Here is a 144,179-nt window from a genome sequence, read left to right as displayed (position 1 = left end):
TCTTAACCCGAGGTACTATTTCTGGGTTAGCGGAGTCTGTAACCCGAAGCGAATGTAACCTGAAGCGTATGTAACCCGAGGTACCACTGCACTTAATTTAATGATCAATGTTACAGCATGATCAACACCAAAGTGGATCACAAGGAATAGTTCACCGAAACATTGATGTTCAGTTGTCAGGTATCCGGAGAGGAGGGTTCATGACCATTTGAGTGGTGGACTTTCAACCCCCCCAGCTTTTCTCATGGCCTCAAACTCCTTCATGGCGTCATAGTTTTTATAGAACTCAGCATACACTCTTTTCCTTGGTTCAGCCACACCAAACTTGTATCCAGCTGCACATCCCATCGGAAAAAGGAAAGCCACTACAAGGTGTTTTCTCAGATGACTGGCCAGGAGGCTTCTCATCTGGGGCTTGGGCAACAAAGCAGCAGACATGGTGATGTTTTCTCCTCTCACAGAAAGTGCTGGAACCGTAAGGTCCTCCTCGTACATGGAAGTATCCTGCCCTGTCCTTCCTCGTTCACCTTCTGAACGACAGCTCCCGCCTGTGCATCACCCAGAGTTACTTCTGAGTGAAGGAAGGCCGAGAGCTGAAGAGAAGATCTACCACAATTGTGATAATTTATGTTGGAAAAGTAAAGAAAAGGAAGGTACTTTTCATCATATGTGGTGGACTTGCTCCAAGGTAAAATACTTCTGGGGAAAAATTTATAATGAAATAAAAAAAGGATGAAATACACTTTTATGAAGAAACCAGAGGCCTCTCTCCTTGGAATAACTGGTTTTGAACTCCCCCAAAAAGATGTAAAAGTATTTTTGTATGCCACAATTGCTGCACAGATTTTATTAGCTAAAAAATGGAAAACACAAGAATTACCAACGGTAGAAGAATGGCAGATGAAGTTGATGGAGTTTATGGAGCTGGCTGATCTCACCGGGAGAAGACTATTTGAATAAATATTGTAATATTAAAGATATGTAATCGCTTGAAAGAATCAATTAGACCTAGGATTAAATTGGGATTAAATATATAAATAAGAAAATGTACATAAAGAAAAGTAAGGAAAGATGATTACGACTGTGATATGGTTTATGAAATAATGATATTGGAAACTGCTCTATATAATTACTAAGAAATTCAGATGGAAGAGATTTGAGGAAGCCAAATAATATGTTTATGAAGATGGATTTTAATTAATTAATTAAGTGGTAGTTGATGATCTGTTGTGTGTTTCATATTCTTTTTTTCATTTCATTTCTTTTTCATTCTTTTTCCTTTATTATTGTCAACTTTTTCTTTTTTCGTTATGCTTATGTATGAAAAATAAATATTATTGTAAAATAAAAAAGAGAGATCTCTCTCTCCCCAAGTCATAATGGAATCAAGTGATGCCGTACGGATCCACTGTGTAGGAACTAAATCTCAGGGCACGCATTCAAATGCTGGCAAATTCTTACTCTTAACACCCTGAAGGATTTTAACTGGGAGAGATTGCCATGGGAGCGCTCACAAAGCTACCCCCTTTGAAGAGATCCTACTCATCGGTTCCAAAAGGAGCTTCCCCTCCTTATCTCTCCTTTCTCCCTCTCTCTTTTCCTGATCTCCCAGATAAGATATCAAATGCCGATTCATTGAAGGGCAGCTCCTGAGAGCAATCCGCCACGGAATCGAATTAGACGCGTTGGCTCTGTGCGTGGCTTGGCCGGCTCCGGTTGCTAAATGACAGAGTTTGCCAGTAATTAAGTAAAACCTCGGGCGAGATGTGCCCCTGGGGCTCTGTAGCTCGAAGCCGTATAATCCATGGTGTCATCATTAGAGAGGAAAGAGAAAACAACTTGCCGCGTAGGGCCAAAGAAATGGCATTTTTATGGTAGGAAAGGGAGCTTCTCTTTAGAGAAGGTGGGATCCAGCTTCCTTGAACTCCAAAGGCAGGGAGCCTCAGGCCCTGGAAGCCAGATGTGGCCCTCCAGGCCACTCTGTCAGGCCCCTGGAACTCTCCCCAAGCCACCCCCTCTCCCCAGTGCTAGTTTTTGCTTGGCAATACAGTAATGGGCTATATAGATGTGTAGAATCTATGGTGGTACCTTGGTTCTCAAACGCCTTGGTACTCAAACACTTGGAACCCAAGCACTGCAAACCCAAGCACTGCAAGTAAGTGTTCCGGTTTGCGAACTTTTTTTGGAAGCCAAATGTGCTCCATTTTGAGTGTTATGCTTCCGATTTGAGTGCCACACTTCCGTTTTGAGTGTTACGCTGAGGTCTCTCTGTTTTTGCTATTTAGTTTGCGTTTTTGTGGCTCTTTTTTGTTTTGTTTTTGTGACTGTGTGGAACCCAGTTCAGCTACTGATTGATTGATTGATTGTGTGACTGCAGTATATTGTTTATTGCTTTCATTTTATGGATCAGTGGTCTCGTCAGATAGTGAAATTCATGTTAAATTGCTGTTTGAGGGGTTGTTTTTAAAAGTCTGGAATGGATTAATCCGTTTTGCCTTACTTTCTATGGAAAGCGTGCCTTGGTTTTGGAACGCTTTGGTTTTGGAACAGACTTCCGGAACGGATTAAGTTTGAGAACCAAGGTACCACTGTATACAAAAGTAAAATTTACATGCATTGCTCTATCCACCAGTGGAAATTGATAAAATGAGCACTTTGTCAGGCGGACATGTTGTGGTTTCAGATACGCTTGTTGTTCTCCTTTGGTCCACTCAGAATCCAAGCTGGAATCCAACATGGCGGCAAAGCTTTGCTCCAACACATCTGGTTGAAGACGTATGATCTCGAAGTAGAGTTGGAATGGAGGGCTATCTATAGGGGAGAAGGATTCCAGTCATTATCCTCGCCCCAAAACCTAACCATTTTTAGTCATCGTAGGTCTATAGGCATACAGTACCAATCACATCTTACGCTGGGGTCAGGTCCCAAGGGTTCTGTGTATACACAAAAATCACATATAAACCAAACCTGTAGAACTACTCCCATGAATATTTGGCGTTAAGTTGGAGGGAATGCCAGGAAACAGAGAATTATGTTCACATGTGGTGGGGGTGTAAATATGTACAATTTTGGGGGGCAAAGGGTTTTTAAGGAGATAACAGAAATCACTGGGTGAAAACTGGCCAAAAGCCCAGAGGTAGCATTATTATCAAATTACGATGGGGTGGAAGGATCATAGTCTATGAAGGACTTGCTCACAAATTTATTGACAGCTGCATGAATTATTATAGCCAGGAAGTGGAAGGGGCAAGTAGAATATAAAATGGAAGGATGGTATAAAGAGGAGTGGGGTATAGCTATTACAATTGCCATTAAGGCAAGGCGGGGAATATGCAGGAGAAATTATTTTGAGGAGATATGGAGGGTATTTGTAGAATTTGTACTGTTAAAATGGAAAGGGGTCAAACCATCGCGAGAGGTGTTGAAATTTTGGGAGGCCGGACAGTTACAATGGAATGGTCTCGGTGGTGGGGCGCACATTTTTATTCTTATCTGTTTATGATTATTACTTACTTCAAAATATTTTTTTTAAAAAAAAATCAAAAGAAGAAAAGAAAAAAGAAGGGAACAAAAGAACTACTCTCATGGCTAGAACTCCCAGAACCCACACAAATGGGGACAAATACTGGTGTGGAGGGAGCTCAGATTGCCTTTGGACTTCTGGCCATCTGCGGGAAGCAGGATACTGAACTGAGTGGGCCTTTGAGTTGATCCAGCTGGACTCATCATAAAGTTAAAGGAGAAAAAGAACAGCGAGATGGGAACCAGAGAAAAACAGGAATCTTTTATACGCAGACTTTACGCTTCAGGACAATAGGATCTGGGTGGGCCCTTGCCCCGTCCTCATCCTTATCAGTCATTAATTTTATTATTATAAAAAGGGGTCGTAAAATCACGGCCTGGCCCACCCGCCAACAGAAGCCTGCTCTTTCCACAGCCTCACACAGACCCTGCCCCAAATTGAGGGTTTTTGTGGAGGAAGAAAGCGCAGACATGCAATTAAACCAAATGAGGGCATGGAAGTTTCGTGCTCAAGGGCGTTTTGGCCTCTTCCTCACAATTTGTTTTGTTCTCATCGTTTAGTTAAAGGAGCTCTCCGCCCTCCCGCTTCCCCAGGAGAAGGCCAGAGCTGAGAAAAAATGAAAGCAAACTCTTTATTCTTCAGTTGAAAAAAAAAATAAGGGGAAGAGATTTCAGTGTTTTCATGCTTGCTTTGTTCCAGCTGTCTGTTGCTCAGGCTCAGAATGTCAAAAGTCTGCCTTATTTTATGTTATAATCCTGAGCTAGCAGTCTGTCACTTCCCAGGTGATGTGAAATGCAAAATGGGTCTGGAGTGCCGGGAAGGCGCTTGCCAGGCCGGGCAAACTGGACAGGCCTGGGTAGGTCATTGGTTGGACTCAGTGGAAAAGGCAATTGACACAGAAATTGGGCTGCTCTGGGTGCCCTTGGGGATGCGGGTGGCGCGGTGGGTTAAACCACAGAGCCTAGGACTTGCCAATCAGAAGGTCAGCGGTTCGAATCCCCGTGACGAGGTGAGCTCCCGTTGCTCGGTCCCTGCTCCTGCCAACCTAGCAGTTCGAAAGCACGTCAAAGTGCAAGTAAATAAATAGGTACCACTCCGGCAGGAAGGTAAACGGCGTTTCTGTGCGCTGCTCTGGTTCGCCAGAAGCGGCTTAGTCATGCTGGCCACATGACCTGGAAGCTGTAAGCCGGCTCCCTCAGCCAATAAAGCGAGATGAGCACCGCAACCCCAGAGTCGGCCACGACTGGACCTAATGGTCAGGGGTCCCTTTACCTTTACAAGTGCCCTTGGGGCTGAACGTTGGAGGACTCTGGACATATAAAAGATCAGACTTCTGCCTCCATGGTCAGAGTTGCTGGGAATCCCAAGTGGGGAGAGTAGTGCCTAGACCCCTTCTTCTATCCAGTGGTGGATGGTGCCCATTGGGGTAGACGAGGAGGAAAACAGGGAGGCCAAACAGTAGGCAGAGCCAACAGCAGGCCTTGCCAACTAATTCTTGTTTTGCCCCTACGCCAACTGCTTCCAGGCGGGTCTTCTACCATGTTGAGCTCTCATGTGTGTTTACCTGGTGCAGCGGTAGACCTACATATATGGAAAACGTAATGCTGGTGGTCAACAAAAGAGGTTTAAAGACTGTCTCAAGGCAAATCTTAAAAATGTAGTATAAACACTGACAACTGGGAAACACTTGCCTGCGAGTGTTCCAGTTGGAGAACAGCCTTTGCCAAAGGTGTCGTGGGCTTTGAAGACATTCAAACTCAGGGAGAAAGGGAGAAATGTGCTACGAGGAAGGCACAATTGGCAAATCCACACCGTGATGAAATCCCGCCCGGAAACCTATGTCCCCACTGTGGAAGGACGTGTGGATCCAGAATTGGCCTCCACAGTCACTTACGGACTCACTGTTAAAACCGTGTTCATGGAAGACAATCTTATTCGACTATGAATGATTGCCAAAGAAAATCTGTCTATCTATCTATCATCTATATCTATCTATCTATCTATCTATCTATCTATCTATCTATCATCTATCTATCATCTATCTATCTATCTATCTATCATCTATCATCTATCATCTATCATCTATCTATCTCTATCTGTCTATCTAACATAATTTTTATTAGTTTTCAATTACAATAATCCAATAATAGCCTCATCATAACAATGCCAAATTATAATACAATTACTAATAACAATCATTCAGATGCCAAATGATGTAATTTAGGTGCCCGCCCCCTACGTGCTAGAATTGATGGTTTGATTATTTACTTTCTTACTGCGTTCCAAAATCTTATTAATTTCAGTTACACTCCAGTCAAAATAACAATCCCTTATGCAACAACGGCAGTATTAACGACTTCCATTCGTATTGACACATTAAATGATTTATAAAGCTACAGGTGAAGCATTCAAACTATATCCTTGTTCTTCCTGTCTGTGGCAATTATTCTGTCCGTGATGTTTCTTCCTGTCCTTGTAAAATATTATGTCTATCTTTATCCGGTTGTTGCTGTTCTCCAGCATGCCTTGGGCAGAGCTGATATTCCACTGTTGTTTCAGAAGTTCTCCATTGCTCTGCCCCATGCTTCATTGTTTTGCAACTTCAACAGCAGCTGCAAAAATCACACTGTCCCAATAAATAACCTGTTTTCACCATTTTTTCCTCTCAGCCTGGGGAGGAGAGTGACCTGCAAATAACTCAGTAGACCTACACTTTGAAGCTCAAGCCTTCACAGCCAGCAAGGAGGTCTAGGTAACCACCGTTATCTTCTTCAATGGGGTTGTTCCACGACACATCACCACAAACATTCTGTAAGTTCACAGTTTGGGCATCTACTTAAGTACAGTACTTTTGTGAACTCCTTGCTATTCCTCCATACCCTCCCACATTTATCCAATGGAAATAGGGACATCCTATTCAATTAATAATAATAATAATAATAATAATAATAATAATAATAATAGCAGCAGCAGCAACAACAATACCCCTACCATCCAACTGGGTTTCTCCAGCCACTCTGGCAGCTTCCAACATATATAAAAGCATAATGAAACATTAAACATTTAAAAACGTATACAGGGCTGCCTTCAGATGTCTTCTAAGGGTTGTATAGTTACTTATCTCCTTGGCTCGGGGGTCGCATAGCTCCATACCCTCCAACATTTCTCCAATGAATATAGGGACGTCCTAAGGAAAAGTGGGACATTCCAGGATCAAATCAGAAACCGGGCAGCTTCTGTAAATCCAGGACTGTTCCTGGAAAATAAGGACACTTGGAGGGTCTGTTTCTCTAGGGTCTTGACTTCTGTTAAAAAGGGGGGTGGGAAATGACGTTAGCCATAGCTGAACAGCCAACTTACCACAACACTCCACCTTTGCAACATCTGCCGTACTGACTCTCAAACTTTGGAATTGTTTTTTTTTAATGTATTTTTATTAAAGATTTTCTTGATTTGCAATGTGCGATGTCTCTCTCGTATTGTTTTTTCCATGTAACTTTTTTTTTATCAAATCGGTTTCATTTGTTGAGACATTAGGAAGAATAGGGAGAAAGAGGTGGAGGGAGGGAAGATGAGTGGGGTTGAGGTTGGGTGGTGATATTTCTATATTACTTAATATATGTAGGGTTTGGTGTCAGCGTTGCTTGTGCAGGTTCTTTGCTGTTCACTTGTGTTCCTCTGGTGGTGAGAGAGGTTGGGGTTGGCCTAGGGTGTGGCTGTTCATTTGTGGTTGGCTGTGGTGATCTTTATTTTCGTGTGTGAGTGGGGTGGGTGGGTGTTTTGGATCAGGTTAGCCATATTGATTTATAGGCTGTTGGTGGATTATTGTCATTGTCTTGTTGGGCTGTGTATGTGATAAAGGGGAGCCATACCAGGGTGAAGGTGTCTTCTTCTATTTGTCCCCGTGTCAGTTTCAGTTTATTGGTTAATTTTTCTAGTAAGCCTGTTTCCCATACTATTTTGTACCATTGGTCCATGCTTATTCCTGACAGGTCTCTCCAGTGTCTGGTTATGATGTTGCTGGCTGCTGAGAGTAGGTGAGTTATGAGTTCTTTGTGGTGTAAGTGAGCATTGTTGTCTTGGAAGATGTTTAGTAGGGCCAATTCTGGGGTGATTTCTAATACTTGCTTGGTTATGTTACATATTTCTTGTATGGCTGTTGTCCAGAATAGTTGGATTTTGGGACACTCCCACCACATGTGGAGGTATGTGCCTGTGGAGGTACATCCTCTCCAGCATTTTGGTGAGGTTCCTGGGCATATTAGTGCTAGTTTTCTTGGTGTTAGGTACCACCTGTAGGTGATTTTCAGAGTGAGTTCTTTTCTTTTGTTGATATGGTTTTAAAGGGGGGTTTAGACCACATTCTGGTCCATTGAGTGGGGTTAATCTCATAGCCTATGTCATCCTCCCATTGTTTTTTTATTGTGTCTAGGGAGTTTGTGGGATTTTGGAGTAGTATTTTGTATGTTGCGGATACCAAACTTTGGAATTGTTGAAGCACGTACAACGCAAAAGAAGTGCAACTCAAATTGGGTCTACAAATTGGCCATTTTAATTTCCCATAATCCTCCGAGGAGACACTACATCATGAGCATTGTGGGAAACTTCAATGGCCACCTAGTGGGGGCCCAAGACAGGTAGTCGTACCTCTGGATGGTGATGAGAGGAAAACCTGTGAAAGTTACCACAGTACCAGCGAAGAGTTTTAAGATGAATACAGCACCCAGAAAAAATGGGGTGGGGTGGGTTTCAGTGTAGCAGTTGCAACCGAAATCTCAGATTAAACCTTTAGGTGTGGGACCAAAAAGTTAATTACTGTCTCCATAAATCAACCCCAAATCACTGCATAGCCCTTTTCTTCCTATTTTCCTGGGTGGCAAAGGAATCTCATGCCGATAAAAGAGGTTTTTTTTCTTCAATGAATGCAAACGACCAAGAATTTTCACTCCCAAGCGAATCCTGGCAAAATGCCATTAATCTGGCTGGTTTTGCTTGGAGCATGAATATGTTTGATTATTTGCAATTCATATGTATTTCTTTTTTTCCTTTTTTTTCTTTAAGGGAAAGTGACGGGCGGGGTGGGGTGGGTGGGTGGGGGGCATTAATGCCAAACAACATGTTGCAATGAACCTTGAAGTGATAAATATAAACTGTGCCATTTCTTTCCCCAAAAGGGGTTTTCCCACACTTGTGAAGCCGTAAGAAGTTCAAACGTATTTATGCAGGTATATGCCATTAAAAAATATATGAGAAAACGTATTGCTAGATTGAAGCGTGTGTGAATAGTCGGAGGCATTTTCAAAAGCTGTCAAGATTGTGCTCTAATCATGCAAATCAATCTCATTTTAAGGAGATTCTGCTTAAACACTGGGAAGAAATTTTTGGAAGGTGGTGGACTCTCCTTCACTGGAAGTTGGATAGCCATGACGTATCCTCCAACATTTCTCCAATGAAAATAGGGACGTCCCATTCCATAATGATAATTTCCCTATTTATACCCCACACATCTTACTGGGTTGCCCCAGCACTCTGGGGAGCTTCCAAAATACAGTGGTACCTCTGGTTACTTATTTAATTCATTTTGGAGGTCCGTTCTTAACCTGAAAACGTTCTTAACCTGAGGTATCACTTTAGCTAATGGGGCCTCCCACTGCCACCGTGCCGCCGGTGCGCGATTTCTGTTCTCATCCTGAAGCAAAGTTCTTATCCTGAGGTACTACTTCCGGGTTAGCGGAGTCTGTAACCCGAAGTGTTTGTAACCTGAGGTGTCTGTAACCAGGGGTACCACTGTATATCTTCTTCTTTGGAAATCATTTATAGCCAAGTAAGATTGTCTTCCATAAACACGGTTTTAACAATGAGTCCGTAAGTGACGGTGGAGACCAATTCTGGACCCACATGTCCTTCCACAGTGGGGACATTGGTTCCCGGGCGGGAGTTGATCACATAACCAAACATTAAACATTTTTTTTAAAAAACCAATAAAATAAAAAAAAGCATATAATTTGATTGGCAGATCTTGATATCAGCAGTTTATGATTGCAGGTCTTTAATTAAGCCTTTGGAGTATTAATTCTTTAGCTCTCAAAACCCTGCGTCACAAGGAAGGAGGCAGAGAGTCCCAACCTCAGACTAGCAGATTGCATTTTCCGTTTCCATGAGTTTGGGGTCACGTCTTCCAAAACTGTCATGAGGGATTCTGATACATGCTTAAAAACAGTTTTTAACCCAAAAAAGCAGAGCTAGTCTACAAGGAACAGGGAGAACCATGTCAGACCCTCCAACATTTCTCCAATTAAAATTCCATACTGATAATTTTACTATTTATACCCCACACATAGTAAAATTATCCCCACACATTTGTATCCCACACAAGGTCCACGGGTGGCGCTGTGGGTTAAACCACAGAGCCTCGGGCTTGCTGATCAGAAGGTCGGCAGTTCGAATCCCCGCGACGGGGTGAGCTCCCGTTGCTCAGTCCCTGCTCCTGCTAACCTAGCAGTTTGAAAGCACATTAAAGTGCAAGTAGATAAATAGGTACCACTCCGGTGGGAAAGTAAACGGCGTTTCCGTGCGCTGCTCTGGTTCGCCAGAAGCGGCTTAGTCATGCTGGCCACATGACCCGGAAGCTGTACGCCGGCTCCCTCGGCCAATAAAGTGAGATGAGCGCCGCAACCCCAGAGTCAGCCACGACAGGACCTAATGGTCAGGGGTCCCTTTACCTTTACCTTTTACTTCACACATCTGACTGGGTTAACCCAGCCACTCTGGGCAGCTTCCAACATATATAAAAACATAATAAAACATTAAACATTTTTTAAAAAACCTTCCCTATACAGGATTGCCTTCAGACGGCTCGTGGGTTGGATAACTCCATACCCTCCAACATTTTTCCAATGAAAATAGGGACATCCTAAGGAAAAGTGAGACATTCCGGGGGTCAAATCAGAAACTGGGATCGCTTCTGTAAGTCATGGATGTCCCTGGAAAATAGGGACACTTGGAGAGTCTGCCATATTTTGGAGAATCTTTAACCTAAGGTTACCAGACGTCCGTATAGTTAAAGCTATGGTTTTCCCAGTAGTGATGTATGGAAGTGAGAGCTGGACCATAAAGAAGGCCGGAGAATTGATGCTTTTGAATTATGGTGCTGGAGGAGAGTCTTGAGAGTCCCATGGACTGCAAGAAGATCAAACCTATCCATTCTGAAGGAAACCAGCATGAGCTACCAGCATGAGTTTGACCAAACTGCGGGAGGCAGTGGAAGACAGGAGTGCCTGGCGTGCTCTGGTCCATGGGGTCACGAAGAGTCGGACATGACTAAACGACTAAACAACAACCAGACCTCCCCATTTCCCAGGGACAGTCCCCAGATTTACAAATCAGTCCTGTGACAAAATCCATCTATTTAGTAGCAAGTTGAAAAGTGTTCCCGGGTTCATTGGCAAAAATCTGGTGACCTCACTTTAACCATGATTCCTGCATTGCAAGGGGTTGGACTTGATGGACTTTGGGTTACCTCTGAACGCTACAATCCTGTGATTCCTGCAAGTCTGGGTTCTGCCAACTGGTGCCACCACGAAAGACGCAGCTCAGCTCAGAAGGCGGGAGGGAGGGAGGGAGGGAAAGCATGCCAAATGAATTCAAGCTCAGAGATAATTTGAAGACCGGCAGCAGGCAAGGAAGCGTAGAAGGGGGAGGCGGATGGGAGGAAAGCGAGATATTTATTCATTTTCGTGACAATAGCCACGGGAGAAAGGAAACTGCCTTCCCCAGAGAGTTGCAACGGGCTGCCAATCAGAGGAGGAACGGAACATGTCAATTCAGCAGAGAAGGTGCTGGCCAAGGCAGCGTTGTCAGAATCTGGGAGCCCCCAAAGCCATGGAACTGCTGCCAGGGGTCTTGAGTTTTGCCTGTAATTGCTTCCAATGGCAGAATAAATGCATAAACACAAACATACACCACTGGAGATAACGATGGGCAGTTTAAAAACAGAAAACAATTTAATCTTCAGGTTTGCCCCTGCCTGGACAAGCAAGGGCACTTGAGGTGTGTGTGTGTGTGTGTGTGTGTTTATTACTGTGGTTAAGAAAACACAGGTGACTTTTTAAAAATATATTTAAAAAATTATTATAATGTTGATTGGTTCTGCATAAGCGAACAAGGCATGAACACAGAATCCCACAGCTCCCCTCCCCCAATAACACTCATTGGAAAACGAGCAAATGAGTCAACTAGGAAAATTATTCTCTGTAGGAGAATGATCCACCGAGCTTATAAAAAGACGGCTCTATTCCGTCAGATGTGTAAAAAGTAAAACCTGAGCTTTTAGTGTTGCTAGTTAATTAATTGAGTTTATACGCCATCCTTCCTCCCAAAGCAGTCCAAAAGGTGGCAAGTATACAAAATGAAATATTATTATTATTAGTGCTTTTTTCTGGGAGGACGCTGGGGTATGCATACCTGTAAACATTTTGTGAATCTTTGTCCATTTGTCCATTTACTGTATTTATTTTTCCTGATTTTAACTATAAAATGGTGGTTTTCTTGAGTCAAAATGAGAGTACCCCTAAACATTTTTTTTAGAAAAAACACACAGATGATGATGATGATGATGGTGATGATGATGATTTGTACACTGCCCATCTAAGTGGGTTGCCCCAGCCACTCTTCCAATAAATATAAAAACTTCCAATAAATATAAAAACATAATAAAACACCAAACATTGAAAACTTCCCTATACAGGGCTGCCTTCAGATGTCTTCTAAATCAGTTAACACATCTAGAAACAATTCCAATACAGATAAGAAATAGGGGAGAAGATCTGTCTAACAGAAAAGGGTTGTTGGAAGAGGAAATGTCTTCAGCAGGCACCAAAAGGCCTCCCCGCCCCCCCCCGGATGCTGAAGAGGAAGAAGAAGAGGACCGTGAAGACCTGATGGAGAAGATAGCAGTTGCCCTTTTGATGTAGTTTTAAATTAAGGCTTTATTCCCTCCCTCGTGGGCTGAAAGGGGCCTGGAGATGGCTGCAGTCATTGACACGTGAAGAATCAATGAGGTGAGGTTGTAAATAGACGGGATTATTGAAGCTTTGTGGATAAGGGGAATTAAGGGGAGGCGAAGCTGGGCGAGAAGCAGATTTATACACCCACCCCCAAAGAAATACAGGCCCAAAGAAATACAGAGATTTGCATTATATTTGCACATGCTAATTTATACATATATAACTGCAATTTTAGAAATAGTTACCATCGTTTGAATGTCAAAAAATACAAATGCTTCTCATCATCATGGGTAATTATTTCTGGAGGGGGACTTCGGTGCTGATCCAGTTCCCCACTCCCGGAGCAAACAAAGGGCCGGCCCTACCGTTAAGCAGAGTGAGGTAGCAGCTTCGGGCAGCATTTGCTGTGGGGCAGGGCGTGGCAGCATCTTGGCTGGAGGACTGAGCTGCGTGTGGCATGCAGCTTGCCCAGTGCCTCCTAAATTAGTCTCAGGTGCTGTGTGGGTCCCTGTCCCATCAGCTGTGTTCAACTAAGATCCAGGGTAGGCAGAGGCGTAGCAAGGTCAGGTGGTAAAGGTAAAGGGACCCCTAACCACTAGGTCCAGTAGTGGCCAACTCTGGGGTTGCGGCGCTCATCTTGCTTTATTGGCCGAGGGAGCCAGCATACAGCTTCCGAGTCATGTGGCCAGCATGACTAAGCCGCTTCTGGCGAACCAGAGCAGCGCACGGAAACACCATTTACCTTCCCGCCAGAGCAGTACCTATTTATCTACTTGCACTTTGACGTGTTTTCGAACTGCTAGGTTGGCAGGAGCAGGGACCGAGCAACGGGAGCTCACCCCGTCGTGGGGATTCGAACCGCCAACCTTCTGACCAACAAGTCCCAGGCTCTGTGGTTTAACCCAGAGTGCCACCCGTGTCCCCGTAAGGTCAGGTGGTACCCGGTGCGATTTTTATTTTTTTGTCACCCCCCCCCACACACACACATTGCAATTTTTGGGAACGTTGCCGTTTCTAAAGTTCCCGCAGATCGCGCAAAAATCCAACCAAGGATCACATAAAATCACCCGCTAGGGTGCCAGGCTAATCGCCTGCAATCAGCACAAATCCGCCCAGAGGGATTTTGTCACCCCTTCCTAGGCATGACTACACACACCCCCACTGTCCTTGTGACACCCCTCAGTATAGGAATGAGACCCCGTCTGCAGATGACACCCGATATGACTGCCAATTTAGCAGGCCTTATTTGAGGCATCACAATTAGTATATAAAGTCCTTAAAGGCTTGGAGGAGCAGTCTGGCAGCTAGTATTCTCTGGAATTCCCCGCTGTTACTATTTTTCAACATGCTACAGATGTTTGTTTTTTTTTTTACAGTCTATTTATTTATTAAATTTGTATTCCACCTTTCGTCCGAAGATCACAGGGCGCTTCGCAGCACAAAAATGCAAAATCAGAATACAACTGACACAATAAAACATGAAAAATACAAAAGCAAACCAACAACCTCTCTCTCTGCAAACACTAATTGGGCAAAAGGTGGAAAAATGGATATCCCTTTTAAAAAGAAAAAAAGAAAAAAAGAATGGATGTTTCTTTTTAAAAATCTTGATTAAGATATTTCTGTTCCTTTGAAAGCTATGACAGCCAGCAGGGGTGGCAATTTTACTAGGCTCACAGTCTGCATATTTTTTAAAGGGGTGCCTTATTTATTCATCCCAGATGGTAATGCCCATTGCTCCACAGGCAATGATGAGATCTGAACAGGGGATTTCTGGATATCAGTCTCTTAGCTGCTACGCTGCACTGTATAACATGTGTATCTTATTCCACTGAGCGATGTGTTCCTGCCCGAATGCCGTTCGTTCATGGAGATTGCAGAGCAAGAGGTTCAGGAAAACGAGGGATAATCTTTGAGACAGGAAGAGAATCATGAATTGTGGTACATGATCTTTTACACGACGAATTATTGGTTGATCTATGTAGCAGAATTCCCACGGAGTAAAGAAGGCTGATCGCCGAAGAATTGATGCTTTTGAATTATGGTGCTGGAGGAGACTCTTGAGGTCCCATGGACTGCAAGAAGATCAAACCTATCCATTCTGAAGGAAATCAGCCCTGAGTGCTCACTGAAAGGACAGATCCTGAAGCTGAGGCTCCAATACTTTGGCCACCTCATAAGAAGAGAAGACTCCCTGGAAAAGACCCTGATGTTGGGAAAGATGGAGGGCACAAGGAGAAGGGGACGACAGAGGATGAGATGGTTGGACAGTGTTCTCGAAGCTACCAGCATGAGTTTGACCAAACTGCGGGAGGCAGTGGAAGACAGAAGTGCCTGGCGTGCCCTGGTCCATGGGGTCACGAAGAGTCGGACACGACTAAATGACTAAACAACAACAAACCTCATGAGAGGGTCATGAGAAGTGTGCCTTTGATCACACAAAGCCCCTCCCTCTTTCATAACTTCTTGGGGGCTAACTTTCTATCTGGCTATCTACCCCAAATTGATGGTGGAGAGGAGAAAGAATATTCCGCAGCTGCCATCTTTGCCCAAAGGCCTAAAAGCAAACGGAAGCAGAGAAGAAGAATTGGGGAGTTTGCTGGGTGGGGAAAGAACGAAGAATGACCAAGACTTGAGGAGATTAAAAGTGATATATGTGTAACAGGAAGTGTGGATTCAAAATACGATCACTTCCCCCACTTTGCACACATTCAGGAAGCAGGGGAGAGCGAGAAACTAAGAAATTCATTTCATTCAGAGCACATGTAGGAAACATTCTGGGATGGGTTGCCTCCCATTGGTCAGACCTGTATGAATGAGGGGCTCTCGGAGCTGGTGTTTTCCTAATACGAAAGATGTTCTCAGGGTTATTCATGGGTACACTTAGTCACAAGAGCACCTGCGCAACTCAAAAGCAGACACATTTTTTTGACGCTGGGACGTCGACGCTGCTTCAATGTCCTATTCATTTTGAAATCTCCATATCACAGAGGACATATCTGGAAAACGAAGTATGACATGCTACAAAGATGGCAAAGCATATGAAGGGGCAAGATGACCTTTGCAGCCTTGAGGCATGGTGGAAAGGCAATGATAATCAGAAACAATCATCGCTTCTTCACGCAGTGCATAGTTAAACCATGGGAACTTGCTCCTGAAGGAGGCACTGATGGCGACCAAGCTAGATGGCTTCAAAAGAGGACTAGACACACCCAAGGGACGCGGGTGGCGCTGTGGGTTAAACCACAGAGCCTAGGACTTGCCGATCAGAAGGTCGGCGGTTCGAATCCCCGCGATGGGGTGAGCTCCCATTGCTCGGTCCCTGCTCCTGCCAACCTAGCAGTTCAAAAGCACCTCAGAGTGCAAGTAGATAAATAGGTATCAGTCAGGCGGGAAGGAAAACAGCGTTTCCATGCACTGCTCTGGTTTCGCCAAAAGCGGCTTAGTCATGCTGGCCACATGACCCGGAAGCTGTATGCCAGCTCCTCGGCCAATAAAGCGAGATGAGCGCAGCAACCCCAGAGTCGGCCACGACTGGACCTAATGGTCAGGGGTCCCTTTACCTTTACCTTTTAGACACATGGAGGCTACGAGCAGTTGGGGGCAGCAATGGTTCTGAAGCCCAGTTGATGGAAACCGCAGGAGGGCAGAGGTCTCTTGTGCTGAGATCCTGCCTGCGGGTTTCTCATCGGGACATCTGGTTGGCCACTAGGAGACCAGGTTGCCGGACTAGATGGGCCATTGGCCTGATCCAGGAGGCTCTTCTTATGATCTTAATGAGGACGGTGACACAAGGGCCGACATTGATGCCAAAATCAAGCATCGCTTGGGCTTGGTGAGTGCAGCTTTCTTCCAATGGAAGTACAGAGTGTATGAGGACCAGGACATTAACAAGGAAACCAAAATGCATGTTTACAAAGCTACTGTACTACCAACCTTACTGTATGCTTGTGAAACGTGGAGCACTTATAAACGCCATCTCCAACTCCTTGAAAGTTTCCATCAACAGTGTCTCTGGAAATTTTTGGTAAGACAGGCGGACTAATGCCAGTGTACTGCAAGAAGCAAAGATCACCAGTGTCGAAGCAATGATTCTTCAACATCAGCTTCATTGGACTGGTCATGTTGTGCGGATGCCTGATGATCGTCCTCCAAAGCAACTACTCTGTTCCGAACTTAACAATGGAAAACGTAATGCTGGTGGTCAACAAAAGAGGTCTAAAGACTCTCTCAAGGCAAACCTAAAAAAATGTAGTATAAACACCGACAACTGATAAACATTGGCCTGCAAGTGCTCCAATTGGAGAACAGCCCTTACCAAAGGTGTCATGGGCTTTGAAGACACTTGAACTCGAAAGGGAGAAACTTGCTAAGAGGAAGACACGCTTGGCAAATCCACACCGTGATCAACTCCAGCCTGGAAACCAATGCCCCCACTGTGGAAGGATGTGTGGATCCAGAATTGGCCTCCACAGTCGCTTATGGACTCACTGTTAAAACCGTGTTCATGGAAGACAATCTTACTCGGCTACGAGTGATCACCAAAGAAGAAGATATATGTATCTGAAGAAGAAGAAGACTCTTACTTTAGCAATGGTGATTCGATGACCTCCTCCACTATACCTTAGCTTAGTGAGCAGGCTAGCTTAGGGTCGTGTTCTGGTCTGATGCTGCATCACATGGGCAAGGCAGATCAGGTGTTGCAGAACCATGGAGAGCTCCAAGTGAAGGACGTGCCCCAACAGAGGTTGAGAGCAGGCAAAGGCCTTGCTTCCGGATGACCTGTTCTAGGCTCTGCCTCTTGTAAAGGGCCAGCCTTAAAGGGCCAGCCCTTGGGCATGAAGAGGGCCAGTTTGCCCCTTTCCCACAGTCTGCAGCCTGGTATGTGCCCCGTGCTGCTTGACCAGGGAGGTCCTGTGGGTTCCTCAGGAGAAGGTCCCTGCGAGGAACCTGGCTGTGACCCTACAAGCCTAGGTGGTATGGGAGGTTCTTCTGGGGGCTCCTGATCCCCACCAGCCAGCTCAGAGACCTGAAACTGCTCGGTCTCATAGGAAGAATGTATAAAACCGGCTCAAATATATGTTGGAAATGTAAGGAAAAAGAAGGGACTTTTTACCATATGTGGTGGGATTGTAGTAAAATTAAAAAAATATTGGGAAACGATATACAATGAGTTGAAGAAAATGTTCCAATTAACATTTGCAAAAAAAGCCTGAAGCATTTTTGTTAGGGATTGTAGGGAAAGACCTGCCAAGGAAATTGAAAAAACATCTTTATGTAGGCGACAACGGCGGCAAGAGTCTTAATAGCGCAAGGATGGAAGAATGACGAAATCCTGACCAAAGAACTGTAGCAAGAGAAACCGATGGACTATGCGGAATTGGCAAAATTGACACATAAACTACGTGATAAGGACAACTGTGACTTTAAAGAAGAATGGGAACTTTTTACAAAGTACTTAAAGAAACAACAAAATGAATTGAACTCCTTGGCAGGTTTTGAATAAACACTCACAAACTTTTTATCGGTAACATATATATAGATAAATTAAGGATCTTTACAATTTTATAATATGCAGAGAATAACATGTGCTGAAAAACCAGAGAGAGGAGCTGAGGGAAGCCCAGGGGTGTGTGGGAGGGTGGGTTATTCTTTCTTGGGAAGGAGGAAGGAAAAATGGGGAGGAAAAATGAGGATGATGTGTTTTTGATGAATTGTTATGTTGAAATTCCTAATAAAAAAATTCAAAAAAAGAAAGAAAAGAAACTGCTCGGTCTCCTTATCCAGTGCCTCTGACTCTCCATCTTGATTTGTGCCAGGGTTCACGACACCCAGGAGTAAGGGAGGTGCCTGCTTCTTCCAGCATCTTCCAGCATCACCTGCACCTTATTTTTCCAAAGGTGAACAGGAAGGTCTTGGCCTGCTGGCAGAAGGACAGTAAAGAGGAAGGCAGTCTAACCTCTCTCAGGAGAAAATCCCACAATGTAGGAGCTGACACAGAAAGGGCCCTTTCTCGTGTCACCACCAGCCATGTTGCTCTTGCTCATGAGACCTAGAGAAGGCTCTCACCTGAGGATCTTAACACCTGGTTAGGTTTGTAAAGGAAGCTAAGATCCTTCAGGTAGCCTAGGTCAAAGCCATATAGGGCTGTTTTATAGGTCCTCACCAGCACTTGGGAGTGTGCCTGTAAATCATGGGTAGGCAAACTAAGGGGCCGGATCTGGTCCAACTGCGTTCTCAAGCCGGCCCGCGGACGGTCCAGGAATCAGCGTGTTTTTACATGAGTAGAATGTGTGCTTTCATTGAAAATGCATCTCTGGGTAATTTGTGGGGCCTGCCTGTTGTTTTTACATGAGTAGAATGTGTGCTATTATTTAAAATGCATCTCTGGGTAATTTGTGGGGCATAGGAATTTGTTCATTTTTTCCCTCCAAAATATTGTCTGGCCCCCCACAAGGTCTGAGGGACAGTGGACCGGCCCCCTACTGGAAAGGTTTGCTGACCCCTGCTGTAAATGGACCAGTAGCTGTTTCAACAGGAGAGTAGAACAGCCTCCCTGTACCAGGCCCCAGTCGGCAGTCTGGACCAGATGAAGCTCCCTTCCTCGCAGGAGACCCACCGATTTCTTCCCTCCTTCCATTTCCATTTCCACTTCCCGCCTCCTGCAGTTTGCAGGGCTGAGAGCTCGCTGAATTATTTACCACCCCCGCCGACTCGGAGAGGAGCTGCAGAAGAGGGGCGAGGAAGCGGAAGCCACCAGAGACCCTGCCAGAGAGAAAAATGCAGAGAGGTAGGAAAGAACGGAGGCTTAATTAATTGCTACCTCCCCACCCCCACTTCTGCCTCTCTGCCAAATAAAATGCTTCCAGGCAGGGCCTTCTGGGAGGGCTGTTCTCACTGTCCCCATGGCAAAGACCAGTCAAACAACACATGGCGAATGGCATTGCTTGAGGAGCGCAGCTCCCACCCCACCCCCAATCTGAGGCTGTTCAGAGATCCGCCTGGTCCTCACTGTTGGGAGATGCTATTATCTCTTTCACACTGGGATGCAGTTAGACCCATGGAATTAGCATCCATCTCTATTTGCTTGCACAGAGCTTACGCAGTGGTTAGACAACGGTCTCCTGCACGCTGTACCTTTAAGGCACATCCAACGTGCATTTTCCTGCATTCTGTGCTTCTTCCATCTCTTTTTATTCTCCTTTATTCGATGCACCTGGGTCATTTCCTGTGTGTGCTTCTTATTGTGGGTTCTTCATACTGGCCATTGACCGTAGCAATAAAGGTTGGTCCAGTATACCTGAGGGACGCGGGTGGCACTGTGGGTTAAACCACAGAGCCTAGGACTTGCCAATCAGAAGGTCGGCGGTTCAAATCCCTGCGACGGGGTGAGCTCCCGTTGCTCGGTCCCAGCTTCTGCCAACCTAGCAGTTCAAAAGCACGTCAAAGTGCAAGTAGATAAATAGGTACCACTCTGGCGGGAAGGTAAATGGCGTTTCCGTGCGCTGCTCTGGTTCGCCAGAAGCGGCTTAGTCATGCTAGCCACATGACCTGGAAGCTGGACGCCGGGTCCCTTGGCCAATAAAGCGAGATGAGCGCTGCAACCCCAGAGTCGATTCTGACCGATTCTGGGGTTGCAGTGCTCATCTCACTTTATTGGCCGAGGGAGCCGGCATACAGCTTCCGGGTAATGTGGCCAGCATGACTAAGCCGCTTCTGGCAGACCAGAGCAGCGCACGGAAACGCCGTTTACCTTCCCACCTGAGTGGTACCTATTTATCTACTTGCACTCTGACGTGCTTTCAAACTGTTAGGTTGGCAGGAGCAGGGACCGAGCAACGGGAGCTCACCCCGTCACAGGGATTTGAACCGCCGACCTTCTGATCGGCAAGTCCTAGGCTCTGTGGTTTAACCCACAGCGCCACCCGCGTCCCCTCTGTGTCCAAGTACTCCACAATTGGCTAAATAGTTCTGGTAGGCCCTCACCTCTCTCCTGCAAAATATGGGGAGCCTGGAGACACCCCTAAGATGTCAAAATGCATCTCTCTCTCTCATTCTGCCTGCCTTTGACTTTTCATGCGCTCTTTTGGAAGGTTTCCAGGGTTTTCCTCATCTATTTACTTGGTTCTTGTTTTGCCACCAGTGGTGCTAATGGAGTTAATGAGCGTGAGATGCATTGTCTGAGCGCTGAATTGGCCTCGTGTATTCCTTATGGCATCTCCCAAGGCGCCCCAATTAGACGACACATTTTTTAAACAGGCAAGTTTAAAACCCACCCACTAGGCCCGAAGCCAGCGCTTGAGACTGAGAAGGACCTTTCCATGCCTCGCTTTTTAGGGCAACCAAAGTGAGGGGGGTGAGGAGAGAGAGAAGAAACTCCTGTATCAGGCAAGGCTACAACACCTGAGGCTATTTATGGAGGAAGCGAGTTTAAGGGCGAGGAGGGGGGGACATGATGTTGTTGTTGTTGTTGTTTAGTCGTGTCCGACACTTCGTGACCCCCTGGACCAGAGCACGCCAGGCACTCCTGTCTTCCACTGCCTCCCGCAGTTTGGTCAAGCTCATGCTGGTAGCTTTGAGAACACTGTCCAACCATCTCGTCCTCTGCCGTCCCCTTCTCCTTGTGCCCTCCATCTTTCCCAACATCAGGGTCTTTCCCAGGGAGTCTTCTCTTCTCATGAGGTGGCCAAAGTATTGGAGCTTCAGCTTCAGGATCTGTCCTTCCAGTGAGCAATCAGGATTGATTTCCTTAAGAATGGAGAGGTTTGATCTTCTTGCAGTCTATGGGACTTTCAAGAGTCTCCTCCAGCACCATAATTCAAAAGCATCAATTCTTCGGCGATCAGCCTTCTTTATGGTCCAGCTTTCACTTCCATAAAATTCTGCATGGCACAGGAAAAGTGGATAAAGAGAGGTTTCTTTCTCCTCCTTTGATAAGGGACAGCCAGCAAAGCTTAATTTTGGAAGATTCAGGACAGGAGAAAGCAGTAGGCAGTTAAACTGTGGAACTCACTCCCACTTGAAGGAGTGATGGCTGCCAACTCAGATGGCTTTAAAAGAGGACCAAGACAAATTCATGGCAGAAAGGGCTGTCAATGGTTACTCACCACAACTGCTTTCTTTGTCTTTATGCTTCCCATAAAATATCTTGCAGCATTTTCACAGTAAGGACGCCGCCAATTAAAAACGAAGTCCATATATACAAACAATTCCATATATCTCAAAAACAATTTTCCTATGTAAAAAGAATTTCAGATCCAATAGAAATAGGCAGACTGTGATAAAGACGTTCTTTCTCCACTGAATATGCCTCTGAATACCACTTTTGTTGGGAATTTACTGCTTTAATCTCCCAGCTTTTCTACTGAGGAGCTAAAGGGGGCAGGGATGGTCCTCTTCGTCCTTGTTTTTCCCCCTGCAACAACCTTGTGAGGTAGATTAGGCTGAGAGGTTGTGGCTGGCCCAAGGTCACCCAGTGAGCTTCATGGGTAAGTGGGAATGTTAAGCCATTCTAGACTAGATCAGAGCGTTTTTCATCTACTCCAGTACTCAAGACTGACAGTGGTCCTCTGTTCGATATGAAGCAGCCAGCCTTTGCCAGCACTTGAACGAAACAAAAACCTGAACAGTCCTGCTACATCAGGCCAAGCAGATCCGTGTGGGAAACCAGCAAGCAGGATGCAAACACAAGGCCTTCGCTCCTCTAGTGGTTTTCGGCAACTAGCGTTCAGAAGACTCGTTGCCTCTGTCTACGGAAACAGAGCAGAGCCATCAATAGGAATCTCCTCCATGAATTTATAAAGGATCTTCACTGGCTCCCAGTACATTTTGCAGCACAATTCAAAGTGTTGGTGTTGGCCTTTAAAGCCCTAAAGAGCCTCGGTTCCCTATACCTGAAGGAGCATCTCCACCCCCATCGTTCTGCCCGGACACTGAGGTCCAGCTCCGAGGGCCTTCTGGTGGTTCCCTCCCTGAGAGAAATGAGGTTACAGGGAACCAGACAGAGGGCCTTCTCAGTGGTGGCGCCCGCCCTGTGGAACGCCCTCCCACCAGATGTCAGGGAAATAAACAACTACAGTGGCACAGTGGTGCTTCAGGTTACAGACTCCGCTAACCCAGAAATGTTACCTTGGGTTAAGAACTTTGCTTCAGGATGAGAACAGAAATCGCACGGAGGTGGCACGGCAGCAGCAGGAGGCCCCATTAGCTAAAGTGGTACCTCAGGTTAAGAACAGTTTCAGGTTAAGAACAGACCTCCAGAACAAATTAAGTTCTTAACCAGAGGTACCACTGTATCTGACTTTTAGAGGACATCTGAAGGCAGCCTTGTATAGGGAAGCTTTTAATGTTTGATGTTTTATTATGCTTTTATATTTGTAGGAAGCCATCCAGAGTGGCTGGGGCAACCCAGTCAGATGGGCAGGATAAAAATAAAATAAAATAAAATTTCTTCTTTTCAAGCTATCCTAGTTGGTGGCTTGGGGCTCCTATTCTGCTTTATTATGGATATATTCATCGCCTTCTGCACTCACCTCTCAAGGTGATGTACAAAATACAATTGAAATAGCTTTAAAAAACCTGTTCAAAACAACACGGAAAATAACTAACAGGAAGGATTCGATTCACGGAAGACTGGAGTAAATTTACAGACTACTTGAAAAGTATTTGTGAAGATCAGACAACTTTTGTAGGTTTGCAAGAAGTTTTGTGGGGAGTATTCTTGGAAGTATTGCAAAAATGGAGAAGGGGAAGGATGATTTGTTAAGAGATGTAAAGGCAATATAAAGTTAAGAAATGCATAAGAAGTGGTTAAAACAGTGGATCATCAGAGGTGCTGATGGAAGTCTAAAAAGATTGTATAAGTGATACGTTTTGTGGTACATTTTATAATTAATATGTTAAAATCTATCTATCATCTATCTATCTATCATTTATCTCTCTCTCTCTCTCTCTCTATATATATATATAATGTATGTATATACAACAACATGGAAAATGAGAGTGGACACGAACACACACACTCACACTCTCTACCATGTGGACACCCATGGCAGATTCTCTTCTCTTCTGTTTCCAACAGAACAGAAGCTTTGCTGCTTTTTGCTTTGCCTTACAACCTTCTGGTGGCGTGCAGGGCTGGGCCCTCTCACACGCAGGGTCTCGCACTCACACCTTTTGGGAACCGAGCGCTGGAGAGACGGGTGGGGGAGACCCTCAAAGCCTACAAGTTTGTTTCCAGCTCTCTCAGATTCCCCAAGCGGAACCCGAGCCAAGATTTGTCTAGTTTCAAACTTAAACCTCTCCACAGCTCCAGCCCCAACCCATAAATCTCCCCCTGTCACCTCAGGCTTGGCCCATGCGTGCATGCTCAAACATATGTCTGCAATAATGGAAAAGCAGGCCCAGGTTCACCCAGAGGTTCCCATATCTAGCTTCCCTTCTGTAATTAAAGGGGGGGGAAGAAAGACAAAAACCTCGAATGGGCAAAGGAACTTTGCAGAGTCTTCTCACAGAGCATCTCGTGGGTCATGGGGGAACAGGCTGATGCTGCCCCCTAGTGGTGGCCTAGGAAGCTGCCTTCTGCTATGTCAGACTGAATTTAAGGAAAACCCCCAATTTTTAAAGGAAACCCCCATAATTGATTGGTGTGTGTGTGTGTGTGTGATTAAAAACCCATCCCTCCCTCCATAGAATCCTGGGAACTGTGGTTCAACGGTGCTGGGACTTGTAGTTTCATGGGAGGAAACTACGGTTCCCATGGTTCTTTTGGGTGCTTTTGATTGTGCTTTAAATGTATGGTGTAAAGGTAAAGGGACCCCTGACCATTCGGTCCACTCGTGGCCGACTCTGGGGTTCCGGCGCTCATCTCGCTTTATTGGCCGAGTGAGCCGGCGTACAGCTTCCGGGTCATGTGGCCAGCATGACTAAGCCGCTTCTGGCGAACCAGAGCAGCGCACGGAAACGCCATTTACCTTCCCGCCGGAGCGGTCCCTATTTATCTACTTGCACTTTGACGTGCTTTTGAACTGCTAGGTTGGCAGGAGCAGGGGCCGAGCGATGGGAGCTCACCCCGTCACGGGAATTCGAACCGCCGACCTTCTGATCGGCAAGCCCTAGGCTCTGTGGTTTAACCCACAGCGCCACCTGCATCCCTCTGTATGTTGGATAAAGGTAAAGGTAAAAGGACCCCTGACCATTCGGTCCACTCGTGGCTGACTCTGGGGTTGCGCGCTCATCTCGCTTTATTGGCCGAGGGAGCCGGCGTACAGCTTCCGGGTCATGTGGCCAGCATGACTAAGCTGCTTCTGGCAAACCAGAGCAGCACACGGAAACGCCGTTTACCTTCCCGCTGCAGCGGTACCTATTTATCTACTTGCACTTTGACGTGCTTTCAAACTGCTAGGTTGGCAGGAGCAGGGACCGAGCAATGGGAGCTCACCCCATCGCGGGGATTCGAACCGCCGACCTTCTGATCAGCAAGTCCTAGGCTCTGTGGTTTAACTCACAGCATAGGCACGGCCTATTCTTCTAGGTAGCCCAGTAGTGTCAGCTCTGACTGGCAGAGCAGCTCTGCAGCTGTTCATACAGGTGTTTGGCTTGCCTGTTACCTGCTGTCTGGTCCTTTGAGCTGTCAGCGGCTGGATCTGGGGCCTGCAAGGTGCAGCCAGCACGCAGCTCCCTTTATCTTTTAATTTAAACATACTTTGATTTGGGCTGTGCACGATCCCGCAGCCCAGCTTCATCTATTTCTCCAACCTGGGGCAGAAAAGCCGCGCAGATGCTCCCCCCTCCAATTCCCACCCCCCACCTTTCCAGGCTCTCTGATTGCATTGCCAGATTATCCCTGGCAAGTCTCCCATCCTTGTCTCTCATTCTTTCATCAATTGAACGTCATGGTTTTCTTGAAGGCTGGGTTGGCGGCGAGAACGCAGCTGGGCCAGAGGAACAAAGATCCAAAATGAGACTCAAACACCCTCCTGGCTTCAGGGGAAGCGTCAGAGGAGCTGGTTTCTCTGTGCAGCACATGTTTAAACTATGGAAGTGGTTCCTACATGAAGCAGTGATGGCCACCAACTTGGATGTCTTTAAAAGAGGATTAGAGAAATCCATAGAGGCTGAGTGGTTATCAGTGGCTACAGACAAAAATGGAGATGACCAAGACCTTTGTGGTTTAACAATGTGCTGTGTGAAGAACTTTCACACCCTCCAACATTTCTCCAAAGAAAATAGGGATGTTCTATCCAACAACATAGTGATGGAAGTGAGAGCTGGACCATAAAGAAGGCTGATCGCCGAAGAATTGATGCTTTTGAATTATGGTGCTGGAGGAGACTCTTGAGAGTCCCATGGACTGCAAGATCAAACCTATCCATTCTTAAGGAAATCAGCCCTGAGGGCTCACTGGAAGGACAGATCGTGAAGCTGAGGCTCCAATACTTTGGCCACCTCATGAGAAGAGAAGACTCCCTGGAAAAGACCCTGATGTCGGGAAAGATGGAGGGCACAAGGAGAAGGGGACGACAGAGGACGAGATGGTTGGAGAGTGTTCTTGAAGCTACCAGCATGAGTTTGACCAAACTGCGGGAGGCAGTGGAAGACAGGAGTGCCTGGCATGCTCTGGTCCAGGGGGTCACGAAGAGTTGGACACAACTAAACGACTAAACAACAATCCAACAACAACAATTTTACTATTTATGCTCCACTCATCCCAGTACATTTCCAAGTACAATTCAAAGTGTTGGTGCTAACCTTTAAAGCCCTAAATGGCCTCAGCCCTGTATACCTTAAGGAGCATCTCCACCCCCATCATTCAGCCCAGACACTGAGGTCCAGCACCAAAGGTGTTCTGGCAGTTCCCTTCTTGCAAGAAGTGAGGATGCAGGGAACCAAGCAGAGGGCCTTCTCGGTAGTGGCGCCCACCCTGTGGAACGCCCTCCCATCAGATGTCAAGGAAATAAACAACTATCTGATTTTTAGAAGATATCTGAAGGCAGCCCTGTTTAGGGAAGTTTTGAATGTTTGATGTTTTATCATGTTCTTAATATTCTGTTGGGAGCTGCCCGGGGGGAAATGAATGAATCTTTATTTGCGTCAGCCATCAGCCATAGCAATAAAACAACAATATGATATACAAGAATAAAAATTGAAAAGTCAATTATATGAAATACATTTTAGGGTTTTGAATCAATAGTCAGAGTGGATCTTATTCTAATTGCCCCAGCTAAAAACCTTGCAACCTTTGCTGTCACCTGCTCATCTTGATCTGCCAAGAGAAAGGACACTGTGGCAGTGGCTGGGCAACCCAGAATGGACAATAAAAGAGGGGTGATAACCTCATTCCTCAAGAGTGCAAGCCAGCAGGGCATGCGCCACCGATTCAGTTTCTGTTGGGAGCCACCCAGAGTGGCTGGGGAAACCCAGCCAGATGGGCGGGGTATAAATAATAAATTATTATTATTATTATTATTATTATTATTATTATTATTATTATTATTATTATTAGAGTTGCCCCGGCCACTCTGGCCAGGGGTCATCTAGCCCAGCCCCTTGCAAAGCAGGAATCTTTCATCCACCATGGGACTCAAACCCACAGCCCTGAGATTAAGAGTCTTGTGTTCTACCAAATGAGCCACCCCCTTTTACTTGGCTGGAGAACCGCACTGTGGAATCTGGAGAAGTGCGAGTTTCAAAGGATAACTCGTTTCCATTCTCATATGGTTTTGGATGGGCAAATCTCACAGGCAAAACAGAAGACAGCTTCCAAAGGTCTAGCCCTAAAACACCCAATATAAGACACTTCACTGCCGCCTGGACCAAACCAAAAGAGGCGAAAGAGGTTACCGAAAGAGGTTACCCAGCACAGCAAAAAAATCAGTGTTTGATTCAATTGGATTCGCCCTCGGATTTGTTGCAGAGCGCCTCCTGGCGGCAGCTCTGTGCAACTCTCGTGAAAATCAAAGTGATTGTGACACTTTCCCCTTGCATGCCAAGACAGGCACCAGAAGATTGAGCGGACAGGACCATTTTTGGGTCCAAGGGTCCACAAGGCAGTTTCTGCACCTGCTGCTGTAGAGGGAAGTAAGGGGCAGATGGGGTTCGTCAACCTGGGAAGGTAGCCCATCTAGGAGAAGGAAAAGTCTGATCCTAAACCTCAGCTGCTTTGCAGGAGAAGAAAATGCTAAGGAGTAAATACTGCAGACTGGAGTTCCTAAGATGGTTGGATGGCGGCTTCTATGCCTTCTTCCAGCAACTCCTGCAGCCAAGCCGGTGCCAAACATATTTCCTTTGGTCCACATCAGCCAGGCCGAGAAGGGAGTGTTGTCGTCTGGGCAGCTCAGGATCTCCATACATACTACTCAGGTTTGCGTCTCGGAGTGGTCACTTTGGTCCTGCCAATGCAACAGTGTGATTTCACCCCCAGAAGTGCACTCCATTCTCTCTCGACACAGACGGATGGCAGCAGTGATGGCAATATAACTCAAGCATCTCTCTAAAGCCAGATAGTTCCATTGCAAGGAGTCGAGTCAGCTTGATCAGCACAGAAGTCAGTGGCACAAGCTACTGAGAGGAACGTGTTTTTAAGAGAATGCCGCAGTGAGACCACAGCTCAGTGGTAAGGCATATGTTGAGGATCCCCGGGTCAGTGTTGGCTCATGACCATTTGTTCTCTTTATTCCTTACATTATATACCACCTTTTCCTCCTAGCTCAAGGGGGTTGGCATGTTCCTCCCCTTCTGCTTTTTATCCGCACAACAACCCTGTGAGGTAGGGTGAGTCTGAAAGGCAGCGACTAGCCCGGGGTCACCCAGTGAACTGGGCAAGTGAGGATTTGAACTCTGGACTACTACGTCCTAGTCCAGCACTCATAACTGCTACACTCATACCAGGGAGGTGGAAGGCAAAGGGGTCAAAACAGCAGGCAAAACCAGAACCAGTCAGAGGCACAGCCAACTAATTCGAATCTTGTCCCATCCTCCTCTCTGCTCTACGCGGGGCTGCCCTTGAAGCTGTCCCAGAAACTCCAGGGGGGGAAGAATGCAGCAGCGAGGCTCCTCACGGGGTCTCTGCCATGGGAGCATATTCACCCAGTGCTTTTCAAGCTGCACTGGCTCCCGGTGGAGTACAGGGTCACATTTAAGGTGCTGCTTTTGACCTTTAAAGCCCTTCACGGCCTAGGACCCTCGTACCTACGGGACCGCCTCTCCCGGTATGCCCCACGGAGGACCTCAAGATCCATAAATAGCAACACCCTAGAGGTCCTGGGCCCTAAGGGAGTTAGATTAGCCTCAACCAGAGGCAGGGCCTTTTCAACACTGACTCCGGCCTGGTGGAATGTGCCGTCTCACGAGACCAGGGCCCTGCAGGATCTGATTTCTTTCCGCAGGGCCTGTAAGACAGAGTTGTTCCGCCTGGCCTTTGGCTTGGAGCCAATTTGATTCTCTCCCCCTCTTCCTTTTCCTTTCTCCTCCTGTAATGGAACTCCTATTTAGGGACTTCCCTGGCTTTTTTCTGGCCCATGTAGGACCAGTCCGGAAAGTTAGCCTTGGTGAAGACTTGACATTTTCATCCCCCAAAAAGTTTTTGATTTGAGTTTCCATTGAAATGAGGCTGTATTTTAATGTTTTAACGTTTTAATGTTGTATTTTAATCTTGTTTTAAAGTTGTATTTCAATCAATTTGTTTTTATATCAGGTGTTAGCCGCCCTGAGCCCATTCTTGGCTGGGGGGGGGGTGTTAATAAATGTTGTTGTTGTTATTATTATTATTATTATTATTATTATTATTATTATTATTATTAGGTCAACCCTGAGACTAAGAAACTGCGTTTAAGTTAGGCAGGTGGGCAGGGGAGGGCTGGATGAGGTTTATGGGACAAATCTCACTCTGTTTTGCTGTTATTTCTCTTTTTTGCTTGCATTTACATCCCAGCTTTTTCTCCAAGGGGTTCTGTTTACAAAGTCCACCACCTCCTAAAAATCCAATTTCCCCGCGTAACAACTTCCAGTGCCCAAAAGAAAGCAGGGGGAGAGGAAAACTCAACTGCACATCTCTGGGGCTTGTGAGGAGGTGTGTGGGAGGGAGCAATCGATGTTGTGTCCAAACGACTGCATCACGCTGGTGAGTTACTTTGCCAGCTCCTTCCCTGAGCTTTCTGATCTGCACCGCGCAGAATAAAATTAGCACTTGAATAGTGCTGATCGAGTAACCCAGCAAATGCAAAGCTATAAATTTTGCTTCTTCTGTTCTCTGGGGAGGCAGGGACAGCTTCTTTTGTGCATAGACAAACCGAGCAGCTGGCAACGCCGGTGTGGAAAAGCACCCTCTGTCCGAAAGAATGCGGGATTCCCAATGACAGAAGGGAAGGGATGGGATATTTTGCAAAGTGGTCAGAGATTCCGCGCTGCTCCTTGCTCAGAAATACAGAACCCTTCGACTCTGCTAAGGGCCTTCTGGCGGTTCCCTCACTGCAAGAAGCCAAGTTACAGGGAACCAGGCAGAGGGCCTTCTCGGTAGTGGCACCCGCCCTGTGGAACGCCCTCCCACCAGATGTCAAAGAGATAAACAACTACCAGACTTTTAGAAGGCATCTGAAGGCAGCCCTGTTTAGGGAAGCTTTTAATGTTTGATGCATTACTATATTTTAATATTGTGTTGGAAGCCGCCCAGAGTGGCTGGGGAAACCCAGCCAGATGGGCGGGGTATAAATAATAAATAATAAATAATTAATTAAATAATAATAATAATAATAATTAATAATTAATAAGGCCTCCTGCTCCTCCAGATGGAGGCTGGAGAGGAGTGTTCGAGTGTGTGATGAAACTGAGCTACTGTCCAAAAGGAAAATTTGCATCCATTGCTCCACCCACTTTTGCCTCTGGTCACGCCCACCATGATGCCCCCACCTCCAGATGTTGCTCTCCTTTCATTCCTGACCTTTGGCCATGGCCTGCAAGCAGGACAGCACTCGGCTCACCTGCGATTCTCAGCAGCCGGTGAGACGGCAGAGGCGACCATTGTTGCTAGTAGCTGCCGATACCTTTGTTCTTCATGAATTTGCCTTATCCTCATGATCTCTAAAGCCGGTTGTTTTTATTATTTTTTAAAAACAAAAACAAACGCTGGAGCAGAGACGTAAAGTATCCTAAGGCCTTCTCTTTTTTTTAATTCCATTTTTTTTTTAGATTAAATATATCTTGGATAGAGTTTCTCTCCTTAAAACCACATAAAAGGGGGGAGGAAATACATTCTTCATGTAGGTACGAAATACTGACCGTGGAGCAGGAACCATTTACAGTGCAAAGTACAATATTAACACAGATACAGGGCTATCACCACCTACAGACGATTATCATTACAATTTCTACAGCATTCACCAGAGCAACTTAATGCTTCCTCGCCGCACTGAGCAGCGACTCTAGAGCATTTGACTGCTGCCGGATCCTACAGAGTGGGCGTTTTAATGGAACTTGCTTCCAAAAGCCAAAACAAAACCCCCTGGCAATCGCCACACTCCTCAGGTTTATCGTTTCCTTGCTGAGTTTTACACTCATTCGTAGCTGCGACAGGTTTTTTTTTTTAAATCCGCAACTGCAGCCAGCTGCTGTGCAACCTAGGGACACGGACACCCTGGCGAAGATAAGAGGAACTATTTGAGAGGGGCTGATTGTTACAAGGGTCCTGTAAAACGGGCACACCCACATTCACATGCACACGCACGCAGAGAGGATTGACCGGAGGCAGTACACAGTGACTTCCAGGAAATCACATTTCTAGGCTGGAACAACGGAGACGGGGTCATGGATCCCCCAGGATAACGCCGTCTGGGTTCAGTAAGGAATGTCGTTCTGGTAGTACTGGATCATATCGTAGGTCTTACTCCTGGAAAAAAAGTAACAGAAACAGAAGGCGATTCAGAACTGGCCGCATAGGACTAATCTACACCGGTGAGTTATACAATGGTACCTTGGTTCTCAAACGCCTTGGTACTCAAACAACTTGGAACCCAAACGCTGCAAACCCAGAAGTGTTCTGGTTTGCGAACTCTTTTCAGAAGCCACACATGCTCCGTTTTGAGTGTTACGCTTCCGATTTGAGTTCCACACTTCCATTTTGAGTGTTGCACTGAGGTCTGTCTGTTTTTGCTATTTATTTTGAGTTTTTGTGGCTCTTTTTTTTTGTGACTGTGTGGAACCCAGTTCAGCTACTGATTGATTGTGTGACTGCAGTACATTGTTTATTTCTTTCATTTTATGGATCAATGGTCTCAATAGATAGTAAAATTCATGTTAAATTGCTGTTTTAGGGGTTGTTTCTAAAAGTCTGGAATGGATTAATCCATTTTGCATGGCTTTCTATGGGAAAGCGCGCCTTGGTTTTGGAACGCTTTGGTTTTGGAACGGACTTCCGGAACGGATTAAGTTTGAGAACCAAGGTACCACCACTGTAAAAGGTGTTATAAAATGTGACACCAGAGGGTGCTGTAGAGCAGCGATCTTTCGCCAATTGAAAATAGCGTGTTTTTAAATAGCGTTTTCCAGATCAGTGGAGATCCAGCCCTAGACGGTGTGGAGCAGGTTTGGGTGGCAAATGACCACACCTGGCAGTACATATAAAGTTCATTTTAGGGTTTCAGAGCCGGGCAGACTGAGGGAAATACAGAAGCTTCCACTGTTTTCACTGCTAAGGGTCAGTTACAGAAGAAGGAATGCCAGGGTGGTAATACCACTTGTCTGGCAGAGGATGAAGCCTACTATGCCAAAGGTACAATTCTCATTCATCGCTCCTCCTGGTTTTGCCTCCGGCTCAAGCCCATGACTGGGATGTGGCCCCCTGGAAGGCTGCCCCGAAGGAAATGCGGCCCTTGGGCTGAGAAAGGTTCCTTCGCTAGAGAACAACCAGGAAATAAGCCAGCAGACGCGTAGAGGCCTACCTGTTGCTGAGGAAGCAGCTCTGGATGATCTTGATGATGAAGTTAGCCGCTTCTCTCTCCGTCATGTTGGGGCTGAACCTGTTCCTGTTCGAGGAGGAAGCAGAGGAGATCTCAGGAGTTTGGGACTTTGCAGTTTGGAGAAAAGGCAAGTGAGAAGAGACATAATCATGCATGGGGACGGAGAAAGTGGAGGAAGAAAAGTTCTTTCTCCCTCTCACACAGCGCCAGAACTTGTAGATATCCAATGAAGCTGAACGTTGGAAGATTCAGGAGAGATGGGGAAAAAACAGGACTTCTTCAAGCAACACAAACTATGGAACTCGCTCTCCTAGGAGGCAGTGGTTGCTCCAAATTGAATATGTTCTTACGAGGACAAAAATGTCTCCTCTCTTAGTTAGGGCCTCTGATTCTGACAACGAAATGAGACACAGGCTGCTCTGTGGAAATGTGGCTGACGCCCCGCAGCTGGATCCTAATCCCATTTATTCTAAAGTCCCATGTTGTTTCACTTCCAGATATGGGAACGATCCGATTCCTACGCTCTTGAATGCCGTGCCACGCTTCGGGCATTCAGTTAATTCACTGCACTTCAGGGATTCAAGTAATCCCATAATGTGGATTCAATACCGACAATGTATATAGTTGTTTTAAACATTTTATTTTATGCTTCTTTCTTTAATGCAAGCTTTTTGTTTTTGTGAAAATTAATAAAAAAATTATACAATTTTTTTTAAAAAATCACTGCACTTTATGGAACCAGGGCTGCTTTTTTAAAAGGAAAATTTAGAACTGCTCAGAGGGGTGTGATTCTAAACTGCACACCAGGTGTGTGCTGCTCTTTCACACCTGTGCCCTTTCCTCAGGGATGCTTCCTTGCTCAGAGGACACGCTTCTTGACATCTGGAAACCTGCATTAAGAGTGGGAGGAAATCCTCAGAACTGCGAACTTGACAGTATTCTGAGGAGCGCCTTAGGCAGAGGAAGGAGACGCAAGAATGCTCATTCAAGGCCTGGGATTCTCATTCCATCAAGCTCTGCTGAAAGACCAGCTCCATCAGGCCAACTGGATGTTTCAGTCACCCAGGAGCAGCCATTCCATCAGGCTGCCACAGGGGGAGAAATGGGAAGCGGGGCTTATCCCATTTGCTTTGCTGAAAGACCAGCTCCGTAAGGTACCTCCAGCCTTTCTGTGCCATTGTAAAAGCTATAGGGGATGCAGGTGGCGCTGTTGTCTAAACCACTGAGCCTCTTGGGCTTGCCTATCAAAAGGTTGGCGGTTCGAATCCCTGCTACAGAGTGAGCTCCCGTTGCTCTGTCCCTGCTCCTGCCAACCTAGCAGTTCAAAAGCACGCCAGTGCAAGTAGATAAATAGGTACCACCGTGGCAGAAAGGTAAACGCTGTTTCCGTGCGCTCTGGTTTCTGTCAGTGTCCCATTGCGCCAGAAGCGGTTTAGTCCTGCTGGCCACATGACCCGCAAAGCTGTCTGTGGACAAACGCCGGCTCCCTCGGCCTGAAAGCAAGATGAGCGCCCCAATCCCATAATCACCTTTGACTGGACTTAACCCTCCAGGGGTCCTTTACCTTACCTTTACCTGTAAAAGCTACTACTTAAGAATGGTTCCCAACTTTGCTTTCCCCCCACTTCCCTCCCTGTCCCCTTCTCCTTGTGCATCATGTCTTTTAGATGGAAAGCGTGTGGGCAGAGACTTGTTTTAACTGGCTGCATGTGAGCCACTCTGGGGGCCTGTTTGGCTGAAGAGTGGGGCACAAACGCTTCAAATAAATAAATCTAGGGGAGCTGGACTGCACGATTTGCTTTTCCTATTGTTATCAGTCACTTTGTGCCTCAACTAACAAAATGCAACTTTTGCACGACCCTTATTTTTCGAATTGCCCAAATGTTGTTCTTTGAACAGCAACTGATTTACAAATACCTAAGTACAGACACTCCTTTACCCTGGCCAGATTTAACGTTCTGCCCTCTGCCCTGCTGCTAGGCAGATATGAGGGCAAACCATATGAGTCACGTGTTTGCCCATGTGGCTCATCGGAAGTGGAAACAAGTCTGCATGTATTGCTGCACTGTAGTTACTACGAGGATCTACGCCTGACCTTTATTGCCCCAGTTCTACAAAAGCTTAAAAATGAACCAGAACTCCAACGTATGAGAGCCTTGGTAGAAGATAAGGTTCCTGAAATTATGATCAATGTTGCCAAATTCTGTGTAGCCGCTATTAGGCGCAGGAAACAAGAGCTTTCCAATGCCAATATGCAGGCGAAGGCAAATACTTAATTTTATTTATGCTGTCTAATTTTAAATTGCTGTTATGGCCTAATCTGTATTGAAATTGTCCTTTGTTTTTTCCGGTGTTATGCTTTGCTGACTAGCTGTACGAGTTAATCTGGTCTGTGACCGTTTAATAAAATTTGATTTGATTTGATTTGAACAGCAACCTCCCCCCAGACCCGCCCCATGGCTGCCCATTCTGAGTCTGGTTGTGACCATTAAGAAAAGGCTCCGCGTGGAACTCAAGGCAGACTCCAATTCAGGCCCAAACTAGGCCCAGGCCTGCTTAACTTGTGCTTCCAGAGGGCAGCCCCCGCCATTAGGAAAGAGGCACGACTTACTTTAACAGTTTGATTGTCTGCCCTCGGAAACAGGGCAGCCCTGTGTCCAGCATCAACGTCACCAGAGAGACCACGGCATCCATGTAAGGCCTGCACAAGGGTGGGGGGGGGGAGAGACATAGACATGGACAGAGAGAGGAGAGGGAATTATTAGAGCCTCTCCTGTATCTGAAGAAAGAAAATAAAACCAGAGGGACTCGGTCTGGGGGTGGACCACACCTTATTACTGTAATTAAATCTACACGGTGTAATCATCTCCCGTTTGCTGATGAGGCTGGGTTGCCACCTGCAATCTATCAGCCATAACGAAATTACTGCGACAAAGGCAGCCCCCGTTCCTCTAGGATTGGCAGCTGTGATGCCAACCTCCCCCCTCCCGCCACAAGGCAGTTGCAGGAATGGTCCTTGGGAAAGATGAGCTGGCCTTTGGTGTAATTCGGTCATTTTGATGTATTTTTAATCTTTGTTGAAAGCCGCCCAAAGTGGCTGGGGAAACCCAGCCAGATGGGCGGGGTACAAATAATAAATTTATTATTATTATTATTAGGGCTTGAGATTGACTCCAGAGTGCAAGCCTCCTCACCTGACTGCCAGGTACCCCCTGACGCACATCTCCATGAACCACTTGAAAGGCGTGGCCTCCATCTTCCCTCCCATTATCATAACCATCTCGTCGGTCAGCTTGATGTCTGGCTCCCAACCCAGGTTTCCGCCAGGAGAACTCTCAAACATGAAACCAAAGTCTGTGCCAGGGAAGGGGTGGAGGGGGGAGAGGGAAAGCAAACAAAACACAAGAAGGATCAAATAGGCCCATTCTGCTCCCTCATTCAAAAGTACTAAATGCCCGTGGGTCCAATCGGCAGTGCAGCCACTGGAGGCTGTCTAGGACTGGGGAAGGAATGGCAGGGAGAAAAAGAACCCTTTTACCCTTTCCGCACAAGATACTTTCCCACTCAAAATCTCAGCCTCGCCAAGTGCTGCTCCTCCCCCCTCTGAAGTTTGGGGTGTGCATTTACAATACACGCCCTGAGCCTCATCAGGGCGCGTGATTTTCAGCGGGAAAATAGCTGGCAGGGAAAGGGTTAAACATCACCTGCACTCATCAGTTTTGTCTTGTGTATATAGGCGCTCTAAGTCTCTGCTAGGAGAGAACTCTTTGCCTCTGAAAGTGTGGCCTAAGCTTCCTTAGACAAGGACCAATGAAATTTCACATCACACATTAGAAGCCAAAGTGCATTCATAAACAGATGAGCACCTCTTCTACCAGTTGGTTTTATTTACTGATTACATTTATATCCCTTCCTTGAAGAAGCTCCAGACAGCATAGAGAGTTTTCCCCTCCCTTTCGATCCTCACAAGAACTCCGTGGAGCGGGTTAGGATGAGAGATGGCTATTAGCTCAAGGCCGCCTTCTGAGTTTCGCAGCCAAGAGACGATTTGAACCCAGGTCTCCTCTGCCCTAGAGTCAAACCAGCACACCATGAGGTTTTCTGATATTCCAACTATAAGAGAATGGGTAGAAACATTTTGGGGAATTTACAACAGTGGCTAAACTAAACTAAACAATTTTATTAGATTTAAACAATGAAAACTAAGACATGGCAGCTTACCTGAGGTTGGTAACAGTTTATAATGCTTTGAAACACATTGCATAGAATATAAATAACTGCTTTGGTGTTTAATTTCAGTATATTTCAACGTTACTTACTGCTGTTTCTCTAACCGGATATGTCCTTGCGTAAGAACATATTTACATGCATTCGTGTTGTACAGAAAAGAATAAAATTCTCAATGACAAAAACAAACAAACAAACAGAACAAAACCAAGGAGTGAACTAACCAATATGAATGATGTGTCCGTGTTTGTCCAGCATGATATTGCCATTGTGCCTGTCTTTAATCTGCAACAGGAACAACAGAAGGCTGTAGGCAGCCATGCTGCGGATGAAGTTGTAACGAGCCTGCAAGGATGAGTCAAGTGTTGGTAGTATTAGATTAAGCAAAGAAAAAGAAATATAAATTTCAGATCATCACTGAGAAACTACAGATAATAGGAAGAGTGGGGTAGAAGCCAGTATCTCTGAAACCAATAATTTTGTCAGAGTCTTGCAGCAAACAATTTTACACGGATGATTAAGTTGACTTTTGCAGAATTGGGGGGGGTGCCTTTAATTTTTAACCTCTAAAAAATGGCACATGTGTAGCCCTTGGGATGCTGCTGAACTGCATCCCTGGTCGTTATTATATCAGCTGGTTGATTGGTTTTACTTATAAGCCGCTTTCCCACAATGAGCTGCGCCAAAAGCAGCTTATGGCAGACATCCAAAACATAAAAACAGAGAATATTGGAAATGCAAACATACCAAATACAGAACATGCCAGTAAATTCAAAATGACAAAAACCAACAATTTAGCAAACACAGAATAAATTCACTATTACAGAAAAAAAACCTTACCATATCTAGGCTTAGGTACATAAATATAAAGCAAAAATGAAAGTTAAATAAAGTTTCTGGTACTAATCTTGCTGTACTCCAAAGAGCCTGACTTAAATATAGTTCAGAGAGGAAGGGTAGATTACATACAGCTGGTTCCCATATCCTGACTCTAGAGGAGGCTGACAGCAGCAAAATGCAAATGTCAGGGAGAGCAAATCTCTTCCTAAACCTCCTGAGAGTACGGGCTGCTGGTGAGGGTCTTATTGCAGGCTGTGGGTGGATGAGTGGGGGGTGGAGGGGTGTTGTTAAATCACTACCACAACCAAGTCTGGCTCAGCATCGGGCAGAATACCTTTTGGAAAGCCAAGGTTGATTCATCTCCGTACTGCCTTGTAAAGTAGTCATACATCCCAAAGTCTGTCTGCCTGCCCAGCTGGTCACGGGACGTACAATCAGGAATGCATTCGATGACGCCACACTAGGAGAAGAAAGCAGAAAGATTAATGACCACAACTCACGGACCTTGCCGTACAGCAAGGCTCATTTTCAAAAAATAACGTTGCCGGTATGTGCTAGGTGCTGCACATCGTATAGAAATACAATACAATAAAAGGTCAGGAACACATTTTAGAATAGGCAGGCAGAACCCTTGGCCCTCCGGCTGATGCCGAACTACAACTCCCATCATCCATGCTTGCTGGGACGGATGGGAGTTATAGTTGTGCAGCCCCCTATAGAGGACCGCTTGGAGGCCGCAAGAGGAAAAGGAGGCTTGTCAGAGAAAAACACTCACAGAGATAACAGGCTCATCACAGAGATAACAGGCTCATCTCAGCTATCTGCCAACCACCCATTCCCACCACCCTTCTGAGTAATACCCCTCCCCACCTTCTCACTATATAGAAGGATCTGGCAACTTCTGTTTCAGTGTATCTGAAGAAGTGTGCATGCACACGAAAGCTCATACCAAGAACTAACTTAGTTGGTCTTTAAGGTGCTACTGGAAGGAAAAAATTTTTTTTTGTTTAGAGATATATGGGATTTTGAAAAGGAGTGGCGAGTTGCCCCTTCCCAGGGGCACTAAATCCTGTCTTTCCATTTGAAGAGTCAGTAAGTAAATACTCACCCCTGGGGCTGTGGCCACTACTCTGTACGGAAACACATACAGGTCTAGACCCACCAGCTGAAATATGTTCTTGAAGAGGTCAATGATTTGCAATGCCAGCATGTCCTGTTTAGCAAGGAATGGAAGACATGTTAGGAGGAAACTAAATCAGATCCAGCAGAGGCAAACAGAGGCAAGCAAGTGGATTTGAAACCGATTTGGCCGAAGGAGGCAGGGAATTGTGTAAGCCCAAAGGCTGGAGAACGTCCACTTAATCTCAACAGTGTGCTTCAAAGTAGCCTTAGAGCTAGAACATGCCTTACTTATGCCATGAGAGAGGATGGCACGCTGGGCTTTTTCTCCATCTTTCTTTGCTGCAGGCTTTGAGTTGGCTCACTTGCAGAAGGCTCCTATTAAGCATAGGACGCTGTCTCATACACAGCCAAACAACTGGTCCACGTAGCTAAGCAGGCGTCTGTATCAGGGCAGCCCAAGTTTTCATAACAAGGGGCCACATGAGCACTTTGACATGGAACCCGCGGGCTGCACATTGTCTTGTCACACTGGGGGTGGGGGTGGGGAGTGAGGTCAAAAATTGACACACCCAGCCCTTGTGCACCTTCCCATAGCCACCTAAGCGAGGCACCGGGATCTGGGAAAGGAGGCATGAGGTGGGACCTGCCAGACCCAAGTCCCAGCACCTCCTTGCCGAGGCTTAGGAAGGAAGCATGAGGGCTGCAGGTGTCAAATGTTACCAAGAGTTGCCGAAAAGGGCTTCGAGGGCCGCACGTGGCCCTCAGGCCATGCGTTGGGGCCACCTTGGTCTATATTGGCTGGCTGCCATGGGGGGGGGCTTTCAAACGGGGCGTTCCCAGCTCTACCACAGCACCCCCTTCATGTCACTCTGCACAGTGAGCCACCTTGAAAACTTTTTGAAAAAGATAGGGAGAAGAATCTTACTGATAAACATAAATAAACAGCTCAGATATCACTGCTTGCAATAAATTCTGCAGTTGTTATCCAACTGAGTAAGAGTTACTCAGAGTAACTAGCAACACCCTAGAGGTCCCGGGCCCTAAGGAAGTCAGATTAGCCTCAACCAGAGCCAGGGCCTTCTCAACACTGGCTCCGGCCTGGTGGAACGCTCTGCCTCATGAGACCAGGGCCCTGCAGGATCTGATTTCTTTCTGCAGGGCCTGTAAGACAGAGTTGTTCCACCTGGCCTTTGGCTTAGAATCAGTTTGATTCCCTCCCCCTATTTCTTTTTCCTTTCTCCTCCTGTGAAGAGGCTGCATCCTAATGTTTTAATGTTTTATTTTAATATTGTTTTTAAATCGTATTTTAATCAACTTGTTTTTATTATTGGTTGTTAGCCGCCCTGAGCCCGGTCTTGGCAGGGGCGCGTGGGGTATAAATAAAAAATTTATTATTATCATTATCATTATCATTATCATTATCATTATTATAGTAACAGCCTATGTATGCAGTGGGGCAGCAGGCGTGGGGTTTTTTCGCTCTCAGGAGAAAGCAAAATAATAATAATAATATGCGCGCTTATTACTGCCACAGTTCAACTGGTCGCTGCTGAGAAAGGGCTTGCCGCCTCCTTACCTGTCTGCAGTCATCGCCCACTTTAAAGATGGCTGCCTGCCAGCAAATCTTCTTGCTCTCCACCCCATCTTCTCCGCTTTCGTCTATGGAGTCCGAACGACAGCGCAGACCTGGAAAGAGGGTGAAATCCAAGTAAAACCAAATGCAGTTTCACCAGGGAGAAGAAATGCTGGCACTCCATGCAAGCTTGCCAAGAGAAGGAGACAACTAAATAACAAAAACACTTCCCCTTTAGCAGTAATACTAAAGACATCCTCCTGAAAGGAACCCGGCCTCCAAGAATAACTGCAAGACCTGTAGCTTTAATCGTAGAATCACAGAGTTGGAAGGAACCCCAGGGGTCATCTAGTCCAACCCCCTGCAGTGCAGGAATCTCAGCTTAAAGCATCCACGACAGAAAGCCATCCAACCTCTGTTTAGAAGCCTCCAAGGAAGGAGAGACCACAACCTCTCGCAGGAGTCTGTTCCACTGCTGAACAGCTCTTAGAAAGTTTTTTCCAAGTGTTTAGTCAGAATCTCCTTTCTTGCAACTTGAAGCCACTGGTTCAAGTCCTACCCTCCAGAGAAGAAAAAATCAAGCATGCTCCCTCCTCCGTGTGACAGACCTTAATATATTTGAAGATGGCTATCATACCTCCTCAGTCTCCTCTTTTCAAGGCTAAACATACCCAGCTCCTTCAAACGCTCCTCATAAGGCTTAGTTTCCATACCCTTGATCATCTTGGTCGCCCTCCTCTGCACACATTCCAGCTTGTCAACACCCTTCTTAAATTGTGGCACCCAGAACTGGACACAGTGTTCCAAGTGTGGTCTGACCAAGGCAGAATAGAGTGGTACTATGACTTCCCTCGAACTGGGCACTATACTTCTGTTGATGCAGCCTAGAATAGTATTAGCTTTTTTTGCTGCTGCTGCTGCTGCTGCATCACACTGTCGCCTCATGTTAAGCTTGTGTTCCACCAAGACCCCTAGATCCTTTTCACACGTACTGCTAGTAAGGCAGGCGTCCCCCGCCCTATATTTGTGCATCTGGTTTTTCCTGCCTAATGTGCAGGATGATATTTTCGGATACGATCTTTAAAGGAGGTTAAGGGGTGGTTAAGGGGTGATATGATAGCCATGTTCAAATATATAAAAGGATGTCACATAGAGGAGGGAGAAAGGTTGTTTTCTGCTGCTCCAGAGAAGCGGACACGGAGCAATGGATCCAAACTACAAGAAAGAAGATTCCACCTAAACATTAGGAAGAACTTCCTGACAGTAAGAGCTGTTCGACAGTGGAATTTGCTGCCAAGGAGTGTGGTGGAGTCTCCTTCTTTGGAGGTCTTTAAGGAGAGGGTTGACAACCATATGTCAGGAGTGCTCTGATGGTGTTTCCTGCTTGGCAGGGGGTTGGACTCGATGGCCCTTGTGGTCTCTTCCAACTCTATGATTCTATGAAATATTACTTCTCCTTCCCTTAAACAATAATAATCATTTGTTTCTCCTCTGTTCTCTGAGTTTCCCAGTAGAATGGTTCTGTTGCTGTTTTTTATTGGATTTACTATACTGAATGTGCTATAGATAAATAGCTAGCCAGTCAGCCAGAAGGAGGAGGATTGGGAGACAAAGCTAGCTTAAGCTGGCTCTGCTAGTCATTGGCTCTGGCGCCACCTACTGCTGGCCTCCCCTGTCTTTCACCCAATGGGCACCAGCCACCACTGAAAGAGAGAAGAGGCAACTGCAGAGCTATGCCATGTTCCACAGGAGGTAAAAGTAATCCCAGCAAGCCACCTTGGGGATCTTTTTTGATGGAAAGTTCGGACAGGAACCAAATGAGTAGAATAAAGAAATATGTACAAAGTTTCACACAATAGAAATGAGGAGGCTCGAGTAAACATGGAAAGGATATACAATTATTTCCTCTGCAGATGGCGCTGTGGTCTAAACCACTGAGCCTAGGGCTTGTCGATTGGAAGGTCGGTGGTTCGAATCCCCGCGACGGGGTGAGCTCCCATTGCTCGGTCCCAGCTTCTGCCCACCTAGCAGTTCAAAAGCACGTCAAAGTGCAAGTAGATAAATAGGCACCACTCCGGCGGGAAGGTAAACGGTGTTTCCATGCACTGCTCTGGTTTGACAGAAGCGCCTTAGTCATGCTGGCCACATGACCCGGAAAAACTGTCTGTGGACAAACGCCGGCTCCCTCGGCCTATAGAGTGAGATGAGCGTGCAACCAACCCCAGAGTCGTCTGCGACTGGACCTAACGGTTAGGGGTACCTTTACCTTTAGACACACAGTGAGGTCATAGGGTCTAGGGGACTGCGCCAAAGGCTTCATGGAAAAGGTTGATCTTACTGACTGTAACAATCACTTCCTTATAACTCACAAGCACTCAATATGAAAAGCACATGGAATACATCCATGTCAATTATATTCCTCTTCAAGGGGAAGCCACGGATTTCAGCTAAAATACAGGAAGCGGGGGGAAATCACTGCAGGAAACTGTAATGCAAATGGGGACAGACATCATATGTACTGGGAAGCTACTGTACTGACCTTCTTTTTCGAGTTCGCTGACTCCGCACCGCTTCACCTTAAACTTGGCCAAGTAAGGTGCCTTGGCAGCGCTGGAAGGACATTAAGAGTAGGAAAAGTGAATAATAATACAGAATGGAAGTGGGCCAGTGTGGTTGGACTGCAGTCCCTTGACCATTGGCCATGTTGGCTGCAAGGGATGGTGGAAGCTGTAGTCCACAGACACCCCCCCACCCCTGGGTTCAGAAGGGGAAGGGAATCCAAGTCTTTATGACTGGAGGCAAACTGAGCTGAGGAAGAAAACAAGGCCATCATACCTTTGCATAGGGGTTCCTGACTTGTAGTCAATGTCCAAGACAATCGCTTCGGGGTTGCTGGGCAGATAACAACCTGTCCAAGAGAAAGAGAATTCCCTGGTAAATCAACTTGACGCTGCCGTGTTGGTGCGATAATGAACTCAGCAAGGCATCCCTCTTATCGCTTTGCACATTGGTCCAGGAATTAGTGTCTGAAACAATGTGGCTATCACATTCAGATCATAGCCTGCAGCCTTTGGAAGAAACCCAAGCTCTTCCGCAGAAGGAAATTTAATTCCCATGGACACACACACACATGGCAGTTTGTTTGCCAGTGGTATAATTACTTGGGAAAATGGTTAGCTACTCTTTCTCACTAACAGCTAGCAAGTAATGTGTGAGTGGTGTGTGCGCGTTTTTCAGCTACGGTTTATTTATTTTGGCTGAAAAAGCTCCCTGGGCAGCTCACACAAGATCAATAAAAACAAAATGGTTCCTGTGCATCGATGCCAAAAGAAAAGAAATTTTATAATAATTGTTCATCTCCTTACCGGGCTGCACTTTCACCTCGGACAAAGCACTCAAACAAGCCTTTTTCCTTTCGTCACCTTTAGGATAAGGCCTATGGAGGGGGAAGAAGAAGAAGAAGAAGAAGAAGAAGAAGAAGAAGAAGAAGAAGAAGAAGAAGAAGATGATTATTGTGTTTGAACCTGAATGAGGAAATCTGCCGCACAAGCACTGGGAGGGTCTGATAGCAGAAAAGGTGAAGTTGGAACCGGCCGATCCTGTGAGTGTGTTTTGTCTGCTGTATCCAAGCTCAGAGGTATTAAAAGCCTACAGCTTGGCTCCAGGAGACAGCACAAGAACTTTCATCTTGAGGCTATTGGCCACTGGCTAAAAGCCACTTTTCAGACCCAGGAATTCAGACAACAATGAGGGTGGTGATGCAGCTTTACCACACACCAAACAGACTTAAACTGGACCAATAATTTTTTTGTCACCTGAAGATAAGTTTGGGTCTACAGAAAGAGTTTTACTTTTGCAAAACATGTCATTGCCCAGATTCAGGTAGGTAGCCATGTTGGTCTGACGCAGTCGAAATAAATTAAAAAATTGTCCAGTAGCACCTTAGAGACCAACTAAGTTTGTTCTGGGTATAAGCTTTTGTGTGCATGCACACTTCTTCAGATACCTGAAGAAGTTACTGTTATTGTCATCTGAAGAAGTGTGCATGCACACAAAAGCTTATACCCAGAGCAAACTTAGTTGGTCTCTAAGGTGCTACTGGACAATTTTTAATTTTTTTTATTTATGTCATTGCCCAATGAGAGCAAATGCTCAATAAAAGAGTCTGGGGTTTCCACCCAGAGCCAGAAGTAAACAGCAGGTATTTCTGTACTTCAAAAGAGTCGCCTCTCAAGGTTCAGCAGACTTTCCGGCATGCAATCAAGTTAAAAGGTTATTCTTGGCCAAGTCACCGTTTGGGGAATTATGATAAAAGAGCACTTGGTCAAACAGCTAAACCACAAAAACATCATGCGAGGAGAACCAATAGCCCAAGTTTAAACATACTGGGCAGGCAAATCTTAAATGCAAATATAGATACATTTGTTTACTGTACAGATTATAGACCTGACAATGCAATCTTGTATAACTAGCTCCTGTTTCCTTTTTTCACACATTACTACAAATGCAAAGTCTTCAGCAGAATAAAGTTTATAACACAGCATGACAGTGATAATAAAATCATAGTTAGAAGGGACCCCAAGGCTCTTCAACCCCCTGCAATGCAGGAAAAGCAGGGATATCAACACACAGCCCCCCATCCAATTTGAAACAAAACTGGATCCTGCATAGCTCTGCAAATATGCTAGCAGTTTTATTGCTAATATGATTATTATTGTGGATGAGACTTGTTAGTCGCTTGTGATACAGAGGTCTTAAAAGCGACTTGCAATGTATTTAGAAACATAAACCTAAATACATTATAAGATTCACACATTCAAACAAAAACACATTATATTGCCATAAGCAGGTTTTTACCAGTAATATTTTAAGCAGAGATAAAAATTATTTTAATTAATTTGTTTGTACAAGTTAATTATAAACCTCCCTCTCATAAGATACCGGGGGGTGGGGTTACAGCAACATTTTAAAAAACCATTAATTTTTTTATCCAAAATCAGGGGCGCCAACTCATGGGGGCCAAGCTGTTTGGCCCACCCCCAATATATTTTGGGGAGACTGCCCCCGCAAGGTTGAGGGGGTGGAGGAGATTCAGCCCCCAGGAGGAGCAATCAGGACCGCTAATTGTCAGCACAATCTTCTGAGCGTCTATTACTTACTTGATGATGGCTGAAACGTTGGTGATTTTATTGAAGAAATCAAATTCACGTTGATAAAACTCCTTTGCTGGCCCAGATAATGAGCCTGTTATTTCCTCAACCAGCTGCTCCAGCAGTTCCCCGATGTCAGCTGCGTGAAGCGTCAAGCAAAGGAAGGAACACGAGACACTCAGAGTTACGTTCTCCAAAATCGCTTCACAATAAATGCGCTTTCCGAGGAGTAAAAACATTGGGAATGAGCCGGGCGAAGGTTCAGCACACCGAAATCCTATTTAATTGGGCCCGTGGGGTAGAAATGCATGTCCTCAACTTCTGCGCTGAAAACTACTTGATAGCCACAAATGCCCTCAGCCAGACTGGGTGGACTCATACGCTCATCAGCGTATCAGTGGGGTTTTTTGGAAAAATGACATTTGGGTAATGGGAACTTTGGCGGAGGGCTTAAAATGGTGCCACCACAAGCTTCATAACCCGAGGAACTTGGAAAGCAGAGATAAGGGAGCTGTGGCTCTATGTATATGCTTGGACCCCAGCTCCTATCAGCTTGGTGGATGATGATGGAATGATGGGAGTTGTAGTCCCATCATCACATGGAGGTCCAAGGGAAACAGCCCAAGGTATAAAGCACTTACGGTCTTTCTGATGCCCCTCTTCATCCAAGAAGATGTTGGTTTTCATGTTCCAAATGAACTGGTGAGCCAGCAGCTGGGATTTGGCGGCTGCCCACAAGATGTACTCCCTCACGTAGCCCATCTGAGAAAACGCAAGGAGTCCCATTACCCAGAGGATCTCCCCCAAGAGGTAGCATTTTGGGGCTGAAATATGAACGGGGCCTAATGGACCACTGTGGTGCATTTGCAGCAGCCCAAACAACCCAAACCTTCCGCAGCTGCAACAAAACGTATTTCTCCCATATCGGTCTTTGCAACCACAAGCTTCCAACTGTTTGACTTTGCTCCCAAAGGCACACTCCTCCACCGTCTCCCGAGACAGACAGATGCCAACAATAACGGACAACCCACTCACACATGAATCCACCCGCCCGTTAAGATCTTATTCTGGCCTCCCGCAACCCAGATCCTTCCAGATGCTGTTGGTCTAGGATTCTATGACTACGCTTACTGTGTTTTAATGAGGATTGCTTTGTCGCACATTTTAAATTATGGCTATTTTTATTCTAACGCTTGTGCAATTGATTTGTATACAGTGGTACCTTAGTTCTCAAACTTAACCTGTTCCAGGAGTCCGTCCGATTCCCGAAACCGTTCAAATACCTAGGCACGGCTTCCAATTGGCTGCAGGAGCTTCCTGCACTCAATCAGAAGCCGCGTTCGAAGTTCAGCTTCCGAAAAACGTTCACAAACTGGAACACTTACTTTGCAGTGTTCGGGAGCCGATTTGTTCGACAACTAAGCCGTTCGGGAACCAAGGTACCACTGTGCTTGTAAACTGCTTAGAAGTCTGTTTCAGCATTAAACAGGATACGCATCTCCACATCTCTGGAACTCTCTTCCAGAAGGGGCACCTGTGATCTTATCCACTTTTTAAACAAGCCTTAGAAATATTTGTTTCATTCTGACTTCTATTGAAGTGTTGCATGGTGGGTTTTGAGACTGCTGTTTTTAAATTTGGAATTGGATTGTTTTTCTGTACTTTTATATTGCTGGAACCAGGGTCTGCAAGCTGCCTTGGGAGGGGGCTTTTGTCCTGAAAGGTGGCCGATGCATTCCTTAAAACAAAGGTTCCAGGCTTGTTCAGTACTTGTGCAGCCTTACCTTATCATATCGAAGTGCCTGCACGATCTGTGGAATGTAAAATAAAATGGCATCCTGGGAGGTGTGAATAGGGAAAGAGAGAAAAGAAGAAAGAGAAAAAAAGCAGTTAGGATTTGATTCTTCTCAAGTTAGGGAAGGAAAATAAATTTCTCTTGAAAGAGCGAACACATTTAACCAAATCCTGGCTTCGGAAACAGATTGCTCCCTTACTGTCATGACAGTGCTTGGAATATTACTGACAAATACCCGTTGGCCCCCACCTTGAAGAAATGCTCCCTTTAAAACAAATAGAGATGCGGTACTAATTTTCCCCAACCTGATGCTGTCAAGGGCTACCACGTAACATTTAAAATGAAAATATTGTCACAGTAACGTTAATAGATCAGGGCAGTCCTGCTCCTTCCCTCTAGCACACAAAGACAACAAAGCAAAATCCCTAATTTTGCAAAAATGAGTTCTAAGGTAAAGGTAAAGGGACCCCTGACCATTAGGTCCAGTCGTGGCCAACTCTGGGGTTGCGGCACGCATCTCGCTTTATTGGCTGAGGGAGCTGGCGTACAGCTTCCGGTGTCATGTGGCCAGCATGACTAAGCCGCTTCTGGCGAACCAGAGCAGTGCACGGAAACGCCGTTTACCTTCCCACCGGAGCGGTACCTATTTATCTACTTGCACTTTGACATGCTTTCAAACTGCTAGGTGGGCAGGAGCAGGGACCGAGCAACGGGAGCTCACCCCGTCGCAGGGATTCGAACCGCCGACCTTCTGATCGGCAAGTCCTAGGCTCTGTGGTTTAACCCACAGCGCCACCCGCGTCCCTTGAGTTCTAAGAGCGTCCTGTGAAAAAAAGGCTGGGTTTCTTACCGGAGGGAAAGAACGAAGGACTTTAACTCCATACTGGGCTGTCAAAGGATGAGGAGGATACATGCTGGAAAAATAAGAAAGGCCCGTTGGAGGGTCTGTCGGCGTCCAACAAAGGATGTGGCTCAGCTCAGGAGCGTCTGCATCTATCGTGTGCCACGTGACGAGGTACTGAAAGCAGAAAGGGGGTGGGGAATAATGAACTAAAAAGCCAAGATGGGAGTGAGTCACTGAAGTGGCCAAAATGGGGAAGGGCCCACTGGAAAGAAGCAAGATTGAAGAATGCTGTACCTTTCTGCTAATCATTTAAACACCATTTGTTCCCTTGTTTGTTAAATTTATATACTGCCCTTCATCTGAGGAACACTGGGGCGGTTTACAGTATAAAAGCACAAAAATACATAACAAACAAAAATGCATAACAAACAAAACTATGCCCCTGCCCCCACAGATTGTTTAATCAGTCCAATGCCTGGGAGAACAGGAATGTTTTCACCTGGCACCTAAAGCGAAGGCACCAGGCGAGCCTCCCAGGGGAGAGCATTCTACAAACAAGGAACTGTTGGGAAAGAATCATTCTGCACAGAAACATGTTTGTACCTTTAAGAATAGTTTCTGTAAGCTCTGGGCTGATTGGGTGCAGCTGGCCATGACTACAAAAGGAGAAAAGCTGCAGTTTGAACTGCCTGCAGAAAAACACCCACAAGCTTTGTTGTTTTGTAATAAACCTTTATTTAATTTGGTTTTACACCGGTCTCATGGAGTCACAGTCTCTGTCATCTGCCACCAGTGAAAAATCCCCCTCTAACAGAAACTACTGCAGAAAAAGCCCATTCTCACCATCCACAAGTTTAAGTCTCATAGTTACAAAAACCAGTATGCTGCACCTTTGCGATTTTGAAAAAAAGAAATTAATTCTTGGGACCAAACAAGCTGCGAAAGGACAGCCACGTCTGTTGCTCTGCCCCATTCACATGGAAAGAGGGGCTGGAATCTGATTATTTATTTTTACATGGCACAGAATTTGCTCCATGTCAGGCATTTTGACCACCGCGCATTCCCCCAAAGGCCCCCATAGGGTGAGGACCCCTGGCATAGCCTGAAGGGTCATGATGCAGCAAGCTTGATTAAGATAAGCAAGATGCTGGCCCTGCAGTCCAAATCATCCAGAGGCATCCAGGTTAAGGAAGGCTAGATGATGCTAGAGCATCCAGGAAAATGATGCCTTATCACTTTGGGCCTAATACAAGCAGCATCTTCAGAGCAGCAAACGTGTTTCTCATGGTGTTCGTAAGCAATCCACATTAGGTTACAGGCACAGCCAGAACAAGCACAGACGCTTACCTTTATTGCTTCTGGCACATCACTAACTGCTCCTGGGTCCAAGCGGACGAGACGAGTCACTTCCATTCCGATGGCTTCTGTGTTTTTAAACCTAGGAGCGACAAGCAGTTTGAACGGATTACTGGGACACAATGAACACGACGCGGTCCCTTCTCCCTACTTGTCATCAGGAGGTGGGAGAAACTTCATTTGGTACTGCAGCTTTGGCCCAAAGGAGTCGGCCTTTAGAGCAAAGGCTGGATTGGCTAAGTAGAGGCCTAGTAGTTCTCATTGAGATGGTCAACCTAGGTTAGGTTTGAGGTGCTTGTATTGGTGTGCAAAGCCATATACAGCTTGGGATCGGGATAACGCAAAGAGAGTCTCATGGCCAACTGATCGCTACATCCTGCAGGAGGGCATATGGCAGCCAGCATATTATCAAGAGGTCTGTTTCACATGATGCCAAAATCAGATAGGCCCAGATATTTCACAAGGAAGAAGAGAAGAGTTTGGATTTGATATCCTGCTTTATCACTAGCCAAAGGAGTCTCAAAGCGGTTAACATTCTCCTTTCCCTTCCTCCCCCACAACAAACACTCTGTGAGGTGAGTGGGGCTGAGAGACTTCAGGGAAGTGTGACTGGCCCAAGATGCTGCATGTGGAGGAGCAGGGACACGAACCCGGTTCCCCAGATTACGAGACTACTGCTCTTAACCACTACACCACACTGGCTCACGGCAACTTCAAAAGGTCGAAGTAGCAAGGTCACTGCCCTGCAAAGAACAGTGGAATGACGTCTCATCTCCTCCTTAAACAGGGGCTCTCACCTGGTGGGAAGCTGGACGGCCAGGTGAGGTGAAATACTCCACGCCAGATTGACATTATCTTTCCACTGCTTCTCACTCAGGCTGACGTACTTTGACCTCCAGTTTGCAACGCTGTTCTCCCCGGTCTGATCCAGCTCCAGCTCCGGGGATGAGAGAGGATTGTACCATGTAATGAGGCGTTCAATCTCGGTAGCCTTCGGAGGGAAAATAAATAAATAAAAGAAGAGAAAACAAAGTTCTGTCAGATCAAAGATGAAACGTTGCACATATAGTATGCGTGCATTGCGTGGACGGACCACAGCTCTGTGGCAGGACAGCTGCTTTGCATGCAGAAGATTCCAGGCCCAATTCATGACATCTCCAATTCAAATAATCATGTTGCAAGGTGATGGGAAAGACACCTTATAGCAGGCTTCCTCAAACTCGGCCCTCCAGATGTTTTTGGCCTACAACTCCCATGATCCCTAGCTAGCAGGACCAGCGGTCAGGGATGATGGGAACTGTGGTTTCAAAACATCTGGAGGGCCGAGTTTGAGGAAGCCTGCCTTATAGAGACCCTGGAAAGCTGCTGTCAGACGGAGACTAGACTAGACTAGATTGGGGTAGCCAAGTTGGTGTTCTCCACATGCTGTTGGACTACAACTCCCATCTTATCTTAGGACTGCCCAGAGCAGGACTGCCCAGAGTGGAATTAAAAGTCTGGGAGCAAGCAATATCCCTCTGGCTGAAAATCCATTACAATCCTAAGGGACTGTTACCTTGCTTCCTGGCCGCAGCTCCCTATCCTCCTTGGCCTATGCAAATAACTAATAAGATCAAACAAATTGGCCTAAACCCTGAAAATCTTTTTATTGAAACTCCGAACAAGGCAAAAGCAATTGTCACTCAGAGACTTCACGATGTCGAATTACAACAAGAAGTCGCCCTACTCCCGGAGACGTATAGATGCTTAAAAGCTTGGCCTAATTTTGCAGCTGCCCCTTACTTAACTAACATCACTAACGAAGCTTATAGATGGGCTTTCTCTAGAGCCCGCTTTGAGACAATGCCCTCAGCAGTGCTGTACGGCAAATTCACGCGGGTACCAATGCATGCGCGTCTCTGCCCCTGTATGTCTAATAAGGTAGAATCTGTCACACACATCCTTCTATTTTGCGAATTTTATAGTGAAGAACGAGTTCAACTTATTTTGCCGCTTTTATCAAAATTTATACCCCTACAACATTATTTGGAATCCTCCCCCGAAATTCTACGAAAATACCTTCTGGAAGATTCCTCAAGCTCAATATCATATGAGGTGGCCAAATTTTGCACTTTAGCAATCAGGAAGCGTAAATCTCTTCTGTTGAATGGCACACTGCAAAGTTCCCTTGTGTAATCTTTTTTTTCCCCCCTTCTGATGTTGTTGTTGATCTCTTTTTGTTTGATCTTGTGATGTTTAGTGTTACTGGCTTTTGCCGCAATAAAACTTGAAACTTGACAACTCCCATCAGCCCCAGCCAGCATTGGGGGAGGGATGATGGGAGTTGTGGTCCAGCAACAAGTGGACTTTACCATATCGCCTACCCATGGGCTAGATGGACGAACAGACTGGCCTGGAACAGAACAGCTTCCTGCATTTTCCTTCACTATCTTAACTCAACTCTTGCTTACTGGTGCCTAACAAAAGTGTATAAGCCAAATCCACTCTACTGAAGAAGTAAAAGCAGCTTACCAGCAGTGACAACAGCAACGTTCTCCTTTTCATGTAGTACTTGTGAAGCTGGGTCCCTCGATTGGTCTTCTTGGACATTCCTTAAAAAGAACACAGTGAGCTTTCTCAAGTCTCTTTTCATATCTTCTTGCTCTGTAAGGGTTTCTGATGGCGGACTAATTCCATGCAAAACCACAGCTTTGCAGTGACCAAAGTGGACACTGGTTTTCAGCACTGTGCTATTTTAGCGCCTTTCATGAGGCAGCAGACTATTTCAGACTCTTGCCCGAAATCCTAGAGAGCGACTGCCGATCACCGTAGACAATGCTGAATGACATGGCTTTGGACTTCCTATCACATATAAGTGCAGCATTGTGGAACTACTATGCATGAGAGACACACAGCTTTGACGACAAAATTGAGAAGTCCTTGAAATACTCATCATATGCTGAAGAAACAACTCTTTACACTGGCCATTGACCCCCCCAGATGTGTATTTTGTAGGACCCCACCTATTCTCTTGACTAAATTTGTTTTAACCGATTTGAATATGGTACCTTCAAAGTGTTATAAATTGCCCTGGGACTGCAGAGTGAAGCACAGAGAATAAATCTTATTAATAATAATGATGATGATGATGATGCATTCTCTGCATTTAGAGATGCACAGACCAGGAAAGTAAAACGGTTGGATTTGAAACCTTACTTTTGGTTCTTGCCGAGGTCAATGTTATGCAAGTTCTTGCAACAACAACCCTTTAATTTATATATATATAAATTAAAAACACAGAACACAAGCTTCTTATATAAAAGGCCTCTGGTTCGATTTTCTGCATTGCCGCTAAAAACCACCTTAAGGTAAAGGTAAAGGGACCCCTGACCATTAGGTCCAGTCGTGGCCGACTCTGGGGTTGCAGCGCTCATCTCGCTTTATTGGCCGAGGGAGCCGGTGTACAGCTTCCGGGTCATGTGGCCAGTATGACTAAGCCGCTTCTGGCGAACCAGAGCAGCGCACGGAAACACCGTTTACCTTCCTGCCGGAGCGGTACCTATTTATCTACTTGCGCTTTGACGTGCTTTTGAACTGCTAGGTTGGCAGGAGCAGGGACCGAGCAATGGGAGCTCACCCTGTCACGGGGATTTGAACCGCCAACCTTATGATCGGCAAGTCCTAGCCTCTGTGGTTTAACCCCCAGCGCCACCCGCGTCCCTCAAAAAAACAACAACTTTAAACAGTGCTAAAAACAACCTTAAGCTTGCAGACAGTTGTCAGCCAAAACATGTAATACTAGGCCAATGTAGCATAATAGCTGTGGGGTCACACCAAGACTGGAGAGATCCTGCTTCAAGGCTCACACAGCCATGAAAACTCACAGGGTGAACTTGAACGAGTCATTCTGTCTAGACCTCACAATCCTCTAAAGGTTTTGCAGAGAATCAAATGAGTATGTGTGCCCCTTTGTTCTCCTTTAGGGGATGGGAATATAAAACATAAATTAAGAAGGGTTTAGCAGGGCTCAGGATAAGGAAGTGTCATGTGAGACAGACCTGATTTTTTGGAGATCGTTGACATGCCGCTGGACAAAGGGTATGTATTTATCCATCCCTGGGTGGCTTGCTGTCGAGACCCAACAGTGATGTCCAAGTTGCTCCGTGTATCTTGATTATCTAAAAAGAAAAGGAAGCGTCCCGTCACCAGACCAGACAAATGAAAAAGGGAAAGTTGTTTTATAGTTTCTTATCTAAGACCCACCGGGAGGAACAAGCTGGCTGGCTGTCAAATATTTCTTGTCAGAGAACATGGCTGTCCAAAACTTGATTAGGGTGATGATATCCTCACGCAGCCTCTTCTCCCCTTGGGTTGGACACTTTGGAGCAGAGCTTAAACACACAAAGCATAATTTACTTATTTTTTAATATGATTTTTTATTAGTTTTTTTTTAACATTATCATTTTCGACAGTAACTAAACATACTTTTACATCTTATTCAAATTTTTGACTTCCATCAATCCTGTCTGAAAATTTTCCAATCTAATCTCTCAGTATGCATTTCTTATCTTCCCTATTACATTTCAAACTCATAACCAATATCTCTATCTTTTTCTACTTTGTAACACTTCGTATATTTCTCCTTACAAAACTTATTGTAGTCCTACTAGTGTAATTTGTGGGTTACAGTTGCTGTTCAAATAATTCAGATACTTCTTCCAATCTTCTGTAAATCTCTGGTCCCGCAGGTTTTGAATCCTTCCTGTCATTTTGCCCAATTCTGCATAGTCCATTAATTTCGTCTGCCATTAATTAGAAGAGTGCAGGTGCTTCGGGTAAGAGACAATGGCCTGGTTGAGATGAAATGCTAAACTATGCTGTAATGTTTACACGAATGAACCTTGGAAAACATGATCAGCTTTCACTTCCATTTTAAATCAACTGCAGTCTATCGTTCTGTCCAAACCTTAAGCTGTGGCTAAACTTAACTATGACCTAGGGCAGGGATGCCTAACCTGCAGCTCTCCAGATATCACTGGACTACAGATCCCATCATCTCTGATCATTGACCATGCTGGCTGGGGATTATGGGAGCTGTAGTACAACAGCATCTGAAGGGCCGCAGCTTAACCATACCTGGTTTAGGGAAACAAGCCAGGATCATAAATCATAGCTTAAAGTTGACTCTCTCTTTTTTAAAAATACTGCAGTTAAAACTGAAATAAAAGACTCTGATCATCCAGAGAAAAAGAGAGAGCAGGTAAGCCCAAGACTCATTCACATAACCAGGCTATTAGGAGCACAGTTCAAAGCTGCCACCCTTTCTTAACTCTTAGCTTTTTTCCACTTTCAGGGCAGCTACCTAAAACATAAAGAGTTGCAATATCTTATTGCTGCGCTGGTATGTTGGGGCAGGGGAGGAAATAAGGGGGGCCCTTGGATTGTCCACTTTACCTTTCTCACATGTTAAGTAAGGAGCAAAAGCGCAGCAATACCTGAAATAATCAAAAGCAGTTGAATATATCTTCTCTCTCAAAACATTGCGAATCGTTGCATTTGGGACCACGTCAGCGTGAAGCAGGGACAATCCCAGAGTCAGCAGCCTAAATAATCCCGAAAGAAATGAAGACATAAATACATGAAAAGGCAGGCGAATACTCTTCCCTACACATGCTAACAGGTTTCCGATTTCACTTAAAAAATAATAATAATAATCCTGTGCAGGCTGATGCAGAAGCATATATTACTGATTGGGGCTCAGGAGCCTGTTACAACACATGTTCGGAATGGGGGCAAACGCACACAGTGCTTGCCACGTTTTATGGAGGATGCCTGATTGAAGGTGGGAAACCTTTGGCCTCCAGATGTTGCCGGACTACAACTCCCCATCACACCTGGGGCTGGGGGGGAGCTGGAGATCAAACACATCTGGAAGGCCACAGGGATTCCCTACCCCTGTTTTCTTGCACCAAGGCTGCAAGTGCAAGCTTTTTCTTTTTAAAAATGAAAATAAAAATGAAGGCACGTCCCCTGCAATGTGATCCGGCTGTACTCTTCAGCAGCATGGTGTTCTATTGAGAGCAGTCAAAATCCAGTGCTGAAGGAAAGCTGGTCAGCTCCAGATTTCGGTGGTGCAAAGGCAGAACGGCTCAGAAGAGATGAAAGGGGGATTAACTCTCCCTGAGTCACTACTTCCAAAATCTATAATTTAGACAAGTGGAACATGGAAACCGCAGAACTGCTAATCCTACGTTCCCACTCTAACCCACCCTGGATTGTGTCCTGCGTACATTGTCCCATAAATGTAATTGACAATCAAACCTATTCTTATCTGAAAAATCACACCCATTTAAGTTTTGTAGCTCTGACCTGGATTCCATTCATGATTCACGCTACAGGTGTGGCAAAGAACACGGGAAATAGGTTTAGTTTTGCTTTTGGTCAGGTGAATAGAGGTGCAAACAATGAGTTAGGCTGAACCATCATCTTCAAGACGGCTCCATATCAATGGATCTGGCTAATTTGTTAAGAGAGAGCCAGTGAACACCTCTTTATCCATCTCCCAACTAGAGATCTGTCCTAGGCTCATTTTCTTTTGCACATAGTTGGGTGCAACAGAGCAAGGCTAACCAACATGATGTCCCCAGATGTTGAGGACACTAAGTCCCACTGGTCCCAGTCAGTGTGGCCAACGGTCAGGGATGATGGGTGGTGGAGTCCACAATATCTGGAGGGCACCATATTGGCTACCCTTGTAACAGAGCCAGAGGCTAGACTGGTCAAGGACTAGGATAGTATACACCCAGGTTTCAAAGCCTTTCCCATGTTGCATTTTCCTATTTCTTTCTTTCTTTACCCCCCCAAAAAGCAAAAAGGCACCCACTTACTTGAAACGTGGCCCAATCGCTGCCACGTGCCGATTCATACTGCCTTTTGATCCCCCAATGTTCAGAGAAAGGGATCGCTGGAGCAGACTGGAGAAGATTTCCACCTGATCAGAGCTACAGTACTTTGCGATTTCAAACCTCTGCACCAGGAACTGTGTCAACAAGAGAAATGCTTATATGTATCTCTCAACAGAATTAAAACATGGACAGCAAGCTCGCTTTTAAATTCACAGAACTCACTGTCCACAAGACATGCTTACACCTTAAAGGATCTCAAAAGGGGAGAACATGAAAGCCCTCATATCCCAGCCCGATCACCCAAGATCATACGAAGGAGCCATCTTAATTGTTTACCTGTGTTACAGAGACTGGAATGGCCTCAACTACAAATCAGGCATTTACTGCCACCATGCTGCAGAACACCGTTCCAGCAGGCTTTCGATTTTCAGGAGTCTCTTGAAGACTTTATGCCAACAAGCCCATGCAATTTGCTTAATTTTTTCTGAGTAGACAGTCATTTTAGTGGCTCTGGTTTTGTTTTTTTAAATGTTACTGTACACTGCCCTGACGTTTCATGAGAAGGTGACATATAAACACCAGGAAGAACTTTCTGACAGCAAGAGCTGTTCCACAGTGGTTCTGGGAGCTGTCTACTTCCCAAAATGTTCATCCTGTCTTCAGCCACCAGGTGGTGTCATAGCCCAACATGATGGCCTTGCATTGCCAAGTGGAAAACGGAACAACTTTTGCTGTCTAGCATTTCATCGGAAGAGTTTGCTACTTAAAGATCACTCCTTAGGTTTGTAGATATCAAATCAATGTCCTTTAATGATGTAATGCAAGGAAACCATGAAGCTGCCTTGATAGAATGTATTTTCTCCATCTAGTATCCACTGTCGGTGACTCTTTAAAGGGTAAAGGGACCCCTGACCATTGGGTCCAGTCGTGGCTGACTCTGGGGTTGCGGCGCTCATCTCGCTTTATTGGCCGAGGGAGCTGGTGTACAGCTTCCGGGTCATGTGGCCAGCATGACTAAGCCACTTCTGGCAAACTAGAGCAGCGCACGGAAACGCCGTTTACCTTCCCACCGGAGCGGTACCTATTTATCTACTTGCACTGGCGTGCTTTCGAACTGCTAGGTGGGCAGGAGCAGGGACCGAACAATGGGAGCTCACCCTGTCGCGGGGATTCGAACCGCCGACCTTCTGATTGGCAAGTCCTAGGCTCTGTGGTTTAACCCACAGCGCCACCCGCGTCCCTCAGTGACTCTTTAGGGTCCTGCCAACCCAGGCCATGTGATCAGCATTAACCCCTCAATGCTAGTCTTTGTGCCCAAAGGCTGCCCCTCTAAGGGTCCAGTCAAGGAAGCCTTGAAAGGGTATTGGAAGCTCTTACCAGTGCAAACTGTCTGATCCAAGGGCTCTGTCCAGGGTCCTGAAATATCTGCTACTAGCCTCCCTTGTCAGGCATCCTAGCCCTGACAAAACCTTGACTATCCTCTCCTTCCATTCCAGAATGCTTTCTGGTTCTGTACCCTCCCGACTCTCCCGTGAGCCCAATCCACCAGCACAGGACATTGCTCCATCTCTGCTGTAAGGATCTGGCGACTGCAGGAGACGAGCACTTACTTCTATCCAGATGTAATGCGGCGTGACCTCCGGAGGACACGGTATGGGCTGGCTCTCTTCCGAAGCAGCTAAGGGATCTGCTTCTTTCCTCTCGGCAGAGAACAGGCCAAACTTCTGCTCCACAGTCATTTGCCAGGCCCCCGACATTTCTCGCATGAACTGGGAGGCAGGAGGGAAGAGGAACACAAAGGTTTGCTTCATTTTCCTGCTCACTGGTCTGAATTCTATTCTAAGTGCTGGGGTATACAGTGAACTATGAGACACATTTTTTGGTTCTGTATGCTAGTTAGTACACAGAAATGCATGCATGTGTACACCTAGTTCATGGGATATTTTTAGAATATTTCCTTTAAACACACACATATTCCCAAAGCAACATAAGGCCACTTTCAAAGAAAATTGGCCCAAGTTATCCACTCTTGCTAGAAAAACTGACTTCTTTGATGTCTCTCAGCCCCACTTACCTCACAGAGTGTTTGTTGTGGGGGAGGAAGGGAAAGGAGATTGTTAGCCACTTTGAGACTCCTTAAAGGGAGTGAAAGGCAGGATATCAAATCCAAACTCTTCTTCTTCTACCCAATGTGTGGAAGTGATATGCCAAGCACAGTAGTTACATGTAAAAAAGGACCCTGGACAGTTAAGTCCAGTCAAAGGCGAATATGGGGTTGCCATAGTCATCTTGCTTTCAGGCCGAGGGAGCCGGCGTTTGTCCACAGACAGCTTTCCGGGTTATGTGGCCAGCAGGACTAAACCGCTTCTGGCGTAATGGGACACCATGACGGAAACCAGAGCGCACGGAAACGCAGTTCACGTTCCCACTACAGTGGTACCTATTTATCTACTTGCACTGGCATGCTTTTGAACTGCTAGGTTGGCAGGAGCCGAGACAGAGCAACGGGAGCTCACCCCGTCGCGTGGATTTGAACCGCCAACCTTCTGATTGGCAAGCCCAAGAGGCTCAGTGGTTTAGACCACAGCGCCACCCGCATGGTTATCCAGCTCCTGGGCTAAAAGTGTCACTACTATTGCAGAGATGGCAGTGGAAGTTGAAGACCGTGATCTCCATGTCTCTCTGTGCCTCTCAAGCTATGGAGAGTGAGTGGTGACTATGGGAGAAGTCATGGGTGCCATATTATTGGTGCTCCCTCTGATGGACAGGCCTGCCTCCTGGTGTCCCAGCAACCAGTGAGAGGTAGTGAGACCATCAGCCAATCAGGAGAGACTGAGTAGAGTGTACTGTAAGTGAGATGCTGTCAGATATCTATGGACGACCAACATCAATATACGTGTTTAAATTAGGATTGGTGGGATACTCCTACAGTTAAGGTGAGCTTATGTTGTTTCTTTTGCTTTCCTTTCTGTTATATCTGCAGCAAAAACAAATGCCCTAAGTATGCTTTAATAGCTGGATAGTTATTTATTATTACTGTGAATTATGCAGTTGGGACGCGGGTGGCGCTGTGGGTTAAACCACAGAGCCTAGGACTTGCTGAAGGTCAGCGGTCCGAATCCCCGCAACGGGGTGAGCTCCCGTTGCTCAGTCCCTGTTCCTGCCAACCTAAAAGCATGTCAAAGTGCAAGTAGATAAATAGGTACCACTCAGGTGGGAAGGTAAACGGCATTTCCGTGTGCTGCTCTGGTTCGCCAGAAGCGGCTTAGTCATGCTGGCCACATGACCCGGAAGCTGTACGCCGGCTCCCTTGGCCAATAAAGCGAGATGAGCACCGCAACCCCAGAGGCATCTGTGACTGGACCTAATGGTCAGGGGTCCCTTTACCTTTACCTATGCAATTAGAAACACCAAACAGAAGGGCAAATGAGGTAGATATGACTCCCTTCCACCCTGGCTAAATAACAGGGGAAGCTGAGAGAGGATTATTCCAGTCTTGCAAAGTCAGTGAAGAGAAACCAGCAGGTCTGGAAGTAGAAAGGGACATCCTTCTAGCAAGATACTTCCAAGTTATTTCATAAACCTCACCTACAGAACAAGAGGAAGGGGCTAACCAGCCCTGGAGATCCTCTTCCACCCAACAGAGAGAGAAGAAATAATTTCTAGCACAGGTGATTTTAAACACGCGTGTATTCTTACTGTCAAATTTTTATTCCAGGTTCCTTCTGGAGAATGGCTCTTAAGACTGCAACCATGAAAAGAGTTACTAGGGACAGTTACTAGGGACCCTTTAACACACATATATATAAAAGGCCTCTGGTTCGATTTTCTGCATTGCCGCTAAAAACCACCTTAAGGTAAAGGTAAAGGGACCCCTGACCATTAGGTCCAGTCATGGCCGACTCTGGGGTTGCGGCGCTCATCTCGCTTTATTGGCCAAGGGAGCCGGCGTGCAGCTTCTGGGTCATGTGGCCAGCATGACTAAGCCGCTTCTGGCAAACCAGAACAGCGCATGGAAATGCCGTTTACCTTCCCGCTGGAGCGGTACCTATTTATCTACTTGCGCTTTGACGTGCTTTCGAACTGCTAAGTTGGCAGGAGGAGGGACCAAACAACGGGAGCTCACCCCGTCGTGGGGATTTGAACCGCTGACCTTCTGATCGGCAAATCCTAGGCTCTGTGGTTTAACCCACAGCGCCACCTGCGTCCCTGAACACATTAACTCCTGCATAAACGCATCTCAGATTGTGCTGCGAGTGATTTTGTTTTCCTTACCGGCACTTCTATTCCATTCTTGGCAGCAAGCAGCCATTCCCAACAAGCGATGGCCGTTTCCATGCCGTGCTCGCTGAACATTCGCAGCGGGCCCCAACACAGGTGGTGCAAGAGCTGAGGGTCAGTGTCTGAAATGGAAACATTTATATGTAGCAATATATATTTTTTTTAAAAAAAGAGTATTTTAAATGGGTTGGGTCCAGACTTAGTCCTACTTAATGTAGACCCACTTAAATTAATGGGACTTCAGGAAAGAAATGAAAGAAGTGGTTGCATAAGTCACAAAACAAATAAGCAACATTTTGCATTTATCACACAATCATTTTGTTCAAATTTAAGCATCTGTAGCTACCATATTTTTCGATCTATAAAGCGCACCTGATCATAAGGCGCACCTAGTTTCTAGAGAGGGAATTCAAGAAAAAAAGTATTATTTAAAGGGAGCGCTGAGCAGAGCCTATATGCATCCCAGGCTCTGCTCAGCGCTCCCTTTCATAAGCCGCGTGGAGTGTGTGTGTGGCTCTTGGGGGCTTTTCCCTGAGAAGGGACTTCTCCCACCTCGCAGGAAAGCCCGCAGGAGCTGCGTGCTCTTTAAAGGGTGTGTGGCTCCTGTGGGCTTTTCTACGAGGTGGGAGAAGGGACTGATGCGGCCAGTCAGTCCCTTCTCCCTCCTGGGGAAAAGCCCGCAAGAGCCGCACGGAGCTTGTGTGCGGCTCTTGGGGGCTTTTCCTGCCTGCCTCCCCCCTGCATTCACTCCATAAGACGCACACACATTTCCCCTTGCTTTTTAGGAGGGAAAAAGAGTGTCTTATGGAGCGAAAAATACGGTATTTAATCCTGCAACGCTACGATCTAAGGGTAGGCACTGATGCTTTTAGTGATGCTGTTGCAATTTTGTGTGTTGCATGCATTTCCTGCCCCGCCCCCCGAAAAGTGTGGTCTACAAATATTTAAATAAATAGCTGTAACGTGCCCTGGGACCTTATGGTAAACAAACAAAACAATCGATCATCCTTACAGCTGTACAAAGCTGAATAATTATTTGCCCATCAACCAATAGACAGAATTCTCTCTTATAGAGAAATAAAAGAACTTTGAAATTCTTCTTTCAGCATCCTTTTCTGTGGCTTCTCTCTCTAAAACATGTATATATGCACGTACACATGGCAGAGCAAGGAAAATCGAACTGTTGTCCTTACCTCTGCTACTTATCAACATGGCTGTCATCTTAAACATGACTTGAGTGTAGTGTTCAGGCTGGCCTGGTTCCAAGGCCTCGTTGAGCTGCTTGATCATTAGTTTACTGAGATCTGAGGTGCGGCCTGTGGCGTGACAGTAATTAATCATCCCAGCGACCTGTTAAGAGAATTTCCAATCAGTTAACAGGGCTTGCAAAGACCTTTAAATGTCTAGTGTTTATCTTTGTGGTCACCTGAATGTTTTCCAATTACTCTACGGCTAAGAAGAGCTTTTCAGCCCTGTCAAAGCATGGCAAGATTACTATTATAGCCTTTGCAAAATGTGGATTCTGCATTTTGTGAGTTGTCTTTATATTCATCAATCTTATTCTGCAAACCACTTTTGAGTTTATTTTCAGGTAAAGAACAGCTGGGTAAAAATTATTAAAATAAAACATTCCCAAATATTCTCTTGCATTCCTTTTGAATCACCAAGCTTAAACATCTTGTTTGCACGTCATGATCCACGAAAGAATCCCTGGTCAACCAAAAGCTTTTAAAAGTACTAGGAGCTCAGGAAGAATATGATGGATGCCAGAAACGTTACACGGTTTGTTTTCACTTCTACATAAAATGTTTTTAGATACTAAAACGTATAAAGTTCAAAATTATGTTTCATGCCACAATAAACAGTTTACTGTAAATGAGCAAATGTCACTCAATTTAGTGAAGAGAAACAAAGCAAGAGGGAAACAAATAATGACCCCTGTTTTAATGCCACAGGGCTTAGACTGCTGTACTTACTTCTCCAGCATAGCGATTTCGCAAGTTAAGTGAAGCCATGAAGTTGGAATAGTCTTTCTTTACACAGGCAGGCCTTTCAGTTAACTGGGTTGCCTACAAAAAAAACAAAAACACATACAATTACTATGTAAGTCATGGGTAGGCAAACCAAGGCCTGGGGGCCAAATCCGGCCCAATCGCCTTCTAAATTCAGCCCACGGACGGTCCGGGAATCAGTGTGTTTTTACATGAGTAGATGTGTCCTTTTATTTAAAATGCTTCTCTGGGTTATCTGTGGGGCCTGCTTGGTGTTTTTACGTAAGTAGAATGTGTGCTTTTATTGAAAATGCATCTCTGGGTTATTTGTGGGGCATAGGAATTCATTCATCCCCCCCCCAAAAAAAATATAGTCTGGCCCCCCCACAAGATCTGAGGGACGGTGGACTGGCCCCCTGCTGAAAAAGTTTGCTGACCCCTAATGCAAGTGATATACCAGATTTTTTGCTCTATAGGACACACCGGACCATAGGACGCACCTTGATTTAGAGGGGGAGAGCAAGAAAAAAAATTCTCCCCCTCTCTGCTCAGTGCCCCTTCAGCGAAGCGGCAGGAGAAACAGAGCCCCTTCCATTTCTCCTCCCGCTTGGCTGAATGGGCACTGCACAGCTCTCCCTCTCTGCTGAAGCCAGGAGAGTCTTGCGAAAGGAACCTGAAGCCTGTGCAGCGCAGCGGGAACTCGTGCTGGGCTCTGAAGGCTTCAGGTGGCTATCCCTGAAGCCTGGAGAGCGACAGGGGTTGGTGTGCAGCGACCCCTCTCGTTCTCCAGGCTTCAGCGATAGCAACGCAAAGCCTCCGGAGCACGGAGGGAGTGCTCCCTCTGCGCTTTGGAGGTTTTGCTTTGCTATCGCTGAAGCCAAGGAGCCTGCATTCGCTCCATGGGATGCACACACATTTCCCCTTAATTTTTGGAGGGGGAAAAGTGCGTCCTATAGAGCGAAAAATACGTGTGTGTGTGTGTGTGTGTACGCGCGCACGCACACGCACACGCGCACACACACACACAGCCCGCCCCCCCTTCTGCTGCTGTCCAGCAAATGGTATTCAGTGGTATGCTATGCCTGAACATGGAGGTTCTACACAGACACTGCATCTATAATAGCCACTCACAGACCTCCATGGATCTGTCCAGCCCCCTCGCCTTTAAAATTAACTAAGCCCGTACCCATCACCACGTCTTGTGGCAGTGAATCTGCTAACTGAACTAGGTAGCGGTGTTCTTGGTGTTTTAATCCCACTCTTTAGCCAGGAAAAGACTCCTGCAGCGGCTTACCGACCCCAGTTATAAGACAGTCCCTGCCTGCAGGCTTCCGATCTAAGAAACAGGACACAAAAAGGGCAAAGGGAGCGGGAGGCAGTAGGAAAAAAGCAAGCTCAGGCACTGCAATGCAACCGAGTTGTATGGCGCTGGAAAACTTGAAAGCGTTACGTGAATTCAGAGCGAACCCCTCCCCAATGAAAACTGTTAACTCCCCAGAGAGCACTGGGCTCCACTTGTATAAAATAGTTGCAAAACCAAGAAAGAAACACAGCAAACTCTGGCCAGTTAACCAAAGAGGTGATTGTCCTCACTCACCCCCAGAGTTGTGTTCTGCCTGTTGTAGCCTGCGAAGTGGAGGATGCTCTCCGTGGCCATAGCCAGCCCTGTGTGCTGGGACAGGCCAGAGACCCAGTTCTGATGCTTGTTTAAATATTCCTGAAAGAAGAGCGGAGAGAATAGTCTGAGTGCAAGCAGAAAATTTAAAACAAGGTCCGTATGTTTTATCTTATGCTGGTCTGTGACCGAAATAAAGTTTGATACTGATACTACTTTAAAACAATGTCTAATACAATATACTGAAAATGGCATTCCCTTCTGTAGGAGAAGAGAGGGAGTACCTTGTTTTAGATAGTATACCTCCATCTATATATAATATACACACACACCCCCCCCCCAATATTTAGCTACAACTTGCAGAAGTTACCTGCAAGTGAGATTTGGTAACCGAAGGGGCCCATTTCATGGCTTCCTGGAGGATCATTCCACAGCGTGCGGCAAAATCCTTTACTATACTCTAAAAAAAGAGACACAAAACAGTCAGCTGGTAAAATGAATTGTTGCGCTGAATAATAAAAGCAAAATACAGTCGTACCTTGGTTTTCGAACAGCTTAGTTCTCAAACATTTTGGCTCCTGAACGCCGCAAATCCGGAAGTGAATGTTCAGGTTTGCAAACTATTTTTGGAAGCCCAACATCCAGCTTCCATGGCTTCCGATTGGTTGCAGGAGCTTCCAGCAGCCAATCAGAAGCCGCGCTTCGGTTTCAGAACATTTTGGAAGTCGAATGGACTTCCGGAATGGATTCCATTTGACTTCCAAGGTACGACTATAAAGCAAATATTAAGCTGGGTCGGGCGCACATGCAAAATATCCAACATGTGGCAGTAAAACTGCTAGCACATTTGAAAAGCTAAGCAGGCTCTGGCATGGTTTCAAATTGTGCATTCGATTCCTGCGCTTTATCTAGAACATTGATCAATCCCCCCCCCACATTATTAATATTTGATAAATGTATTTAGTATTATTTGGGTGGCTGGTCCAACTCAGAGAGTAAAACCTCTAAAATTAATAGACATGGCTAACTTAGGTCCGTTAATTTCACAGAAGCCTGAGCAGAATTTGGTTCCTTTTCTTTTTTAATTAGATTTCTTATCTGCCTTTCACCAATAATAGCTTGGTGGAAGAACTTCTGCTTTGCATGCAGAAGGTTCAAGGTTGACCCCCCAGCCTCCCCAGAGAGCCACTGTCAGGCAGCAAAGACAACATTAAGTATAAGGGAGCTTCCTATGTACCAATTCCCACATGTGGACATCTAGGACAAAGGAAATGGGGTGGGCACACTGGGCAAGCAGGGAGGAAGATGGGCTCTTGCTCCTCCACCCATATGCAACTAGGTAAGCCCATCTACTCCAGCCTGGCAAAGGCAGACAAAATGCTACTCTTGCAGTTCAATACTGCTGCAGTGCAAGGAAACAGAAATGTTCCAAATTATCTGGAAGGAAAAAAATATATGAGGCCAGACATAAGTAATTAGTCGCCTTCAAGCATTAACCATGTGCAGGAGCAAGAAGATGCAAATCTAGAAAAGGTCACTTCAACTCATCTTTCTGCATCCTGGAGTGTCTCACCTCTCTAGCTTCGTATGTATCGGGAACAGTAATTCTATACGGGGCGTCTGGAATGTCATAGTAGGGTTGGTCCTTGTGAATGTCCTGAAAAGGGAAAAAAACAACCCTTTCACAAGAATCAGATCACGTTTCTAACTGTCTTAGAAATGCTGTGTGTTGACATCCGTCTGTCTCAAAAGACAATGGAGTGCGCCTCCAGGGGCAGAGTCAAACTGCTGCAGAATCACAGTGCCTGCTGTGGCTGCAGAGATGGGTAATTTGTAACTACTGCCTCCCATGTTGGTTTTGCTGTGTTAGCAGCATTGAAGTGACTTCCCCGAGGCGCAAGCCTGGGCAGTGTGTATGGAGATCCCAGGCTGCCCAGAAGACAAGACCCACACCTCGCTGGTAGGGTCCAGAGGAAAGCAGAGCAATATATTTGGCACCAGCTTGGCTGCAGGAGTTGCAGGAAGGAAGTGTACAAGGCGCCACCCAACCATCTTAGGGACTCCACTCTGGATTTGTGCAAGATTTACTCCAGAGGGAAGTATCAGCATGCATGGGAGAACCCAACATCTGCAAAAATTCAAAAGGTTTTCAGGGAAAAAGCCCCAGACATTCTCAACAACCCAACAAAGGCTGAGCATCCTTAGTTACTGGACAATGATGAGCATCTTTTGCAGGAAGGAACAGAAAACCAAGGGAGAAGTGGAATAGAATATCCTGGAGGAAACGAAGAGGGGCTGGCCAGTTATTTCAAGGATAAGGAACCATGTTTCAGCCCAAGGGATGCAATCTCTTCTGCTCAACTTTCTGAGAAGCAAATGTGGGCAGAACAACATATGCAGTGCAAGAACTCTACAAAAGAGTTTCACAATATAATAATAATAATAATAATAATAATAATAATAATAATAATATGGTTAATATGAAAATACTTACTGCACTCAATGACAGGGAGAGGGTCTGAAGGATATCTAACATGGTCTTCAGCACTGTTCCACTCCAAAGTAAGTGAGGGAACCTTGGAACAAAATAGACATGTACAAAAGTCTCATCAGTCTAGTTGTTACACAAAACAGGGGGTGGGAATGAAGGGAGGAAATTACAAAACCAAGGGAGAGCTGCTGTTGCACGAACATCAAAATAAGCACAGCATATTTAAAAATACACTCACTTGTCTACAAGGCCAGATAAGTACTTATCGGCGACCCGTCTGATCCTCTTATGAATATGATTGAAATTCACCAGCAAAAACTGCGCATGTCTTTCCAGCTCTTCTTCGTTTTCTTTCGTTTTAGCCTAAACATGTAAGAGGAACATGAGGCTTTTTGTTGTTCCTTTAAAACAATTGCTAAATCACTGCTTAAGGTCACAATACTATGTACGCTAATATCTGGATAAAAATGTCTAAGACCGTTATAGGAAAATATGACTTAGCTTTGCATTAGGATTTATCTCTTATCTAGCACCATTAATGAGTGGGGTAGAGAGTAACAACAAGACAGCAGCCAGCTTGGTCAACCCTAATGTCCTATTTTGAGCAGTACTCTAATAATAATAATAATAATAATAATAATAATAATAATAATAATAATAATAATTTATTATTTATACCCCGCCCATCTGGCTGGGCTTCCCCAGCCACTCTGGGCAGCTTCAAAAAAAATATTAAAATACTGTAATACATCAAACATTAAAAGCTTCCCTAAACAGGGCTGCCTTCAGATGCCTTCAATAAAAACCATTGCCAAGTTTGCTCCTCAGAAAGGTTCTGCCGTCACCTAGAGCATTTGCTATTGCTTTGCGATGTAAGAAGAATGAGCCCTGAATTCATGCGATCGATAGATCTCTCTCCAACAGAACCACACTGCTTTTCAGTTCCACGTAAAGTTAAGGAAATACAAGGCCATGTTATTAGCTAACGATTTCATGGGTTAGTGTCATATGAATTATCCTCATGCTCATATGCTCCCTCCTCCTTCTTCCTCACCACGCTACAATTCTCTCCCTAACTTCCAGGCTAGCAGCAAACTATGGTTTGTTGTTCCACCCAAACCACAGTTCTCTGTTGAATCTGAACTGACCCTCAGATTGCTCTCCTCTATTCCTGGATCCACGTTGCTCTAAATGCAGGGAGAAACCCACTCTGAAGGTTTTTAGGACGGGTTTCAAATAAGGGCTAAAGGAAGTTCCACCTGCCGTCTCTATGCAACAGTTTTTCAATGTGTCAGAGCAACAGCAGAGGAGCCCATCTGCTAGCCTAAGGATTTAACGTGGAAGTACATCAGGGCTGTATCCAATGTAGCACTTATTAAAGTCAATTTGAGGTAGACTTGTTATGCCGGCAAAACGCTTTGTGCCAGTGAAACGTTGTGCAAGGGAAGGCTTTAGCATAGTAGCTTTGTTGCACAATAGACTGTGAAATCTGTTGCACAAGGAGTTTCTGCCAGCACCACTGTTGTGTTGGGCTTCCTTTGCTGTGCACAGCTGAAACTCACCCATCCATTAGCACAAGGGTCCTTTCGTAGCGGACAGAGAAATTGGATGCAGCCCCAAGTCAAGGATGGGGAACTGGTGTCTGTCCAGATGTTGTCATCAGCCTCAGTTGGCAGAGGCCACAGTAAAGGATGACAATAACTGTACTCCAGCAACATCGAAGGTTCACAGGTTCCCCATCCCTGTTCTGCACTACATTTGCAAAAGCACTCTAGATTTGGGTTGACCTAAGGAGGCGTTTTGTCATCTTGGTTAACTTACTTTGTCAGCCATCATGCAGAGGAAGGCTTCAAACACCTTATCTGCTACAGCTATGACACACTGCATCATGCCTGAAAGGAGGAAGCAAAAGAAAAGAAATGTTGGCTATGCTTATTTCTTACCCATTTTCTCCTGAAACTCTGGGACAGATTTCCTTCTCGGTAGAGCTAAAGGGGGAGGTTTTGCATCACTCACGCCTCCATCCTAAAAATCATTTCCACCGGACTTAATGAATGATTACTGCCTAACCTCCACCAGTCCTTTAAATCCTTCAAATCTCCATTAAAGGTGACTTTAATTGCATGAAAACCATTTCCCACCAACTGCCTGATGCTAAAGATTCTAGGAGACAGGCAGGCAGAAGAAGACAACACTGGGGGCCTGTTTCTGCTTCTGCTGGACAATCTCTTCTCCCCAAAAGCCTGTCTACTGCACACTGCCCAGGGGGAAGGATCTTGATGATTTGTCATGATGTTGTTCATTATGATTTTACTGGTACAATTTGAAATATTTGAAGTTGCTTTGGATAGATTTGTATCCTGAAGAGGCAGGATGCAAACGAGTATCATAAACAAACACATAAGATGTGGATGTTATTTTTTATTTATTTAACTAGCCACCATAAGGGAAATTGCACAATTTTTGTCCGTGTGGGGATGGGCTTAAACCTCTCTTTCCCTACCAGAGTCCTGACAAAAATTATCCACCTAGCCCCTTGTGGGAAGGAAGCCACCAAAAAGGTAACCCAATAATTATGCTACATTATATGAAATGAGGGACGCAGGTGGCACTGTGGGTTAAACCACAGAGCCTAGGACTTGCCGATCAGAAGGTCGGCGGTTCAAATCCCCGTGACGGGGTGAGCTCCCGTTGCTTGGTCCCTGCTCCTGCCAACCTAGCAGTTCAAAAGCACGTCAAAGTGCAAGTAGATAAATAGGTACCGCTCTGGCGGGAAGGTAAACGGCGTTTCCATGCGCTGCTCTGGTTCACCAGAAGCGGCTTAGTCATGCTGGCCACATGACCCGGAAGCTGTATGCCGGCTCCCTTGGCCAATAAAGCGGGATGAGCGCCGCAACCCCAGAGTCAGCCACGACTGGACCTAATGGTCAGGGGTCCCTTTACCTTTATATGAAATGAAAGCTGGTAAAAGTTCGTTTAATTCTGTTACAGCCAGACACCAATCTGTCTACCTTAGGTAAAACACAATCTATATACAGTCTCACCCGATTTGTCTTTTTGAATAGCTTTATCCTCAAAATAACAAAACATCACTTGGAAGCGATCTGGGTCTGTTGAACGCAATACCCTAGGAGAGAGATTATGAGAAATGCGTTTGACATAGAAATACAGGTGAAGGAGGCTTTTTAAAGTGCCCATTCAGGGAAATCAGCTGTCTTTTCCTTACATGGTGTGGAATTCTAACTGAAAGGAACCTTGTTTTAAAATGTAACTGCTAAAAGCTAAAACTCTTGCAGGAGTTGCCTTCCATTTTGCACTCATCTTGTCATCCACTGGCATAAGATGTGACAATAGCCACCAGCTTAGGGTCAAATTTCATGTCATGCTTATTGCGCAGCTTAATGTTATTCTTTAATTAACTATAGCCACAGGGATTGGGAGGGGGGAAGAGAACTGTTAACAGAGAAAGTAGTACACAGGGAGGCTTATGCCTTCCCTACCAAGCCACAACCTCTGCAAAACCACCAACCCCCATTACAGCTACACGGCAGGGTCAAAAAAAATAAAATGTTCCTGTTTTGCTTACCATTATTGGAAACTTTTTTTTACTAAGGCTCACAGCTGGAGGGGGAGTTCATGAAGCTGGATTAGGAAGGCTAAACCTCCCTGCACACAGCTGTAATTGTTTAATGGAAAAACAAGGGACGCAGCTGAACCATTTGCATTAAGTTGCCCAGTTTGAAAAAGGATTAAAGAATTAGTGGGGGGAAAGCACAAAGTCAAAGTGCATAAAATGCCAGAAATTGGTTCGGACATAATGCAAAGCCAAACCAAGATGTGGCACAAAACTACAAGCTTCCAGGCTCCCTAAGAGGAGGAGGGCAGCCACTTCATTCCTCCCCAGTCATTTTGCTGAAGTGCCACGCTGACCTAAGCCATAGGTTGCCTTAGTGTGTTGTCCAAACCCATCCTTATGGCTTAGCTTTCCCAGACAAACCATGAGCTGTAAACCAAGGTCTGCCCTATGGTTTACAATCCATGGTTTGTCCAAGAGAGCTAAACTACAAGCCCAGGTTCAGACGGCACAGTAAGCCAAACCATGGCTTAACTCAGTCCAGGGCAGAAGCAAGATGACTGGGATCTCGTCTCCCAGAGCCTGTGTGCCCGTGCTAAACCACGGTTTGGTTTAACATGACAAGCAAACAGGGCACTACAAAATCACGAGCAGGGCTTAAAAAGGTACCTCATGCATTCTAGACGGTACACAGAGAGCAGGTAGGTAGACATGGCAAAGTCCAGCTTATTGATCAGGGCAGATACGTCTGGAGGAGGATCCAAAAGATTGATGATGGTGCTCCGTAACTCATTCAGTTCAGCCTTAGAGCAAAACAAGAAAAACAACCATCAGCTACTCCAAACATGAGTTACTTAACCTGTAGGACTCCTCTGAACAGCCATTACTTTTGTACTTTATACAAAGGGAATTAAAACAACGGAAGCATAAAAAAATCCTTTTGCAGGATACAGAAAGGTGCTCAAAGTGTTTCACAGCACATCCTGAGAGAAGACAAACACTATGTGTTTGGCTTACAAGTATCAAGACGCAAGACTGCTGATGCGGCTCGATGCGATTCATCACAAGTCAGGATGAAGTCTGCCAAAAAAAAGAAAGATTTCCACGGGGTGTCAGCTTTTGTTTTTCTTCCATCGTAAGAGCATAAGCAGTCGCCAGCTAACTGCTCCACTCACAAGCAAGCAGAGGAGCGCTACAGCTTATGATACGGGGAGGGAATCAGGAAACTGGATTGATGCAAATAACTTCTGAAAGGGCAGGGAGATACAAAACCAAGTTGCCGTCTGCTACAACTTCAAAAGTTTTGACAGGTAAGTATCAAAAGCAGGAAAAACAAGGACTGTCTCTTTCTTTCCTTCCTTCCTTCCTTCCTTCCTTCCTTCCTTCCTTCCTTCCTTCCTTCCTTCTTCCTTTCTCTTTCTTTCTTTCTCTCCCTCACTCTCAACTGATACCCCTGGGGCAGAACTACATGTTATGAGGTTAACATAGGACCCCTCCAGACCTCCTCTTTATCAGACATTCGCCCTGGTTTGCTTTGGTGGAGGTTATACAATGTCTTTGCTGAGCATCCATTCCGTTTTGTTTGCAACCAGACATTTACTCCACACTCCTCAGTGCATTTCCCTGTCACATTTTTAAGCTGCAAAATCTGTTTGTTTGTTTTTTAAAGTGGATTTGTTGCGCCAGGAGAAGAGGTGCCTTATTCCACTTTAACTGTGCAAACTACATTTCCAGGGTTTGATTAAATCCCTGCTGTCAAAGTACTGGCAATCTGGGGGTGCCCAAACCCATAACTTCCTTGTAATACCTGTTAGAATTCCTGCTCCGTGATTGCAGTCATGGGATTTTTGTCTATCACATGACGGTGTATGTTTTGACTCCACAGAGTTGGAAGTGACAGAGACAAGATGTTTGTGTTACTGTGTTCCGTGAAGTGGGACTACTGTCCTTTGCTCTTTCTCTTTGCTGTCTGATGCTAGAGAGAGAGGGAGCCATGTTGCAGTGCTCCGTGTGTGTTTGTATGTAAATAAACGTAGATTAGCCAAAATGCTGAGTTCCGTTACGCAAACTGCGAAGACTCTGTGGATCCCTAAGTATGCCGGTGTCTGTTGGCCTCGGTCACTGTGATGTTCGGGCAGAAGAAAGCTTTTGAAGCTCCCGAATGAATGAGAAGGAGGGAGAGAACATGCCAGTCGGGCATGTGTCTCTGCCAGGGTCCTACTCGAGCGTAGGACGAGCTCCTGACAACACCAAGGCCAGGTAGTAGTGCCTTTGTGGGGAGAAACAGCAGGCAGTGTTTGACCTCTCTGGCTGCCTACCGATTCTCTCCCACAGGCCCTTCCCTCTGGGTGTTTTTAAGACTGGAAGCATTGGCGAGAGTCCTGGGAGAGAAAAGTTCAGCACCCCTTCCTCCTCCTGCCAATTCTCCCCTGCAAAAGATCCACACCCCTCATTGCATTGCTAGCCTGTATAATGTTTAGTTCTGCTTGGGGATTTCAGTGAAGCTGCTCCTTTAAAAAACACCTTTGTTCTCTTTAAGGTGGGAGCTGATTAACACAAGAGGGTATTTCTATGATCTCAGCACCCCATTCACTCTGTGCATTAATGAGGGTCTGAAAAGAAGGGGGGAGGACTTACAGAAGTGACTGTGTCATTTTTCATAGCTGAGTTGTACTGAAGAACAGAGCGGAGAGGCTCTTTGCTAGGAAACGTCAGTAGTGGTGACTTGGTTGCTATCTCACAAACACCCTCATACCACTCTTCTGGCCAAAGACCTAAAATTTGGAGACAAAAGAACATTATACCTGGTCCAGAATGTGGCAGCTAAACAGGTGACAGGGAGCAGCCACCGAGACCACATAACACCAGTCCTGAAAGACCTACATTGGCTCCCAGTACATTTCTGAGCACAATTCAAAGCATTGGCCCTACCTTTAAAGCCCTAAACAGCCCCGGCCCTGTGTACCTGAAAGAGCGCCTCCACCCCCATCGTTCAGCCTGGACACTAAAGTCCAGTGCCGAGGGCCTTCTGGCTGTTCCCTCACTGAGAGAAGTGAGGTTACAGGGAACCAGCAGAGGGCCTTCTTCAGGGACTACAACTCTCATCATCCCTAGCTAACAGGACCGCTGGTCAGGGATGATGGGTATTGTAGTCTCAAAACATCTGGAGGGCTGAGTTAGCCTATGCCAGGCCTTCTCGGTAGCAGCACCCGCCTTGTGGAATGCCCTCCCATCAGATGTCAAGGAAATAAACAACTGTCCGACTTTTAGAAGACATCTGAAGGCACCCCTGTGATAGGATGCTATGATTCTATACATGACTGTGGCCTGATGGGAAGTCTTGCTCCTAAGCTTCGCTTCTGCGCATAATGCTGCACAAACCGTTCTAATACTAAGACATTCACTCACCACCTTAGAATGTTCAGTTCACATTGAGTTCAGGAAAAACATTGTACTTTGACCCGTTCTTAATGCATAGTTGATCACATCTACGGGACGTGATTATTATGCTCTTTTAAGTTTCCTATATCAATCATTAGTAATTGTTTTAAGTCTTACTATATTAATCATTGGTTATAATTTAATTAGGAGGTCTTCATGCCTGTCTAGTTCTGTGCTCCCTTTCCCAGCCTTTAATCTATCGGTGATTAATGCCTATATGCAACCTTTTGCTTTGTACTTGTGTTAACCAATCAGCAATAAGCACGTATGTGGCAATGCTGTAATATTCAATAAAAGAGGCTCCTTGAGACTTGCTCGAGAGATGCCTCCCAGATGACACTCGCTACCTGTCTGTCGTTATTTCAACCCAACACCCCTGTTTAAGGAAATTTTTAATGTTTGATATTTTCTCACTTTTATTATTAATAATAATAATATTCTGTTGGGAGCCGCACAGATGGGCAGGATATAAATAAATTATTATCATTATTATCATTACTATCATCATCATCTCTGGGCATTAAGACCAGAGAACCATGTCCAACCAGGATGCTGTCATTGGGGCAAGAACTTTTATCAAAGGTAAAAGTAACAAAAATTAGTTTGAGTCACACTAGGCTTTTTAAATTTGGATATGAGAAACCCTTTCAAAAAGATTAAAGCTTGGTTTGCATGCAGTCGCAATTTGGTGTTAATTGACTGAGCCTTGGGCTCATATGCTCCCGCCTCCCCTCATCCAATCAGATTTCCTCCTTTTTGTCACAAGCCATACCATTTGACCTCCAAACTATGAGTGATAGCTGGATTATGACTCTGGTTTTAGAGGGCAGGCAAAAAACACACACACAAAAAACACAGTTTGCCTGTTCAGGTGTGATGGGTAGAACTTAGCAGGACAGAACCCAATGGACTTAAAACTGAGTGCCAGTGAAACTGAAACAGTATAGAATTTAGACTGCTCAGTCTATCCCCATTTGTGGGTTTCTTGTCACAACCACAACAGGACAGTACAGCCATGATATTTCTTGCTGCTGCTGCTACAACAAATTAGCATAATTCTTCAGCAGTGAAGTCGCTGGTAAATGAAAACTTTTAAATGTGGCAACAGGCAGCTATTTGGCATATTTTCCTGCCTCTCTGTTGAGAAGCAGTTCTCCAAATAAAAAGGAATCTCTGGAGTACCTGAGCCTTCCACAGCAAATCCCATAAGCACCGAATACAGCCAGAAGTCACGGAAGAGCTTCTGTAACCTGGGCTTAGCTTCCTTGATGGGTGGCAAGCGTCTTGTAAGCTAGCAGAGTAAATGGAAGGGAAAATACGTTAACCACCTATCTGATAACATAAATACAATGATATGCATGCAGATATTCTGGTACTTCTGATCTTGGATTTCTCACCTAAACATCAATCTGATAAAATGCAGATCATACTAATCAACATTAATCCATCAACTATGGTGGTCCACTGGCAGGACTCATGTTAACAATATTAAGAACAAGCAGCAGCTACTCTACAGAAAAGATGGGGAGCCACTGAGCCGTCAGATGTAGTGGGGGATACAACGGCGCTGTGGGTTGCGAACACTGCGGGTTGTGAATATGCCTTCCGCACGGATCACGTTCGCAACCCAAGCGTCCACTGTAGATGCTACAGAGAAAGCAGGCAACAGTTAACTATTTCAACATGACATCGCTTAGAGTCCAAGGCTTGCATTCTCCATGTTTGAACACTATCAATTCTGAAATGTTAAGGGTGATTATGAAATTAAAAATGTAGCTCCTAAGTTAGAAGGTACAATCAAAAACAGCTCAACTATGTTAGGCATCAATCAAAAAGCCTACAAAATTTAGAAAAGCAAGGGACACTTGGCTAACTTACATTCTCTTAACCATTTTTATCACAACAAAGTGACCAGTTTTAGGCTCTATCCCACAATTGTTCTATGTGTTTTTAAAACTCAAAAGAAGCCTTGTGTGGCTGAAAATCTGAGTAGGAGAAGTGAAGGGGGGAAGAGAGAGACTGTTTATCATAATCCCTCCAGCAGTTTTTTTTTTTTTTGCTCAAAACTGCACTCCCCCGATTCAACTTTTTCCCTGCGTAAGAAAAGAAATGGTGACTGCATGTCACCTCTAATTTTCATTTATTCAACTTGCCATGAAGGAGATCAATGTAAAATGATCCATTGTCATGGGGACAACATGCATTCTGGGGCGACGTTAATGTGGAAATGCCATTCCAAAGCTATGCTGAACATTATGCTGGTTCCTGGTCTTATGAATCATCTCTGGTGGGCCTCCTAATGGAACCACTGAAAATGACTCATTACAGCCAAAGAAAATGAAATGGCCTATGACTCCAGCAGAAGCCATGGATTACAATGGTTTAGCCTGCTAGATCATTAAGAGCTGTCAAAGACCCCACAATGTGTCACAATGTATGGTAAGGCAAAGATCTGGGGGGGGGGGTATTTGCCCTTGTGTATAAAACTAAAATAAAATGTGAGCATTCGAAAGAGCAGAAGATCAATCAGCAGAGGCGGCAAATGAACTAGAGAGATTTTAGCTGACAAGATAAACTTAGAAGTGATTGATTTACAGCCTATTTACTTTAGCGCATACCCATACACCAAAGTTCACAGTCAAACATTTTTGTCCTCTTTATTTGAGTTGCTCTTCAGATCGTACTGTTTGGCGACAGAGGAGGTAAGAAGTATTTCTCTCTTTTGGAGATTAATTAACTCTAAAAAAAGTTATTTCTGGACTAAAGGAGCGGGGCAGAACAATGCGTGAACCCCCAAAAGAGGCATAACTTGAAAAGACCAGAAAACACCTGCAACTTTATTAATGGCAATGCTACTGCAACAGAGGATCAAGCAAGCATTCAAAAACTTACTTACTAAACACACTTACTGAGAAATAAGCTCCAGTGGACACAATGGGACTTACTTCTGAGTAAGCATGCATAGGATTGTGCTATAAAGCTGATACCCTTCTCTAGTACAGGGGTTGAATGGGTCTGCAGTGAGAGGACATCAGAATATTTGTTCTTCTGGGTCTTAAAAGTATTCTTTTAATACTTTTAAAAGAATGCTGAGGTCCAGCGCCGAGGGCCTTCTGGCGGTTCCCTCATTGCGAAAGCAAAGCTACAGGGAACCAGGCAGAGGGCCTTCTCGGTAGTGGCACCTGCCCTGTGGAACGCCCTCCCATCGGATGTCAAAGCGATAAATAACTACCTGACATTCAGAAGACATCTTAAGGCTTCAGGGAAGTTTTTAATCTGTGATATTTTAGTGTATTTTTGGTTTTCTATGGAAGCCGCCCAGAGTGGCTGGGGAAACCCAGCCAGATGGGCGGGGTACAAATAATAAATTATTATTATTATTATTATTATTATTATTATTATTATTATTATTCTGAAATTCATTCATGTATTAGCTGGTTGTTAGAGGTTGGGCTCTGCTTTGGATTTATTGTTAAAGTGGGGAGGAATAATCCTCAACAGATGCAGATCCAGAGAAAATAACAACTGGTTCTGCACAAATGCAAAGGCTTACCAGCTCCCCTCCCAGTGACAAGATCCTACACCCCCTGAAATGCCACCCCCCCAAAAAAAGGTAAGGAAGTAAGAGGTATTTGCAGCCCAAGAAACTGCTAGCAGATTGTAACATTCAATTACAATTCCCAACACCATTGTTTGTTTCTCTCTGTGTGTAGATGTGTGTACAAACTTGTAGGAAGACAGAGTTTTGCATGCATATACAAATTTCTCTGGATTGTCTACACTTCTTGCCCTTCCTTCTAAGAGCTAACACCAATTTCTCATCTATTTATTAATACATCTATCTATATCTATATCTATCTATCTATCTATCTATCTATCTATCTATCTATCTATCTATCTATCTATATCTTACCTTTCCATATACTGTATTTACTTGAATGTAGTGTTCCATCGAATCTAATGTGCACCTAAATTTTCAAAGCCTTGAAACCAAAAAGGTATTTGCTGTCAAATGTAAACGCGCCATCAAATCCAATGTGCACCCTAATTTTCGTAACGTGATTTGGCCAAAAAAGGAGCGTATTACATTTGAGCAAATATGGCATATGCATCCAAGGCAGATCTAATTAATTTTAACTTCATTGCACTTACTTATTATAAATCCCGTTATTTAAACACAGTGAACACTTCCATTGAATACTTTATCTACTTCGTGTTGTATCCAGATAACCTTGCCTCAAAGCAGACCCACTGAAATCAATGGACACAAGTTAGCCACATCCATTCATTTCAATAGGTCTACCCTGAGTGTGACTACCACTGGCTAGAAGCATATATGTATTACAGAAAGTTGTTTGCTCACTCTGAATTTGGACATCTCTTAAGATATAACAAAGTTTTGCACGACAGCTCCTGAGATCCAAGGGGCAGTTTTTCATCTATGTTTGGCTAGAACAGGGGTGGCCAACTCCCAAAAGACTGCAATCTACCAAAGTTGTTGAGCTTTTTCTAGGAAGGAAAGCCTTGTTTTGTGGGGTTCAGGTCAAAGTTTTTCAGCTTTCTTTAGGGAGGAGGAAAACCCCATTTTTGGGGGGTGCAGGGCAAAAATGTTGAGCCAGTGATCTACCAATGATCTACCGCAGACGTCCAGTGATCTACCAGTAGATCACGATCTACCTGCTGGACGTGCTGGTGCAAGAACATGGGTTGCCAAACTAAGGCCCAATCACCTTCTAAATCTGGCCCGCAGACAAGTCCTGGAATCAGTGTGTTTTTACATGAGTAGAATGTGTGCTTTTATTTAAAATGCATTTCTGGGTTATTTGTGGGGCATAGGAATTCGTTCTTTTCTCCCCCCCCAAAAAAAAAATAGTCCGGCCCCCCACAAGGTCTGAGGGACAGTGGACCGGCCCCCTGTTGAAAAAGTTTGCTGACCCCTGGACTACAACATTTTGAATCCAGATGACAGACTGAACCTTTCAAAACTGCCCTGATGTTTGGGTTTCTTAGCATTCCCAAGCAATCTCAGGTACAAGGCTGCTAGGATGAAATAGCTATGCCTGCATTAAATGCAAAACTTTACAACTGCACTCTGTAGGTTCTGTTACAGAACTCCAGTTCTCGATGCATAGTTGCTTGGGAAGGTGTGCCCTTCTTCCAGCTGGTTTTTGTGTTTGTTGTGAACGGCCAATGTACATTCCTGCCTCAAGTCAGACGCACACAAAGGATTATGGGTACTGTGCAGTCTCCTAAGATACTGACTGAAATGGGCCACCTGCCAGTCCTTTATGGGAACTTTGGCCCAAGGCGATAGATGTGGGTCACTTCTGATACAAGGATCTTTGCAACATTTCTACCGATTGGAGCCTGTGTCTTGGAAGCCTCACCTTTTGTTATAAAGGAAATACCTTTTGGAAAAGTTAAGAGATTTCTGCAGTATTATTTTTTTTAAGCTGAATTGCCAATCAGAAGGTTGGTGGTTCGAATCCCCGCGACGGGGTGAGCTCCCGTTGCTCGGTCCCTGCTCCTGCCAACCTAGCAGTTCGAAAGCACGTCAAAGTGCAAGTAGATAAATAGGTACCGCTCCGGCGGGAAGGTAAATGGCATTTCCGTGCACTGCTCTGGTTCGCCAGAAGCGGCTTAGTCATGCCGGCCACATGACCCGGAAGCTGTATGCCGGCTCCCTCGGCCAATAAAGCGAGATGAGCGCCGCAACCCCAGAGTCAGTCACGACTGGACCTAATGGTCAGGGGTCCCTTTACTTTTTACCTTTTAACATCTTGCACTAGTGACTTTTAATCCACGGCCTCACTAGGTGTTTGACATTCCCCTTCATTGTCCCCACCTGCCCCCACCGGCTCAGGTCTCCCTCCCGTCCGATGAGATTGGTGCCTATTCATGTTTTCCTGGGCATTGAATCAGCTGTTTGCTTAACTGTGTGCACAGTGTTATATTCTGGGAAACAAACCCCATTTCCAATTTATAAAAAGCATCCATTATTTGTTTTTGCTCATTCGGCAGATGCAAAGTAATTAGCCCTTACTGAGCCTTGAAGATGTGAATGCTGAATTTCTGGTCTGTTTGTTTTTTTAAAATGAAAGCTAATATGCAGATGCATCTGTGCTTCACCCCATTTCAGTAAAATAGGCCTGTAATTACAAGGTGCTGAAGGGCTTCATGTTGATATCCTAGCTCTATTTCAAATGAACTGGATGCCTGCAGTCAAGTCATTGGCTCATTAGTTCAATATATACAATTCAGCATGACTAGCACCCATTGTTCCCTGAGCTCTCATTGAGCTAGGAGGGTTGGCTCCAACTGGCAGAATCCTCCTACCCGCCCCCATCAAAATCTAGGCTCCTAACCCCAGCATATCCCATCAATCGCGTGATAAGAAATACCAAAAAACTATTGCAGGTCGGAGGAGGACCCACAAAACTGGGCTTAGGGATGGATAAACATGTCAACTTCTGTCCTCCAAGTTCCTCATTTTTACGATATTAAATTCAGTCCTTCACATTTTCACACCAATTCGTGAGTTTGTTTTCCTAATGAAATTTCACCAGCATTTTAGCGCAATCGTCTCCTAAAAAACGCGTTTGTGGGCGCAGTTTTGGCTCACACACATATTTTTTGCAAGCAATTTCCGCTCACAGAATGCATCTTTGTATACAATTTTCACACTTCACCCTAGTATATGCAATTGAAAACTCATTACTTGGCTGGAGAATTGCAGTGTAAAATATAAAGGAGTGCGAATTTTGAAGGATGTCTGTTTTTTGGTTTGAAAAGCGAGGATTTGCTGGGTTTGCCTTTAAATACAAACTGAATAGAATTTTCTTCCCTCATCCCTAAGACTGGGCTCGATGGACAAACAGTCTGGTCTGGCATAAGCCACCTTTCTAGGTTCCTAGGTTCCTCCCATTGTGCAATCCAATCACAGCCTCCGCAAAGGGAAACCGATTCCCAAGCAAGCTTCCTAAAAGCTTTCTAGTTCCAGAGTGTCTTAACTGTGATGTTTTGAACCTTCCAGTGTCTCTGTTGTGAAGATGAAGCTGCTGCTGCGTTCAGCTTTTTTCTCCCTCACAGTAACACTTGCATTGTGTGGAATCAAAGGTTTGCAAGAGCATTTTGAACAACTCGGCGTTCAGTCTCTCAATCCTCGTGGGCTCCACAACAATGGGACTCTTAGCGTGGCCAATCTCTCGCCCGAGTTTCACCAGGAGAATACGGTGACCAATGACTTGAGCACTGAAGGTGAGGAAGAGGAAGACTATCTTGACTTTGAAACTTTGTTCAGAGAAGATTACGACGACGTTGACATAATTGATCCAGATATCACCTCTGAGTTCAAACAAGGGAATATTCTTAAACTTTTCCAAGGGAAAACCAGAATCCAGCGCCTCAATATCCTCAACGCAAACTTTGCCTTCAACCTTTACCGGAGTCTGAAGGACAAAGCCAACTCCTCAGAGAACATCCTTTTGGCTCCAGTTGGAATTTCCACAGCCATGGCTATGATTTCAATGGGACTGAAAGGTCAGACGCAGGAGGAAGTGTTGGATTCCCTTGGCTTCACCGAGTTTGTCAATGCCAGCTCCAAATATGACATTACGACCATTCACAACCTTTTCCAGAAACTCACTCACCGGCTCTTCAGGAGGAATTTTGGCTACACGCTCAGGTCAGTCAATGACCTTTATATCCAAAAACAATTCCCTGTCCTCAGTGAATTCAAAAACAACATGAAGAGGCACTATTTTGCTGAGGCTCAACTGGCCGACTTCTCAGATCCAACTTTCATCTCGAAAGCCAACCAACGTATTCTGAAGCTCACCAAAGGACTGATAAAGGAAGCTCTGGTGAACGTACCCCCAACCACCATCATGATGGTCCTCAACTGCTTGTACTTTAAAGGTAAAGAAACAAAACGAAGCGATGGTGATTTCACCCAAGTACAAATGCATAAACTAAGAGATTACCAAACAGAATCCTAGCAATTACCGTATTTTTCGCTCTATAAGATGCACCAGACCATAAGACGCACCTAGTTTTTGGAGGAGGAAAACAAGAAAAAAATATATTCTGAATCCCAGAAGCTAGAACAGCAAGAGGGAGCGCTGTGCAGAGATCCCTCTTGCTGTTCTGGCTTCTGGGATAGCTGCGCAGCCTGCATTTGCTCCATAAGACGCACACACATTTCCCCTTACTTTTTAGAGCGAAAAATACGGTACATAAAAAAGAGTGACTAGACAAGTGATCAGCCTTGGTTTTACAAACTGCAATCCTCTTGTTTTTAAAAACAGGCAACTGTCGATATTAAACGCAGCATTTCAGCCAGCTTCACAGAAATCATCTCTTAAAACATATTAAGGACATAAACAATCAAAGGTTACATAAGGTTAAAAAGACCAAATACAGCTGCTGTTTCACTGCTCTGAAACTGGTACACATTCCAAGCGCTAAATGAACTGCCACATACTTTACTTTTTGTATTTCATTGCCATTTAATTCCAACTTTTAACACACACACCCCATCGTCCCCACATGCATATATATTGAGGATTACACTTCATATATCTGATGAAGCAGACTACTCTAGTCCACGAAAGCTTACGCCATAAGGTGCCAAAATATACGTAGCTGCTTTTGCTGCAGCAAACTAACACAGTTACCCTCTCTGGAAATTAGCTGTTTATGACTCCACCATTGATATAGCCAGCAGTGTGTGCAGTTTACTCATTCAGCTGCATTCATCAATCATGAGCAACTATGAGTGGTATCCTCCAGAATACATTTGATAAAAGGTAAAGGGACCCCTGCCCATTAGGTCCAGTCGTGGCCAACTCTGGGGTTGCGGCGCTCATCTTGCTTTATTGGCCAAGGGAGCCGGCATACAGCTTCCGGGTCATGTGGCCAGCAGGCCTAAGCCGCTTCTGGCGAACCAGAGCAGCGCACGGAAACGCCGTTTACCTTCCCGCCAGAGCGGTACCTATTTATCGAAAAGGAGCTGGCTGTTCTTTTAAAAAAGGAGGAGCTAATAAACATATCAATTTGTCAGAACGATATCTTAAAAGCCCTGCTAGACCAGATCTTGTGAGCCAAACAGGCAAACATGCCAGCTCCCAGTAAGGAGTCCACACCCCTTTTCTTTGTCAAGGGTCAGTTTGACTCAGTGTGTCATCTAAACCTGAATCGTGGTTAAGATCAATCCTTAGCTACAGATCATGGTTAAGGAGTAGAGAGACATTAGGTACAATTCAGGGTTTGGACAACGTTCTAAGCCAAGCCTATCATGCCATGCTGTGCTGAAGGACCAGGGATGAAGCAGTGCAGTCCTAGTTAGCCACAGTTTGGGCTCACTGTGATGTGTGAACGAGGCCTTCAGGTCTTGCTTGTGGGATTCCTAGAGGCATTTGGCCACAGTGGTGATCAGAATGGTGGACAGGGTGGGCATTTAGGCCTTGTTCACACATCACAGTAAAACAAACTATGGTTTACCAGTTGTCGCTCTCCAGAAACTTGTACTGTCTCTGAGCTTGCGGGCGGGACATAATAATCCCTGCTTGAACTGTCCTCCATGTGCTGAAGTCTTCATTAAACATGTTAATTAGAAAAAGTGTGCCACCTCTCAAAATGCATAGCGGCCTTCCTTGGAAGTGCCAAAGCTGTATGAAATACTGCTTTCGGCTTATATTTTTATATTCAGAAATACCTGAAACTATGCCAAATCGTAACTCTTTTCCTTCCCAAGCTACATTTTATGTATTGAGTTTTCTTCTGTGTTGACAGGAACCTGGGAAAATAAGTTTCCCGTGGAAATGACACGCAAACACACATTCCGCTTGAACGAGAAAGAGACTGTGAAAGTTTCCATGATGCAGACAAAGGCCAATTTCCTGGCCACTGTAGACCACGAGCTAGATTGCGGGGTGCTCCAGTTGCCATACGTGGGCAACATCAGCATGTTGATTGTACTGCCGTATAAGCCGTCGAGCATGAGGACGCTAGAGAAGCAACTGACTCCTCAGCTGGTAGAGAAGTGGCAGGAGAGCATGACTAACAGGTAATTCCTTTACTCGGGGTTTTGTTTCTTTCCTAATGACTAATGTCATCTAAACCTGGATTGTGGTTGAGATCAATCCTTAGCTACAGATCATGGTTAAGGAGTAGAGAGACATTGGGTACAATTCAGGGTTTGGACAACGTTCTAAGCCAAGCCTATCATGCCATGCTGTGCTGAAGGACCAGGGATGAAGCAGTGCAGTCCTGGTTAGCCATAGTTTGGGCTCACTGTGATGTGTGAACGAGGCCTTCAGGTCTTGCTTGTGGGATTCCTAGAGGCATTTGGCCACAGTGGTGATCAGAATGGTGGACAGGGTGGGCATTTAGGCCTTGTTCACACATCACAGTAAAACAAACTATGGTTTACCAGTTGTCGCTCTCCAGAAACTAATATCACTGCATGATATGAAGAAGAGTTTGGATTTGATATCCCGCTTTATCACTACCCGAAGGAGTCTCAAAGTGGCTAGCATTCTCCTCCCCCCCCCCCAACAAACACTCTGTGAGGTGAGTGGGGCTGAGAGACTTCAGAGAAGTGTGACTGGCCCAAAGTCACCCAGTAGCTGCATGTGGAGGAGCAGAGACGCAAACCCGGTTCCCCAGATTACTAGTCTATCGCTCTTAACCACTACACCACACTGGCTCCCATGAATAGCCTATGTGTTATTTGATGAACATCACTGCATCAAACCGTCCAACGCCGTCGTAGCCAAACTGCTGTAACTCGGTTGTATCCAATGTTCAACTTATGCAGAGTAGGCCCATTAAAAATAATGGACATGGCTAACTAGGTATTTTAATTTCAGTGGATCTACTCTGAGTCTAGCTTAGCTGAATAACTTAGCACAGGCGTCGTCAACCTCGGCCCTCCAGATATTTTTGGCCTACAACTCCCATGATCCCTAGCTAGCAGGACCAGTGGTCAGGGATGATGGGAACTGTAGTCTCAAAACATCTGGAGGGCTGAGGTTGAGGAAGTCTGATGTAGCACAACTAAACTCAAGTGGAATATGATCTCAAATGGGGGGGGGGGAGAGCCGGAAATTAGGGAGAGCTTCCAATTCCTTGGTCCTGCCCAGGAGTTCAAAAACACCCTTCTGTCCTTATCCATCTAGCCAATAGACTCAATGCTACAGCTCCAAAGGGGATGTTACTAAATGAGGAGACTAATGTATACCAAAGAATTAGTCACACTGTACAAGGCAGGCGTGCTACAGTATAATTTAAACTCTGTATGACAAGAGGCTCCAACACTGCGTAACATGGATTAAGAACTGTTCTGCACCCTTGGCTTGAGTCAACTGAAGCCTGTGACATTGTTTTGTTCTCCCTAGAACAAGAGAAATAATGCTCCCTAAATTTAAGCTGGAGAAGAGCTATGACTTGATTGAGTATCTGAAAAAACTGGGAGTAAATGAGCTGTTCTCCCAAAATGGCAACTATTCTGGGATATCGGAAGAGAGAATCAACATTGAGAAGGTAACTAGCTTTGGCACAACCTGATCATCCTCTCAAGGATGGCATTGCATAACAGACAAAATAAAGCACACTGGAGCAAAACCATCCTCCCCGTCAGCACCTCTCTCTTCGCTCTATTGCTTCAGAGTGAGCCCAGAGGAAAAGTTATTTATGCAGGTTATGCAGAAATTGTTTGGCTCCTCTCACTTGCATCTTCCCTTTTATGCAAACTTGGGCCCAGTGTTCCTTGGGAATTCTTAAGAAACCAGAAAAAGTGCAGTTGTGAAAGGTTCAGTCTGCCATTTTGATTCAAAATGGCATCCAACCACACCCAAACATGGATGAAAACCTCAAAACCTTCATCTCAGAAACCATCATGCAAAATGTGGTTAGGGTATCTTAAGAGGAGTTTAAATGCAAAGCGAGCAACCAGCTTTCCAAAATATTATAGACATACTGAAATGAATGGGCATAGCTAACTTGGGCCCATTCATTTGAGTGGGTCTATTCAGAGCAAAGGTTAGCTGGATACAATGCAGAGTAGATAAAGTATTAATGACTGATTTTGTTGCAGGTGTTTCCTGTGTCTAAATAAAGTCATTGTCCAAGTGCATAGCCAAGAAACAAACAAACCTTCCAAAACATTTAGTAAATGAGACAACCCTGACTTTATATGTCAGTGGGCAGATACATGAATAGCTTTCCCTTAAGTACCTGGCAGAAGAAAGACTCAGATTTCGGCTGGGTGCTTCCCCTCATATTCACATCTTTGGCACCCAGCAGCCCAGAGTCTCCCTAACACAAAGGAAATCCACTTTTACCCACCCAACAAGATTCCAGAGCACCCCTTCATCAGAAATGTGGTACCAATAAGCTAAGGCAGAAGGCAGGAAAGTACTTGAATGGCAATTCATGCCTTGACCTTTAGGAAGCAGGTGAGCCTAGCAAACAGGTGATGGAAAAGAGATCCTGGAAAGACCTGTCAGCAGAGAATATTGGATAACAGGCAAGAAATCTGATCTAACAAAGCTGCAGCCCTCCAGATGCTGTTCGACTATCACTCCCAGCATGCCTGACCATTGCCCAGGATGGCCAGGGCTGATAGGAGTCCAAAATCTGGAGGATCAGAAACTCTCTGTTCTATTAAAGGCATAAGTTCAAATCAGACCATGTTTAAGGCAACTTGCTGGGCTCTTGGTTATCTGACTGTAGACAACCATCTCAGGAGCCCTGGCTCCCCAACCATCTGCAATCATTCCAATACATCAGTTTCTAGCCATGATGGTGCCCAATACTGCTTGGATTATGACCCATTGTTTTGCAGCAGGCAAAGCTTACCTCCTGCTAAGTTTTTAGAACCCTGCAGGTATTGGCTGAGAAAGGGGACAACTCAAAAACATCACCAAGCAGAAGAAATGGAAGCCACAGCAATGACTGAGCTAAAGGTTATAGAGATGGTTTGTGGCTTGGCCAGGCCTTTGTACAGTTAAGGTATTCAAGACATGGTGTTTGGTTTTCTACTGCATAATTTCCCCCTTCTTTTTTTACAGTTCAATCACCAGGGGACAATTACAGTGAATGAAGAAGGCACGGAAGCGGCGTCTGTGACCACAGTAGCCTTCATGCCCCTTTCAGCTCAAATTCGCTTCATTATTGACCGCCCTTTTATCTTTCTCATCTATGAGCACCGCACCAACTGCTTGCTTTTCATGGGCCGAGTCGTCAACCCAAACAAGTTGTAAAAGAAGAGGCGAGCTTTCGAGATAGGTACATCTAGGCAACCTTAATGCGTCTTAAATAGAACCATTTTTCTATGCCAATTAAGTGTCTGTGTTAGTCGTAAGTGCTATTGCATGAAAAATGTAAGGCTACCAAATCAAAACCACAGCAATATATTGTTTAATTACAATTTGTAAGAGGAAATATTGCTGCAAAGTACTAAAAACACCCTGTTCTGTTTCATCCAAAGCTACCTGGAGGTCAGAGGCATTCTCTTGGAGAACATTTTCATGCCGCCTGAAGGGTGAATAAAAATTGGCTCCACTGAGCTTCAAAAAGTCAGATTATTAACAGCAGCAGCTTTTCAGTTACTAAAAATGGATGCTGTCTATGTTCTTCCCAGTCGGCCAAAGAGATTTTAAACTTTAATTATAAAAGAACCATTAATGTTTGACAAGAGCAATACAAAATACTCATCAGGAATACTGAACTGGGTTTCATTTAAAACTTGGTGAAACTTAAGGATGCTACATGAATTCTTTGTGGGTGAGGAGAGAGAATGTGCAAAGACCTAGGGGGAAACATGATTCCTCATCAGCTTGACTGATGAAAATGCAGAGAGTGGACGCTGTCCATATACCATCGGGAAGGTCTAACAGCGTAAAGAGAAGAAAAAGTCTTACACTTATGGATGTTGGGATCCAAGACTGAGAGGTCGTAACCCTGAACAAAATATTACAAAATTAAATGTAGCAATAATGGAAGAAAAAAATGTAAAATAGTCGCATCCAGATGAACACAGCAAGCTGCCTTAAACCCAGGTGGTTCATCTAGCCTAGAATTACCTACTCTTAACTAGTATTGTCTTCCCTAAGACAGCCATGGGGAACCTCTGTCTGTCCATATCTTGCTGAACTACAACTCCCATAAACCCTGGCAATTGACCACGCTTACTGAGGCTGATGGGAGTTGTAGTTCAGCAGCTTTCAGCGGGCCAATTGTTTCCCACGCCTCCCCTAAGTTCTCAAACAGAGAAGGAACTGCTGCTCAAAATGCTTTTGAAGTGGCTATGGCAGGGATTTAACATGGGGCCTTCTGTAAGCCATGCAGGTGTTCTACTACTAATACTCCTCTCCTATTAAAGTCAGTTTAGGGCTGAACAGAAAGAGCATGAACTCAGCTGCATTATTTGAGGAATCCATATAGGGCAAACAGTATCGTTTTGCAAGAACACAAACACTTACTTTCACTCTGTAACTACGCTACCTGTCTGAAGCAAGAACAAATCTGCACTTTGAACAGCATAGTTGTTCTACTGACATTTATGCAACCCAGAGAGGTCCTAACTAAAGTACAAGCAATCATGTACGCATGCAGAGGTTGTTCCTATATTATTTTTTAAAGAAGTGTACCCTGGAGTTATGAGAAGGCTTGATATAAAAAAGTTTCCATTATCTCCGAGAGTATCAACATAATTAGAAAGTTATTTCATATTTAATAAAAGGTTGTGCTGAAATCCTGAATTTGGATGCTGCATGCAGTTTTATTTTCTTTGCCGCCAGTATAAGGCGACTTTTGTATAAGAAAATTCAAGCACCAGCCATTTAAATATAAGCACATTGCCTCACACATTTCAAGTTGAACATGTGCTTTAATCTGTCCCACTGAAACCACTGAGGCTTAGATGCTCTACAAGCTATGTGTGTGTGTGTGCAAGTTATTATTTTCTTTTCTTGCCTGCTTTTCGATATGCCTGTCTTTATTCAAAGCAAAGATGGTACATGAAAATTTTCAACACTATTGCAGCAAGCCAAAGTACCACCTAAAATGATTCTTCCCCAAAAGGCAGGATTTATACAGAAGTTCTGGATGGCTACAAACTCTGATTTGAGTCCAAAAGAGCCCTAGGCTCAAGGGGAGACCCCAATTTTCACTGATCCTATTCTCCAGCTGCAGCCACAAAAACCACATTCTAAAGGGCTCAGTTTGGGGCAGCAATTTGAGGAGTTACCAGCAAGAAAGAGGATGGGGGGAGGAAACCCATGCTGGAAACAGGGCTGAAAGCCCTATAAGCAAGTACAGTCACACCTCGGATGTCAAACACCTTGTGACTCATGTTTTGGCTCCCGAACGCCGCAAACCCAGAAGTGAGTGTTCCGGTTTGCGAACATTCTTTGGAACCCGAATGTCAAACGTTGCTTCCATGGCTTCTGATTGGCTGCAGGAGTTTCCTGCAGCCAATCGGAAGCCGCGCCTTGGTTTCCGAACGTTTTGGAAGTCGAACGGACTTCCGGTACGGATTCCGTTTGACTTCTGAGGTACGACTGTACTCATTTAAAAAAAGATTTCACTGTAATCCAAGGAAATATTTAATAAATACAATTTCTAAAAAGCATGTAATACATGAAACTTCTGTATCGAAGTAATTTCTGTATTTGAGGGTGGGGGAGAATGTGTACCAACTGCACATGTGTAAATAAGTTTCTATTTTGTTGCATGTGCTAATCAGCTCCCAAACACATTCCTGCATCAAGAGATGAGTTCATACGTTCGTCAGAAGAAGACTGCATGCTTCCCCATCCCCTTCTGCATAAATCATCTCCCTGCTGGAAAAGCAAGAAGACCTGCAACAAAATGGTGCAGCACAGAACGCTTGAATTCTGTGTTCCAGGCCACAGGCCATGCCATCTTATAGGGCACTCTATTGCAATCTCCTATGGTTCACCCCATGGGTGGCGCTGTGGGTTAAACCACAGAGCCTAGGACTTGCCGATCAGAAGGTCGGCGTTCGAATCCCCGTGACGGGGTGAGCTCCTGTTGCTCGGTCCCTGCTCCTGCCAACCTAGCAGTTCGAAAGCACGTCAAAGTGCAAGTAGATAAATAGGTACTGCTCCGGCGGGAAGGTAAACGGCGTTTCCATGCACTGCTCTGGTTCGCCAGAAGCGGCTTAGTCATGCTGGCCACATGACCCGGAAGCTGTACGCCGGCTCCCTCGGACAATAAAGCGAGATGAGCGCCGCAATCCCAGAGTCAGCCACGACTGGACCTAATGGTCAGGGGTCCCTTTACCTTTACCTTTATGGTTCACCCACTGCTCCAGACACATTGGATTTTGCGGCCACTCTGTCATCACTGAGCTGCTTTGGGTCCCCCCCCTTCTGAAAATCTAGCATTCCTCCCAAGAATGCGGATACCATCCTGTCTTATTTCTCACTGGCCCGACAACTATCATCCTTCAGTGCCTGAGCTGGGTTTTAGCATGTATCAAGAACGGGGAAGCTGTGGTCCTCCAGATGTTACGGCCAAGGAGGAAATGAGTTGTGGTTCCGCAACATCTGGAGGGCCACAGGTTCCCCATGCCAGGTATATACGATGTGCCTTAAGTGGCCATTTTGAAGAGCACTCCTCGTCCTCTTTCCGGAAACAGATCAGTTCCTAGCTAGCAACCTTTTAAAAAAGGCTAAGCAGAAAAGCGCTTGCAATAGGAGCTGGGAACTCTTGATCACCACAAATTGTGCAAGAAAACTAAATATTTGGTTTACAGGCCCTCAATGTAACCATTAACTTCTGTTAGGGCTCATAACAGTATTTACAGAGAGCTTAATGGTTGAAAAAATGCAGATTAGGGGGTCTCAGATCAAACACCATAATGGCCTTGAAGTATATATTTTGAAGTCTTTAGTGTAAACATTTTTTTTCCTGAGGAGGAATTGGTCTTGGCTTGTAGATAGAGAAATTACTGCTTTTCAGAATTCTCACTGTCTATAAACCAGCCTGAATAAAAAATTCTCTGTCATACAGGAACAAATACAGAGCTACGCAGGGCTTGTATTTTTACACAACTGCATGCCTCTTCCTTTGTATAAAAAAAGGCTTGCATCCAGTATTTGTCGCAGCACACAGAATACCAACCACCCCATTCCACACACCTGTCCCAATTTTCTCCCCAAGAACCAGGAAGCATTCCACACCCACTGAGAATGCTCACTCCTCCCTGGGCTGCTTTTCGGAAAGCTCTCCCCTCAGATTTTTTTTTCCTCCTAAAGGGTTTTTTTTTTGTACTCCCCAAGGCTGCTGATACCTCCCCCTATGTGATCATATCGATAAGAACGTTCACCCATCTTTAACGCTATTGCTATTATTGTGAGCCATTTTGAGCTCAACATTGCTGTTGGAAAAGTGGAATACAAATATGAAATCAAATCAAATAGGAGGCTCCCTTTTGACAATATAGGCAGTAACACTCACCGCCTCAGCTTCGGAAATAGAGGGAATGATTCTAAACCAGCTAGGTTTTGCAGCAACTTAAATTGGGTCCAATTCCCATCAGATCTAGAGACCCACAGGTTCCCCACCCATCTTAAAGACTAACAAACCCATTATAGCATAAGTTTTTGTGGACTGCAATACACTACATCAGATGCATGAGTATATATATATATATACACACCCCCATACAGTCGTACCTTGGAAGTCGAATGGAATCTGTTCCGGAAGTCCGTTCAACTTCCAAAACCCTCGGAAACCAAGGCGTGGCTTCTGATTGGCTGCAGGAAGCTCCTGCGGCCAATCGGAAGCTGCAGAAGCTACGCCGGACGTTCAGGTTCCAAAGAAAGTTCGCAAACCGGAACGCTCACTTCCAGGTTTGCGACATTTGGGAGCCAAAACGTTCGAGAACTGAGCTGTTCGAAAACCAAGGTACGACTGTATATACACACAAATGGGGGAAGAATGGTAAACAGTGACTTTAGAAGGAAATGAAATGCAGAAAGTATGGATGGGAGCGATTATTAACAGCGACAATTAAAAAAACACACCTATTGATAACAGAAATATCCTGGGATCAGTAAGCCAGCACACACACACACACACAACTTTATTTTCAATGAAATCATGTTCTTAAACAGATGATCCCTGTCTTGTACTTTTAGCAAGGGGTGGGGGGAGGAGAGTCCATCACCGTTTTACATATTTCTCCGTTCAAATTTTTCCCAAAATATCCAGCTTCCAAGCACAGTGCCCTCCTCCAAAAAGTAAATGACCTGGGTTTAAAACACTCACCACAGCAATAACAGGAATCAGAACTCCCAGGTTCCCTGCACTGCTAGATGCCTAAGGAAGAAAAAAGAAAGAAGGGGGGGAGGGGAAGAGATGTCAGAAAAGCTGCAAGGGGAAAAAGAGAAATTCCCGTAACAATGCTAGAAAAGCAACTGCAAGGTCGTGAGTAGAGGCTGGCACATGGGCATTCAAGGAAGCCGATGGTTGCTCAATCAGATCTCATTTCCCCTTGTAATGAAATTAGTTACTGGTAGCAAGATCTGTTTAAGCTGCTTTAGCTTCTAAAGCAAACAAAATGGCTTGACCCAGTAAAATAGCACGCCTATGCTTAATGAGACAGCTCTGCCCCACTTAAGAGCACACAAAACAGCCTACACCAAGGCAGCCCAGTACTGTATGGCCGATTCTGACTGCGTTTAGAGCTAATAGTTTCTATTCTGAACAGCTGCAAGAAGCTTCATTTCGCGTCCTACCTTTAGCGCTGGGCCTTTTTCACTTGCCCTCTCACTGGCTCTCTTCCCTTCGAGCCCGAGTTGTACGAACAGTTCCAGCAAGTTCATCAGCAATTCGTCCACAAGGTGTTCATCTTGGATGTTTGCAGCTATGTTTGCGAGGGCATTAATAACAGCTAAGGAACAGTGCCTGGCGGGAAGGGGGGTGACGGAAAAAGGCAGAATCAGTAAGAGAATCAGCCCTCTGATTAAATACAGTGGTACCTCGGGTTATATACGCTTCAGGTTACAGACTCCGCTATCCCAGAAATATTACCTCGGGTTAAGAACTTTGCTTCAGGTTGAGAACAGAAATTGTGCTCCGGCGGCGCGGCAGCAGCAGGAGCCCCCATTAGCTAAAGTGGTGCTTCAGGTTAAGAACAGTTTCAGGTTAAGTACGGACCTCCGGAACGAATTAAGTACTTAACCCGAGGTACCACTGTAGTTCCCATTTTCATCCACAGCAAAAGTGGGAAGAGACAGAGCTCAAGGAGAGCGCTGAGCTAGATGTTCTAATGTTTTAGATGTTATTTTTAATTACCGTATTTTTCGTCCCATAGGACGCACCTAGTTTTTTTGGGGGGGGAAATAAAGCTGTCCCCCGAGCTTGTGGGGCTGGCGCTGGGAAGAAGCGCATTTCTCCCCAGCGCCAGCCTCCAAATCAGGTCGAGGAACAGCGGGATGGCGGCGCTGCGCTTCCCCGCTGTCCCCCAAGCTTGTGGGGCTGGCCGATGTCTGCCCGAAGCGCGGGGCGCTCTGCTTCAGCACGCCCCGCGCTCCGTGCAGCAGGCTGCTAACCGCAGCGTAGGAAGCCCTGCAGGAACTCCCGCAGGGCTCCCCACGCTGCGGATGTCTGCCCGGCGCGCAGGGCGCTCTGCTTCAGGGCGCCCCGCGCGTTGGTTGGCAGGCTGCTATTCGCAGCCTAGGGAGCCCTGCGGGAACTCCCGCGGGCTCCCCAGGCTTGCTGATAGCTTCCTGAAGCCTGGAGAGCGAGAGGGGTCGGTGCGCACCGACCCCTCTTGCTCTCCAAGCTTCAGCGAAAGTCTGTATTCACCCCATAGGACGCACACAGATTTCCCCTTCATTTTAGGAGGGGGAAAAGTGCGTCCTATAAGGCGAAAAATACGGTATACTGTTTTAACTTTTTGTGTTTGTTGCCCTTGGTCCTTTGGGAGGAAGGACAGGCTATAATAAATTTGGATTCATAAGTAAATAATAATAAACAAACAAGAATGTTGTAAGAATGAACCATAAGAATACTGTGTATTCACAGATCAGCTAGAATCTGATGCCTTGCCGCAGGGTTAGCCAACATGATGCCCTCCAGATGCTCCTGGACTACAACTCCCATGATCCCTGGCTACAGACCATGCTGGCTGAGGCTAATGGGAGTTGTAGTCCAACAACATCTGGAAGGCACCATATTGGATAAACCTGCTTTACCACAGAAAAGTTACATCTGACTAAGTTATACTTGGTGTGGAACCGTTAAAATTAATCAATCCCAGTCACATCCATTAATCTCAGTGGTCTCCTCTGAGTAGAACTAATAGACGTGTCAGCTGCTAGATAGGAAAATTAAACACCAATGCCTTCGGGAGGAATCCACAGACTTTAATGAGACAATAATGCTTTCTTTTAAAAAAAATTCCAATGAGCCAGCAAGCATAATAAAGATTACCTATATCCATGATCCTTGTAGTCTTTCGTTGCAGAGTATACAATTGAGCTAGCTTTAACACTGATCTGCTGAAACAGATTCCATACCTCCTGGTAAATATATTGCTGAATGAAAATGAAAAGATAAAATTAGCACCAAGTATAGAAAGCTATAACAAAAAAACAAACAAGCCCAAAACCTTCACAAACAGAAAGGCAAAGAACTTTGGCACACCTAATTAATTTTGAACACTGTATCAAAACACACACAGAGCACTCAGAGGAAGCACAAGGTTGTGGGCCAGAGTATGGTCTATTTAATCCCTCATTGCTCTTCACAGAGAGGGACTTGTGGGATACAGGCCATCAGGTCTGCTCCTAGATACAAAGGACTCCCATTGGAGCAAGTCTCCTACTGCGGTTGGAGCTATTCATGTCCCGAACAGCCAGCGTTCCAAAGACTTTGGGCAGAACTAGACATTGCATTAGCAAACATGAGAGCTCAACCGTGTGTCCGCCAAGACGGTGGGAATAAGAGGTGAATGTACTTGCAGGGAAAGGTCGCGAGTTCACTGCTTCTCCCTACAAGTGCTGCTCCACCCCCTGCCCCCCCAAAGCCAGGCTCACTTCTACTTTGGCAGCTTAGCTGTGGGACTGAACCACTTAAAACTGTTGCAGGGGTAGAGGGGTTGCAAGGGGAAATTGGTGTGTAGGGGAAGGAATAAGCACCACTAAAGGGTAAAGGGACCCCTGACCATTAGGTCCAGTCGTGGCCAACTCTGGGGTTGCGGCGCTCATCTCGCTTTATTGGCCGAGGGAGCCGGCGTACAGCCATGTGGCCAGCATGACTAAGCCGCTTCTGGCAAACCAGAGCAGCGCACGGAAATCCGTTTACCTTCCTGCCGGAGCAGTACCTATTTATCTACTTGCACTGACATGCTTTTGAACTGCTAGGTTGGCAGGAGCAGGGACCGAGCAAAGGGAGCTCACCCCGTCGCAGGGATTCGAACCGCCGACCTTCTGATCGGCAAGTCCTAGGCTCTGTGGTTTAACCCACAGCGCCACCCGCGTCCCTATAAGCACCACTAATTCCCACCAATTCTCTGCAAGGATTACAAAATAACACAGGCTTTTCCTTGGATCACCTAGCTTCTTTCTCCTGCCCCATTATCTGTCCTTCTGTAGCCTACCCCTGGCACCGATACCCAGGTTCCCATCACCTGTCGCCACCCATCACATGACCCTGTGTGTACAATCAAGGTTCAAAAGGCCTCGCCCAGGACCCAATGGGCCCAACCTGCCAAAACAGGGTAGGGAGATACAACTCCCTTTCTAATTTTTATTCTTTTTGGCATTTGTATGCTGCCCCATAACATAAAATGTTCTCTGGGTGGCTTGCAGTAAGTAAGTAAAACACAATTTACAATAATTAATGAATTGATTTCATAAAATTCAGGCACCTCTTGATTGTAAGAGGATTCACAAGTGGTTTACAAAAAGAAAAATACAAAATGGGACATAAAACCAAAAGCTACATAAAAACATTGTCTTAATTGTTAGTTGGATTTGACTCCCTTTTACAATATCTCTGGTAGGTGAGAAGAGAGATCCTGTTCAGAAAGGAGCGACCCAGACAAAGCACACAAAATAAATGCAGCTGCAGCATTTATAAAACAGGGTTTTGTGAGCTTTCAGTCACAAAGAACATTGAACCCCCAGGGCAACAGACTACAGGCGCTGTCACGCTTTTGCAATTTTCAGGTGTGATTCAATCACCCACTAGCAAATTCAGGTTGTGCAATTATAGTGGATTTGGCGCTCTTGAACAGCAAACTCACTTCCCCCCCCCAAAAAAAATGCACTGGAGAGGGTGGGGTAACACTGGTTTTGATGCAACATCATCTAATCTCCCCACAAATGTGAATGAATGCTCCTTAAATAGCCAACGTCATCTAGTGTCCTTGCAAATAAATCGGGATGAATGCTCAACCAACAGGCTACCCAGAAGCATCCATGCATCAGCTGCCATTGACAGCTCCCCAGCCAGTTCGTATCTTCTTACATTTCCAGTGATAACTAAGCATCCCAGTTGGTCAATGATGAGCACATCGAGAGGAGAAGGCGGCTGGCAGAACTTCTGCTGCAGGATCTGAAGAATCGGCTCCATCACCTTTGGCGTGTCCCTCAGGGCTACTGCAATGTGCCCCAATGCACGTATTGTGTGGTCTGGAATTAGATGGGCCTCCCTAAAACAGACCAATAAAACATAAAAAATGTGTTTGCATCACCGTAAGAAATGCATGTCTCCTCCCCCTACTGGTGATCTAAAGAGGCAAATTAAGGGAGAAAAAAATAAATGCCTAACGATGAAGTTATTATGCATGACGTGCACAAGTTGCAGATCTCTTGCAGAAGCTCGTAAGATGTGCCAGATTCAGTTCATCAGGCTTTACAAAGACATAGGCGCATGTGTAAGAAATTTCTGCACCTTTTAAGGCAATGGTAGGGGAAAGGAGTATCCAAATTGCAAGCAAACAACTTACTTGTCACTCTCCTGCGAGATGTACAGGCGGTTTGACAAACTAGCTAAGAAGGCTTCAACAATTACCGAGTCTATTGTCAGCCCAGCTTTCAGACACCTGCAAGAAGCGGTGAACATAAGCCAGAATGTATTTGGGGTGTAATAAAACAGAAAAGTGGACCCCATTTAACGCCAAAGTCTGGCCCCCTCCCCACAAATTAGCAGGCCCAAATAACTCTCTCAAAATCTATACTTCACTTATTATTATTTATTAATTAATTAACAACAACAACAATTTATTATTTATACCCCGCCCATCTGGCTGGGTTTCGCCAGCCACTCTTCACAACAGAATCTGCTTTCTGACCATGTCTGGAAGACAAATCTATGTCCAAAGCCCAGTTCATACCTGCAGATGTTATCGATCGCAATATCCCGCAGTTGTTCATACATGGAGGTCTGACTCTTCTTGCCAGACATTACACTTACAGTGGACTCGGCATGCTCATTTGTTATGCTGATCTTGATGTCATTGCCTCCTAACAGAACAACAACAACAACAACAAAAGGATACGAGAAAATGCTTTAATGGAGCTTTGGTGTGTGTCTGTAGAACGGCGACTTCCGAGTTAATTGTGAAAGGCAGCTATGGATCGAAAGGTTTCCCTAAGCCAGCAGTTCCCAAACTTTCCCCCCCCCCTCCTTGAAAACGACTGAGCGTCTTGGCAGACCACTGACTGATCTTTCTGCTTGTTGTAGCAACCGTAACGCACTGTGCTAGATGCTGTCAAGTTTCTAAATCTATTTTAATTGCTTCTTATTTTTCTCATATATCATAGAATTGTAGAGTTGGAAGGAGCCAAGAGAGTCATGTAGTCCAACCCTTTGAATACAGGAATCTTTTGCCCAACGTGGGGCTGGAACCCACAACCATGAGATTAAGAGTCTCATGCTCTATTGACTGAGCTATCCCAGAGGATTGCATATATTGTGCTTTATTTAAAGACTATATACAGTGGTACCTCGGGATGCGAACGGGATCCATTCCGGAGCCCCGTTCACATCCTGAACAGAACGTAAGATGCAACTGCGCATCTGTGTGGGTCGCGTTCCACAGCTTCCATGCATGCGTATGACATCATTTTGACTGTCTGCGCATGCACAAGTGGCGAAACCCGGAAGTAACGTGCTCCATTACTTCCGGGTCGCCACGGAGCACAACCCGAAAATACTTATCCTGAAGCGTATTTATCCCGAGGTATGACTGTATATTAAAAGCAGCGATGGAAATACAGTTAAAATCATGATGAATGTTTAATGCAATTCACGCGCGGCCTCCCATCTTCAAACACACATCTATTCCTCTTGCATTGCTGGGGGTTGGACTAGATGATTCTCAGGCTCCCTTCCAATTCTATGATCCAAAAATGGTGGACCACCTGCCACAGACCACAGTTTAGGAGCCCCTGCCCTAAGTACATAGCTCATGTGGCTAGGGATGGGATCCCCACAGTTGCACCTTTAAGGACTTCCCCTGGTGCAACAAAGCCTCTCCACCCCCCTCCCCTGAGCTCACTGTTTCCTTCCCCATGGGGTAGTGAAGGTGGTTCTGTCCCCCAAAAGCACATAGAGCTGAAGGAGGAAGCTGGAAGACCAACATTCCTTCCCACTTCCTCTTTCAGCTGTTATGTGCATCCGAAGGTTCAGACTGGAACTTGAGCAGCTGAACAGAGAGCAGAGCAACCAAGATGGTAGGAGGGAAAGGGAGGGTATCTGGGAGACTGAGGGGAGGAAAATGGAAGAAACAGAGGGCGAGGCAGGGGGAATAGTGAGGAGCTGCAGGAGTCTGGAGGAGAAGAGAATGGAGAGGGAGGGAGAAAGAGAGAGGTCTAATGAAAAGGGTCCTCTTGAAACTGCATGATTGGGGGGGGATGTTTTCCCTGTTAATAGAGGCTCAGAACTTACAGGGTTAAGAGTTCTGAGTGATGACGCCTCACATTCTGAGGGTGGGGATAGAACACTGGGAGTGGCCAGTATCTCTGAGAGAGAGAGAGAAAGACGCACGCAGTGTGAGAGAGAGTCGACATGAGTTGCGTCTCACCGGGAAGATTTACGATGTGTTGATCTGTACGGGAATAAAGACTTTAGATAAGGAGAGCTGCGTGTCAGCCTGAGTTATTGCCACCACACGACAGAACGTTTCAAGCTTCTACATCCGCTGTGTTTTACACTCTGCTGAGTCAAAGGTCTTCGGAAGGGTCAGAAGAGGCGCAGGGAAGTGTGCCGGACCCCTGGACGTAATTGACCTCAACGGACAGGTTATGGGTGTCAGCAATAAAGATAAGCAACGTTCGTGCGTGTGAGAGGGCTGCAGCCAAAGGCCAGCAAGGAGAAGCTGGTGCCAGCAGAAGCGAAGGGAGCTCGCTGGGAAGTGAAAGCTGCAGGCAGAATCGGCTGAGGAGCAGCCAGAGGCCAGCTAAGGCGTAGCTGGTGCCAGCCAGGAGTTCGCTGGGAGGATCTGATCTGCCGGACCGGGAGGTACCTGTAAGTAAGCTGGGCCCCCGGGGAGAGATGGCAGACAGCCAGGAGTCGTCAATCCCTTTTGATAAGGTGGACGGGAGCAAGCCCTGGGCCGAGAGAAGGCAGGCACTGAAGAAAGCAGTGGGAGCCAGGCGAGAGGGGGCTGAGATTTGCTCTGAGGAAGCACCAAGACTTCCAGGAGGGGCTGTGGGACGCCCTGGAAGCCCAAAGTGGGCTGAAGCCGTGTCTGAAAGCTGCTGCGATGCTTTGACACGCCAGAGAGATGAGCAGCCGTGTGCTGGGAAGCTGCTGAAAGCTGGAAAGAGGAAAGCAATGGCAAGCTGTTCCTCTGGAGGCTGTGCCCCTAAGTTTGGGGGTGCAGGCCAGAAAGGCTATTCCAAGGGTCTTGAGAGTGCCCAGGCTGTTTGGCAGGAGCTGGAAGGGGTTTGCAGAGAAACCACAGCAGAAGCCAAAAGCCATTTTCCCAACGGCAGAAAAGCCTCGAGGAGGGCTGCTGGAAAGGTTGGGGGGGCAGAAAAGACCAAAGGCAAAGTTGCAAAGTTTTCCACTCGGAGATGTTTTGCTTGCGGTTCTCCGGAGCACCTGCGCCGAAGCTGTCCACAGCGAGACAAAGGGCAGGAAGGTCCCAAGGACATTTCCCATGGGAACCAGGCGGGTTTCCATGGCAACTGGGCCTGCAGAGGGAGCAGGCGTGAGAAACAAGAGACGTTGACTGCTTCGATGGCTATTGTGGAAAACACCACCTGCATCGAGAGCTCCAAGGTCGGGGGCAGCAGGAAGTCAGTTGCAAAGGCAACAAAGAAGGACAACTCCAGGGGGGAGAGAGTCCTACGTTGGGTTGTTGACTCAGCTGCGAATGCCCATTTGGTATCAGCGCCACCTGATGGACAAATGTGGAACTGCAAGGCTGTTCCAACTGAGAAAACAGTTAGATTTGCTACAGGTTCACAGGGCCGTGTAACCCATATTTCTAATGTGTTTGTCCCTTTTTTACAGGCTGAATTGAAGGTTTATGTTCTCCCTGAGTTAAAACATAGCCTACTGTCTGTACCATGCCTTTTGCAGGAGGGATATTCTGTGAGTTTTGAAAAAAATATCTGTACCATTTCCAGAGGTGGAGAGCAACTGGTACGTGTTGGAAAAAATCAGAACAATCTCTTTGTTCTGGAATCACCTCTAGAGGGAGGGGGGCACACTCATGTGTCGTGTGCTTGCGTGTGGCACAAGAGGATGTCACATGGGTCCTGTGAGGACGTCCAGATGTTATCAGAGTGCACCAAAGGTTGCAAGGTAAAAGAGTGTGGTAAACCTTTGAATTGCAAGGCTTGCAGGAAAGCCAGAAACAAGGGATTTAGCCATCCCAGGGTGGAGAGGGTCACCACAAAGCCTTTTGAGCTTGTGCATGCAGACCTTATAGGTATGCCACAGCCAAGTCTGGGCAAAGCCAAGTGGCTGATGGTGCTGACAGATGATTTTACTAGGAACGCATGGGCTTTCACGCTGAAAGCTAAGGAGGTAGCAGCGCAACTGATCAAAGATTGGGTTGCGGAGGTGGAACAGAGATTCTCCACCAAGGTGCGAGGTTTCCAGTTTGACCGTGGTTCTGAGGTCACTGGGTCTGCTCTAAAGGGTTTCTTTCGCCAGAGGGGGATACGTCACAAGGTGACTTCTCCTCAAGAGAGTGGCGTGGCAGAGCTTAGGAGTAAAGCCCTGGTTCGAGCATCCGAGATTCTACTGGATGACTCTGGTTTGCCTCACAGTTTTTGGGGGGAGGCGGTAAAAACGGCCAATTTCACGATGAACAGGTGCTACAATGCAGTGGTAGGTGACACCCCATATTTCTTGCTCAACGGACAGAAGCCACAGGTGCATTTCTTCCGTTCGTTTGGTTGCAGGGCCATGGTGCCTGTACCAAAGTGGTTGCAGCAAGAAGGTGGTCCAAGGTACCAGGAAATGATCTTCTGTGGGTATGAACCCGCGACAAAGGGGTGGAGATTTGCATACCCAGAAGGTGATCAGACCAAGCTTCTGGTCAGTAAGCATGCTGAGTTCAAAGAGCAGCATGGAAATAGGTCAAGGCGCAAAGTCAGCCATGACACCGTCTCAGATTGTCTGTCTGAATCCGAATCTGAGCAGGAGGGAGAGCCAGGTAATGGTGATCTGGTCGATGATCAGGATCAGGACCAGGGGGAGGCGTCTCCACAGGTTGTTAAGGGAGTGTCCAAGAGTGAGCCCTCATCTCCTGTGCGCATAATGGAGAAAGCTCACAGACGTGTCAAGTCAGAGGGGGAGTCTTCTGATGAGGAAGACGCAAATGCTGGCCCCAGTGGGTCAGGAGAAGAACCCCAGTTTGTGCCCAGGCGGTCTTCAAGGGCAACAAAGGGAATTCCACCTGAGAGGTTTCAGGTCACAAATGCGTGGGTTGGTTTCGCACAGTGCGAACCTGAGGTTTGTGAGGTTCAACAGGTGCCTAACAACGATGCCAGGAAGGGGCGGAAGGCAATGGGGAAGGTGTTGAACACTCAGAAGTCCCCTCAGAACGTGATTCGAGAGGGGGTGTTAATAGAGGCTCAGAACTTACAGGGTTAAGAGTTCTGAGTGATGACGCCTCACATTCTGAGGGTGGGGATAGAACACTGGGAGTGGCCAGTATCTCTGAGAGAGAGAGAGAAAGACGCACGCAGTGTGAGAGAGAGTCGACATGAGTTGCGTCTCACCGGGAAGATTTACGATGTGTTGATCTGTACGGGAATAAAGACTTTAGATAAGGAGAGCTGCGTGTCAGCCTGAGTTATTGCCACCACACGACAGAACGTTTCAAGCTTCTACATCCGCTGTGTTTTACACTCTGCTGAGTCAAAGGTCTTCGGAAGGGTCAGAAGAGGCGCAGGGAAGTGTGCCTGGACGTAATTGACCTCAACGGACATTCCCTCCCTCAAACACCAGTAAAAATCACAAATCAGATGCTTTCCAGCACTGCCGTGGCACCAAAAACATCAGAACAGAGCTACGAATCCTCAGGGTTGTTGTTTTTAAAGAAGGGAGTCCCGCAAGCCACTATCAAATCAAAGTGCCTTTATGCCCACAGATATGTTCAGAGATAGGATAATGACAAAACCACCGGCCAATGTAAAATTAACCAAGGTCCATGCCTCGGCTCAATGTCTATGGTGCTGGCAAGCACTGGACCTGCGATTTTTACTTTGTGATCTACCAAATGAAGATTTAACTTCATTGTGGGGTGTTTTGATTTTTTTGCAGACCCCTTGCAAATTTAAGCAGATGTGTTAATTCTCCTGGATTCAACTTTTATCCAAACCTTACAGAAAAGCCTCTGTGTTAAAAATAAAAATATTTTTTCCGGGGGTGGGGAGGACACAAACGGTGGCGATGCCCAGAAAACTCTCTCAGCATTCCAAACGTTCCCATGGGCTCAAAAAAATGGCAACCCTTGGGATAGAGGGTTTTGAAGGAAAACCGAAGGCACTCAAGTTAAAAAATCCCAGCTCAGTCGTGAAGTGGGCCAGCCACCACCTCTCAGATTAACTTTTCCTGCATAGTTGTTGCAAGGACAAACGGGAAGAGGGAACGCCATATATGCCGCCATTTCCATGAATGAAAGGCAGGATAAAAACGCAGTTAGGATATTCATCAATGTAACTTCGACTAGCACTACCAAGACATGTCACGATAAAAAGTGAGGCAAGCAGACACAATAAATTAGATCAGCTTATCACAGAATAGGCCATACCGTGATAAAAAAAAAAAAAAACAATACCAGTATTATATTGGTTGTGGTACTTGTAAAGTTTCACCAGGACTGGAGAAGGGATCACGAGAAAGTCTCTCAAGGACGGAGTGACCGAGTGAACCACCACAGGAAAACGCTCACACAAGCGGCCTAGACCCTAAGAGAAAGATATCTGTATTATTTAGTTAATAGTTCAATTGAGAGTTATTCGTTCAGTTTATATCCCACCCTTCCTCCCAGAGGAGCCCAGTTTAGCAAGCACATCAGCAACAATAATACAGTGGTACCTCAGGTTACATACGCTTCAGGTTACAGACTCTGCTAACCCAGAAATAGTGCTTCAGGTTAAGAACTTTGCTTCAGGATGAGAACAGAAATTGGGCTCCAGCGGCATGGCAGCAGCAGGAGGCCCCATTAGCTAAAGTGGTGCTTCAGGTTAAGAATAGTTTCAGGTTAAGAACGGACCTCCGGAACGAATTAAGTACTTAACCCGAGGTACCACTGTAATTTTAGAATCCTAAGAATGGTCCCCTCAGCTAGTGATTTCAGGGTTGCCAGGAACAATATTTTTCACTCAACAAATGCCTGGGTGAACAGGTCTTTTTAAAAAAATTCATTCTAAAAGTCAATAATGGGGCTAGACAGAGGAACCTAGCCAAGGAGGGCACTCCAAAAACAGGGCATCACTACCAAGAAGGCCCTGTCACTGGTCAGCACCAAGCAGGCAGCCTGCAGTGGTGGCACTCCCAAGGCATCAAATTCTGATAGGAGCATCTAAGATACAGTGGTACCTCGGTACTCGAATGGCTTGGCTCCTGAACAAATGGGCTCCTAAACGCCACAACCCCGGAAGTGTTCCGGTTTGTGAACTTTGTTCATAAGCTGAACATGCAATGCGGCTTCTGTTTGAGTGCAGGAAGCTCCTGCAGCCAATCGGAAGCCATGCCTTGGTTTTTGAACGGTTTCAGGAGTTAAACGGACTCCCGGAATGGATTATTTTTGAGAACCAAGGTACCACTGTATTGGGGAAGGCACTCTTTTAGGTACCTGGGTCCCAAGTCATTTTGGGTTTCATATGCTAGTACTAACACCTTGAATTATGCCTGACAGCTCACGGCTTTATCAAATGCTGCTTAATCGTTAACATTTCTAAGTGGTGTTGTAATATTGCACAGCAGAAGGCGGCGTGCAACCATGTGACACTCACAAATGTGTGCAAAATTCCACACATCTGTTCCCTGGCCTTAAAAGTGAGGGTCACTGCAATGCAGGGGCACTATAAAGAAACATCATTATGTACAGAAGAATCTCAGCACTGTATCCTATACAGCTTAGGACCCTCGTACCTACGGGACCGCCTCTCCTGGTATGTCCCACAGAGGAACTTATGGTCTTCAAATAAAAACATCCTGAAGGTCTCAGGCCACAGAGAGGTTAGGCTGGCCTCAACTAGAACCAGGGCTTTTTCGGCTGCAGCTCCAATCTAGTGGAACGCTCTGTCACAAGAGACCAGGGCCCTGTGGGATTTGACATCTTTCCGCAGGGCCTGCAAGACAGAGCTGTTCCACCAGGCCTTTGGTCAGGGCGCAGCCTGTCTCCCTCCTTTGGCAATCTTTACAGAACTTAAGCTTATGGTTGCCATCAATTTGATTTTAATTAATTTTTATAATGAAATGTTTTTAGAACGTTGCAGTATTTTATTGTTGTTAGCCGCCCTGAGTCCGGCTCCGGCTGGGGAGGGCGTGATATAAATGAAATTTATTTTTATTATTATTATTACCACCACTGAATAATTTATCTGGAAGGAGTTTGGCTATTGTGTCTGAAGCAGTCCAGTGTCTATACCAGGGATGGGGAACCTAGGGCCCTCCAGGTGCTGTTGGACTACAACTCCCATCATCCCTGACCATTGGGCATGTGGTATGGGGGGTGATGGGAACTGTAGTCTCAGTAACATGCGGGAAGGTCACAAGTTCCCAATCCTGGTAGTGGAAATAGAGCTTACACCATACTTACATAGTCATTTCAAAATTACTAGCATACCTGTAAGCAGCAAATCAGAAGAGGCAAGTGAGCAATGATTACTTTGCTGGAAGTCTTGGACTGCAGTTTCTCCGACAGTTTAATGCACAGGTTTTCTGCCCCTTATTTGCAAAAGAACAAAAGGATATAAAAGCATGCTTGGCCATCTAAGAATAGTTTTTTTTTCTTTTCTTTTCTTTTGACAGCTACGACTTTTATGAAGTCCGCATGGAAGAATGAATGATTAATTACTAGCTTTCTCTTGGGGGAAAAGGCCAACTGAATTGCATGTTTCAAAAGACACCCAAGGAGGCTTTCAGGCAAACTGGGGGAAAGTGCTAGATAATGAATTTTGTGGAGATTTCCCACCAGGCAGTAACGCCCCATCCACCCCAAAACTTGGATTAAAAGCTCTTTACAAAATGTCATGCAGGGTTGGGGTTTTTTTGGGGGGGGGATAAATGCAGCCTACCAAAAATAGCGCAAGCTATTTTGCCAGAAACTTTTAAAATATATTTTTTTAAAAAATATGCTTCAAGACACCTTGCTCATCCTTCACAGCCCACACCATGAGATCCACACAAGCAGCGTTAGCTTGGCAACGTAGCTTCAGAGGGTTCAGCTCATTGTGTAATCTGTCTACGTCGTGAAGGAGTTTCTGGAGCTCCGACTGGCTGCTGTTGAACTGTTCCAGCACAAAATCATGAATTTCCTTCACAAACGAGGTTGGGAGATCTGAGAAGGTAAAGAGAGCGGAGGGGGAGCTTAGATTCTTACAGTGGTCACCTCTAAACTGAAAGGAGCAACAAAAGCTAAAAGCTGGTGAAACACGACAGCACTTTTCTAAAACAAACTTATTTCAAAGTGTAAGGCACCAGTCAATTCATAGTCTCGCTACCTAGTCTATTCCTGAGGACTTAAACCATGAGTAGGCAAACTAAGGCCCGGGGGCCGGATCGGGCCCAATTGCCTTCTAAATCCGGCCCACGGACAGTCCGGGAATCAGTGTGTTTTTACATGAGTAGAATGTGTGCTTTTATTTAAAATGCATCTCTGGGTTATTTGTGGGGCATAGGAATTTGTTCATTTCCCCAAAAAATATATAGTCCGGCCCCCCACAAGATCTGAGGGACAGTGGACCGGCCCCCTGCTGAAAAATTTTGCTGACGCCTTACTTAAACTATTCCTTTTTGCACCATCATTCACCCTAAAGACATTTGCATGCTTTGGAGCAGCGATTCTCCAGGGTTTTGAAGCCTAACAAAAATGGAAAGGGAAAAACTGAAGGAATTAATAGAACAGGGTGGTGAACCAGTAGTCCTCCTAAAATTGTGGACTACAACTCATATTATCACTGGCCATGCAGGGAGTGTAACAACATCTGGAAGGCCACAAGTTCCCTTTCCCTGGGACAGAGATTAGTACTGAAGTGATGAGGACTGAAGTCAACTGACAAGAAATAGCATAGAGAATATGAACTAAAGGAAAGGCTTTGTGGAAAAGCGTCTTATTTAAAAGTCTTAAACATAAAGACAAATAAGCATATACACACTTAGAAGGACTACCATAAGGCACCAGAGGTTTTTATATAAAGCAGCAGTTATTTTTAGCTTACAGTAATATATTTTGAATGATAGTGTCAGAGCTGCCCGAGATCCCAGCTCACAAAGGACCAACGCCGCTTCGTTGTTAAGTACGAAAGTCTTTATTGAAGTTCAGTTTCACTTCCACAGCCGCAGCGTGCAGCTCTACGTCTCAAACTCTAGACCGCTGAAGCTCCGTCTGAATCTCCTCCCCCCAGACACCAGTTTAAGACTCTAGCCTTGCTCCACCTCTTCCTCTGCTCTTTCCTCCTCTGGTTCCGCCTGTCCGTCGGGGTCTCGCCCTTTCTAGACTCTTCTGACGCTGAATCCCCTGAGTCTTCCCCCTCCCTCCGGCGGGCTTTAGGAGCTGGTTCCCCATCCGGGTCTCCTGCTGTCCCTCGCGCCTGTACATTTGAACTTGGCGCGCGCGCCCAGCCGGCAACTTTCCTCCTGACTGTTTCACTGCTGCTGTCACTGCTTCCCCCTCTGGGGGGGCTAGCTGCAACTGACCTCCCCTCCGTTCCCCCACTCTCCGATGGAGGCGTGGTCAGCCCTGACTCATCTTCTCTCCCCGCTGGAGGAGACGCTGGTCCTGACACATGTGACTCTTCCCCCCCACTACGCTCTGGTGGGGAAACTGGTCCTGATCCCCCGCTGCTGCTTCGGGGTTCCCCGCTGGCTCCTTGTTTCTGGTGCGTCCCCCCTGGGGCCCCCCTTGCCCTGACCATAGGCGCCCCCTTCTGGGAATCTTCTGATTCGCTGGAGAAGCTCATGGAATCTCTCGGGTCACTGTCATACTCCCCTACGCTGCCCTCGGATTCTTCCCCTTCGCTCTCCATCTCCTCTCTCCCCTGTGCTCCTGCTCCCGAGCCCCTGACATCCAGTAATTTAATTTCTAGATATTTAGAGCACTGGAGATGCTTGGCTTGGCAGGGGCCTGGTTCACACGTCAAACTATAGTTCATCACAAAATCTGCCTCCTCTGCTTGTTCTGCTTTGCTGTGCTAAGCCATGGTTAGGCTCAACATGTAGCCTGAACCTGAGCTCATGGCTTAGTTCCTCATTATGTCCAAATTCAGGGAACTAAGGATTATTTAAACTGTGGTTCAGGACACCAGCTTTATTCTGGCTTGCTCTAACAAACTACATTTGAAACTAAGGGTGGGAAGCACATGTCCCACCAGATATTGTTGGTCTTCAACTAACAACAGTCCCAGATGGCTTAGCTGATGGTCAAGGATGACACAAGCTGGAGTTCAGCAAAATCTGGAGGGCCATATCCACCCTGGTTTAAACAACCCCCAGTTTCCTAAGTTTAGGTATAATAGGAAACTGAAGTTTGTTTAAAAGTTGAACCACAGGTTTTCTGATCTCCTCCTCGCTGCTGCACAAGAAGAAGAAAAGGGAAACTGTGTGAGTCCAGTTCATTCACACAGCTGGTTATATTTAAGCCGGTCGACAATGTCAAGCATGAAACTCATATACTTGCAATTCTCTTTCGTCACCAAGGGTAAAAGCTTTTCAATTCAAATATCACCTTTCATATAGTACAACGTGTCTCTCAGCATCTTGAACTGGGCAACATAAAGTGGGTCACTGAACATTTTGTAGAACAAATCTGCATGGGGATTTTCCTATAAAATGGAAAGAGAGTTGTAGTTACGTACAGCCAATTTGAAAAATCATCTGGAGAGCAATATTGGAACACCAAAAGCTTTCTTCCAGGATTAATCTCTGTAGAATGATTGAGTTTCCTCTTCCCTCCTCCCTTCATCTTCCTTGAGCTTTTACTGAGCAGCTTAGGGCAAAGACCTGCCCCCACCCCAATTCTTTATAAAGCACCACATATATGGCTGATACCAGTGATTTTTTTCTTTAAAAATGTTTAGGCGTACTCTCATTTTGACTCAAGAAAAATCACCATTTTATGGTTCAAATCGGGGAAAGTAAATACAGTAAATGGATAAAAGTACACAAAATGAAAAGATTCACAAAATGTTTAGGGGTATGTGTACTCCTGTGTTCCGCCACAAAAAAAAAGCACCGGCTGATACTATAAATAATTTACAACAATTATACCGTTGAAACATAAGTAAGCCTATGAATGACCATCACATATATTGCATTCTGAACAGATTTTACTATTTATATATATTAAAAAAGAATTAAATGAGGCATAAATTAATCATGTAACCTATGCTAATCTATAGAGTTCAAACATTACTTCTACATTGCTAATACTATAGATAACCTCAAATTTTTAGAAGTCCCCCCCCCATATATTTGTTAATAATATGTGTGGAAAATCCTCTGTAGGCATTAAGCTTTTGATTAAACTCTAAGAACCAGGCCCGTCCAATTCACAATAGCAAGCAGCAAACTAAGTTATTTAAAAATAATAATGTGGTGAAGAAGTTAACATACCTCAATAACCTCAGAGACAACGGCATCTAAGTTTCGGAGGACTGAATCCCCAACAATCTGCTTTACCTACATGCACAAAAACAAAGCCAGACATTCTTTCAGTGTTATTAAAAGTGTTTCTTTCTTCAACCCACAAATTAGGCCCTGGCGCATTCTGGCTCAAAGAGGCATGCCAGCAACATTGCTATTTTTTTAGACCAGCCTCTGCCAACCTGGCGGGACGCGGGTGGCGCTGTGGGTTAAACCGCAGAGCCTAGGACTTGCCGATCAGAAGGTCAGCGGTTCAAGTCCCCGCGACGGGGTGAGCTCCCGTGGTTCGCTCCCTGCTCCTGCCAACCTAGCAGTTCGAAAGCATGTCAAAGTGCAAGTAGATAAATAGGTACCGCTCCGGTGGGAAGGTAAATGGCGTTTCTGTGCGCTGTTCTGGTTTGCCAGAAGCGGCTTAGTCATGCTGGCCACATGACCCGGCAGCTGTACGTCAGCTCCCTCGGGCAATAAAGCGAGATGAGCGCCCCAACCCCAGAGTCGGTCATGACTGGACCTAATGGTCAGGGGTCCCTTTACCTTTTTACCTGCCAACCTGGCACCTCCAGATGTTTCGAACTACAGCTCCCATCAGCCCCAGCCAGCACAGCTCATAGGACCTGTAGTCCCAAACATCTTGGAGGGCAGCAGGCTACTGAAGGCTGGCCTAAGTGCCTCATGACATACCATGTTCAGCAGCTGTCGGAGCATTTCCAGTGGAATGTTAAACTCCTTGTTGCTGATGCCGTTAAAGAGAGGCGAGACCGAGAAGCTGGAACTGATTGTAGAGAAGTAATAATCGGGATCTAACGCACTCCCATCAGGTAGGTAGGACCCTGTTTATTTTTTTTAAAGGTGGAGGGAGAAGAGGCAGAAAACATTGGAGTTATTCTTTAATTTCTGCTTTGCCTATGCCGTCTTGTAGCCCATTCATCAAAAGAACACAGAAAACAAATCACATTTGAGGCTAAAAAGTCCACAGGGCTATGCTAGTTCCACTGATTTACAGCATTTTCATTGGGGGGAAATGTTATTTATATCCATTCAGGAATAGCTTTCTATAAAACACCTCAAAGAGACTGAATCAAAGCATCAACAATAAAAAATGAATAATTTCATATATGCATGCTATATATATATATATATACACACATTCCAAAACAAATTCAGAATACAAAGGAAAAGACGATGAGATGAAGAACACACTAGACAGTATCTGCATGATCTCTAGCTGTAATGGGGTATTAACAAACTAACTTACTGGCCTTCAACCAGTGCATAGTTTCTAGTCAATTGGGAGCAGGCGGTGCTGTGATCTAAACCACTGAGCCGCTTGGGCTTGCTGATCAAAGGTCAGCAGTTCGAATCCCCGCGACGGAGTGAGCTCCCGTTGCTCCGCCCCAGTTCCTGCCAACCTAGCAGCTTGAAAGCACGCCAGTGCAAGTAGATAAATAGGTACTGCTGCAGCGGGAAGGTAAACGGCATTTTCGTGCGCTCTGGTTTCCATCACGGTGTTCTGTTGTGCCAGAAGCGGTTTAGCCATGATGGCCACATGACCTGGAAAGCTGTCTGTGGGCAAACGCCAGCTCCCTCGGCCTGAAAGCGAGATGAGCATCGCAGCCCCATAGTTGCCTTTGACTGGACTTAACCGTCCAGGGGTCATTTACTTTTACCTTTCTAGTCAATTCTAATCCAGAATTGGGGGGCCCCACAGACACAGCAGCCTCTGTGTGTGTGTGCTGATAGGTGCTAAGCTTGAAAAGGTAGGACACGTTAATTGTGGTTTCTCTGCATCAGATGATCATCTTGGAAACTCCATGCAAAATGGAAGTGGAAACACTGTAAGGGTTGTGGGCCCTCTGTTATGTTTTTTGGCTTTGGGGAAATGCCCAACTTTGCCACTCTCTGGAGCCAGCCCTGGCTTCAGTGGAAGAGTTTAGTGTGCATCCACAGTGGGTTTCATTGGGGAGTTGGGGGGGAGATCCACAGAGGGTTGTATTCGAACCTAAAGAGGCTAATGCCATTCTATGTTTGCTTGGGTTTCTTTCTGAAGTGAAAGAGAGATGCAGAGAAACAACAAAAGGGGGAGTAAATAGATGCAAAGAGCACAGAGTTCATTTATCTTTAATAGCTGCACAGAAAAAAGGGTATCAGGTATGGTTTTTTCACCATGGCATGAGAAACTGCGCTCGCAATGAAACTTTATTTTTTTCTTTTGCAACTGTAAAAGGAAATTCAAGATCCCTCCTTTCTCATTAGGCATTTTAGCAAAGCTGAACACAACCTGTTTTTGTTTTAAGATTAGTCTGGTTAATCTTCTAAATTACGTGTTAGCTGGTACAACAAAGCTCTTTGCAGCTAAAAACATGGCAAGCAACAAAAGGTTATAGCCTACCCTTAAAACCAAAAGAATGCTGAGAAAAAGCAGCTCACAGTCCAACCCTATCTTTCCGTACTTAGAAGTCCTGATGATTTCAAGGAAACTTCCTTAGAGGTAAATAAACTTTGGACTGCTGCTGTGCAATCTAAGTCTATGCATGCTTACTTGGAAGTAACTCCCGCTGAATTCATAGGTGATTACTCCCAAATAAATGTGTATAGGGTTAGTCTAAACACCTGCCTTGCTCCACCCTCTAGTCTCTGCTTCTCAATTTGTATTGTATTATTTTATGTACTGTGGCTTGCCGTTATTTTATTGATTATAGTTTAGAAATTATTTATTGTAACTGTTGAGCGGATTTCTGTTTAACTTTTATATGGTGATATTATTATTATTATTTTATACTCTAATGATTGTTGAATGTTACTTTTTTATGTAGGTTGCTTATTTTAAAGTTATGGGGTTTTTTTTTATGGTGTTAACTGCTCTGAGCCCAGCCTTGGCCAGGGAGGGAAGGATACAAATAAATTATTATTATTATTATTATTATTATTATTATTATTATTATTATTAATGAGCACCTTCGCTAAATATATAGGCACTGGCTTTCCTCCTGAATACAGAGAGGGACAAGCTGTTTCAGACACCTCAAATGTATGCCCTCCACCGGCCCAACGGGAGGCTGCACAACTGGGTGCAGGCACCTTGTGGGGTTTGCTTATAAATTCCCAACAGCAAACACTGCCACCCCATACCATCCTGTCCATCAGCCAAGATCTTCAGCAGAAGCTCTGCCCTGGGCCTCTCCACCTTCAAAGATGACTACTTGAGCTAAGGTGAAACCTTGATAGCTAAATTCTGAGAGCCAGTGTGGTGTAGTGGTTAAGAGCAGTAGTCTCGTAATCTGGTGAACTGGGTTTGAGTCTCCGCTCCTCCACCTGCAGCTGCTGGGTGACCTTGGGCTGGTCACACTTCTCTGAAGTCTCTCAGCCCCACTCACCTCACAGAGTGTTTGTTGTGGGGGAGGAAGGGAAAGGAGAATGTTAGCCGCTTTGAGACTCCGTAGGGTAGTGATAAAGCAGGATATCAAATCCAAACTCCTCTTCTTCTTCTTCGTCTTCTTCTTCCCAAAGATAATGGGCCTGTCACTGCCATGACCTTTCAGACACCAAGCAAAGTCTGAATTGCTATCTCAGGCCTTTAATTAAGAGCAATTGACATTGATCTGCTCTTAGCAATTGTTTGCTTATTTTTAGGCTGTGTTATTTAATTTATTTGGTTGCTTGCATTTGTTTTATTAACCTCGATGGTGGGAATCACCCCTAGAATGTTCATTGCAGGACAAGTGTTTTAAGTCATACCATAAATTGATCAATAGCTCTTATTATACCCCTTATCAAAATAATTTACACCGAAAAGCAAAAACATACCTTCAAAGTACTGCACAGTAGTGCCCCCAGGGGAACTGGGAGGAGGAATTCCACGTTCAGGACTGACCTGAATTGTAGCAATGGACACAAAATGTGGTCATGGAGAGGTCACATTTCATATCCAAAAAAACCCCACACACATACTCTGATTGAAATTTCCAGAAGAGTAGCCATAGCCCAATTTCCTTGAAGCTGATGGGATTTTGAAAACCTCCAGCAAATCTAAGCATCTCAGGCCTGCATACAAACAAAGATTCCACTCCCTCTTTGAAAAAGACAACAACCCCATAAAGATAAGCCCACACTCCTCACCCTGCAGACAGCTCTATAAGAGTCTATATAACTTCCACGCTGAACATTAGCTCTGAGACACAGTGGTACTTTGGTTGTCAAACCAAACTTAATCCATTCTGGGAGTCCGTTCGACTCCCAGAACCGTTTGAAAACCAAAGCGCGGCTTCCAATTGGCTGCAGGAGCTTCCTGTACACAATCAGAAGCCGCAGAAGTAGTGTCAGACATTTAGCTTCCAAAGAACATTCGAAAACCGGAACACTTCCGGGTTTTCAGTGTTCGGGAGCCAAAGCATACGCGTACCAAGGCGTTTGAGAACCAAGGTACGACTGTACTACCCAATGGTAATTAGAATCTGTGGCCAAACCCACCCCATCAGGATATATAGTAAGTGTTTCATCCCTCAGAAACTTCCAGGTGCAAATAAATAAATAAATAAATAAATAAATAAATAAATCTCTGCTTTAATTTCCTCAGCTCTTTAAACACAGAGAGGCTAGGTGGAATTTACAATGAGTTTCTGAGATCATGAAAACATCTGTTTCTGGAGAAGATGCTAATAATGGAAGCTGTCCATCTAGCCCAGGCATAGGCAAACTTGGCCCTCCAGATGTTTTGGGACTACAACTCCCATGATCACTAGCTAACAGGACCAGTGGTCAGGGATGATGGGAATTGTAGTCCCAAAACATCTGGAGGGCCAAGTTTGCCTATGCCTGAACTAGCCCAATATTGTCAACCCTGACTAGCAGTGGTTCTCCTGGCTGGGAGACTTTCCCATCACCTGCCATGCTGATCTTTTCCCAACTGGAGATGGCAGGAATTGAGCCTGGGACATTCTGCATGCAAAACATGTGCTCTTTCCATAGGTTATGGGCCCTCTCTAAATACAAGGCCCATGTTTCATATTGCAGTCATACCTTGGGTTACAAACGCTGTGGGTTGTGCGTTTTCGGGTTGCGGGCAGCAATGAACCTGGAAGTACTGGAATGGGTTACTTTTGGGTTTTGGCGCTCGCGCATGCGCAGAAGGACAAAATGGCGTCATGCGCCGAATTACGTCACGTGCATGCACAGACGCGGCGCTGCAGGTTGCGAACGTGCCTCCTGCACGGATCACATTCGCAACCCGAAGTATGACTGTATGCCCCTCAAAATAAGAAAACTAAATGCAGTGATATCCTGTATACTAAAAACTAATCCATGGTTCAGAAAAGAGGTGATAGGTTCATTTTATTCCAAAAGCAACTGAACTAACCTGTGTGATGCTGCATACGCTGCTGGTCTTTCTCTTTAGAGATCCTTCTTGGCAGACTGTCAGTAGAGAATGTGGAAGTATCGACCGGAAGTCATTAAAAGAGCGTCGACGAATACCATCCAACTCATGTGGGGCTCTGAGGGAATGCGGAGTAACTTTAGGGAAAAGCTTTGATAGGAGAGACTCTTCCGAGTTGCTGTAGCGCCCAAACGCTCGTGAAATTCCAATCAGGCATGGCACAGCGTATTTGCATAAATATTCTGGAAAACAAAGTAGTCCATTTATCTTTGGCTTCTAAAAGTTTGCTTCTTCCAATTGGAAAATGCAACGTTGGTTTTTAAACACCATTACCGTCATGATGTCCCAGTTCAGACATCATTGGAAACCATTCTTTTTCCTGCTCTGCAAATGTGTTGCAGGGAGACTCAAATCCCACCATTTATCTCCTTCTTTTGCAGCTGCAAGGAAATCAGAAGCATCTGCTTCTGCCTTCAAGCAAACCACAGTTCTCTGTTACGTTTGAACTTATGGTACTGTGGCTTGTTTACATTCTACTTACTGAGAGCAAAATCAGAATCAAACTGGGGTTTCATCATCATCATCACCACAACTTTATTATTTATACCCCGCTCATCTGGCTGGGTTTCTCCAGCCACCCTGGGCGGCTTACAGAATATCTAAAAACATAATACATCAAATGTTAAAAACCTCCCGATACGGGGCTGCCTTCAGGTGTCTTCTAAAAGTTGTGGAATTCTTTATCTCCTTGCCATCTGAAGAGATGCCGTTCCACAGGGAGGGCGCCACTACCAAAAAGGCCCCCTGTCTGGTTCCCTTTCAGAACCTGAATTGATTTCACTATGTCAGGCATAGGCAAACTCAGCCCTTCAGATGTTTTGGGACTACAACTCCCATCATCCCTAGCTAACAGGACCAGCGGACAGGGATGATGGGAGTTGTAGTCCCAAAACATCTGGAGGGCCGAGTTTGCCTATGCCTGCACTAAGTAGACTTTGAACAAGCCACAGGAACATTTTTTTTCCAGGGAACTGCAAAGAGAAGATGCTTCTGATCTTTTTCCCATTTCCACAAAAAAGGACAGAGAATGGAGGCATGTAAATCCAAGGTTCAGCTCTGCTCATTTACATAACAGAAAGCCATGGTTTCCAGTTACATCTAAACTGAGCCTACGTATCAGCCTTCTCCAGTCTGGTGCTGGAGTTCAGCTTTTATCTGCCCCAATCAGCATGGCCAAGGGTCAGGGGTGATATCGTCCATGAAATGTGTCAACCTCAGTTCCTAAGAGCAAAAGGGAAGTCTGATGAGGTGAATAAAGGAGCATGGTATCGAGGGAAAGAGGAGGAGTAATTTCTGTATTACCGTATTTTTCGCTCTATAAGACACACCAGACCATAAGATGCACCTAGTTTTTGGAGGAGGAAAACAAGAAAAAAATATTCTGAATCTCAGAAGCCAGAACAACAAGAGGGATCGCTGCGCAGCAAAAGCAGCGATCCCTCTTGCTGTTCTGGGTTCTGGGATAACTGTGCAGCCTGCATTTGCTCCATAAGATGCACATACATTTCCCCTTACTTTTTAGGAGGGAAAAAGTGAGTCTTTTAGAGCAAAAAATACGGTAATTGTGCACAGTGGTAAATCCAAGAGACGGAAGAGGGAGGAATCTGGACACAGAAAAAAGGAAGAAGCCAATAAGAGGGTGCTGTGATGAACCAGACTCTCAATTTGCAAGAACAAAGGACCACAAGTTCTACTCAGAAATGTTCTGAGGAGCCTCAAGGGAGCAGGTTTCAGGGGAAACCAGCCCACCGTGAAGTATACCATACAGCATGAAGGTAACTAGAGAGTGAGAGTGCACAATTGAATTTACATTTGTAATAATAAAAACAGCAGCACCTACTGGAACATTATCAATACCTTTATCCTGGATTTCTGGGGACTGGCACATTCCCAGGAGGACCTGCATCACTTGCAAAATTGCCTCTAAAATCTGAAATAATCAAAACAGGCATTTTTAAAATCTACAGGTGGGATGAATGTCAATCTGCAGTGCAGGAGTATGGCACCTTAAAGGTGCAACACTAAGACAGAGTGGGAATTTTAGCAGTGTACTCTATAATTTCAGCCAGGTTTTTGGGGGGAGGCATTAATATTTAAAATTAAGTTCGCAGAATATCCCGAGACAACAGAATTATAGGAAATAACCATTTACAAAACGATTTCCTTTAGACCCAATTTATTGGTGCTCTTTACACGTTAACCAAATGTGTTTTGAGAGGGAACAGGGTTGTACCCGCTGGCCCAACCCACCAATGTTACCACACCTTAACCTCTGCATACTTGGCAACAGGTCTGAATGGGAAGCCCACACCTGTGCATGAAGGCTCCATTTTCAAAGGATCAAGGGTCATTACATTGGAAGAAGGAACTCTGGGCACACCCTCCTTCTCCATGCTCATGAACATGTGAAGGAACACTTCTGAAAGTGGTTCTTATAAGGGACACTTTCACACCCTTAGCATATATGGGAAATCAATTGCTACTTGATATACAAGGGGACAAAAAAGTAGATCTTATTGACTCTACTATGATAGGATTCTAGATTCTACTAGATCCTATTTGTCATTTGTGTCAATGAAATCAATGTATGTAAAGTCACCAAAACTGTCTGTAATGGTCTGAGAACTTTGCAATGATCAGCATCATGGCAACTTTTCACAGCATGGTAGAATTAATATAATATAATATAATATAATATAATATAATATAATATAATATAATATAATAATATATTTATTGTTTATACCCCACCCATCTGGCTGGGTTTCCCCGGCCAGCCTAGGCGGCTTCTAGCAAAAGATTAAAAATACATTAAAACATCAGTCATTAAAAACTTCCCTAAACAGACTGCTAAAAAGACTGCTGACTTAAAGGAATTGCTAGCAGGAGGGAGAAAGTTTGGTAAACTGTCCGCATTTTAGAAGCCCTCTTATGAGTTGCTCCATATAAGCTTTTCGTGTAATTAATACACTGAAGAATGAGAACATTTAGAAGGATTTGTACTATTAATTCCCTGGCTGGGGGGGGGGGGGGCAGAGAAAAAGAAGGAAGACAACTCCTGGTTTCATAGATTATGATTTAATAATTTATATATCTGTTCAAATGTCATTACTTATGCTGCCTTAGTCAATAAATATTTTCAGGGGTTGTTTTTTTAAAAAAGCTGTTGATACACAAGTTATGGAACTATGATTAATACAGGAAATGTATATTTTACTACCCAAGGCATGCATGCCCCATTTTCCCGGTGAATTTTACCTGTTCTCTCAGAACAGAATCCCTGTAAGCCACATCTGACAACAAAGTCACCAAACAGAAACTGAAGTTTTCTGGAATCGGAAGCATGCCTACAAGTATGGTAAAGACACATCAAGAATATGACTAGCACACAGCAACAACAACTGCAATCCATCACAAGTCACAAATTGTTTAAGGTCTAGTTCAGACAAACCATGGTTTACTAGACTGAGAGTTAGCCGTGTGTCCGATCCTCATTCCTGCCCTTGCTAGCAGATTTGAAAAACATATTTTGATTTATTAAACTACATATTCCCATGGGAAACCATGATTTAAGCATGGCTTATAGACCAGAATATCAAAGCAGCATCAGCTTCTGATAAGTTAACAGTGCTAGTTTTCCACTTTGGATGCCTTGTGGGGCTGAAAAAGAATCCCCACTACATATTTGCACACTTACCTGGGAGCACTGCTTTCTTTTTGTGACAGTGTGCACCAGTACAGTGGTACCTCGGGTTACAAACTCTGCTAACCTGGAAGTAGTTGCTCCAGGTTGCAAACTTTGCCCCAGGATGCAAACGGAAATCGTGCGCCGCCGGCAGGAGGCCCCATTAGTGAAAGCGCGCCTCAGGTCAAGAACGGTTTCGCATTAAGAACAGACCTCCAGAACGAATTAAATTCGTAACCCGAGGTACCACTATGCAGAGTACCATTACTGCTTTTCTTTGCTACCCATGGCAACTATTTCACTCTGGCACCCACAGCACTTTTATCAAAATATGAGTACCAGTACCTCATCTTCCAAGGGACGCGGGTGGCGCTGTGGGTTAAACCACAGAGCCTAGGACTTGACGATCAGAAGGACAGCGGTTCAAATCCCCGCAATGGGGTGAGCTCCCGTTGCTTGGTCCTGCTCCTGCCAACCTAGCAGTTCGAAAGCACGTCAAAGTGCAAGTAGATAAATAGGTACCGCTCTGGTGGGAAGGTAAACGCCGTTTCCGTGCACTGCTCTGGTTCGCCAGAAGCGGCTTAGTCGTGCTGGCCACATGACCCGGAAGCTGTACGCTGGCTCCCTCGGCCAATAAAGCGAGATGAGCGCCGCAACCCCAGAGTCGGCCACGACTGGACCTAATGGTCAGGGGTACCTTTACCTTTTACCTCATCTTTTTACCAAAATAACACTGCCTGGGAGTAAGTCTAATTGAACTCAATGGGATTTATTTCTGAGCAGGTATGCATAGGATTGCACTTACAAAACTTAGTCATTTACTTACAAAAAAAAGGCCACCAAGGACCAAATTCTGACAACAAGAATCTGAAACCTCACCTCTGCTTTTGCGTGAATTGCTTTCTTCTATCCATTGGACTTTGGAAAGGCCCCTTAACAGCCGGAGAAGATAAGGAACAAGAGTATCTTTATGCTGGAACGGAAAGAGGAAATTTTAGAACCATCTGAATTAATTTACTAAATTAACACAGTGACGTCTATGTACATGGTGCTTTACAAATATCCGGTATGACAGTTCCTGACCCAAGGTGGTGAGGTCAACAATCTAAAATAGACTCAGGCAAACAGTAAAGGAATACAGGTAATTTAGGGGTGGATAGACAGGGGAAGAAGATGTGATTATTTCAATTACATGGACTTTGCCTTGGTTATGATAAGACATGGGGATTAGGGGACTGATACAAAGGTCTCCCAGAAAAAGGCAAACTTTGAGGAGGAACTTAACAGAAATAAAGCACGTGGGTGCAAGGAGGCATTCAAAGAGGTAGTTAGTACCAGGCACCAAGCGGAACTGAGTGAAGGTGGGACATCTTCAGACAACAGTATGTGGTGGAGCCGAATCACACAGGAAAGGATACAACAGGAAATAAGCCCAGGGATATACAAAGGGACAAGGCCATGGAAAGTTTTGAAGGCAAAGGCAAGAAGATTGTGAAACTAGATATTGCATGCAGAGGAAAAGGAACAGCCATCTGATTATGTTTATTGCCACACAGCTTTAATATCCTTTCAAAGCCAAAGCGCTAACTAAATTTGATGCTACGGATCAAATTAAAACATTCCAGTAGGAGTTTTAATGGAGGCCCTTCTTTGGGTGCCCCCACCAACTGAGATGCAGTGAATAGCTACAAAGAAAAAGCACTTACTTGGTGGTGGCACCCTGACTGGAAAGAACTTCTCAAGGAGGCCCACCAAACACCTACCTAGATGTGATTTCAGCACCAAGAACAGGGGTAGGCAACCTAAGGCCCAGGGGCCGGATGTGGCCCAGTCGCCTTCTCAAACCGGCCTGCGGACAGTCCGGGAATCAGCGTGTTTTTACATGAGTAGAACGTGTCCTTTTATTTAAAATGCATCTCTGGGTTATTTGCGGGGCATAGGAATTTGTTCATTTTCCCCAAAAAAACTATAGTCTGGCCCACCATGTCGTCTGAGGGATGGTGGACCAGCCCAAGGCTGAAAAAGGATCCTGACCCCTGACCAAGAAGATAGTTTTGTTTTACCAGGCTCTTTAAACTTCAGTATATTGCTTTTATGCTACTCTTTTATATTACAGGGTTGGTTGTTTATTTAGTTTTACGAGGATTTAAAACTTTTTGGAAGCTGTTGAACTGGCAGATTATAAATCCCGTCAAGTAAACAAACATATTTTAGAGTAAGAAGCATATTGTACCTGCAAGTCAGACTCGATTAGAAAAATTCCCAAAGCAATCACAGCATCTCTGCGGCGCTCATCCAGCTGAAAGATCCCATGGATGTCAACTGGGCACATGCAGAGTAGTTTCTGTACCTATAAGAAGCAAAACAGAGGATGTGAAAATATCTATTGTTAAAAAGTCATACTTTCCCAAACATCCGCAAGCAAAAACAGTACACGTTAAGGATTAAAAAAGACCCAGACATTTTCATCTAAAGCTCGAAGCCCCTTCCATACCACTATGCTAAAGCTCAGCAAGCCATTTGCAAATATCAGTAGCACAATCATCTCACCACCCATTCCACAGGAACAAAATGGTGTCCTTTTAAGCCATGAGTCCATTTAAAAGTTGTGGGTGGAAGTAACCATGCCCAAATACTCCTGCTGACGGAGATGAGTCTTAGGATTTGAGTGCATGTGCAGGTTTGGCAACTGCATATTAATGCATTTTGGAGTCTTACACGTCTCCTTGTGAAGGCATGTGCCCTGAAAGGTGGTTTAACGTATCTTTTAAGTAATAAATAAGCAGAAGCATTAGGTAACCAGCAGAAGAGGTAGCAGTATGGAGCACAAGATCAACATAGCCTGAACAACAGGGACTTGCCTTGGTGGCTAATGGTGAACAGCAGTGGGTGGGTGGGTGAGTGAGTGGGTGGGTGCACAAATGAGCCTCCCAAAAGGAGGAGTTCAGAGCCTGGACATCACCAACAAAGAGGCCCCCAACTCAATAAAGCAGGGTTCCAAACATGGGCAGTTTCACAGGCTGTTGGGTAGTATCAAACAATTAAATGATTAAACAGATGGGTATCAGAAAGACAGATGGGAGGAGAATGACGTTAAGGAGGGTTTGGCGAAGTGAAATGCAAGCACACAGGGGGAAAACAAACAACAAGGTGGAAATAATTTGTCTCCAGGCAGCTGCATCCATCTCTTTCCTTTCCCCCACTTTAGCTCTCTACAGCAACATTTACTTATTTTATTTTAAAACAAAAAAAATTTTTTCCCTTCCAGTAGCACCTTAAAGACCAACTAAGTTAGTTCTTGGTATGAGCTTTTGTGTGCATGCACACTTCTTCAGATACACTGAAACAGAAGTTGCCAGATCCTTCTATATAGTGAGAAGGTGGGGAGGGGTATTACTCAGAAGGGTGGTGGGAATGGGTGATTGGCAGATAGCTGTGATGAGCCTGTTGACGACTCTTAACGACTGCAATAGGTCTTACAGGAAAAAGCGAGGGGTGAGAAGGTGAAAAATGGCTTTGTCATGTATAATGAGATAAGAATCCAATGTCTTTGTTCAGACCAGGTCTCTCCATGGTTTTAAGTTTGGTAATGAGTTGCAATTCAGCAGCTTCTCTTTCCAGTCCATTTCTGAAATTCCTTTGTAGTAATACAGCTACTTTGAGATCTTGTATAGAATGTCCTGGGAGATTGAAGTGTTCTCCTACTGGTTTCTCTGTCTTGTGATTCTTGATGTCCGATTTATGTCCGTTTATTCTTTGGCGTAAGGTTTGGCCTGTTTGTCCAATATTGCAACTCATTACCAAACTTAAAACCATGGAGAGACCTGGTCTGAACAAAGACATTGGATTCTTATCTCATTATACATGACAAAGCCATTTTTCACCTTCTCACCCCTTGCTTTTTCCTGTAAGACCTATTGCAGTCGTTAAGAGTCGTCAACAGGCTCATCACAGCTATCTGCCAATCACCCATTCCCACCACCCTTCTGAGTAATACCCCTCCCCACCTTCTCACTATATAGAAGGATCTGGCAACTTCTGTTTCAGTGTATCTGAAGAAGTGTGCATGCACATGAAAGCTCATACCAAGAACTAACTTAGTTGGTCTTTAAGGTGCTACTGGAAGGAAAAAAAATTTTTTTGTTTTGACTATGGCAGACCAACACGGCTACCTATCTGTGACTGTTATTTTATTTTAGTCTACAATACTGAACAGCTTTCAGACCCCCCAAAAAGCTGTTTTGTTCATGCAATAGGACCAACTACCCATCTTGGACAGAAGCGCCCACCTCTAAACAAACTAACAATGCAATCCTAGGCATGCCTACTCAGAAGTAAGTCCGACTGTGTTCACTGATGCTTACTCCCAGAAAAATGCATAGAGTCTTATTCTATTAGTAGCTTTTTAGGATCCATAAAGTACTTGTGTGTGTTTGTAAGAATTACATGGTTCAGCCATGGCTCGGTTTTGTAGGCAGAAACTGTTCTTGACCATGCAGAGATACTGGTATTGCTGAGCCAACACATTCTACATGCTCATGGCTATTGCTAAAGCACACAATGTTTCCCAATAAGGTGTGCCTGATGGATTTAAATCTTCACAATTAAACAGCAGATAAACCTGCCAAATTTAAGCATTAAAATCTGTGTTCGTTCTCACCCAGTGTTCAAAACAATTTGTGTGTGTGATTGGCGTCGCATGGTGCACAAAAAGGAAGTATTCTCAAAAGCCCAGTAGCATTAAAAAAAGAGCATAAAATGTGATCAGTTAAAAAAAAAAATCAAGTGACTAGCAATACAATCCTATGCATGTTTACTTGGAGATAAACCACATCGTGTTCAGGCTTACTGACCTAGCTTACTACCAGGCATGATATGTGTAGAGGATTGCAGCCCTAATTTCTCCCGAGAGCCAGTGTGGCATAGTAATTAGTGTTGGACATGGACCTGGGAGACCAGGGTTCAAAACCCCACTCAGTCGTGAAGCTCACAGGGTGACCTCGGGCCTCTCAGCCTAGCCTACCTGTCCTCACAGGGTTGTTGTGAAGATTAAATGAGGAGCAGGAGAACCATAGAACCACCTTGAGAAAAAAGGTGGGATATACAGTGGTACCTTGGGTTACATCCGCTTCAGGTTACAGACTCCGCTAACCCAGAAATAGTGCTATTCTGCAGTCTGAATAGCTATTCTGCAGTCTGAATTCTTTATCTAACGGATTCGTCATAAAGTGGTACCTTGGGTTACATACGCTTCAGGTTACAGACGCTTCAGGTTACACACTCCGCTAACCCAGAAATAGTGCTTCAGGTTAAGAACTTTGCTTCAGGATAAGAACAGAAATCGGGCTCCGGCGGCGCAGCAGCAGCAGGAGGCCCCATTAGCTAAAGTGGTGCTTCAGGTTAAGAACAGATTCAGGTTAAGAACGGACCTCCAGAACGAATTAAGTACTTAACCCGAGGTACCACTGTAAATGCAATAAATGAATGAATAAAAATGAGAAACTTATTTGGAAATAAGAATTGAACAGAATCCAGCATGTTGGATCCAGAATAAGTTACAGTGCAATTTTATGCATATTTACTCAGAAGTACCACTGAATTCAATGGAGCTTATTCGCAGGTGAGAGGGCACAGGATTGCAGCCAAAGTTAGTCCCATTGATTTCAATGGGATTTAAGCTTGTCGTGACTAACTTGCCACAATGATTTCAATGGGACATAAGCAGGACTGCCATAAATTGCAATCCGATTTAATCTACTTGGAAGAAAGAGCCACTCAATTCAGCAGGGCTTACTTCTGAGTGAACATACACAGGCATGCACTGCATATGTTAACTTCAGCTACGAGAGGAGTGGGGGGGGACCTGTGGCCCTGGAGATATTCGATTCCAATTCTCCTCCAGCCAGCACATCGGGGATGATGCAAGTTCTATTCCGTCCATATCTGAAGAGCCACAGGTTCTCCACCCCGATCTACAACATTGCAATATAATCCACTTGTTTGTAATGGTAAGTAGGCAAATGGATTATATTGCAAGTTCTAAAAGGAATCGTAGTTTCAGTATTGTTACATAAGAGTACTAAGTGTCTTCCTTGATTACTACTCTCCCAAACTAAAATTAGTCTCGCCAGGGTTTTGCACCTGAAGGTACTTCTTTCTAAAATTCTCATATTAAATTGATTAGAAAAAGAGCCTTCCACAAACGTTATATGCCGATTCATCACACATCCTTAATGATTCATAATATGTTTGTAACAGTTAGCCATGATTATTCTGGGGTTTAGAGCACACACAACCCCCCAAACAGGACCCATGATCTGATTCCAGTAAGCCTGCCCTTACCTAATAGATCTGCACATAACAAATTACGGAGCTCTGAACAATGTCAAATTGTTCAGGGTTTTTGTTTTGTTTAACACTAAAACAAAACAAACAAGGAAATCAGCTCGTACCTGACTGGTCAGACATACCTATTGTATATGCTGCATATCTAACTTCATGCTAAACCACTACCCCTTTTGATGTTGCCCTGTGTTAAACATAGAAGAGAAAAACATGTTGATGTTGGGTGTTCAAACCAATTCAGTGATCCTCATAACAAACATATATGTTAAACAACTTCCCATAAATTTCATATTTTGTAAAGAAAATCTTATAATAAAAGTCCTTCCACTTTCATATATCATTAATTTGCCAAGCTATGCAAAACTACTAAAAAGCTGTAATCAAAAGGTAGACCATTCAATTACCTACAGAACAGTTTTTAAAAAATAACAAAACAATTTTTGGATTTATGTGCCTTGTTTGTTTCCTGATACAGCTTTATCAAGACTCCACTACTTTTATCCTCATACACTTACAGGCACGCTCAGTTCATCCCACTAAAAACTCACCAACCACCAGCGAGAATCTAACACATGATTTCCAAACTTCTAGGCACACCGTCATTTTGAGCTGTCTGCTTTTATTCTCCTTCTGCTCATCACTTCAGTCCCTAGGAGCAGCCACTTCCGGAGGCAGTGATAGCCATAGCTATAGTTTATCAATTCAAACACCATAGCAAAACAATTTGCACAAACCATGAAGTGCAAACCCACGTCAAATCATGGTTTCTCATGCTGTCTCTGCCAATTCAAACACCACAATAGTTATGTTTCCTTAAGCATGGTTTTATTCAAGTTCTTGAACTGTTTCAAGAACTGTGTTGAATGGCTATTACGGTTCAGAGGTACTATCTAAAATACCTTACACCTGAAACCACTGCTTAGCCCATGGGTAGGCAAACTAAGGCCCGGGGGCCGGATCCGGCCCAATTGCCTTCTAAATCCAGCCTGAAGATGGTCTGGGAATCAGCGTGTTTCTACATGAGTAGAATGTGTCCTTTTCTTTAAAATGCATCTCTGGGTTATTTGTGGGGCCTGCCTGGTGTTTTTGCATGAGTAGAATGTGTCCTTTTATTTAAAATGCATCTCTGGGTTATTTGTGGAGCATAGGAATTTGTTCATTTGTTTTTTTCAAAATATACCAGGAGTCTGGCCCCCCACAAGGTCTGAGGGACAGTGGACCGGCCCCTTGCTGAAAAAGTTTGCTGACCCCTGCTTTAGGAGAAGCCCTGTCTGTTTAAAGTGGGAATGAGACTGCTTTAAATGTAGAAGTACTGTTTTCCATTCTCCCAATAATCAGCCTGAATTCCACACCCACTGAACATGCTCAGTCATCACCCCCCTCAAAAAATAATAATAGTTGAGTATGCCAGTACCACCCTCTTGTGCATGAGTTTTGACAGCCCAAAGACTGACAGTCAGACAATTAAGAGAGTTGTTAATATGTGTCAGACGACTATCCTTTGGTCAGGGTTCAGTCTGACTCATTTTCTCTTTGTCTAAGAACAAGCACAAAGGTTTCCCAGCCCGCTCACAGGTCCTTATAATATCAGTGGAAACAGTTGGTCCTGGCGAGTATTAACCACTTTCAGTTTTAACCTGAGGATTGTCATTTGTTCAGTTTTAACTTTAATTTTAATTCATTTGAATTAATTTTGGGATGCATTTTAATCGACTGATTGCTGGTTTTTTATGTATATTGTATTATTTATATGATGTCAGCTGCTCTGAGCCTGGCTCCAGCTGGGGAGGGTTGGGTATAAATAAAATTTTATTACTATTATTATTATTATTTTCCCTAACCTAACAATTCCAACGGACAGTGATGATGGTGAAATTTAATATTATTTATTTTACTATCATCATTTACCACAAGGTCTTGGGGATTTGTATATTACTTTTACTTCTACACTACCCTGCAGTAAAAAAATTCCAGAGCAATTGACATAAAAGGAAAGTACAGCAGTACCTCTACTTATGAACACAATCCGTTTCGGGGTGCCGTTTGCACCCTGAAAAGTCTGTAAGTAGAGTGCCGCAGATCGCTTCTGCGTGTGTGGTGAAACTCGGAAGTATATACTTCCAGGTTTGCCCCATTCGCAACCTGAAAATCCACAACATGAAGCGAACGCAACCAGAGGTTTGACTGTACAGTCACAATACAAAATCAATATTATAATTTTCCCCATCATCGTTAACTACAGGAATTGTCAGGCCTCAAGATTAGTATTTGTAATATTGTAACGATTTCACCATCACCACAAAAACCACCTGATTTCAGGATTGCTACTATTATATTTCACCATCACTATTTACCAATTGGATCACTAAATCTCAGGGTTATTTTTTAATATATATAAAATCAAAAATAAGAACAAGAATCCTGAGACCCAGCAATCCCAGTGGTGATTGAATGGGCACATTATTACTTCAGGGTTATTATCACTACCATATTTCATCATAAACATTTGCTACAAGGAACACAATCCCAGCGACAAATAGTGAAGAAATAGTAGTAGTAAACTACCGTATTTTTCGCTCTATAAGACGCACCAGACCATAAGACGCACCTAGTTTTGGGAAGAGGAAAACAAGAAAAAAAAAATATTCTGAATCTCAGAAGCCAGAACAGCAAGAGGGATAGCTGTGCGGCGAAAGCAGCGATCCCTCTTGCTGTTCTGGCTTCTGGGATAGCTGCGCAGCCTGCATTCGCTCCATAAGACGCACACACATTTCCCCTTACTTTTCAGGAGGGAAAAAGTGAGTCTTATAGAGCAAAAAATATGGTAATTATTATCTTCAGGATGATCACTGTTACATTTCACCATCACCATTTGCCAAAGGATTACCGCATCTCAGGATTATTCTTACATCGCTGATAGTAAAATATCACAATAAGTATCTTGATATTATCATCTTCCTTATCACCATTTCAGAATTATCACTGTTTTATTTCTCCATCCCCATTCACAACAAGGAGTGGCAGTTCTTGGGGTTATGATTTTGAAATTATGTTTAAAATGAGAAGAATCATCCTGTCCAGGGAATCCTAGTGGAAAATGCTAAACGGTAAAAGAATAACAACTTTCCTAGACCAGACAATCCTTGTGGTAGATGGTGAAGAAATCATCCTCTTCCACCATCACCTCCCCTGAGATATCCAGCTGTACTTCCAGAGAAAACCAGTGCACAAGCTTAACAAACTGGGACCAATTTACCTACGAGATCACATGTGCCCACTCAACCTGCCTTATTATTGCAGAATAATATATTTAATAATAATATATTATTATTATGAGAATAATATATTTAAAGTAGATGAATAAATGAGCAAATTGTCGTATTTTTCCGTCTATAAGACGCCCCCATGTATAAGACGCCCCCTAATTTGGGGGACTCAGATTTAAGAAAATGGGGGGAAATATATCTGTGTATAAGACGCTTCCCTGATTTTTGACATTATTTTTTAGGGGGGAAACCTAGTCTTATACACGGAAAAATATGGTAAGTTAATTTGGATATGCAGATGATATTAAAAATAAATTTAAGGAACTGCAGAAAGAGGGGGACGGAAGTCAAGTTTTGAAATGTTAAAATGATTGTAAAATGAGTGAAACGTAGAAACCTGAAAAGCTTAAATAATGTTTTAAAAGAGAGAGATCTGCCTCAATTGGAGGCAGAACTGGCACCACCACAAGCAGGCAACCAAAGACATTTTGGCATGAGGCAAACCACAAAATGGTGGCCCCACTCCCCACCAGGGGAAAAGGGGTGAGTGAAGACCTACATGAAGAGCAACAGACATCAGGATCTGCTGCCCCTACAGATCCTGCCACCTGAGGCAGTCACCTCACCTTGCCTTGTGAGCCGGCCCCCACCACAGGTGCCACATAATACCTGTTTCCACATTTGTAAGAGCCCAGCTGGCCGTAGGAGCCAATCCTCACCCCCTTCCCAAAGTTGATGGGCATTGCCATCGATCCATTATGTGGGGCAAGGGCTTTACCTGGGAGCCCCAACATTTCGTTCAAGTTGTCACCCCTGCAGCTGGCCATTTATCCAAAGCCCTTTGGCCTACGGAGACCAAGCAGGAACCTTTTCTTAATTTAATAAATTTACTTATTTGGTTTTTCGAATTAAAGTTTTAGAATCACGTATCCAACATACATCATAGAAATTCCAACAGAATCTCCTGGACTTCCCTCCTCCCCTTTGTGGGTCCCCCACTGTTAGTCATTTCCTCCCACATCCAAATCTTTTATCTAAAATTCACCATTGAACTACAAGTGTTATTCCAATCCTAATAAGGATTTTAACTGTTTGCAATGATTTTTAAAAGATAAATTATAAATTCCCCCCCATGCCTTATTAAAACGTTGGTCTTCCTGATTTCTGATTCTTCCATCTTTTTTTTTTTTTTTTTGCCATTTTGGCATAATAATCCATCAACTTAATCCGAATCAGGCACCTTTTTCTTCAACTGCCCTCTTTTCGGCCAGGAAAGGTCCTTACTTAAGGCTTAAGCCTACCCAGATCCGGGGTCTAGGAAACTTGAGGCAATTCTTTAGGTATGTCTTGGAATTATTATTTTTATCAGTGCTTTTTTTTCTGGAGGGACGCAGGGGTACACAAACCCCTAAACATTTTGTGAATCTTTGTATTTTTGCCCATTTACTGTATTTACTTTTCCAGATTTGAACTATAAAATGGTATTTTTCTTTGAGTCAAAATGAGAGTAGCCCTCGCAAGAAGTACCAACTGTGGAAGAATGGCAGATGAAGATGATGGATTTTTCAGAGAACAATGAACGAAATTTAATGATTACTTAATTAAATATATTAAGTTAAATTAATTGGAAAAAGCTTGCAATTACCAGATAGGCTTAGGATTTAAATATGTAATATGATGAATTAATATGTTTAATGCTGAATTGGTAAGAAAGAAAGATGTTAAGTGATTAAGTTAAGTTTATAAGAATTTTGATTTGGAAAACCGTTAAAAGGATATGCAATGAAATTCAACTAGGGGGATACGAGGAAGTCACTTAACAATGTTAATAAGATTAGTTTTAATAAGGTTGTGATTTATGTTCGTTTATTTGTTTGTGTGTCTATAACTTTGTGAAAATCAATAAAAAAATTGGGGGGGGGGAATGAGAGTAGCCCTAAACATTGATTATTATTAGCACTGATTATTATTATTAAAGGGCTGATTATTATTATTAAAGGGGTTGCACTTTCTGTTGCAGTGGTTGTTTTGCAAATCAAATATGACGGAATGAAACGAGATAACGTAAGCAAGTCGTCCAAGGAGCGAAGCGCAGACCCGCCCCCGCCCCTACGCCGTACGCGGTGACGTAAACGAGACCCCCCACCCCACCCCTGAGGTAACTGGGAGCAGCGGGCAGTCGCCTCGGGCAGCGCCTCCTTCCCTCACCTTCTCGAGCGGAGCGGGTCTCTGCACGGCCAGCGAGCGGGCGAGAGACAGCACCGTGTTGAAGTAGAAGCCCCTCGACGAGCCCGGGCTGCTGGGCTTCTCCGAGCGCGCCGCGGTCACGGCCGCCGCGGTGGCAGCCGCCGCCGTCGCCACGGCCAGAGCCGACATCTTGCGAGGAGCCTCCTCACAGCGAGAGTGTCACTCGCGGCCTCTCGCGCGCCTGTGGGCCCCTCCCCTCATCCCTTCCCTTCTTCTCCAGCAGCAACCGGCAGCCCGGCTTCGCGTCGGACTTCTCGCGAGAACGGCGCCGGCCACCGCGAAGCAGCCCCGGCTGAACTACAGCTCCCGGCAGCCTTCGCTGCCTTTCTTCTCCTTTGGCGAGGGCTGTGCTGGATGGGGCTGATGGGAGTTGTAGTTCAGCAGCTGCTGGGGGCGAGGAATAGGAGGCGCTAAGTGGGCTGCTCCCGAGGTCCAGTAATGTACTAACCTTGCACATAGAGAGACGTAAGCGGCTTAGAGGGTAGAGTGGCGCACGAAGCTGAACTAGTGGTTTAAATAAATAAAAGGGAAAAGCGAGCGACTTTTGGCGTGTTTTAGGTTTCGAAATGGAGATGTAAAGTTTAATCTGTTTTAGCATGGCATGCTTTAAGGTATCCTACATTCCCTCCCCCCTGATCTTACGGTTTTATCTTTTTGTAAACTGCTTTGAGGTTGTTGTTTTACAACCAAGCGGTGTGTAATTTTTATGAAATAAATAACAAATAAATATAAATAATCCGAGCAGGGTTGTGTTTCTTTTACCATAATGTGCCTGTTCATGGACCTCAGCCCCAGCCAGTTTAGTCCAATGGTTAAGGTTGATGGGAGCTGTAGTATCTGGGCTCTGTTGCAGAAAGAAGCGAGTGTTGTGGCACCTTCCGTTCTTAATTATAAATATTATTTATTTGACTTGTGAGTCGGATCACCTCAAAGGAGTCCTCAAGTTACAAAAGAAATTAAGAGTCAAAGGCATGCAACATAAATGTAAAAAAGGGAGAGAGAAATACATTACAGCAAAACCATTACAATGGCCCATAAGCAGACCCAGCAAAGATGCAACCAATTTATTACGCCATAAACTTTCGTTGACTGCCCAAAACATGGATTGTTGTAACCAATGCCGTAAGAAATTTGTTAGTATAGCTGTCAACGTTTTCCTTTTTTTAAGGGAAATTCCCTTATTCCGAATAGGATTCCTCGCAAGAAAAGGGACAAGTTGACAGCTATGTTTGTTAGAGTTGCCCGGTACTTTACAGTCCGATCCTAACCATGTCTGCTCAGCTGCAGCGCTGAATTAAATTTGTCGGGGGAGTTCTAAATAAGATTTTGCGTATACCCCCTTAAAGTCTATTTTTTATTTTAATTTTTTGAAAAGTTTTTATTGTTAAAATAATTCAGCATTAATACACACATATTGCAAATATACAAACATGCATTTTATACAATTCGTAAAAATGTTCAAACATACCTACACTCCATCCCACAGATAAGTCTTTTTCCTATCCCCATCCACCACCCCTCTTATTAAAGTCTAAAAGCAAGGCGTGTATGTCTACGGCACGTGACAAACATGGCGGCGCCCGCAGCGGCTTCATTCCTGGAATCCTGACCTTAAAAAAAAAGACAGAGACTCAACCAACTAACTCAGGCTAGACTGTGTTTATGTGCCCAAACCGTGTTGACCACTTCTACTTTCACCAAATCCAACGTCTGCTTCCGCCCACCGTGAGCTGTTCTTCCCGAGGATCAAAAAGCCTTGAAATTACTATTTTGTGTTATTTTCTTTCAAAAAAACCCCCTCTCTCAAAGTGGTTGGTTGGTTCAGTCCGACCGCGTTCATCTTGTTTCGCCCCTCCCATTTTCTTCTCTCTTCTAAGGCCTGCTCCCCCGCCTTAGGTGGAGAAGTGGTTCGGCCCGCCTGACCTGCCTGAGGAAAGAAGGAGAGGAAGCAGACTCGGCTCGTGACGGGAAGCGAGAAGGCGAAGAGCGGGGGCCGCCGCTGCTGGTGAGTGAGTGAGTGCCGGGGAAAGGAGCTAACAGAAAGCAGCTTTTTCTCTTTTTTTTCCCTCCTTAGGATGAACTATTGACATTTTATTAACCAGGTTTATACCCCGCCCCGCCCCCAAGGAGCAAAAGAAAACATTCATAGTGTTCACACGCCTCCCCGTGTTTTCTTACCCTCAGAACAACAAACCTGCGAGGTAGGCTTGCGAGTCGCTTTGTCCTCCCAACAGCATTGCCGGGTAGGTTGGGCTGAGAGTTAAGGTGGCTCCTTGGGTGAGCCCACTTTTTGCGGGATATTCCCTTATTCCAGTGCCGTTTCCCGCTGCTATCCCGGATTATTAGATAATAATAATAATTTATTATTTATACCCCGCCCATCTGGCTGGGCCTCCCCAGCCACTCTGGGCGGCTTCCATAAAAACCAAAAATACGGTAAAATATCACACGTTAAAAACTTCCCTGAACAGGGCTGCCTTAAGATGTCTTCTGAATGTCAGGTAGTTGTTTATCGCTTTGACATCTGCTGGAAGGGCGTTCCACAGGGCGGGCGTCACTACCGAGAAGGCCCTCTGCCTGGTTCCCTGTAGCTTTGCTTCTCACAATGAGGGAACCGCCAGAAGGCCCTCGGCGCTGGACCTCAGCGTCCGGGCAGAATGATGGGGGTGGAGACGCTCCTTCAGGTATACTGGGCCGAGGCCGTTTAGGGCTTTCAAGGTCAGCACCAACACTTTGAATTGTGCTCGGAAACGTACTGGGAGCCAATGTAGGTCTTTCAAGACCGGTGTTATATGGTCTCGGCGGCCGCTCCCAGTCACCAGTCTAGCTGCCGCATTCTGGATTAGTTGTAGTTTCCGAGTCACCTTCAAAGGTAGCCCCACGTAGAGTGCATTGCAGTAGTCCAAGCGGGAGATAACCAGAGCATGCACCACTCTGGCGAGACAGTCCGCAGGCAGATAGGGTCTCAGCCTACGTACCAGATGGAGCTGGTAAACAGCTGCCCTGGACACAGATTTGACCTGTGCCTCCATGGACAGCTGTGAGTCCAAAATGACTCCCAGGCTGCGCACCTGGTCCTTCAGGGGCACAGTTACCCCATTCAGGACCAGGGAATCCTCCACACCTGCCCGCCTCCTGTCCCCCAAAAACAGTACTTCTGTCTTGTCAGGATTCAACCTCAATCTGTTAGCCGCCATCCATCCTCCAACCGCTTCCAGACACTCACACAGGACCTTCACCGCCCTCACTGGTTCTGATTTAAAAGAGAGGTAGAGCTGGGTATCATCCGCATACTGATGAACACCCAGCCCAAACCTCCTGATGATCTCTCCCAGCGGCTGCATGTAAATGTCTACAGATATCCTGTAGACTGTCCCCGGGACAGGTGAGGCTGCTGGCCCCTTATTTTCAAATCTGAAAGTTGACAGCTATGCTCCCATCATCGCAAGCTTAGCAGCACCAGGGCTCAGGGGTGCTATTTTTAAAAAAAAGTTTGATTGACTTATTTTAAATTTGCACTTGTTTTTGTTTAAAAGCTACCCCGAGGACGTAGCTATGGGATGGCGCTGTACCAACATTTATAAATAAACAAATTGAAAAATGCTACCTGCAGAGCTATGCCAGGTGTTGGGCTAGCAGCAGGCCTCATGTTGAGGTTTATATATGATATATCATGGGTGGGCAAACTAAGGCCTGGGGGCTGGATCCGGCCCAATCTCCTCAATCCGGCCCATGGATCGTCCGGGAATCAGCGTGTTTTTACATGAGTAGAATGTGTGCTTTTATTTCAAATGCATCTCTGGGTTATTTGTGGGGCCTGCCTGGTGTTTTTATATGAGTAGAATGTGTGCTTTTATTTCAAATGCATCTCTGGGTTATTTGTGGGGCATAGGAATTCGTTCTTTTTTTTTCTTTTTCAAAATATAGTCCGGCCCCTCACAAGGTCTGAGGGACAGTGGACCAGCCCCATGCTGAAAATGTTTGCTGATTCCTGAAATACGATATACTGTATATATGTGATATATAGGTATATGTGTGTGTGTGTGTGTGTGTGTATGAATGATACATATATTGATAGATATAAATATATATATATGAGAGAGAGAGATAGATGATATGTATGTGTGTATATATATATATACTGTATATATATATATATATGTGTATATATATATATATACACTGTGTGTGTGTGTGTGTATATATATATATATATATATATATATATATATATATATATATATATATATGCGCCTCTTCGAGGACTATTTTTGAACAAACAGGTCAGGAATACAATAGTACACCAATGGAATTACTCGTCACGAACCTAATTACTCATCACCACAGGTTTATTGCCATTAACAAAAACATGCACACCAAACAGTTCAACATAATCTTAAGTACTGAGCAAAATACAAAGTATAACTGGAGGGCAAAGGGATGGAGATTTTTTTAAAGCAATCTGGTATTGGTATTGTAGTCCAAAAACAAAACTGCTGGAGACCCAAGTTTGGGACACCCTGTTCTATGCCATGGATTGGCAAACTGGTGCTCTTTGGATGCTTTTCAGTTCCCGACACCCAACGTGGCCAAGGGCCAGGGAGGATGTGAACTGTTGCTCAGCAACATCTGGTTCCCCTTTCGAAACAGGTGGGGGATAGTCTTTCATCAGATTGCTTAAAAAAACCCTCTATCCCTTTGTCCTCCAGTTATACTTTGCTTTGTATTTTGCTCAGTACTTAAGATTATGTTGAATTGTATGGTGTGTGTTTTTGTTGATGGTAATAAACTGGTGGTGATGAGTAATTAGGTTCATGATAGTAATTCTATTGGCGTACTGTTTTATTTTTATCCTGCTGTTTGATCCAAAATAGTCCTCAAAGTGGCTTATTTTTTATTGTATTTTTAAACCCAAAATTAGGGCTGCTGCTAGCCCAACACCTGACCTAGGTCTGTGGGTAGTATTTATTTTTAATTTGTTTATTTAAAAATGTTGGTATGGTACCATCCCATGGCTATGTTTTCAGGGTAGCTTTCAACAAAAATAAATGCAAATCTAAAAAGCCTAAAATAAGTTAATCAAACGTTATAAAAAGCATAGCAACAGTAGCCTTGATAAAAATGAAATTTAACACTGAAACAAATTTTAAATGCCTGTGCCTGGTGCTAGAATGATGTCAAGGTGGGCACCAAGTGAACCTTTCGAATGGGAGCATTTCATAGCTGGGATGCCACTACTAAAAAGATCCTTTCTTCTGTATCCTTCTGCCACACCTTACCTGGTAGGGGCACCTTGAAGAAGACTTAAAATCTGAACAGGTACATATGGAGCTAATTGATCATTTAACTACCTTGATTCTAAGCTGTGAAGTGCCAAAAGTGCCAAAATTAGCACTTGGAGTTGGGCCCAGGAGCATTCTCCGCATTGTTACTTGCACTTCCTGCAAAGTAAGTCCCAAAGAATTTGGCAACTACCAATTGACAATAGCATGAGTCTCATTGCTCTGTGTGGGCTTGCTTCCAAGTGCACATGATAAGGCTCATCCTGTACACATCCTTGGAGTCTTAGTTTATTATTGCTCAGACAGCCTCTTCTTAGCTTGTGTGATGCTCTTGCCCTAGTGCCCTGTATCATGTGATCAGATCCTAAAGCTAGTATATTTGGGTAAGCCTACTTCAGCAATGCAAGCACACTGCCTGGATCCCAGGGCATGAAAAGGCTGTTAAACAGAGAAGTCTTTAGCAAGGACCTAAAACAATGGTTCTCAAACCTTTTTCTCTGGGACACACTTTCAGAATACAGTGGTACCTCGGGTTAAGTACTTAATTTGTTCCGGAGGTCTGTTCTTAACCTGAAACTGTTCTTAACCTGAAGCACCACTTCAGTTAATGGGGCCTCCCACTGCTGCTGCGCCGCCGGAGCACGATTTCTGTTCTCATCCTGAAGCAAAGTTCTTAATCCGAGGTACTATTTCTGGGTTAGCGGAGTCTGTAACCTGAAGCGTATGTAACCTAAGCGTATGTAACCTGAGGTACCACTGTAAAAATTTGCGCATGCCACACCAAAAATTTTATTGATAAGAAATATGTTGCATAACAAAAGGAAATAACTCCTATTAGTGCTTGATAAATATATAACGTGGAACACAGCTATGTACTTTATAATATCTCAGAGACCAGACTGAGGATTACAGATCTGATGAGGAATGGTGGGAAACACCCCCCCCCCACACACACACACACTTCCTGCTCCTGACCAGGAGCCGGAAGCTGCCTAGGAACAGTGGAGTAGCATAGATTTAGAGAATTGGTTTGCAGAGGGACATAGTTCGAAAACAACAGCTGGGCAGAGCTGAGCGGGGAACAACTAGGAGAAGCAGAACAGGAAGAGATTGAGAGAACTGACTCCCCTTCGCTAGAAAGCGCCCAGCCTTTATCTCCAAGGGCAAGGAGAAGGCTCAGTGGCTGCAGCATCAGGTTGCAAGAAGGGGGAAGTAAGAGGAAAGCTTAATTGGGAGCACCTTCGTTCCAAGAAGGGTTGCTTTGTTCTTTTGCTCTGATCATTAAGCACTCTTAAACTGGTAAACTTAAATTTCTTTGTTCTGCTGATGCACAGCCAAACGGGGGGAGGAAGCCTGGCATAATATGATCGTGAAACATCCAGAAAGTATAAAACGTGTTGGAAGTGTAAAGAAGCAGAGGGAAACTTTTTTTCACATGTGGTGGACATGTAAAAAGGTAAAAGTATATTAGGAAATGATTTATAATGAATTGAAAAAAGTATTTAAAACTACATTCCAAAAAAAAACACCCAGAGTCTTTTCTGTTGGGAATAACCCAGACAGAATGAATGAATGAATCTTTATTTGCGTCAGCTATGGGCCATAGCAGTAAAACAACAATACAATATACAAAGAATAGCAACAAAAAGTCAAGTATATAAAATACATTTTAGGATTTTGAATCAATAGTCAAATAGTGGATCTTATTCTGATTGCCCCAGCTAAAAACCTTGCAACCTTTGCTGTAACCTGAAATAATTTTTGACAAATGTAAAAGTGGAAAACTGATTTGAATAGTTATAATAAAATGTGCAGGAAAGTATGATACGTAAAATGAACAATGGAAGGAGAAGAAGGGAAGTCATTGCATATCCAAAATATAGTTTTCAATTAGTCTTCCCCAGCACTGTTCAAATGGCAATTCTGGATCACAGCTAGGGTTGTCCTCCATATCGCTTGATGCTCTTGCTCTCATTTTGAAAAGATATCCATATTCTGGAAATATATATATATATATACACACACACACACACACACACACACACACACACAGTCGTACCTTGGAAGTCGGAACGGAATATGTTCCGGGTGTCCGTTCTACTTCCAAAACATTCAGAAACCATAGCGCGGCTTCTGATTGGCTGCAGGAAGCCGCGGAAGCCCCATGGGACTTTCAACTTCCAAAAATAGTTCGCAAACCGAAGAGTCAGTGGAGGAAGATTGGAAGAAATTCAAAGATTATTTGAAGCATTGTAAGATTAATGAATGTTAGAATGATGTTGGAATGAATTCATGTGATTTTAGCAGAAATGTTACAAAGATTTAGAAAAAACAGACTGTTAATTGGTGAAAGGAGGGAAAGTAAATTTATATTAATATCAAGATAAATTTACAGGACAAAAATTTGAAAAGAGGGAAAGGATTTGCTGAAATGGATAACTGACTTAGAATACAAAAAAGGGAGGTGTGAGGAGGTCAGGGAAATAAGCTAATGAAAGATAACAAATGGGAAGATTTGCTGTATTTTTTCTTGATTTTTCTTTTTGTTTAATGGATTTTAATTCTTTGTTCTTTTTGATCTTCCTTTTTTCTTTTTTGTATTTCATCTTTTTTTGTTTAAAATGATGTTTTTCTTGATTTTTCTTTTTGTACCTTTAAAAACTTTAATAAATACTTTATAAAAAAAACAAAAAACAAAAATAGTTCGCAAACCGGAACACTCACTTCCGGGTTTGCGGCATTCGGGAGCCAAAATGTTCAAGAACTAAGCTGTTTGAAAACCAAGGTATAATCCCACATAGTAAGTAAAACATTGCTAAAGGCTGTGCTTCAGGTGGTCATGATGGGGCAGACTTCAGAGTGCCTCCCTTAAGGCTGCAGTGACCAGTCTTTGTTGAGAGATGTGAGCAATATAGGCCTTCAAAATGCTATTGGATCTGATCAGGAGGGGCTGGCACAATGCGGTGACTCAGGTTATCCTGAGATAAGGAACAGTTAATCAAGTTCTGAGATTAGGCCAGGGGGTGCACTTGCATTTTAAACTTACTGTGCTGATAAGGATCCCCCAGCAAAAAAAGCCTCCAGTAAAATTTCTAGGGTTTGCAAAAGGAGTGTGTTGACAGTATAGCCAAAACAGGAAGCTATTTGTCTTAGTGGCAGAACTTGCAGCACAGCTGAATTCTCTAATAGTGTCTTCTTGAGGATAGTTTGATCCACGATTACCGCAACCTCCTCTGTTTGTCAACCAGCTTAAAGCAAGGATGCATCGAGTTTTGAAAGGTGGCCTCTTTGTAGCATTGGAAGTGGTTTAAATGGAAAGATAAGGCAAAAGTATACCATAAAGGGTAAACGGACCCCTGACCATTAGGTCCAGTCGTGGCAGACTCTGGCGTTGCGGCGCTCACCTCGCTTTACTGGCCGAGGGAACCAGCGTACAGCTTCCGGGTTATGTGGCCAGCATGACTAAGCCGCTTCTGGCAAACCAGAGCAGCGCACAGAAATGCCGTTTATCTTCCCACCAGAGCGGTACTTATTTATCTACTTGCACTTTGACATGCTTTTGAACTGCTAGGTTGGCAGGAGCAGGAACCAAGCAACGGGAGCTCACGCCGTCGTGGGGATTCGAACCGCCAACCTTCTGATTGGCAAGTCCTAGTCTCTGTGGTTTAACCCACAACGCCACCCGCGCCCCAAAAAGTATACCATAGGACTGGTATAAATCGAAAGCTGATAAGATCCACATCCACATACTAGTTCTTCCATGGATCAAAACATACAGTGCGTGTTGCTGAAACACTACTGTCGAAAGGCAGGTACTCTAGTTGTGAAAATACACCGGCAAAGCAGGCAGTTTGAGATGTTTGAAGCAAATGAGTTGAGCCACATGGTACGGAAGAAGGCAAGAATGTGGCTTGGTTCCACCCATTTTGGGTCATCTGGAGCAGTTTGCTATTTCCTGACTGGATCATTGACTTGCCCTTTCCTCTACCAAGCCTCTGGCACACTAATCCGAATAGCATGACCTATCAGAGTTTGGAGGAAAGCGGAGCAAAAATATATTTTAATAGCTTTGAGCTGGGGGAGGAGCTGTCAGTTGTTCCTATATACCGTATTTTTCGCCCTATAGGACGCACTTTTTCCCCTCCAAAAATGAAGGGGAAATGTGTGTGCGTCCTATGGGGCGAATGCAGGCTTTCGCTGAAGCCTGGAGAGCGAGTGGGGTCGGTGTGCACCGACCCCTCTCGCTCTCCAGGCTTCAGGAAGCTATCCGCTAGCCGTGGGAGAGCTGCGCGAAGTCGCGCAGCTCTCCCGCGGCTAGCAGAGAGCTTGCCTGCACCCAGAAGCTTGGGGCGCACTGAGCTCAGCACACCCCAGGCTTCGGGCTTCGCGCAGCTCTCCCACGGCTTGCGGATAGCAGCTTGTTCTGGGGGCTAGGGTCGGGGGAAGCTCGGGCTTCCCCCGCCCCAGCCCCGCACCTTGGGGGGGGGGAAATTCTTTATTTCCCCCCCAAAAAACTAGGTGCGCCCTATGGGGCGAAAAATACGGTAGGTATGTGTTCTGTCAAACCATTTCAATCTGTGTTTAAATTTACTCACTTCTTTTCACAGAAGTTGCTGGCGATCTCTGGCATGAAGGCATCGATCTGGGTCTGAAAAACATCGGTCTGCTTTCGTTCTAGTCTGCCTTTTGTCTAAATTCACGCATAGAAAAGAACCGAACTCCGAGCTGCAATTATGTCGGCTTACTCAAAAAGCTACAATCCTTTTGACGAAGACGAGGATGAAGACTTAAAGCCAGTCAAGTGGAATGAAAGTAATGAGCCCCCTAGAGAAGGGGCGGATAGACAGAGGTACCTGCAGCAAGAAGTCCTGAGGCGGTCTCAGGCCACGGTGGACAGCAGCAACCACGCTCTGTCCCTCATTTATGAGTCTGAGCATATTGGCGTAGCTGCATCAGAGGTGAGCAAGAATCTTAAGATTGACCTGGCTTCAGCTTATGAGGAGTATACAGTGGTACCTCGGGTTACATATGCTTCAGATTACATACGCTTCAGGCTACAGAATCCGCTAACCCAGAAATAGTACCTCAGGTTAAGAACTTTGCTTCAGGATGAGAACAGAAATCGTGCTCCGGCGGCGCGGCAGCAGCAGGAGGCCCCATTAGCTAAAGTGGTGCTTCAGGTTAAGAACAGTTTCAGGTTAAGAACGGACCTCCGGAACGAATTAAGTACTTAACCCGAGGTACCACTGTATTTGATAAAATAACTTTCTTCAGTATTTTTTCCTATAATAATGTCAACTTACGTGTTATTTGTAAGTACAGTCATACCTCGGGTTAAAGTCGCTTCAGGTTGAGCGTTTTCAGGTTGCGCTCCGCGGCGACCCGGAAGTAACGGAACGTGTTACTTCCGGGTTTTGCCGCATGCGCAGGCGCTCAAAATGACGTCATGCGCAGAAGCGGCAGATCACGGCACGTGCAGACGCAGGTTGCATTCTGCTCTGGATGCGAACGGGGCTCCGGAACGGATCCCGTTCACATCCAGAGGTACCACTGTAAGTGGATTGATTTCCTTGCAGTTTACATCCAAATGTTTAGGATCAGAGTCTTGAGAACTGACAAAAAAAACTGGGATACTTCATTAGGGATAAAAGCTGCATGATGATTTTGAGTACATACTCAAATGCCCTTTCAGAAATGGCAGACTTTCAGTCTGTCCACACCAGGGGTTGGCAAACTAAGGCCCACGGGCCGGATCAGGCCCAATTGCCTTCAGGATCTGGCCCGTGGATTGGTGTGGGGATTCTGTTCGTTTGGGCTGTGCCATATTTTTTCCTGCACCATTCCATTTTCTCCACCTCTCCCTCACTCACACCGCAGCGGCACTTCCTCCCTCCCTCCTCCTGGCTTCTCCCCGCCCTGCCTAGAAGAGGAAGAGGGCTGGACTGAGCTGTCTGGGCGCCATTTTAAGCAGCCTCTCTCTGAAACCAGCCCTTTCGCGCCGCTCATCTTCCCTTCACCGCCCTGGTGCTCCTGTGGGCCAGAGAGCAGAGCGGACGAGCTCTCTCTACCCAGAAGCAGCAGCGATTGCGATGGTGGTGGTGGTGGCGGCAGCCCCAGGGAAGATAAGTGCTGGTCCACACGTTTATTTCCAACATTCTTTCCAACTAACTTTTTCAACATTATTTCAAAGTATATGGGACCAGCTCATGCCCGTTTCAGCATCTGAAGTCGTTGGTTCTGTGCACCATGTGCCTTTATATCAAACTTCCTCAGTTTCCTCAACCTCAGCCCTTCAGATGTTTCTTGGCCTACAACTCCCATGATCCCTAGCTAGCAGGACCAGTGGTTAGGGATGGTGGGAATTGTCGTCTCAAAACATCTGGAGGGCCGAGGTTGAGGAAGCCTGCTTTATATCTTGGTTTCATTGAAGACATGGCAGTACATCCATGTAAGAACTTTTGTTGGGAAATGATTATTGTGGGCAGGTGGAAAAAACAATATGTGAGACTTGCTGAAGATGTACATTGGACCTATTATTTGTAAATGTGCTTGATTTCTAAGCCAGTGGCTAGAAAGGAGAGCAGGCCTACTTCAGCCACTTTCTGCATACACCTAACTACATATCTGACGAAGTGTGCATGCACACGAAAGCTCATACCAAGAACTAACTTAGTTGGTCTTTAAGGTGCTACTGGAAAGAAAAAAAATTTTTTTGTTTTGACCTAACTACATAGTCTTTCCTATGAATCATTTCCTTTAATTATGAAGCCTAGACTTGAATCACTGCTAGGCATCTTCAGTAGGCAGAACCACTAATGTAAGGCCTTCTGGAATGTCTTTCTAGAAGTGAGGCTGTTTTTAAAAAAATAAATACAGTAAACCAAAAGACTAGCAGTTATGAGCTGTTCTTCAATTTTTATTGGTGTGGCTGGGGCAATCTTCTGCTGCCTTTTATCCTAATGATCTTATTTGTAGGGCCTTGGCTCTCCAGCCATACAAGTGCTTAACTTTGCGTTCAAATTATTCCATTCATATACATCAGGGATGTCCAACGGGTAGATCGTGATCTACCAGTAGATTGCCGGGGTGCCCCAGGTAGATCGCAGGATGAGAGAAAGTGATCATGGAAAAGCAGCGCCTCTACCTTTGCTTCCCCCCAAAAAACTCAACAACTCTTGCCTCTCCCCCCCAAAAAACTCAAAAACTTTGGCCTCCCCCCCCCAAAAAAAATAAAAGCTCAACAACTCTGGGCAAATCTCCCCCCAGTTAGTTGCCACCTTGGGTAGATCACTGCCAGTTTTTTTATACTGGGAGTCGATCGCAGTCTCTTGGGAACTGGGCATGTCCAAAGTCCAAGAGACTGAGTACTGAATTGGGACGTCCCAGGTTCCAATCTTTCCAGGTGGACTGAGGCAAGGCACTGCTGGCTCAGCCTCCCCATCTGCAATATGGGGACAGTAGTGGCCTGGCTTCCATTGCTGTTAGGAATATTACAAGAAGAAGATGCTGGATGTGAAGTGTTTTGAACTTATGAAAGTACTAGGAACGAGTGCTGGTTCTGTCCTCTCCAACCGTGGGTGTTGATTTCTTCAAGTGTGGTGCAAATGAAATTGCACGCTTAGTCCATTTCCTTCAGATCATATGACAATTGTATCCCAGTGTGTGTGATAAACTAGAAGATGAAAAATTGAAACAAGCTCATAAAGATATTTTTTAATAATAATAATAATAATCAAGGTTGAAATCTATCCAAGTTATTGTTTTTCCTAGTCTATAGAGAAGCTAAATTTTAACTGAACTGCAGTGTTTTCTAGAGGCTGAAGCCAAAGGGAGCCTTTCCTGCTCCCTGGGAAAATTATCAGACCTTATCTAAAGAGTCTTGTGATCAGACTAGAGGGAAAAGGAAATTGAGCAAAGAGACTGCAGTCTTTTGTTCTTCGCTTGTAGGTAGGACCTTGGACCAGCAAATATTCCAGGTAGTGGTTTTTTAAAAAATTAAAAATGCTAAAGGAGCAGATCATGAAATGAGCAGATGCCGTTCAGTAGGCAGTTGAGCTTTAATTCGGTATCAGCAGAGTCTTCACATCTTAGCTTCCTCATGCCTTCAGCAAATCTTGCTGCATAAATGTTATAGTAGAAACGGAATTCAAGAAAATACCGTGGAGATAGAAAGTATTACTACTTGGTATTTCTCATCACCATCACATCAACATTACGCAGCAACTTGCTGAAGAAATTTAGTGAACCAAAGGGCCTCTTTTCCACATCACACTAAACCTTTGTTTAGTGCACATGCATGAGCTGAAATAAGCCCAAGCGAACCCTTGGGATCACTCTCCTGAATCCCCATCAACTCCCATATAGTCGGAAGGAGGTACATCGCAAGCATTTAATCCCTCTTTCCCAGAATCTTGACTTGTCATTTCTTACAAGCCAAAGATTATGGCCCAAAACAAACTGGTTAGTTAAACAAGCAAAACCAATGGCTTGAAGCGGCTTTGTTCTGAAACGGATCGGAGTTTGTTTTAAATCAATGGTCTTTGGTTTTCAGAACATGACAGTCCAGATTTCTGGGTAAGGGGAACTATTGGCGAAGAACTCATTCCAGCTATACGGGAGGGAAAGGGGGGAGCCCAAGGCTTTGCTTGGGTTCGCTCCAGCTTGTGCTAAATTGTGGATTAGCGTGAGACAAAATAAAGCACTTATTTGCACAGCACAATACGATAATCTTTATTGTCATTGTCCCATACAGAACAACGAAATTGAAAAAAATCTACATCAGACATTCAAAAACCTGCAAGCCTGCTATCCCAGCCTGGTTAGCACCCTAAAAACTCTGATACCCCATGATTAAATATAATATACTCCCATAGAGACTACCTTACACTGCGTTTGAAACCAAAATCACATTTGGATAGAAACTGTTTCTCAGGCGGCTAG

The 144,179-nt window shown here is 45.0% G+C and overlaps 4 protein-coding genes across 4 annotated transcripts in view; 2 read left to right on the top strand and 2 right to left on the bottom strand.

Annotated features, from left to right (window-relative positions):
- Positions 1–80: 80 nt before the first annotated feature.
- On the bottom strand, positions 81–557 carry LOC310751547 (cytochrome c oxidase subunit 6C-like). Its single transcript, XM_083590811.1, has one exon. The coding sequence runs from the start codon at positions 493–495 to the stop codon at positions 199–201; it is 297 nt and encodes a 98-aa protein (XP_083446937.1). The 5' UTR covers positions 496–557; the 3' UTR covers positions 81–198.
- A 30,105-nt stretch (positions 558–30,662) lies between these two features.
- Positions 30,663–130,441, bottom strand: PI4KA (phosphatidylinositol 4-kinase alpha). The gene is made up of 55 exons (XM_083589660.1): positions 129,919–130,441; positions 120,333–120,449; positions 118,979–119,072; positions 117,673–117,761; positions 116,272–116,344; positions 114,337–114,596; positions 112,788–112,854; positions 109,665–109,813; positions 108,954–109,019; positions 108,067–108,163; positions 105,490–105,681; positions 104,968–105,068; positions 102,952–103,081; positions 97,042–97,171; positions 96,655–96,750; positions 96,174–96,357; positions 94,134–94,237; positions 92,435–92,603; positions 91,965–92,015; positions 74,844–74,952; positions 72,858–72,994; positions 70,890–71,023; positions 69,691–69,773; positions 68,468–68,538; positions 66,885–67,009; positions 66,650–66,731; positions 65,729–65,812; positions 64,526–64,615; positions 64,138–64,257; positions 62,526–62,618; positions 61,743–61,899; positions 60,544–60,671; positions 57,879–58,037; positions 56,251–56,402; positions 54,859–54,966; positions 53,627–53,754; positions 53,422–53,541; positions 51,896–51,975; positions 50,182–50,375; positions 49,376–49,466; positions 48,035–48,202; positions 47,174–47,227; positions 46,031–46,151; positions 45,399–45,528; positions 43,605–43,675; positions 43,075–43,147; positions 42,779–42,849; positions 40,243–40,352; positions 38,653–38,757; positions 37,879–38,004; positions 36,929–37,049; positions 35,672–35,831; positions 35,089–35,178; positions 32,460–32,543; positions 30,663–31,408 (listed from the first exon to the last, which is right to left on the bottom strand). The coding sequence occupies exons 1-55, from the start codon at positions 130,084–130,086 to the stop codon at positions 31,357–31,359; spliced, it is 6,318 nt and encodes a 2,105-aa protein (XP_083445786.1). The 5' UTR covers positions 130,087–130,441; the 3' UTR covers positions 30,663–31,356.
- Positions 76,183–88,426, top strand: SERPIND1 (serpin family D member 1). Its single transcript, XM_083590320.1, has 5 exons — positions 76,183–76,363; positions 80,695–81,578; positions 83,454–83,727; positions 85,061–85,205; positions 86,735–88,426. Exons 2-5 carry the CDS (start codon positions 80,711–80,713, stop codon positions 86,924–86,926), a joined length of 1,479 nt encoding a protein of 492 aa, XP_083446446.1. The 5' UTR covers positions 76,183–76,363; positions 80,695–80,710; the 3' UTR covers positions 86,927–88,426.
- A 9,405-nt stretch (positions 130,442–139,846) lies between the features above and the next one.
- The window catches only part of SNAP29 (synaptosome associated protein 29), a 13,761-nt gene continuing 9,428 nt past the window's right edge, over positions 139,847–144,179 (top strand). The window contains exon 1 of the mRNA XM_083590618.1: positions 139,847–140,197. Coding sequence (XP_083446744.1) covers positions 139,973–140,197 — 225 coding nt within the window. The 5' untranslated portion in view covers positions 139,847–139,972. The remainder of the gene's footprint in view (positions 140,198–144,179) is intronic.

The sequence above is a fragment of the Podarcis filfolensis genome (genome assembly GCF_964270895.1).
Source record: "Podarcis filfolensis genome assembly, chromosome: 16".
NCBI classification, from domain to species: domain Eukaryota; kingdom Metazoa; phylum Chordata; class Lepidosauria; order Squamata; family Lacertidae; genus Podarcis; species Podarcis filfolensis.
Note: the sequence above shows the minus strand (reverse complement) of the source record. Positions and strands in the feature narration are given on the sequence as shown.

Excerpts from the sequence above, each read along its gene's own strand:
- LOC310751547 (XM_083590811.1), bottom strand. The coding sequence starts at position 495 with ATGTACGAGGAGGACCTTACGGTTCCAGCACTTTCTGTGAGAGGAGAA.
- SERPIND1 (XM_083590320.1), top strand. The coding sequence starts at position 80,711 with ATGAAGCTGCTGCTGCGTTCAGCTTTTTTCTCCCTCACAGTAACACTT. Across the intron at positions 81,579-83,453 it reads CAACTGCTTGTACTTTAAAG|GAACCTGGGAAAATAAGTTT; the intron begins GTAAAGAAACAA and ends CTGTGTTGACAG. Across the intron at positions 83,728-85,060 it reads CAGGAGAGCATGACTAACAG|AACAAGAGAAATAATGCTCC; the intron begins GTAATTCCTTTA and ends TGTTCTCCCTAG.
- PI4KA (XM_083589660.1), bottom strand. The coding sequence starts at position 130,086 with ATGTCGGCTCTGGCCGTGGCGACGGCGGCGGCTGCCACCGCGGCGGCC. Across the intron at positions 71,024-72,857 it reads AAAATGACACAGTCACTTCT|GCTGAACTGAATGAGTTACG; the intron begins GTAAGTCCTCCC and ends TTTTGCTCTAAG. Across the intron at positions 64,258-64,525 it reads TTACCAAATCTCACTTGCAG|GAATATTTAAACAAGCATCA; the intron begins GTAACTTCTGCA and ends CTCTTCTTTCAG.